The sequence below is a fragment of the Hypoxylon trugodes genome (genome assembly GCF_022578975.1).
Source record: "Hypoxylon trugodes strain CBS 135444 unplaced genomic scaffold F4822scaffold_3, whole genome shotgun sequence".
NCBI lineage: Eukaryota > Fungi > Ascomycota > Sordariomycetes > Xylariales > Hypoxylaceae > Hypoxylon > Hypoxylon trugodes.
In genome coordinates this window covers 1,755,650-1,885,172 of record NW_026250018.1, presented here as the reverse complement: position 1 = coordinate 1,885,172, position 129,523 = coordinate 1,755,650, and the positions used below count along the sequence as shown (strand labels likewise).

Sequence of the window (129,523 nt, the reverse complement as noted above, 5' to 3'; positions counted from 1 at the left end):
CTAGGTACTTGTTCATGGCTAACGAGATAATAGACCTTGATGAAGCTTGCGATCCCTTCGAGTTCTCCTGTCGCGACAGAGCCAATTCTTCAAATCGCTTATCAATCTCCCCGTCGAGATACTGGTTCATGCGATAGCTATTGTACCTTTGAACAAGGGGGCGGGGTGAAAGATAGCGGCGAATTGGATTGAAAGTCGTACCGAATGAAGTCCAGTAAACCTGTCGCCGAAGACAGTCGGCAAGAGCACTTCCCTGCGTCTGATAGTGCAAACGCGCATCACTAGAGCAAATGTCAGCAAGCACATCATTGAATTGTAGCTTGAAGCAGGTCATACAGAGTTACGCGACTAATAACGTCGAACGTCAATCTCAACGTGTACTCTTCCAGTTGAACCACGTCTCCCTTCTTCGCAAGGCCCTTGACTAATTCACAGAACACCGCGACCTCATCTGCGATAGCCGGGGCAAGTCCGATCATGTAACCGCCCGCAAAGCCCGGGTTGAAGAGGCCGCGCCACATCTTCCACGTACTCCCATGCATGGTCATGATCGATGGCCCACCACTAATGAGATCCAAAGTAGTGCATATGTTGTCAGGCTTATTGAGTACCGCAGCCTCGACTTGGGACGCTACAAAAGGGCTAGCTATTACCATGAGGGTTTTGTTGAATGGCCATAGATTTAGATAGAAGATGCCTTTTGGGAACTGCTTGGCCATGTGTTGTATTACAACATGCATGGTGGCGTTCCGCGGAAACGACTCGATGCACTCTTTCAGAGCAAGGAAATGACCGAAGATGGGATGGAATTTTGGCATCGGCTAGCCTTTGTGAGTCCAATGTTGCGCAGAATGACGGTGGCTGAACTTACTCCCTTGGCTGCTTGAAGTTTTCGCACATGTCGGCGGTTGATCGTCAAATTGACAATAAAAAGAGCCAATCCAGTTATGGCTACTGTAATAATGGCTGTCGCTGTTAATTTAGCCATGGTATTTGATTTTCTATTCCTGGCTATCCTCGAGGCTGTGATGAGAATGGGAAAAAAAGTTGTAGGAGATTGAGTTGAGGACTTCAGCTTGCTTGACGGAGAAAGAATTGTGCTACCCAAGGGAGGTTCCAAGTTTATTACTTATCATATATGAGATGCAGCCACTGTGCTACAAGCGCAATACTCTTCCTAGAAGGCACCACCGAGTTGTCTTACATATTAATAGGCACTGCTTCATTAATTCGCGCTACACATTCTCTCTTATTTTTAGCTTCGTCATATACTCTCAATTGTCTATATTACTACGTAGGAACATGCAGGCCTCGAAGTTGTGTAGGCTCGTCTGCCTTCACCCTCCTCATTCGACTCGTCATTTTTTCTTCTTTGGTTGCAATTTAGGATGGAGTTCACGAACATATCTCTGTTCCCACATTCTCAGAACATCCCCGGCAGGCAAGATGCCATCGACCACGCCGGCAGAATCGACAAGGAACCTTATGTGGTACAAGCCAACCCCTCCTCATTGTCCATTTCATATATGCTAATACTTCTTTAAGGTGGTACTGAGCATCTTTTTTGGCACTGCTATTCTTTGCGTCGTAGCACGTTTCGGTATCCGCTTCTTTGGTCATCGAAAAATTGGCTGGGATGACGGCTTCGTACTTCTCGCAGCTATAGGCCTAGCTGCAGGTTTCGGCGTGTGCATTAAAATGCTGAATGTCTTATTCCTAGTCGAGGCTATAAACAAGAAAGTTGTCGCGTTTCCTTTTCAGGAAGAAGTGCCACAGATACTGGAAGTAACCAAGTGGTCTGCTATTTTCGCGGTTACCAGTTGGACCTCAGTCTACCTAGTGAAGTTTGCGTTCATGAACTTCTTCTATGCCCTTATTCAGGGGATGCCTAGCCGGATTACCAGGTTCTACTGGTCGACAGTTGGCATTAGTATTGTCTGTTGGATATACACAGTCTCGAGCTTTTTCATCGTCTGTCCCCATTTCGGTGCGGATTCATGTTAGTTTGTGGTTCCTCCTCATTCTATGGAGATGGATAGGATTGCTGATTGTATACCCGATATCTGCAGTCAAGTGCGGCGCATATCCCCACCAACACGTTAGAAGTCTCGTAAACAACATCCTGGTTTCTGTTGTAGACATCGGGTGCGATAGTCTAAGTAAGTTCTTCCCATGATCTCACAACGTAAACCTTTCGCAAACGTATCTAATATCCATACATCATATAGTCGTCACACTACCTATAATCGTCCTCAACCTGTCCATGATGTCCTTCGCGCGCAAGCTCTCTCTAGCCGCAATCCTCTGCCTCTCAATCGCTATGATCATATGCGCCCTCGCGCGAATAATCGGCACCATTCTCGACACGGACGCAGACGGGAATGGCTCAGCGCCGACGTGGGCGACATTCTGGGCCGTCTTGGAAAACTGCGTGTCTGTGATCATGACGACTGTGATCACGATCCGCAGCGTGTTTATCAATCAACCCATACAGCAGGAAAGACGACAACAGGATAGTGCCTTACGGCGTTTCGTACGTCGCCGTTTACCCTGGCTGCGCAGTGGGAAGCATGGCACCCCGCGATCTGTAGAATGCCAGCAGTTCGTCGACGCAGGTGCACCGAAGATCGCCACGCTAGGGCTGACGCAAGCTACAATGAGTGATGTTAGGAGATTCGTTAGCGGTAGTACCGATGTCGAACGTGAAGACGTCACGCTGAAAACCGTAGATACGGGTTATACCCTTGAGCACATGGATTACCATAGTATTCAGAGGGATGGAATAAAACGGTCTGCCACAGCGACCAGTGAGATGAATTCTGAGGGGCCGAATTGAATGTTGATTAAATTGAGGTAGGGCTACAAGATTTCTCGCTGGGTCGGGTATGAGTCGCATAGGCATCATTTTGGGTATGATGTACTCGTTTCATGACTACGATCTGGGCGTTTCTGTTATGCTTGAGTTGATGTGGTAGGAGATTACGGTTTATGGTTTATACAGGGGCCTAACTTATGATCGTGGAGGCGTACTGCATTATGTCTTTGTAATTACAGGGACATATAGCGCATATTCCACTATAAAATTAGTGGCCAGATTGGAAGGTTTATAATGCATTTGCTGCGTTTATAGCACCACTACAGCGCCTTACATCACATATCCCACCTAAAGCCTCCCATAACTACAGAGCCTTATAGCGCCTCGCTAAAGCCACGCTTACCTAAGGTTCTCATCACAATTTACAATCAACATTCATATATCGACCATGAAACCAACGCATATGCATAAATATTAGGAATATCATTTGGGTATACTATTAAGGCTCAAGTCCCAGCATGCTTGCTCCAACCCCCTAAACACCAGACGAATCCCCGTCCCTTTTCTCTTTCCTCTTAAGCCCTGACACCTAGAATTAACTGTATTGTAAAGAATAATAGCAAAAAAGTCATACAAAAGCCATGTGATGCAAAGACAATACCACAAGATATGAGTATGATGACCAAGTGGGTATCGAAGCCAACAGCAGGCACGCGAGTCGACCCGCCCTACTTGGACTTGCCTGCGTCGATAATCTTCTTGTTAGCTCGTTCGAGCTTTACCCTAGCCATCTCGTCCAGCATATTAAACCATGCTCGTAGGAGTGCAACATAGGTTGTCTCCTTCTCTCCATACTCGACTGGTGGTCCTTTGATCTGCGCCGGTTGATCCTCGTGGTCGAAAACAGCCCAGCTTGACTCATCAGTTGTGCGTAGGCCGAATTCCTTGCCTTGGAGCGAGACAACCTTGAAATTGCGAAGGAGCACAACGTCGCCAGCTTTGACGATCGGCAAGGTCTCTATGTGTGGCCTATAAATCTGCACTTCCGCTACTTTGAAGGGACCAATCGAGTTATCCGTAATAGTGAAAGACATCATGAACTCACGTGGGCCACCTTTGGCCCTTTGTGGGTCAGGAGGTTGCATCATGGCAACCGCGATGACATCTAGCTTCTTTTGAATGTGCTGCCGCAGAATTTTGAGTTGCGTGCAGTCTGGTAGTTGATCTCGTAGATAACGTGTTAGCTTTCGTTTTATTGCTACCATTGAGCTGCTTTCTTCCTCTCCTTGAGCTTGCTTGTTTAAGGAAGCTCTAGCTAGCTGCACACTCGAATCTTCCAGAGAAGGCGTAGGCGTTACGGAAGTAGGAATCGATCTCATTTCTGCGTGCATATTCTTTGCCACGCCATGTTGCCTTCCATTTCGCTTGGATTTGTTCGCCGCTCGCGCAAGTTGTGCACTCGCATCGATCTCAGATGATTCGGACATATCGGTTTGTGCAATAGTTGAAACAGGTCCCTGAGAGACCTGTCGCTCTTCTTCCTGAGATCCAAGATCTGGAGATGGATCCCTAAAGGCCTTAAGGGAAGGTTCAACCTCCATAGGGATTTCATCCTCGCGGCCCTGAGGTTCACTACCAATCTCGTACTCCTCTGTTACCTCCGTATTCACGCTGCCGAAATCTTGAGAATATTCTAGGATACTAGCCTGCAGTTCTTCATCAACTTCCATCTGTGATCTAAACGAGATACTAGCGCCAGATACGTCAGCCTCGTTATCTGAGTGGATATCATCATTAGTCTCGATCTCGATAGAAATCTTATGGCCAGATTCGGTGAAACTAGTTTGTGCCATGTCATCAGCATCAAGCTGGGTCTGAAAGCTAATACTTGGTGAGACTGGCAAGTTATCATGTTGTGTGATCTCTTTAGTATCTTTCAGAGGAACTTCTTGGCGCTCGAATGGGATGGTTTCAATGAGGCGTTCCTCGATCTGCTCAGCGATGTCTTCGACAACTACTGACGTTGGCTCCACGGCGACCAATTGTGCGATCGCAGGTGACTCCTCATGATCCATCATCGTATTATGCTCCGTTGAATTGACTTCGTCTGGCTCATCAACCTCCATGGAAATGACCGTCACGGGATCTAGGATAGCAATATCACCAACTAATTGGGTATCTCGAGGCGTTGGAAGTTGGTTTTCTTGGCTGTGAGGGCCTGTAATGGTGGGTGATTCGAGATCAATTTTTCTTTCGTTGGCAGCTTGGGACGCGAACGATTGTGTCATTGGGGGAGACGATGGAGCAACGGTTTCCACGTGTTTCTTCTCGTCTAATGCAACATGACGCTGCTCGGGAGCGGCATCTGGCACGGTAGACACCATATCAACGGACTCCTCATCATCCTGGGCATCTTGTAGTTCATCATCTACCGATTCTTGTATTTGCTCATGCTCCACCGTAGATTCGGTAACTTTTGGTGAAGGAACATCCACAATTTCTTCATCTTGCATTTCCTCGGGCTTTGCAAGTCGATTGGCGTTCGATTCGCCTTCGACAGTTCGGCTTAGGATCTCGAGTCCCTCAGCCGCAGATTGTGGAACGTTAGCTTCCTCTTCGTCGCCAGTATCGGAAATCACCTTCACTTCCCCACGTCCCTCGAGGGTACTCTGAATACCTTCGTTGTTGTTCGTGGGGCTTGGAGAATCTGGTCCGTCGAATGAGCGTTGCGACTGGGCATCATTTTTATGTCCGTCCTCTTCTTCTTCTTCCTCTTCCTCGTCGTAATTGTCTTCATGATCCTCTCCGTCTTCGCTTCCTTCTTCTTGGCCCCCACTACTATAGCCCGGTCCAATTGCTTGGGCTGGTGGCGCCATTCCTAGTGGGCTTCGATATGTACTTCTAGGAGGAACTTGCGAAGATGGGCCCGGTTGGGGACTTTCGTCATCATCTTCGTCCTCGTCTTCGCCTTCCGAACTTGAAATAAGGTCAATAACCTGAGGAGCAGACTGTGAGATGGTTCGGGAGGGGCGCTCAGGCTCCTCCTCTTCATCCATATCATATTCGCTATCATAGTCAGGATTTTCTGCATCTTCACCTTCTCCTTCCCAGCTGGCACCATCATCAAATTCGGGTTCTAGGTTATGGGATTGTAAATCCTCGTCATGACTATCGTCCTCGTCGTCATCCGGCGCTTCGTAAATCCGTGTATCATAATCACCGCCCATTTCATCTGCATCATATTCAGGTTCGTCATCGTCTGAATACTCGGCGTCTACTTCATCTTCAACTTCGGCATCCTCGTACATTTCAAGGGTGTCGGCACGGCCGGACATGACTGTGTCCTCTGCGGCGGTTGGCGGTGGCGGCTCTCCATCCGAATCACTCTCATCTATGACAACTGCATTCTCTACGGAGTCGCCTTCGGCACTACCAAAGCGTTCGATATGTGGAACGGCAGTTGCCTGAGATGGATTGTTGACTGTAGCCCACGAGGAAGGCTCCACGCTTGTAGTTGTGGGGATCTCTGGGACAAACGCATCATGTTCAACCTCCATGGCCTGCCCTTGTGAAAAGGGGTGAGTGTCCTCTAAATATGAAGGAGGATAGTGAATATGGTCCCTTGATGAATCGGAAATGGGTCGCTCTTCGTCCTCGGGCTCTAAAGGCGGATAGGCTGTAGTTTCGGGACGTGGTGGCGGCGGTTCGGTAGGGGGTGGATAACCTTCGGGTGGGGGATCTATCGGCTTAAGATTAGGATCCCATCCTTGAAGGTCATCATCGACATCATTCTCTTGGTGGACATGTTGGAACGCGGGCATTTCAGCACCACTACTAGGAAGCACACCACTTGGATTAAACGGAGGCAGAATTGTGGGTATCGGAGCCGGCCATCCGCTATCGAACCCTCCTTGAATACCATGGTCCACCATTCCGTGTTGAGAATGAACAACGTGCTCTTCGCTCTGTATTGGTTCTGAGCTGTGCGGAACCCCATCAGCGAACGAGGCTGTCGGCACAGGCAATTCCATAGGGAAATAATCGATTTCCATAGTTTGGCATCCCTCGTCAGTCATCCCAGGTTTCGGCGACGAGCTTGCACGACTTGGGGGGGACGCAGGCTCAGGACTAGGAGACTGGCTGCTATACTTCCATGCACCGCTCTCACGGCCAAATCTCGTCCTCTTTCGGCCTCTTCCTTTGACTCCACCATCATCCTCAAATATGTCGTAACCGTCTTCAAATAATGAACCATATGACATTCGGGCTCTCTTAACGAAAGCCGGAGATTCATATTCACCATCTTTGAATTTTGCAATGAGGGACTTGCTAGGCGGCGTGAGTTCTTCGAGGGTCTGAGTCGTAGTGTCTTCGACGCGTCCTATATCGGCTGGTGGTGTCGCGACTCGCTGTTGAGGTTCCGGCGGTGGTAGGGAATGATCGACAGAGATGAGTTTAGTTTCCCCAGTCTCAGCTAGGATGACCTGGGAGAAATCAGCAATCATTACACTATAGCACACACGAGCATAGAGCTAGTTACCTGTAGTAAGAGTTTATCCGAGATTTTCAATTGCCAGTCGATTCCAGCACCTGGTAGACTCTGGCGCTTCTTCGTTTCTTCGGGTTCCCACTCAACACCGCCCAAACTCACGAGTACCTGATCACTACTGCTCAATCCACTTTCTCCAGCTGCTTTAGCTGCAGCTCCATTTAAGTTTATTCGAACCTGTCCTTTATTTCGACGGAGGCGATAGTCTGGTTCGGCGAGGATGAAGGAAAATGTGCCTTTAACTGAGCTGTAGGGCCATGTGATTGTAACGACACCACGGACGGAACGAGAAGGCAGATCTGAAAGTTCTGGACCTAAATCTGCGATGGGCGTCTTATTCGCTGCTTCAAGTTGCTGAAGCGGATCTGATACGTTTGTGGTGTCCATGTTGCCGGCATAGTTCTCGTGATGGCGCGTTCGCGTTCGATGGTGGTTCTATCACAAATCACGGAGGATGAATTGTTGGAAGGTGGCGCATTTGCAAATGAAGCGCCGTTGCGAAACGAGAGCAGTCAAAAATAAACTTGAAAATTAGTCTCAAGTCTACTCAATCCGTGACGAAGGGTACAGTAGCAAAATCCAGTGAGACAGGTAAAATGTGTGAGGAAGTAATGGTAAGGAATGGAATTTTGGGTTGTGATGGAATTGAGCTTGAATCAGCTGAAAACGTGAAGCTAACGGGTAGCTCTTACCTAGGTGGAATTCACGCTTAGGTAAACGTAGGTGAACCCTGCCTGCAACCCGAACCAACCAGATAAACCTATAAACCTTATGCAGTATTAGTAAGGAGCTACTTTTAGTGCATAGTTTTAAGTATGCATAAAATCAAGATAGGAGAGTTATTCATTTATCATATTAAACAAAAAAGATAAATTCAAATTCGAACAGAACATTGAAACTATTCTTTTCCACTTAAAAGAACTCAATTAATCGTCTCAACATTAAATATTCAAATGTTTCCAATTCAAACTAAAATACAAAGAATATTATACCATATCGGACTTACATAAGTCACCATTCCTAAACAAAGACAACTCGGACTAGGCGGGAATTCTAGTCACACCTACCACGTCAGCTCTTGGAGAAGATTCACTCAATCATGGCAAAATGAAAGAAAAGCATATATTTTGCCTAGGTAGCTCAATTACAAACACTATCTAATACTCAACTGTCGGTATAACCTCAGTTTAGTTGTAAGTTATGGTCCAGTTACCAGGGAGTTGCGAAAGCCCTGGAATGAGTATTAGCGGATCTGGCTTAGAAGTCATAAGCTGGGTGGACCAAACACTTACATCCGTCATATTTCTCTGGAATAGTCTGATCGATCGTACATGCCGTCGCTTCTTCCGCAGTTTGCGACTTGAGCTCTGAACACTTATCATTGCCACAGCGCGCATTCAAAGCTCTTTGCAGCGCGTCACCTTTCCAGCCGAAGAGGTAATCACCATGCTGCCCGTACCCAGTGCTAGCCGAAGTTCGTCAGCCATCGCTATCCCACGCATTTGTGTTGGGGGGGAGGGAATAGGAGAAACTTACCCATCACCCATACTGTATACGAACGGTTGCGACCCGTCTTCGGGCCATAGATCAGGGTCGTTGAACCATCGAGTATCCCAAATAACTTCGTACATAAGTTGAGGCAACTGAGCACGAAACGTACGTTAACCAAGGACACTCTCATAGTAAAGATCCGAAGTTACACTTACCCTAACCGGGTGGCTAGCCGGGCAAGGACCAGTAGATTCAAACGAACCACTCTCGGGGTATGCGACATGGGCTTTATGGTCAGGAGTATCGACATTGACACCATCCCAGCAAGTTGGGAAGGTAATTGTCGTTCGGATGCCGCCGCCACACATCTTGGGAGGAAGAGACGCCGTATCTTCGCCTGTACACGGCGCACCTTGGAATGGGACCTGGTTTATCGTATCAAAGCATCTGTGGCATAGTTGCTTCTGTTGGCCTTCGGCTTTTCTTAGCATCGAATCGCCGACCAGCATGCGGAATCCCTATTCATGAATTATCAGCAAGTTTCCCGCCTCTCGGAGTATATTTAGGGAATATAATAGACTCGGGCCTTACGGGCTTAAACGCCGTAACGTTAGTCTTTCCGTCATACGGCGGGATATAATACACCGTCAAACCACCATCCGCCTTCAATCCCATATTGACTAGTTGAGGTACACGCTTCAGCGTCCCATTTCGAGCCTTGAAGAATAGGTTCGCAGTCCAATAGTTCGAAAAATCCTCCGAGAAACTACACGAGGTGCATGTCGATTCTTTGACAGGATCGAAGTCCACGGGCGGCATGGTCGATCTGAAGGAATTACCACCACCAACTTGGTGCATGTGCGGCGATTGCTCCATACCCGGAGATACCAACGGATCTAGTCGCTCGATCGTCAACTTCGAACACGAAAAGCGCATCATTTCCTGTGCATGGACGCCATCGCGTGCAAATAGGAGTGCTGCCAGGGCAGCAATGGAGTGCAACTGCATCTTGTCTCTAATTCTCGAGGTCGATATCGAAGACAGCGATGAGGTGAAAGACGCGAAACTCAGAAGCAAGTATGAAGCAATACGCAGATCGCGCATCCACACTTCTTTATATCGAACACCGCAGTAGAAAAATCGACCCCCAAATCGATCAATCTCTCCATTATTAGCTCGGTCAGATCGCGGGGACCCTTGAATAGATACGGAAGCGGTTCGCGAGGGGAACTGCCGTAGATTAAAAGCGACCGGGTAATATGCGTGATGAGCTAGGGGATGGGGTATAATTCCAAAACGATTGCTTGCCACCACCTCATTGGGTAATAAATCTTTTCACCAGTACTGGAATTCTCATCTGTGTAGTTGAAGAATATGTCGTTTTATTCTTGTCTTGGTTATAGGTAAACTATTAACTTATCAAAGAATTGATATTCCTCGAATCCCACCTAGGTAAGCAAATATCTCCTTCAGATAGGGAAAACTTGCATACTGCATCGGCCGGGATTAGAATTTGTATTTCATTTTAAAGCCGTTTTATGAATTCTTGGTCGAGCACATGAGTGCCGCTTCAGCTACGCGGCAATCTGCGAATCGCTTCAGTACCGCGGACTATTTACAGCAACCCTAACAGGCAGCTGAGAGGGAGCCTAGGCTATAGACTCTCGACAATGATTAGGATAAACGAACACCGCCACAGGGCAGTGCTCTGCGAGTTCTACGCACGCTATGAGAAATAGTGCGATGCGGCTGAGACTTGGCGATAGATGGTAAGTTTACATGTGCTAAAGAGGCATTTACGATTACCCAGGTAATTCTCCATTGTTACTAGAACTGCATACTCCTATATTTCATTCGGCGTTGTGGTTCAATCATCCACCTAGGAATTTAGGATTTCTAGTCTTTACTATGAAATAATGTCGAGTCTATTCAATTCCGCCAAGGACGTAGCCAAAGGCGTGCGCCTAGCCGCCGACACCGCGGTATGGGCCGGAAATGCCGTCTTACGGCGTGTGATAGGGAGTCGGAACGGCCTCTGCTTAATATGCAACAACCTCCAACCATACGGACACGAGAATACCTTTGGCCGGCCGAACCATGCCTGGAGCCAATTCATCGATCCCGAGCAAACCGCGCGGAGAAAAGAGCTTTCCTCCGTCCCTACTCTGGTCTTGGAAGAAATCTCAACTAAGAAACTTCTAGAGAGCCGTGAAATAGACCCCGAAACGGGTCGTCCGAAGCGGAATTGCAAGTATTGCAGACTACTATGTGATATTTTCGATGCGTATTTTATTGATGAGTGGATGAGTTGGATCACGGAGACTAAAAATGCTATGCCGATACAGGTCGGGCTTATGATTAAAGAGGGAGCGCCGTTGATAATCAATTGTTGGAATTTTACCTACGACAAGTGGTTCCAAAATACGAGGGTGGATCTCGAACTTTACATGGTCCCTATGCCTCTGACTCCTATCTCGGGTGCACCCGCGATGGGCCATGTAGGTCCTCGTGCAGCGGATGTCCGGTCCGAGGAATGTATGAGGTTCATGAAGGAAAGTGTGCGGGAATGTTGCGGGTCACATCCGAGATGCGCCACGCAAACCGATGGCTTCGTGCCGACGAGATTGATATATGTGGGTGGAGGTAAGGATGCACTTAAGTTATGTGATGCTATTCCCCCAGGCCAGAACATTACATGGGCTGCTCTTAGTCATTGCTGGGGTGGTGGTAAGCCTCTCTCCCTAACAAAATCAGCCCTTGGCAGTCTGAAAGAGCACATTGAATTCTCGGAACTACCGGCTACTTTCCAAGATGCGATCACCGTGGCGCAGGAACTTGGATTGGCGTATGTATGGATCGATTCGCTTTGCATCATCCAAGATGACAAAACGGACTGGGAAAAGGAGGCAGCACGAATGGGCTCGGTGTACAGCCGTGCATTTATCGTCATCAGCGGTGCATCTTCACCCAACCCTAACACGCCGTACTTACAGCTGCGCGAAGGCGAATGGCTTCCAAAGCGCTTTGACTTCCCTGTCTCGCCTGGTGTCAATATACCTATCATGGTCCGACAGAGGCATCTCCTAGCAGCACCGCTAGAACAAGGATTACTCGAGCCACCATTTACAAGCTCCTGGGCGACGCTGAAGAAAGTAGGGCCATTATATGCGCGTGGGTGGTGCTTCCAAGAATCATTCCTCGCACCAAGGATCCTCAACTTCGCCCCTGGCGCTATCATTTACGAATGTAAAACGCATCGCAAGAGCGAGGATCAATTGCCCCCTTACCCAATTACAGTCCCGGGTACGCTAGGCGAGGTCACACCCATGGAACAGTGGCACATGATTGTGAAGTCGTACACATCGCGCCAATTAACATTCGTCAGCGACAAGCTCCCAGCCATAGCAGGTGCAGCAACTATCATGCCGCAAGCGAAGACAAGCCGGTATCTCGCGGGTTTATGGAGCGAAACCCTGCTATTAGATCTCCTCTGGCAAGTCATGCCGGGTCGCGCACACACCCCACTTATGACGAAAGAACACGAAGAGAACGCGCCAACATGGTCATGGGCATCGATGAACTGGGGTGTAACGTGGAATCCGATGAAATCGATACAACTTCTTGCTACCGTAGTCGATGCTCAGACGAACGTAGTCGGGGCTAATCCGTATGGCCAAGTATCGGGTGGTACGATTACACTTCGCGGTCGCATCAAGTACTGCAAGCTCTCGGCGGACTATCATAAAAATCAGCATTGGGTTTACTATACCAAGGCTGATGGATCTCTTAGCCGAAAGCAACATTTTCGAACGGATGGTGCTCTTGTACCAGGGACTATATCAGGACAGCCTAGTACTTTCGCTTGTCGGTCACGCAAAACGACGTCCGGGAATGCAATGGAGACGACGGCGGCGTTTTTCTGTATCGCGAAGACATACTGGCTCAAGACTCGCCAGGCATTACCAATATATATGGGACTGGTTTTGGGTATGTCCCCTAAGTTCCCAGGGCATATGGAGAGAGTTGGTTGTGTATGGCAATTGCCCGAAGACTGGTACGATTCTGGTGAAGAAGTGACGGTAGCCATTGTATGAATTTTGCGCATCCCTCTTCCCATTGCTTTTGCTTTTTCTTTTCTCATTTTAGCGTCTATGGTAACGTAACACAACGATTTCTTGTCTGGAAGTACCTAGATCGTGATGTGTAGGCCATGGTATTTCAGGAACTACGTCTGTAGATATTAGGAAAAAAACTGGTCTCTAAATGTCTCTTTGTATCACGTACGTAATTGTCAATATACCTAGGTAGGTAATGCTTAAGCAGAAGGAATTCTAGTTCTTCATGTTTATTCTCATTTTTACAACTGTTATATTCCTTGACCCCTCACCTGTATCCTCACGATCCTGTAGGGAAAATAAATCAACTTGTCAGGCCGCAGTAGGACAATACGGATCTCATGATTGGCTATATTAGAACCCGGAGATAGCTATCGTATTCCACCGCCGTTACGGTGAATTGAAAATAATAACTCCCTGATGTAACGGACTTAGTGGATTTAATTCTACGAGTAGTAGAGCTGAAAGGTATATAAAGCTTCAGTTGAGCCGGTTCAATTTTCCTCCGTCATATTGCTTTTTCTGGACATATTTCGTGGCCCCTGCGCAATCGGAGATGGCTTTAACGCCGATAATGGTAAGCTCCGGTCCCCAAACTCCAGAAACTCCAGGGCTTTCACACTTGCGCCGACGGGTTACGTCCTCCTAGATTTGACCTTTCACATAGGAGATAGCAACTTTGGCTTCATTTGCATAGCGGACAGATGTCAACGACATCTTCAGTATCCCGACATCACTCATCACCAAAAGTACCTTCTAACACATCAAACCACGTAATCGGGGGTTACATTCACCCGTTACTCCTATTCAAACTATACCAGTATCAACTTGAAGGAGAACTTTCGGCTTTAGGGTGGATCTTCATAGAAATATTCGGCGTTGCGGTGCACTCAGGAGCAACTTCGCTGTTGCGATTGAGTATAAGAAGGCTCGAGATAATTCATGACAATGTCTATTTTACTCCAGATTTTATCGTTACACAACTATCAACACTACATTCTAAGCCATTGACATCATTATATTTACCCCCTTTAAAATATTATAGAAAAATCTAAGGTCCTACTAATAAATAGTGATCATGACTGGAAACGTATGGTTCATCGTAGGAGCGAGCAACGGCTTCGGCCGCGCCATCGGTTTTGAAGCCCTCAAACGAGGCGATAAGGTCGTCGCCACTTCCCGCAACCCAGCCAAGATGGCAGACCTCAAGGAAGCTGGAGCCTTGGTCATGGCCTTGGATGTGACTTCCGACGACGCGACCATCCAAGCGGCACTTCAGAAGGCTGTCGATACTTACGGCAAGATTACCCACTGCATCAATGCGGCAGGTTATATCCTCTCATCCGGTGTTGAAGAAGCTTCGTAAGTTACACACTCAATTTCTCACAAGTCAGTTAGGTACTTACATCCAAGAATAGAGCCAAAGAAGTATTCGACGAATTCAACACCAACGTACTAGGTGTCATGAACGTAACCCGCAACGTTCTGCGCCACATGCGCGAAAGGCGACAGGGTGTAATCGCCAACTTCGGCAGCCTGGGTAGCTGGCGTGGCGGAACCGCCTATGGATACTATTCTGCGGTCAAATTCGCAATTTCCGGGTTCACAGAATCGCTCCACGACGAAGTGAAGCCACTAGGTATCGCAGCCGTTGCCATCGAGCCAGGCTACTTCCGAACAGGTTTCCTAAACCCAGGCGGTGGGAACCGCTTGGGGCCTGCCCACCCTCTAGACGAAGAGTACAAGGACACGGCTGTGCCTTCGCTCAAGAAGATACTCAACCAAGTCGATAACAATCAGCCCGGCGACGTTAAGAAGGGCGCCAAGGTTATTGTCGATGTATTGACTCAGACTGGCGTTGCGCAAGGCAAGGAGATCCCCATCAGACTCATTCTCGGCGCCGATGCATTGGAAGTTATTAGGACGAAGATCGCCGATACTGAGGCTATCATCAAGGAGTGGTACGATGTGATTGTTAGCACGGATCATGACGATGTCAAGAAATGAAACCGGCGCTTAAGGCAACACGATTGTCGAGTGCATATCGCCGGTCGTTGGGGCCTTGGAGAGAAATACTATTATGACATGTATGGAGATGATACACATACAAGTTTACCTAGGTAATTTAACATTTCCTAGAAATCAATATTAAATCAATCGAAATGATAGCTTAATAATTGCCTGTTGGAAAACCCCTGACTATCACAGGTAAGCACCTAAATGTTGTGTACCATAACGTAATATGTTTAAACGCGGCATTCTTTACCCTTGCAACCATCGCGGTAAGGCGGATGAACCCTATTAATATCTTTAGGTAGTTCTAGGCGATTGAGTAATTAGAAATAGACTACTGTAAGCCAAACCCGACCATATGCCACTATAGTAAGTCGTGAGTTTTTCCTAAAATGGAAAAATGCTATGCCCACGATGCGCTACACGGACCGTAGTGAAACCCCGGTATCAAAATCATCCCGGTTGCGCCCCGACTCCGATAGAAAAGTCTCCGAAGTCCGTAGTTCATGACTTGTAAACTCCAACTAGGCGACAAATCCTTTCATTCTTTGGATTTCGTTTTTCATTTTGCATATTGTTGATTTGAAATCGAATAATAATCAGGAATACTGGCTTATTAAGACACATACATCGATTTCAATTCGGACTATGGATTTTTTTCAGCTCCATGTAAGGGGGCTATGTGCACCAACAACATATAAGGAATCGACATCAAGCAATATGTCGACTCGAAAGGGATTAGAAACTCATAACAGAGATCTAGATCAACATCCTAGGATTGAAGATACCTGAAGATCCCTTACCAAGGCGTTCATTTAACACCCAACATAGCGGATAAACGATACTCATCAACCTCTCGAACACCATGACGAAAACCATAGTGATCCTAGGCGCCGGCCTCGCAGGTCTTCCTTTAGCACACTACCTAATCTCGCGCACCGCATCTCAAGTCTCGGACCTACGCGTAGTGCTCGTCTCACCACAGACACATTTCTACTGGAACGTAGCCTCAGTGCGCCTAGTCCTACCCAACCAACCACAACTCCCAGAAGAAAAATACCTCTTCCCAATCGCCGAGCAATTCACACAATACCCACACAAAGACCGCTTTGAATTCGTCCTCGGGTCCGCGACAAAACTAACCCCGGAGCAAAACTCCGTTACCGTGACTGTGAGCGATGGGAGTAACAAAGATATTGAGATCTCGTATCATACTTTGGTTATTGCGACGGGGACTACGTATAAAACGGGCATGCCGTGGAAGACACTCCCCTCGACTGAGTCTACGCGCACCGTGATCGCGAACCTGCAATCATCAATCGAAGCCGCGTCCTCAATCGTAGTAGCAGGCGCCGGCGTAACAGGCGTAGAATTCGCGGGCGAGCTCGGGTCCGCATTCTCCAAGCATGGAAAAAAGAAAGTCACAGTCCTCCACTCCGAAGCCTTACCCCTAGAATCCCGACTCCAAGAACGAGTTCGCACGACCGCGAAAAAGGAATTGCAGAAACTAGGCGTAGAGTACGTGGGAAACGCACGAGTCACAGCCGTGACGCCAGCTGCGGGGGGTAAAGGAGAGGAAGTCAAGGTCGAGATCAAGGAAAGCGGGAAGACGACGACGACGACGATTACGGCGGATTTGGTTATCCCAACGTATGGCGCGGAGTATAATACTTCTTTCGTGCCGGCTTCTAGTACGTGCCTCCACTCCCTTTCCCCTATTTGGAAGAACCATACTAACATATCCTGATAGTGCACGACCCTTCTTCCCCAGGTCGTCTCCTAGTAACCCCCGACCTGCGCTCCCCTTCCCACTCCAACATCTTCATAGTCGGCGACGTCAGCACCCTGCAAGCACCCCAAGCCGTACACTCAGAAGCACAAATCCGCCACCTAATGAAGCAACTCAGCCCCTCGTACTTCGCCTCCGCCAGTCCATCCGCCGTTACCCTCGAACCTTACTACAAGAAACCCGACGAATTAAAGAAAATCATGCTCGGTTTGACAATCGGCAAGGACCGCGGCGCAGGACAAGTAGGAACGTTCCAACCGCCTTCTATCCTGATCTGGTGGCTGAAAGGTCGACATATCGGCACGGATTATTCGCATTTATTTGCTGCGGGTGCTCGTGGTGCTAATGGGGCGTGGCCGAATTAAGTCCAATCTGAGTGAGTGAGCTGGGTTAGTGGGTTTGATTAGGACCAAGAGGAAGATTGCGCGTGGGAGCAAAGACCGAATACAAATCGATGGATTGGCGCTTTTGGAATTACTCTTGTTAGCTTTAAGAATCAGGGATACCATAGTGTTTTGTACAGTATAATAACTGCTATTTTCGTTGGACTTTGTTTTCGCTACGAAGAACTTGTAGTAAATGATGCGAGCCCGTGGGCATTGGTGTAAAGCTCTTTTCTAAGGCAATGCTATATCTAGCACGATAAGATTCCTTGTACTGTAAATAAAAGCCCTAGGCTTGTCAAGCACTAGAGTACTTGCGTGCCTGCGTGCCTGACTAGGCTTCATAAAACCACGCTCCCTTGCCATTTGCCTTTTATCAATACATATATAATAATCCATTATCCCTCTTCAGAGGTTTCCCAGCTTACGCACGGATCCACGTTTAGCGCCCAGCCATCGAATACGTCCCCGAGTTTGCAGTGCGCCCTACTCTGCTGCTTCACTCGTTACAGGCTCGCCGGACTGAATGTCATTAGAGCGACCTAATGTAGGCGGTCGGCCGTCGACATGCGGTCGTTTACTCTCTCGTTGGGAGTCGTGCGCCGACGATGGCCTTTTCCTGTCCTTCTCGCGATCGTTAGCTTCTTTGGCGGCGGCAGCGCGTCGTGCTTCTCGATCCTGTTTCTCTTTTTCTCGGCGTAAAGCCTTGGACTCGAACTCATGCCACTCGCCCTCAAGTTCTTGAAGTCTGTAAAGAAGGGTTAGTACATCTACACGGGTACGACAAGGGTTAATGAAATACGTACTCAATTGCCTGTCTTGCTGGCGGATACTCCTTCGTAAAGTAGGCATGTTCTAGGACTTCAGCTGCGGAAGGTCGCTTAACTGGGTCGTATTTAAACATCCAAGCAAGCAGGTCAAAAGCAGCTTCTGGCACTCGTTCTTTGTACTTGTCGGCGAAAACGTCCGATCGGCGATAACCGGGTCGTAGTAATTCGAACCAGGGCATGTCGACGAGACCTGGCCAATCGACTCGATTCGGTGTACCAAGAATAGCGTAAATCCGTTCTAATTGGTTAATCTCACCGCCATCACCTGGAAAGATGGCATGACGTGTGAAGATTTCTACCATGACACAAGCCGCACTCCAGATATCCACGGCAGTACTATACTGCGTCTCGCCTAGCAACAGCTCAGGGGATCTGTACCAGATTGTAATGACACGATTTGTATAATCGAGTTGGTGACGTTTTGCGTAAAAACGAGCCAAGCCAAAGTCGGCCAACTTGAGGACCCCATCACTGCTGACTAAGATATTCGCTGCTTTGATGTCGCGGTGTAGTACACCTCGCTTGTGCAGATAATCTAGGCCTTCGAATATCTGTAGTGCGAGGTGCTTCTTCTGTGCTGCATCAAGCTTATACGATGGATGGTTGAGTAAACCAGTAAGGTCATGGGACAGATATTCGAAAACCATGAAACAGTCGTTCTTCTCAACCATTACTTCTTGTAGGTTGACAATGTTGGGGTGCTTCAGTGATTGAAGAAGTTTGATTTCTCGCACGGCGGTAACCGGGAAGCCATCTCTTTCCCCTTCCATACGTATCTTCTTTAAAGCGACGAGCTTCTTGGTATATACGTGAACGCCCTTGAAGACTTTGCCGTATGTCCCGGAGCCCACAACCGACTCATTACCGGGTCTTCTGAAGAATACTGAGTCCGATGCAGCCATATCAGGTGATAGTTCAGGCTTTGGCTTCAGCCTTCGTTGTATCCTCTTAACCTTTCGTGTCTTAGGAGGTTCAGGAGCGGCTCGGTTGGCGTGATAATCTGGCCCCGCCCTGGCGGAAGCCGGTCCCCTTGGAGTATCTCGCGGTAGGTCTCGGTGTCGATCTCGCTCTCGTTCACGTTCCCTCTCCCGCTCCTTCCGTTCCCTACGCTCCCTATCCCTATGTTCTCTGTCCCTGTTTCTATCCCTATCCCTATCTCTATCCCAATCACGCTCACGCTCACGCTCTCGATCCCGATCCCTATCGTCAACGGATGGGACCGGTTCTTTTTTAGGGGCTGTGTTGAATTTCTGCGAAATTTCTGGTTTAGGGGTTGCGACAGGGGCCTTGTTTGTTGCCTTGAACGCGAAACTAAACTTGGAATTTGCAGGGCCAGTAGGGGCCGTAGGGGGGGGACCGGGTGGTGGCATCTGTTCATTGGCATCCTTCGGTGGCGACAGGTCTTCATCGTGAATATTGTTGGGTTCCCGAGATGTATCATCATCGTCATCTCTTGTTTCTCTCGACTCTGCAGATTCCGGATGACCCGAAGCAACATGCTGTGGACTGTGAAGTCGGGGTGTATTTTCCCCTGAATGACCAGAGGCACCCCTGCCAGCAACTGATGACCGTTGTGCATTCTGCGTCCCTATTATACTGCGATAGCCACCTCGTGTATGCTGTGAACTACCTCGGAAGCCTCCCCTAGAGAAGTTACGACCATGGGCCATAGGACCGGTAGGCGGGTGTGGTGGCGATTGATTTGAAGCGTGATGTGCCGCGGGACCGGTGGGGGGGCCATGGCCGCTTTGGGGATGTTGAGGAGGGCGCTGGCTAGATTGATTGTAAGAATACGGTTTTGGCTTAGAGAACTTTGGGTGGTAATACTTATGGGGTGAATTTTGGCGTTGGCTGTTACGTGCTCCTCGAGCACCGCCGTGAGGTGATTGCGACCTGGGAGATCCGTGAAATGATGAGGCGGAATGGGGGCGAGGAGGTGAACGAGCAGGCCGACGATCATTAAAACTACTAGGACGAGTAGGCGGCAATTGGGAGCCGGATGCATTTCGGCTCTCCAACCGCCTTGATAAGTTGACTTCGATGCTGTTCGCGCCAGATGCCAATTGACCTCCTAGGGGGAACCTCATATCTTCACGATGTTTGCCTTTTTTACGCGAGCGACGAGACCCACGTTCTCTCGGTGAACGAGGCGGTAAATCAAGTTTGGGAGGTTCGAAGGCGGGTGTTGACCGATGTGAACGTGAGCCGGCTTCCGATGAGGCAGGTTGTGGTCGACTAGGTGGACGAGGAGATGAATGGGCGCGGGAGATAGATGATCGTCGAGAATCGGATACGGGCGAATGACTACGGCCTCGAGTTTGCGAATTTTCACGTGGCTGAGATACGTCAATAGGGTCAATATCTCGTTCGGTATCACCTTCACGAAGTGGGGAACGACTGCGATAGCGATTTCGAGGTGGCTCAGTAGGATCGCTTCGGTCGGGTTGTTGTGTGCGAGAATCGTCCTGGGCGGGAGAGAGAGACCGCCTGCGGGAAGATGGCGGAATAGGTTTTTTTATTGGATCCCTCTCTGCCCTTTCTGCTCGTTCCGCCCGACGTCGACGGTCTCGTTCACGTTCGCGTCTGGATTTCTTGTGGTGACGCGGAGGTGGAAAAGGTACCGGGCTCCGACTCCTTCGTCGCTTCCTCGACGATGGCGAAAAAGATCGATTTCTTGCACCGTGACTCGCGTGATGATTATTTCTAGGGCCGTGTCTAGGTGATGTAGGTATGCCGCGAGGTTTGTCCTGGTCAAACTTATCGGCGTGTCCATCTCGTAAGGGGCGATCTTTGACGTCGCGCGAACCATCGTCCTCAAGAGCCCTCCCCCGATCTTGGGACCGTCCGCGTTGAACTACATCGGACTTACGAGATTTATCATTCTGGTGCGAAAGAGTCTCGTCATGATTATCCCTAGCCTTAGCACCACTAGGGCCTTCCGGGCGTCGAGAGATAGGCGACGAAGACCGCCCTACTGCAGAGCGTCGAGATTGAGAATTACTGGCCGGGCCTCGACGGTCCGAATCAAATCTATCTCGATCCCTACGTTCGCGAACGCGGACGCGGTCATCGTTGTCGTAGGCTTTGCTGCTATGATCGTGTTTCATCGCAACATCTCGTGAATGAATATGAGAACCAGAATTGTTTTTCGAATTTAGAGCCCGCGTTGGTGGTGATGAAAGGCTAGACTTGCTGGGATGTCGACGCAGCACGGAATCCATGTCGGCATCACTGGTTTTTGGCCCTGACTGACTGTACCGATTAGTGCCAATGCCAGTGGCAGAGAGCCGCTAAACCGGTGGCAGCCCGCCCGCCAAAGAAAACGGTAAAATTATGTCGCCGAGAGAGACATGGGTCAGGCCACCTCAGCAGCCTCATTCATTCGAAGAAGGCGATTAATAAGTGGTCGATCCCTCTGCACGAGTACAGATGTACTTTTTTTTTTTCTTCAACCCTGGTCTTCCCCGCGAAACCGAGAATGGTATGGATGCGAAATTTTTGGTATATGCAGGTGGTAGAATTGTGGGTGGTGTGCAATTCTAGGATTTGGATGACGCGACTCAGTTGATGTGAAAAAAGAATTACCAGTAGGGTTGGGTGTGTCTTAGAAGAATGAGTGAGGTAGAATGGTAAGAGGAGAGAGGCGTAAGGTAGACCTAGTGGCTTTGGTGCTTGGTGCTTGGTTGCTTGGTACTGGGGAAGTAAAAGGTAAAAAAAAGACCGGGGTTTAGTGCTTTTGGGTGGCTTTCCCGGTCAAAAAATTTCTGGTTCGCCAAAAGCTTTGGCGTCTTTGCCGCTTCGCCAGAGCCTTGCGGCGTTTCTTAGCACTCCACTCACTCACTGTTAGTGCACTCCCCTATCATCCTACCCTCCCATTAACACTACCACCACCACTACTATGACCACCGCCACCAGGGGCTGTAAATGGTGAAAAGAAAAGAAAAATTGGCAAAAGCAGAAGAAAACTGTGACAACTTCCGTCTAGTCACCATCCAATTTTAATCCAATCCCAATCCTAACAGTGCCAATACCGCGTAGGTAAGATGGCAAGTGCAGGCCAGAGATATGTGATGAGGGTGGTCGCAAGCGCGGTGCGCTCGAGTAAGATGACCTTTCTCGAGTACTCTCCCGCTCAAGACCAAGCAAACAGTCGGAGATGTCTCAGCACTTCCAAGCTTAGGTACCCGCTGACCTCGCATGTGTAGGTAGCTGGGTGAGTCAAACAGAAGCATGCTATCTACGATCATGTATGCAATTTAAACGCCTCCTTTCTGCCACCTTCCATGTGATTTGTAGTAGTCTGCCTTTCTTGTTGCAGTTCAGATCCCCCACCAAGAATTAACACTTCATACGCAAAATTCCGCTAACCCTTATTCAAATAACCTAACAATCTGTTAGACTGCGATTGTAGTTACCCGGCGAGCCGGTGAGGTTCTTGTTGAGAACATCCGCGGTCTAGTGGCTTATGCCGGTAAGGCTCTGAGCCATCCGATGCATTCCCGAAACGAGGCAGATTTAAGCCATGTTTCCTGTAAAGCAGATTAATGGCAAAAAACTGCCTTAGCAAACCCAATTGTTCGTCTGCCGCAATTTGGAAACCGTCCCTAGTGTTAGTCCCTTCTTGCTAGGATATGGTTAAGAGAAAATTGCAAGACATAGACAGCCTCGTTGTAGTGTGTTGGTCTCTACCTTAGGTAGGTAATCCCGGCCCGTATACTGGGTACCTATATCCCTCAGACCTAGACGCCACACAGTAGTTCTAATGATGGGCTGGGTAGGTAGGTATAGGTACCTAGAAGCTTAGCTCGGATTTCCCCTCACCCAGTGTGCAATGCAAGTCCAGTCCGTATCGATTGCTATGGGCCTCAATAATAGAATCCGTGTACGTAATAATAGGGAACTCTATCTGATACTTCCAGAAAGCAGTGCTCAAGCCAGGTCAGGCAATGGGGAGAGGACTTCTCAGCCCTACCCTCGAATACGGCCAAGCGAAAGAATAGCATCGAAATGTAGAATGGCCACAAAAAAAAGAGCCAGAGAAAGCCCGATGTCGATGGCAAGGCAATATCATCATGTAGGTAAGGAACTTGACTACATCGGGTTAAAATTGAAAAGATAATGTGTTCCCCGTGACCCTATGAGGACCGGTTCATATGGATGTAGCCAAGCGAACCAGCAGATGGCGCTCGTTCCACTAGGTGATGGTTACGGGACCAAAGACCGAGATTATCTGCATCGCACACCATCCGAAAGCGTCCGGACATGCCGAATAGGAGGTATGTATTTACCTTCATCTAGACAGGCATGCCTTCCATACTGCAATCCGTATGTGTTTGAAATATCGTTGGAAGGGAGATGATTGATTGAGCTCGAGGAACTGGCGGAACGGTACCCGAAGGTGAGGGGAATTTTGTAGAGGGTCATGGCAATTATTCGACATAATTTTCGAGCAAAGAGGAATATTTGCGATATCGGGTTACTTATTGCTCATTCTATGGGTGAGGGTCGTCGTCGGGGAAAACAAGTCATCCGTAGAACATTGATATCCCCGACAGTGTCAAATGCGACGTCGATTGTGTGTTGGCGGTGTCGGTCGCAGTTCCGTGGAAGGATGCCCCCACCACCATAATAAAAGCAATAATCAAATTCATCATTTCAAGACTACGAAGTATTTCCACTAGAAAAATAAAGATACAGAGCTTGAGCGAAAAGGCAGGCAGTGTGGTGATGATTGACTTAGATGTTAAGTGTTGTCGTTGGTGCAATAGTAGGTTGTGTGGTCTTTCTGATTGTTGAGGGAAACAATTCAACGCAGAAGCCCACAGCAGGTAAAATCTAACTAACTTTATTTCCCGTATTATGTAATACATAAGGTGATTTCTGCTTATGTAATTGGATCCTCCACAAAAGTCTAACTCAAACAAATAAAAGTCCCCAATTTTAAAGCTCAAGACTAACACTCTGACACTCCAACATCTGAATTGTTAAACTTCCCAATTTAAGCACACATTCTAAAGGTTCATGAAGTTTATTCACCGTTATATCATAAGGATATCGAAATCCGAGGCCCCTTTGTCTTATTCACCTGCCTAGCAAGATCATAGCCTACACGGCGAGCTGACGAAGACTTGACAGAGGATAAAACACGGAAACTAACCCTCCTAGCCTATGATTTCCAAGATTCTTTATCACCAGCATCCTTTCGTCCACACCAGCCATCCTATTACTAGCATACCCGTCGTTCGGTAACCTCAGGGGCTAGACAAAGGGTTTAGATCCCTCCCCCCCAATACAACTCGATTATGCGTCACTGAAGAATTGGTACATGGGCTATTCAGCCTAGTCCAATGAAGATAATAGTCTTATCCCCCGCAATTCCCACGAGTAAGCATGGCGCCTTACCTTCGGTACTGGTCATTTCGGATTGATATCGTTCCCATCAACCGAATGCAGTCTCGAAAACTTGGCCTATGGGCTGCCCGATTCAGCCACCTTGCGATAGGGGTATGAATGCCTTCCTTTTTTTTTTACCAATCCTCATATGCATCGCCTCCGATACCAAGTCATCAGGAAACAAGTTGCATGCCTACTAGGTAGGTACCTTGACTTGATGATATGGATTCATGCGTGAGCCCGGGTCGACTGCACCATGCAGGCCAAGCGGATATGCATCGTGACTATATCAATGATATATTCAATGAAACCAAACAAGAAGAACTCTGTTTCACTGATGTTAGTGAAGTTTCTAAGTATTGGACTTCGTGGTGGGCCATATTCTTATCTTGGGACATGAGCGAGACGCCAACTAATCAGCTTCACGAATCCCGATTCGACTTCGGCTTCTTTAGCTTATCAATAATCATCTAGAAGTTTTCTCGTTGATTTTTCAACTCAAGTTTATTCGTCCGAAAGGTTACCGGCAGAACTCCACGCGGCAGCCGTTCGTTAGTATCATACCCGCAGCGATTCGCACAAGGGGTTCCCCATCGCCTCCGTAGTCCAAGCTCACCATCTCTTACGAATTCTGCCTCAGATTCTAGCCAGCTTCTGGGGAACATGAGGTACCAAGCACGTTAATTTTGGTTGAATCTAGATGTCACCATTATGATCGACTATTAAGCCAGACAATATCACACCATCCAAATTCATCAAGACTCAAATAGATGAGTTTAGACTTATGAAATGCCAAGAAAGAACAGGAAACATGCACAATCTATTTACGGTACGATGAGGTTAGCCAAGCAGAAACTACGAAGATGAATCGTCATGTCCTTCTCTCGACTAATCGCGGATCTTACATTCTCTCTATTTGTATTATGAGGTGTTGAACGCAGGAGATCTGTAACACCTTTTCGAGTCCATTTTCATCTCGAAAGTTATTCTCCCTAATATCCACTAGATATAGCTTACTTATCATGTTTAGAAACAGCACGGAAACATCCGGCCGCGCGTACTTAAAGGTTGTCACATTCGGATATGTGAAAAATCGAAATAATAGGGGACAAAGTGTCTTTAGCGGATATCGCGAACTTGAAGAATTATCTGCAACATCGTATTGAAATCCTTCGATTTGGTAGAGAATTGATAAAAAAGAGAAGATACAGTGGTAAAGAAGAAATCTACAGGGGATTGTTAGAGCCTGCGTTCGGGAGGTTTGATCCCTGACCGCGGTAACTCCAGACTAATCCCCATTGGGCTCAATTCACACCAAATATTCCCAAAAGGGGCGTAAGTGGCTTGAGCCCCAACCTTAATTGCGATAAGTTAGCGAGACGACAAGGGACGACGAAACCACTACTTGTTCCACCTTTGCCTCATCTACTTCGCCCATTCAATGCTTTCTGACGATATCGTCTTAGCTCCCGCCCGCTGCCTGCCACGCCTTCCACGCCTCCATCGGCCCTAATCTGGAAGCCCATAGGTACTGTAGCAGCGAGGAAACGGATCAACCTAGCTTCAATTGGTATCTTCCGTGTACTTGGACCCCTACCGATTCATACAATCTCGTCCGAAATGTACTTGGACTGTTCATTTCGAGTGATTCGACATGGCTCGTAGAAGATTCACCAGTGTGGGTTCTAACCACCATCGATGAGTTCTAACCAATCCCAAGGCCTCTTGGTTCTCAGCTTGGACGATGTCACCCCTTGACCAACCCGCAAAACCAGCCTTTGGCTCGAACCCGGAGCTATCTGGCCCGCGCTGGACACCCTGGACTCCTACCCTCGGAACAATTCTCGAGGAGGCTTGTCTCTTATTATCGACTTCTCTCATGCATCCTTCTTGAATTTTTGCCATCTCCTCAGGAGGAGACTTGCGGCCAGGTGCACGTTCTTCACTTCACCGGCTTACGCTTGTCCGTAGCCACTACTTTCTCTTCACTTCGTTTTTTTCGATTCGTTCAGGCTTGACCTGATGACTGCTGGTTCAGGAATTTCTTTTTCCTAGTTTACGAGCTGGCTCATCTTGTGTGTGGCATAATACTCTCCATGTTTTCTTTCTTGCCCGTCGTCTCTTCCTCCCACTCGCAAACGAACGTTTCATTGTATTGTCGAGCGCAAACTTCGCCAAGATTTCTTAGTTAGATGAGTTGAATTACGACGACAGGCGACACTTAGGCCCGAAGCCCTCGCCTGATACTAATCGAACCTGGGCTTGCAATGTCGGGCAGTATGGATAATTTCCACGGCTTCAGTAATCTGGGCGACAACTGGCAAAAAAATTCAAGTTGGTTGGGTGCAAGTGGGATCTCACAAGCTGCTTATAATAGCAATTCGACATTTGGGGTGATCAATCAGTTCAAATTCCTCGCCGCAAGGTCGATACGAACGTCGACGATAATCCTCGCTGCTTTCAATACGGTATCAGCCTTTGCGGCAGCTGCTGGTATCTTTTACGATTGCTATGTGGCAACAAAACGATCAAATTTGGAAAATAATACGAGGTGAGTTGTGAAGCTGTAAGTAAATGAATGCGTGGTATGCTTACGATTATCATCAGAACCAGTGTCTTCCGATGTCTTTTCGGAGGACCAGAAACGTATCCGTTCATTTTATCATTGAGCATTACGATCCAAGGCATCATATTTGCTGTCTGTCAATCATTCGGCCTGGATGGCCTATTCATCCCACAATGCTCCCTGATATCCCAATTCATGTGGCCGGGTACGTAGCGATGTGATTGAACTATCGATGAATGGTGTACTAATAACGCTATAGCAATTTTCATCGTTCCTTACATACAATTGGTTTTCGGATTAGAAGTCTTCTACCGAGCTACTAGAAGCGAGCCGTTTCCTCCAAGGGGGAAATGGAATGTAGTGATCTGCCTCGTGATTGTTAAGATCCTCCTTGTGGGCACTGGCTTGGTTGGGCTTTTCGTCCAGCCTCCGAATTTCTGTTTTGCGTCTCTTTTTTGGTTTGTAGCAAGATGGGCAAAAGGCGGTTTCGTCATATTGGTCACAATCGCTGTCATTTTAACGATCTGCAGCGTCGTTATCTTCCGGAAGTTAACCCGCTCGTCGATGATCGAAAATTCTGAACGAGTCAGCGCATCAAGAATGGTGTACTACCTTGTCTTGGCCGTTATAACTAACGTATGCTGTGTCCATTTCATTTAAAAATATATCCTTACTAACCTTGGCCAGGCATTGATTGTACCATTCTTTGTGTACCTAACGGTTTCGACCTCCTTTAGCGATGATGGCAATTCCGGCCTGACATTATCTATGATCTCGACTGTCGTGGCCAACTTAACGGGGCTTACAACGGGTGGTCTTCACCTATTCCTTCGATCCAATACCATTGGTACGATTGGGCCGAAAAACAAGCTAGCCAAATACGAACGTCAGAAGATGAAGCGCCAGACTCGAGCTGGGGGAATAAACGGTATGGACTTCAACGGCATGCTCCAGCCTGTACCGGGACCCCAATCCATCGCAAAAACAGAAAGCCAAGAGAACCTTGTGGACGAAAAGGGTAACGACATGGAGCGTGGAGAAAGCCCATACTATAGGGCTTCTTTACAACTTAGCCCACGCAGTCCAGATCCCCTCAGATCTAATGCTGTTTTTGAGGCAGCGGATATTCCACGAATTCCAGAGCCAATCCAAGTTCCTCCTACTCCTTCGGCCATTACTCACAACCGAAAACCATCGGCCTCCTACACTCTCTTCCCCAGCAAAAACCAAGGCAACACAGCCTCGGTTGCATTATTACCTCCCACTGCTTACAACCCTAACACCCAAGCAAACTTAGCTCCTCCTAGCTTCCCATTTGGTGACCCAAATGATACTCTCAAACCACCTCCCTCAATTCGACCCCCTTGGAGCCGCCATAGGCGAGATTCATCGATGGCTTCATCCGCAACAGTTCAAATAGGTCTACGCATTTCGAACGTTGCAGATATAGGCCCAATGAATCCCAAGGTCTCCACCGAAGCCGAAAGAGTCTACGATCTAGAGTGTCCTCAAAAGGACGAACCGGCGAATACGTACCGACCAAGTCCTCTCGCGACGTATTCCGCGCTACCTCAGAGTCCCGCCCCTTCGAGGGACTCGAGAATGAAAAATCTCCCACCAGTGCCCGCCCAATCCGAAGAGCAGAAGAAAGATTGTACTCTAAGCCCGCTAGTATACGATCCGAATAGTCCTACAAAGTCGAGGACCCCAAGCCCCAGAGGGGTTGGGTTCGGTGTTCCCCGAAGAGCGAATACCACACCGGTACAAGACCCACCATCGCGGGTGCCATCCCGAAATCGCGGCAATTCTAGTAGCGCTGCAGAGTATAGGTCTGACTGGATATAAGATCTAGCAGGCTTATTAAACATCGCACATCTGCTTTCGAGGTTATAGACAAAAAGAATGCTACGATTATGTACCACTAGAATGTCTGTCTCTTTTTTGAGACTAAATCCCCTCTTTAGCTTTCCTTCGACGTTATCTATTCTGCTCTACAAAAGCGCGGTGAACTTCGTCGTTCTCTTGTACAATTTCTTTCTTTTTTCTCTTCTGATTCGATTCTTCTACCGAAGGGCGTTGTGTGGTTGATACGATACCAAAACAAACACAGGGCCAAGACGTTTGATCTTTTGCTTTTTTTTCTACATGACAAGGTGGCCGGGAGGGATATAGTATCATGCATATACAGGCGTCCATCAGAGAGACGGGGGTCGCCTCCCATCTTTTTTCAATTTTGGGTGGTTTCACAGTGGGAAGGGTAGGGAATACCTATGGCTACTATCCTGTGTGCTGTGTGAACTAGCTGGAATACTGTAGATTGGCGGAGGGTGGTTGTACTTCCTGATGACTGGACGACAAGATAAGGCTGCAAATGGTGGTGGACTATACAAAATACTCCGCGAGTTTGTGTGGCGTGGAGTTGGTAATGGCTATTATTGATGGTCTAGCTACAAAAAACACGTATATCTTGACATCCTTTACATTTTTGATGTGTGATCTGTCGCATCTTCTATCGATCAACCCTATGATACTGTAAATGCTTTTTTCCAAATTCTATGAAGTGTCGGTCCCGAGATGGAGGTATTGGCCGTCGATCCGAAACAAAAAGTCCGCGCAGTTGAGCTGCGGTTTGTGAAACGGGTTCTGATGGCAACCTACGGACGTTACATCACGAATCGAGAACACCAGAAATGCAAAGACGATCAGACGTAGACGAATCAATCCTTCTATCTATAGCCACAAGTCTCGAATGAAGATAGAAGACTTTTGTCTATTATCATGTATTACCGTCGATGCCGATACCCGAGAGACGTCAGGAAAGGTTGCTAATTGTAAAGATAGTGGGAGCGCGAGATTCCATAGGTATTCAGCGCGCCTCATTTCTAAGCCGGCAGGCCGGTAAGAGATGCCTCGGGCGCTAAATAGTAATCACAGCCTTCACACCAGGCGCTTTTGTTCCGCGATGAGACCTTCTCTGACGAAATCTCACAGCCTTGGATTCAGGTCTAGCAAGATCATGTAATTCATGATCTTGTACGGGCGCTCTTTGAAACAATAATATATACGAAAACCGAGCGCGAAGTATCCTCGCTACTCCGAGAATAGCGGCAGCTTTCTAAGCTTTGGGCGTACGGAGAGCATAGCCGTAATCGAATGCACAGATCATATGAGCTTTCCTTGCCCGACGGCTTTCGGAGTCGAAACTAGACACAATAGTAAGCTCGCGAGTGTGTAGTTTTTCACGACTAGAATCTGCTCCGGAGTTGTAAAAGTGATGATGCAATGAAGCATATGGCTTCTTGGCGAAGCGGAAATGTACAGCGGAATAGTGCATCAGCCACAACAAAATGTGGCGTAAGCTTAGCATGAGTCGGACATAATCATTGGTACCTCCGACATGTACCTTTAATTTTTTGAGCTTTCCCTTCACCGTGAGAATCTCATCCTCAACCTGGACGCCGAGTAAACCAGGGCAGATTGAATGTCGAGGTTATAATGAGGGAATGAGGTAGCCATCTGCCTTGTGCAATAAACCGTCCCTATGAGGTTCGCGGACTTCATTATCGATTTGGCCGCCGTCGTCAAAGCATCTCGGTCTGTCGCATCGAGGCATGTTGAGCTTCGAGCTCGACAAATTGATCGATATGGCCAGACTTCAAGTATTGTGAGATCTTTGAGGGAGAAGCAGTCTGCTGTTGCTCCGCATCGTCCGGAGCCTGTTGGCACCGACCAATACCCGGCTGGTAATAATGAGCAACCAGTTGAAGTGAACGCCCAGTCTGACTTAGTTACTCCGAGCTCCGAAGGGATAGAAGCCAGCACGAACGACTCTGCGCCGACGGTTTCACGAAAGACTGTTGAGATACCGCCTCCAAAGCAGCAAGATGTTTACGGGATCCTTTTTCAGCGCAGCTCGCCGAGTGATGCAGCACCTACGCAACACTCATCGGTGATCCAGTCAGATCAAAGCGCAATATTAGCAAAGCTGAAGGAAAAGGCCAATGAAGCAGAGGAACGTCACGCCGACGAACCAGCTTCATTTTCTCAGCCTCATGTGGCAAATTCAAATGCATTTCCAAGCGCTACGGCCGCCGAAGATGCCCCTCCAGATATCAACCCCAACATATTTCACACAAGTCGGGGCTCGCAGATATTAGAGGGCCAAAAAGGTGCCCTTCAACCCAATCGACCCAAAGTCCCTCCCCCATCTCCCGGGTGGTTTAAAGACTTCGGCCATGGCAAGGCTCGACCCCACTCGGGGGAAACCCAGACGTCGTCTCCTATTGCTGAGATCGCTACGAACCAAGGGACTCCAGCCGCGAATGAGAGCGCGACACATGCTGCCGTAGATAAGATTGAGTCACGTACTAAAGAGGAGCCTACCAGCCGGAAAGCTGAGCAGGAACACACTCAGATGGTCGATGAAATCTTATCTAACGCAGAAACAGAAAAAGATACCCCTCTAGACCCGACGACTGCGGCGATCGAATCATCGGAAATGTTTAGTAACGAACAGCCTAGACAAGCGTATGCTCTTCGGGAGTCTAGAGTCCCAGCTACGCGCCTGAGCCGATTGTGGAATTATGGCGGGCTGGCTGCTGGGATGCTCGGCGGGGCTATTACGGAAGGGTTTAGTAGAGGATTCGGTGGTGGTGGTTCGGGCTCGGTGCTGTTTAGTGCTGGGAATATGGAACGACTGGTTGCTAAGCTCTCGCGAATGAGGGGTGCGGCGCTCAAATTAGGCCAGATGATGAGTTTTCAAGATGCGAAAATGTTACCAGGGCCAATACAAGAAGTTCTTCAACGAGTCCAGGACCGAGCGGATTACATGCCTGCATGGCAGCGCGATCGGGTACTTACAACGAGTCTGGGACCTGAGTGGAGAGATTTATTCGATGAGTTTGAGGACAAACCGATAGCAGCTGCGTCGATTGGCCAGGTGCACCGCGCCACCCTCAAATCCACGGGCGAGAAGGTCGCTGTTAAGATCCAATTCCCTGGTGTTGCCGACTCAATTAATTCGGACCTGGATAACTTATCTATACTTCTAACCGCATCCAAGATGCTGCCCAAAGGTTTATACCTTAACAAGACAATCGACAACGCGCGAACGGAACTCGGCTGGGAATGCGACTACGAACGCGAAGCCGAGTGCGGGAGACGATACCGAGATCTCCTAGCCGACGAGCCGGACGTCTTCGTTGTACCCAAGATCTATACCGAAGCCTCGGGGAAGCACGTGTTAACAATGGAATTCATGGGCGGCATAGGCGTGACACGAAGCAAATCCTTTACACAAGAGCAGAAAGATTGGATCGGCACCCAAATACTACGACTCTGCCTCCGTGAGATCACTGAGTTCCGCTTCATGCAGACGGACCCCAACTGGACGAATTTCCTCTACAATTCCCGAACGAACAAGCTCGAACTTCTCGACTTCGGCGCGTCTCGCGAGTATCCCGAACATTTCATAACACAATACGTTGGACTATTAGCTGCGGCTTCGCGTGCAGACCGTCGTGCTATTAAGGAATTATCGGAGGCTCTGGGATACCTGACAGGCCACGAGAGCCGGACTATGCTTGATGCACATATTGCCTCTATCCTAACGCTAGCAGAACCGTTCTCTGCTTCTGCTCCTGAGGTATACGATTTCAGAGATCAGACCATAACAGACCGCGTTCGCGCCCTTATCCCCGTTATGATACGCGAACGACTAAGTCCCCCGCCGGAGGAGACGTATAGTCTGCACCGCAAACTTTCCGGTGCGTTTTTGTTGTGCGCGAAGTTAGGAAGTCGAGTGCGGTGTCGCGAGTTGTTTGAGCGAGCGGTGAGGAAGACGGATGTTGCTGTGTAGGATAATAATGTATGTACGATTATAACTCACCTCTGTGTTGTATTGTATAAAGAGAATGCATAGTATTCTATTTGGGGAACCGGAGCATCATAATCATCAAGGAGATAGATACCTAGGAGATATAGATGGAATAGCGGGAAAATGGTATCATTGATGTTCGTACTTCATAATAGATAGCTAAACCGTACGGCTCGAGGCATATAGATGGAGTATGCGCTGGATTGAATAGTAAAACTCCCTTCACCACCATCTTTTCTCCTTCTCGTTTTCATGTGCAAGTCATACCTCCGCCCCCCGCCTAGCCATCGGCATATCCCTCCTCTCCCTGGCCGTAAGTTTCTTCCTCCTCCTCTCAATCGCACGATCCACCTGCTTACCCTTCATCCCCGCAAACCGATCTACCAATAACTGTTTCTTCTGCTCGCTCTTCTTCAAGTAAAACGGTTTTTTACCTTGTTTCACTAACTCCTTCTCCCGCTTCCGATGCTCCTCCAATAACCGACGAGATTCATCCTTCTTGTCCTGAGCGGCCTTCTTGCTTTCCATGGATGCGAGGGCGCGTTTTAATTCTTCTTTGGAGGAGGGATTCTTTTCTTTCCGTGCGGCTTCGCGGAGGCGAGCGATTTCGGAGGTCCGGTACTCGTCTAGGAAACTATAGGCCCGACGCGCGCGTTCGTCGTCGCCGGGCGCGGGGGCGCGGGTTGAGATCGCGGAGGAGAAGCGTGGGTCCCGTGGTACGGGCTTGTTTTGTACGGCGATGACTTCGCGTCTGCGGGTTACGGGGCGTTTGCTGGATTGTTCTGTAGGAGCGTGTTTGCTTGATCGGGAGGGTTTAGGTTTGGATTTTGAATCGGATGCACTTTTGTGTCTGTCGTTCTGGTCGCTGTCTTCGTCGTCGTCGGAGTTGGCGTCGTCTTGGTTTTTGCGATTCTTGCCTCGTCTTGTGCTGGGGAGTGAGGCTTGGGCTTTGGCTAGGGCGCCGAAGGATATTTGTGATACGGTGGTTGTTGGGTCATCGGCTTCTTCGTTGTCGCTGTCGTCGGATTGGGAACCAGACTGCGGTGATAGTTAGTATTATGGGGAACATATTGTCGTTTTTAAATATTCCTGGCCACGTACCTCATCATCATCTTGTTCTTGGTCCTCTTCGGTTCCATCTTCACCCTCGCTACTCTCCTCTCCTTGAGATTCTTCACTGAAGACTTCTTCTGGTTCCTCCCTTCTAGCTCGTACCCGTCGTTGGAGGTTAGATTGTAGTGTTTTACGCTTGTTCCCTTTTATTTGTTCCATCTTTGCTTGTGATGAAATTGGTAAATGTTATTGTTTGGAAGTACTAAGTACAGTACATCAATCCGACTTGACTTATCATAAAAAAAGAGGCAGCGATAAGATTGAACTCGTTATCGATAAGGTTTTGGTGGGGTGGACCCTTGGATCTACATGGATATCCTAAGTTTCTAAGTTTCCAACTTAATTATTCAATTCCATTGTGACAAAATTCACGACGATTGTTATTCCATTAACCGCACATGCGCTTTGAAACGTGTCGCTACATATATGTACTTACTCTCTATGTGGCGCGTTTCTCGACGTGTCAGGTTACTTCCTGGAAGTACAAATAGTACAAGAGTTCCTTCCAACTATTTAAATATCTTGAGCGACCACTTCTCAACTATCACGACACGTTGGCGCAACGGGGCCGAAATCTTTAGCAAAAAGAAAAAGCGCAAGATGGAAGAAGTAAACGCGAGATTCGAAGTGAACCAGCCGCAGACATATCAGAACCCAACCTATAAACCAACCATCCCCTTTAATCACAACTCAAACTCCCTCAACATAAACATGATGAACCCAGACGAGATCGACTTATCTGCTAACTTGTCCGATGCCGAACCACCCCAACTATTTCCCAGGAACACATCACCTACCACCAAACCCAAGTCGGAGCGCCAGTTGAGACATGAAGAGAGACAAGAAGAGAGAAAAAAAGAATTGTTCCGGTTCAGTCGCGCAGAGAAGGAGCTTGCAAGAGAACCCATCAGCGCGCCCTCACCCGAATCAGGAGGCATACCAGAGCCCACCCCGGAGTACCTCCAACGCGCCGCCTTCCCACCCTTCCAACTGCCCTACGCGCGCAAACTCCTCGTCGTCATCGACCTAAACGGCACAATCCTCTACCGCCCCAAGCGCACCAACCCCCGGTACTTCATCGAGCGACCCCACGCACGCACGTTCCTACGATACTGCATCGAGACCTTCAAAGTCGTCATATGGTCCTCCGCTAGTATCACAAACGTAAAACACATGTGCACACAACTCCTCACGCCCGAGCAGCTCAACGACGTCGTGGCGATATGGGGCCGCGATCGCTTTAATCTAACGGGTAAAGACTACAGGGCGCGGGTTATGTGCTACAAGCGATTAACGAGATTATGGAAAGATCACGTGATTCGCTCCGCGCACCCCGAGGTTGCGAATGGGAAGACTTGGAGTCAGGCTGATACCGTGTTAATCGATGATTCGATCGAGAAGGCGCGCTCGGAACCGTATAATCTTATTCAGGTCCCTGACTTCGTGGGCGATGCGGATGACCCCTATGAGGAGAGGGTGCTTCCACAGGTTCATGATTATATTAATGAGTGTGCGCGTTATGTCGATGTTAGCACGCATATTAGGGATCGGCCTTTTCAAATTGAAGCTGATCAAGCACCGCACTAACCCTAACGTAGGGGAGGTGATAGGAAGGGCGTCTAGGGAGAGGGGATGGTGGGAAAGGTCATCATAGATGAAAGGGAATGGCGTTTAAAGATATGGCCTGAATTTACAGCTCCACTTCGCGAAGATTCGAAAATCTGCTTTAAAAAGGGCGTTGAAATTATAGATGATCAAAAAGGGGAAGGAAGGGAGGAATACGAGGAATGCGCATTGGTTTTAAAAGTTTCAAACAGGCTATCATAGCTCAAATGAATCATCGGCACGGCGTCATAAGAGGACGGCGTTATCTCGACATGGACGGGTGGTGAATGGTGTGCGATACCCCTTTTCGTAACATTGCCCGGTCCCGCGTTATTTTACTATCCAAACGCAGATAGAAACTTGCCTTGTAATTAAGACACATGAAATCAATCGAATTGTATTCGAATGGGATGGGTTGGGGGGGATTGTTTAGGCGGTAGTAAGGCTATTTCGACTAGATATCGAAAAGTTGCGAAGAGTGAAATGCCTTCGTCCCGTAACACGAGAGTCTAGATACGAAATCATGGAAATTAATCACTACACGGTTAGAATATGCTTTCAAATTAGGTAGCTAATACCTTTGAGATATATCCATCCATTATATACTCAGCCACTCATCTTCCCCTTCAACAATCTATAGTATTCCGGGATACTCCTAACCCCTTTTGCCCCTATATATAATATAGCCCATCTCTATCCAATCTATACCCAAAACATCATAAACGCCTACCCAAAAACAGTTTTAAGCAATTTAAGCGCCTGTTCATTCGCCGTAAACAAAATCCCACCGGCCGCCACCGTACGTCCTAATCTCATAACCGTACCTCTCCAGAACCCGCGTATTCCATCCTTAGCGTATATCACTCTCACACACTCCATAGTCCCCACAGCCTTAGCTTGTTGTGCCTTTGTCTTCACCGTATCAAAAGGCTGCGTCGCGAGCGTAGTCAGTGTCCCCGCGAACGCACCGTTGGCGAAACTGGTTAACGCATTGTCTACGGGGATCCCGTAGCCGCGTTCCCAGTCTTTGAGCGCGGCGTAGGAACCTAGTCGAAAGCCGGTTGTGCCGACTTGTTTCAAGGTTGTGGTTGTGTACCCAGAATACAGGGCACGGAGAGCGCCTTGTTCGCGGTAGAGGGTTGTTATGCAGTGGATAGGGGAATGGAAACGCCGCGATGTACGGGCATCGTCTATGAGGGCGGTTTTGATGCGTTCGGAAGGCGTTACGATGGTTGTTGAGGCCACGACGCCGGTTAGCACTACGGTGAGTTAGTAATTAGGTATTTACTACTTCGGGCCTGGGGCATAAAGGGGCTCGGATATGTCCCGGGGATAACACCCCGATGGAGACGGTCAGGTACGGAGGAAAATCTCGATTACGTACTCCCGGAAGCGATAGATTGCGCCGTGGTGGACCGGTGTGTAACCGGGTCCTCGAACAGAGACCGAATGCTGTCAAACGCGACAAATCGTACTGCATCTTTCCCGATAGAGCCCTACATACAGCACACCCGGAATGATTAGTCAGTCTATAACTTGTGCATATACATATATAATAAGTATAGTGAATAAAATAATAAAATAAATAATATGTGTATATATGATACGGCGTAACGGTATGTAATGCAAGTCATAAAAATCCATCTGCTACCCTGGGGTGTGAACGTGCAAAAACAAATCAACCTGTCGAAATGACATGCATGCAAGGCACGGAGTATCCTGGGATGCCGCATGTCCTACCGCGAATATCGAATCAGGAGTTAGATCTTCCCTTGGATTCTTGGTAGAGTTGGAAAGCCCCTTGCTAGCTTGTGAGAAACGGCAGGATTCTCATCAAGAAAAAAAAAAAAATATGCATGCTGCAGCTAACAGAAAAGAGGGAGAGCGGGCAGATAGACAGATCGTTCTGCAATGGGTGCCTAGGTAGATTTTTCTCGCTCTCCCTCTTCTGCTAGGGTATTCCCCCTCTCTATCGGAACTGCTTAATTGAGAAGGAGATGCGGTATCCGTTTAGTATACGCGTCCCCGGACCAAACGTTTTTTCATAATTCTGGTTGTCGGGATCTTCGAGCCACGGCCTCGCAAGAAGCTCCCTGAAATGGTGGGATCCGGGGGTGGATCGATTTTACGTCGGCGCGCATAGCGCTGGTGTTCCTCCCGAGACATGCCGCACATTTGGTACCGAAGGAAGTGGGAAAAACAAGAAAGCCTTCTGAAGAAATGCATGTATCTGGAAATTAGATAAACGTACCACTATCATAGTTGAGCACCCCTTGTATAGTGCACGTAAGCCCTCTTCCCTAGCTACCTTGGCGACTACCATAAACGGGTTCTTGATACCTTCATGGCCGTATAGCTGCACCCGTGTCTTTGCAAATTCGAAGGGGTACCTTGTTGGATGTTAGCCGTATACCGTGCTCAGAAATTACCTGCCACTGTATTAAGTAGGTAGGTAGATATTAGAAAACGAATAGAAATACCAACGTGCAAGCTGATTCCACACCCCCCGCTATACCGCCGGCGACCAGCGACATGACCGGCGAGGTCTTTCCCTCCGGATCTGCCACCATCTCTTTTTTCCCTTTTCCCTTTCCCTCGATTTGCTTCGTTTTCAGTCAACCCCCTTTTCTCTCTTCCCTTCAAATCCTTTCTCTTTTCTATGCTTGGCGCACTACATCTATCGCATATGAGTGGTCGTTTTCCCGTTTCTTCCCCCCCCTTGTTTGAAAAATGTGATGTGATTGATGTGTTGTTCTTGTTGTGTGACACGAAGACGAAGCGAAGCGAGGTGAGGTGAACCAAAGAAAACGAATCCGAATCGCAAGTGTAAGAAGAAACAAGGTATAGATTATGACGTCCACAAAAGAACCCAAAAAAAAAGAACTTAATATGCATGTACCTACGGAAAAGATGTAATAGATAGATGTGTGAGTAGTTTTCCAAGGTTTAGGTCCGATTCATAAGCGGGTCGGGTCTATAAGCGCCCGCGGATGCTGCAAGTTCCAGGGCTTATTAGCTGTTAAAGAGAGTTAAAAGTTACCGAGTTACCGAATGCCCATAGTTGGAGGTACATATATGCAACCCCCACACAAGTACCAAACTATCACCTGTGGACCGTGGGGGTGCTATAAGTTTAGGGGATGGAGAAAATAATCGGGGTTCACAGGTTGGCGCTAAAAAACGATTAACTTCCACTAAAAACTCCATGTTTATAGGCCATAACATACATATATATTTCATGTATAAGGCAGAATTAGGTAGTTCAAGAACGGCGACTAACCTTACCCATTCACACTTGTAATACACACGCATGCTTATTAATGGACCTGTACTGGATCAGATTACGAGGTTAGTCACTGAAGCACGTACATATATGCATATCCGTACAGGCATTCGGAGTTCCAAGGTTCAGGTAGTCCAGCGGGGGTTCTACAGCGGAGGTTCGCAACCTGTTACCCATCGTAACACAGCACTATCGTAGACTTCGTATCTTCAGTACTTCTTCAGCTACCTATGTAAGTAGGTGAGTAAGTAACTATACATCTCTTCAATCCAACAAATTCCGCCCAAAACACGGAGTCGCCGATCTATGTACAACCCATAATCAAGGTGTCCATAAGTCGAAGATCCTTCCCGTGAAGTAGTACAACGTACCTAGACTTACTGAAGGAAGCGCCTAGGATTCTAGACCACTCTGATTTATCCAGCCAAGGCCAACAACACCTATCCATCCGTAACACCACGCCAGATACTTCTATGTAGAAGCATCGGATAGCAGTCCTAGTTAGCTATGCAGGCAGAGAGCAAAGTAATTTAGACGGGCCAGGCTTCAACGGAGGGGGAGTAACTCCTGACAAATATTCCGAATGGCTCGGTAAACAGAACCGTATTCAGCCGTAGGCGGGGCCGTGTCCAAGACCATCCCATTCGGCGTTCATGTTGTCGACTTGCCCGACATCGGCCCACACCTCCAGCTTCTCGAGCTCCCGCTTGAAGAAGTCCTGTTCATTCCGCAATGCTTCCCGGATATCCGCCGCCATCTGGTCCGGGTACCGTCGGACATTGAACCAATGCGTCAAACTACGGAGGGCCTGCTCCAGTGGCAGGGCCTCTTCCACTTCAGCGTCAACGTCGGAACCCGCCAACCACTCATCGCGAAGTTCTGGCCGGCAATGCAGATATATCGCAGTGATAACGCGCATATTGCTTTGCCGCCATTTGCGACCACAATACGGAACCTGGTTCTTGAAAAGCTTGAGTGTGTACAGTCGTAGCTCGTTCTGCGGTATTTTGAGTGACTTGCGTATAATGTTCGATGACTTGTACTGCACGAGCAATAAATTGCGATGGGACTTGTTCTTGCAGATCTTCTGCATGATTCGCAGATAGTTGATGAGCGCGAAAAAATTGCGTCGCGAGAAGTCGGTTATGGGTTCCTTCGGCAGAGGGTTCAGTGGACAGCCCAACTCATCCACTTCGGGGCGGGTGGAGACCTGCCCATCGGTCCTGTTCGCGGCCTCACCGTTTTCAGGGGTTTCGGCCACTGGTTCCGGTGATCGTCGCCGCTTGATGGGTGGTGGTGCAGCGTCGTCTTCGCTTTCATCCTCTGGTGCGTCGTCGATCTCTGTCGGTTCCACCTGTAATTTGTCCGTATGATGGGCACGGTCATTACAGAATTGGAAGAAACTAAATACTTGTGAGACGTGTCCAACAAATAATATTCGGGCAACCCTTACCTATATTCGAGTCGGTCGGTTTTGCTATCAACTACTTGTTGAATGTCCTGATGCGCGAACAACTTAAGTACCAGAGGCAAATAATTGGAGTCCAATAGTAGTTGTGACAAATACTCGAATTTCAGAACGTCTGATTTCGCATATTAGTAAGATTAGTCAACATTGGGGTGCCCGCAACCTACGTGAGATCTTCAACCACTTCATGAGCAGAAGGATGATGCCCGTGGCGGCCTTCGACTCAATCTCCCTACATCTCGTAGCATCTAGGTCCTCTTGAGAAGGGTCCGAACCGTCGTGGTTTGCCGAGCTGTTAGCTCCCATAGAGCTATCCTGTGATCGGTTTGTAGCAGGCCCACCATTAACTCGAGGCTGGTTACTACTCGCTATCATGGATTGCTGCTGGCCATTAGCAGGCAAGGCGATACATGCTGTAACATTAAACAATACGCCCTTCATCAGGACTATCACTAAGGATTGTAGTTGCGGTAAAGCAGCAGCCTACACAGTATTAGCCGTGATTTAATCAGAACGAACAGAATTACTCACATAAAACGTTTCAACAGCTTCCAGTCGTCGCTTCACCTTTGGGTCGACATTCGGATCCGGGCCGTAATCGATCTCAGCTCCCCGAGCTTTCTTTTCCCGCTTCTGGATGGCTTCGAGAAGTTTGTCATCGTCAACATCGTCACTAACTTCTAACGAATCTAGATCTAGCTCCCCAATGTCGTCGTCCGAGGGGTCCCAGCCTCTTTCGAATTTCTGAAATCTCTCGCGTTCCTCCCACAGCTGTCTTGTAGCCCGGGTCATTCGCACTCGTTTCGAGAATAACTCACCAGCCTCGAGGATAGAAGCCGGTACGTCGCTGCCTTCCCACTTACGACCAACGAGAAAGTCCTGCAAGCCAGCACCACCTTTACCTCCTGCACTATTGCTGGTAGCATCCAAAGGTGGATACATAAATGGGAAATTCTGGTTGGTTTGGTAGTTCTGTTTCTTGCCTCCTTTCCCACCAACTGCTGGAGACGGCGGGGGGGATGGTGCCGGAGTAGCAATATGGACAGGCTGATGTAAAATTGATGCCCCTCCACTTTGCGTGCCCGGAGGAGCAGGAAGTATACCATTTGATCCATTGTTCCTAGTGGGGTGATTAGGTAAAGGAGGTAGGAGGGAGGTATTATCTGCCTCAAGTGGTATTACTGGTTGCGGAGGTACATAGGCTGGGTATTTTGAAGTGATCTCCTGTCGGAAAACATGGTAGTCAAGGGGGGTTGCTGTGATTAGGTCCTTCTCTTTTTCATCTGTAGAATTCTCCCTGAGAGCCTTTTTTGTTTCCTCAATCTCCGCAGTTCCGCCAAATTCAAGTAGAATTGATTTCCACAATAGCAAAAGCGTCTAATTTGTCAGCAGGGAACAAGGAACGCATTGAGAAATCTCGTACCTGAGAAGCCGGTACAACATTCACCTCTTGCCATCGCAACTTGGCGGATGCCGTGAGCATAAATGTTGTCAAATGAGGTTCCAATTCCACTGCTGTTATTAGTATAATGTTCGATGAATATTCAAAAGATATATGGCTTACGGAGTTTGTCGCGCACTATACCCATCCCATCTTGGTCGTTAAGCGTTTCTTGTATACACATAAACATAATAGTCATTAAGTTCATAAGTTCGTCTTGCGCCTCCGCTAGACTGCTACCTTGCGGTCTTAACGGTTCATCCACCCTGTATAAATGATAAGTATAGTAAATTTTGTAGTTTAAAAGGTGAGAAATACCATAGAATTTCATACGCACTGCGTAGCGCGATCCATATAATAGGAATACCATCCCACTCTGAAATCAGCTTGACACCAGATTTCATAGCAGCAAGTTGGGCGGGTACCGCAACACTGCGAAGTTTTGATTTATCACCAGGAGGCGATCCAGCAGTATCGGCCCATCTGCCTAGGACGAGGTATGTAAGCCTACCTATAGCGGCAGCGCGAGTAGCGGCGTCGCTGGCCTTAACACCGTCCAGAGCCTGTAGTATGAAATTATTTCGGTCGTCATCGTCCGCCTCATCCCAAGTAATCTCATCTTGTCTTGCCGCGATATCATGTTCCCATTGCCATTCAAAAGCTTTTTGCGCAGAATTCAATCGAAGCCACTGCCAGTCTTGGTATACGAACCACTCGTCAATTTCCTCTTCGTGGGGTCCGGTGTCAGAATATTCGAAATCGTAAGCTGCAGCTTCGGTACGGGGAAACTCGGATACAATGCGCCTCAGCTGGGCCAACGAGAGCGAGTCCGGCGGCTGATTAGTCGACGCGAGAGGTTGCGCGGGCGGATTAGGCTGAATTTGGTTTCGCTGTAGGGGAGGTCGAACGGGTTGCCGAGAGGGTGGCGCTGCGGTTGTTCCAAGTCCGACATCTGCGACTCCTGTATCTACGTCCACTGGAGCTTTAGGTGCATCGCCACCCTCGTCGGTAGCTTTCGAGGACCACAGGGAATTCATGGTATCTTGACGCGTTGCGGGGCTCGGAACGCGGCGTCGGTTTTACGAGTACATAATGGGGAAAATATTATCGGTGCCCATATATGTACCTAGGTATGGATGTATGTTGTGGGAAGCGAATATGGAGACGAAGAAATCGAAAGTATTGTATGCAATGCAAATATTTGAACCATCAGTGAGCCAACTCAATATTTGCAGGGTAGAATGAATACTTGTGTTAGAAACACGACGCGTGAGCAGATGAAATCTATATCGATGTTAATTCTTTGGCGGTTTCCTTCCAGGCCTTCAAAGATGTGGGCCATGCAGTAGCTTCAAATAGCTCTTACCTAGATGTTTCGGATAACAGGCTAACGGGGTATCTTATAGATGCATAATATATACTTAGCCGATTTATATACCACTCTCTTAGAGGTGGATAAATTGAACACATCTATGGATGGTTAATATTTCGAAGGACCTAACATCATATCGAAGCTATGAATGGAATTATTTGATTGTAGATTGATTTCGTCTCTATGCCCAGACCCCAGACCTATTCCTCGGCCGGGCTGCTATCCCTGCTATGTTCAGAATTTGCATCATCGTTACCGCTCTTTTTCTTCTCTTCTCTTTGCTTAGCTCTCTTCCGTAGTTTTTTCTGCCGGTTCATCCGTTGCTTCTTCTCTTTAAGATGTTGTTCCTTCTCAATTATTTGATGCTTTGAAGCTTCTTCTTTTTCCTTTCTCGTTTTTTCTCGAACACGAAGAATAATTCTGCGCTTCTTCCCAGGCCTTTTCTTCTTCGACTTCCCAGCCCCGATTGTTGCATCCGAAGTGACAGAACCACTTAGGGCACCCGATTTCTTGTTGGTAGTGATATTAATAATTGTCACTTTCCAAGGCTTTTCAAGCCCCCATCGTCTTTTTTTAGCGTCTTGTAGGATGTAGTCTGCACTCACAGCAGCCATTCTAAATTCCCGGGCAGTTTCGGGTGGTGGCTCATCTGCAATGTAGTACGAGTTGGGTCGTCTGGGAACCAAAAACCCACCCTCGCCGTCCTTTTCAGCATCGGAACCTTGAGGTTTGAGTATCACTTTATGAGATGGCTCCTCCCCTCTAAATAATCGAAACGTAAAGGCCTCCTCTTCAGACTTCGCGGTATCGTCAACATCATCGGGGCCTCGATCCGCATCTTCTATGAGAGATTCCGAGGGTTGCTTTTTCCCAACATGTTCGTCTGCCCCAAAACTGATGTCCAATAAATCGGAAAGCTGTGCATTCAATTTGCCCCGCAATGTCGAGTCTAACTGCTCATCTTGTACCACCTCCTCATCTGAGGCAGAATCGTACAATTCCTCCCGTCGGACACTTATGCTTATTATTAGCTTATAAACAGAGGACATGGGTACCAAGTAATCTCATACCGTTTAGCATCAGGCACTTCAAACATGACGTCAGCTGGATGAGTTGTTCTTATTGTTAGATGGATGAGATGAAGTGAGCTTGTGATATAGTGATTTACTGTTGTTAATACGGGCCAAATTTTTATTGGGGAATGAAAAGAAATCTATCGCTGTCCCTATGCTCGGACCATACCTTAAAAGTTAGCGGGTGGGGGCGGCTTTTAGCCAATTGCCCAATAGTTGATTAGTGCCCTGTTTTTAAGGTTATTTTGCTTTGCCTCATCAGTTCACGGTCCCGACAACCTGGAACACCGCTAATCTTAGCTGAATCCTACTTGTATGGCCACCTACGAACTTTCATCTTCCAAGGTAGTAACGGCCGTAGTCAGAGTTTTGTATCACCTCAGATTTAGGGAGCTACTTAAGTAGGAATACTACCTCACCTGCTTGTTCACATAAAAGAGGAAGGTACATATGGCAATAGTCGAAAAAAAAAAGAAACGTTAGCGTACGAGTGTAACCAAAACCATCATAGATATAAAGTCCATCCTAGACTAACAGCCCATTTTATCTTTTCCTCTTAACTTACTCGTCTGCTTGCATATCCACAGAGCCTTCCGCCCAGTAAGGTGTCAATACAAAGGAATTTCACAATTTTTATAGGTTATTTAAGCAACGATCTATCGTCTCATTCTATAATCATCCATGAATACCAACTACGATCTCTATGCACCTTTTGTGGTTGCACAAGGCTCTCCTTGGTGGCACCATCTTCTTCACATTTCTTATGCTTTCTCTTAAACCCCAGGTTTCATTCGCTAAGCATTAGTATGGGTCGATAGCCCACATCTAGGAACAATAATCGTCAATAGAAATAGAGAGAAGACTTCAGCTTGGGGGAACGGATATCTTAGTGTGGTGCTATACAAGGCCCTAGCGGCTGAGAGCTGAAAAACTAGTATATATCAGGACCATGTGAGTTGCGCGTCGATCGAAGAAGTCCACTAAAATACAAGCTGCGGGTGGTCCCATAGACACCAGCCGAGGCATACGATAGGGTATATAAGTTCCAAATACTCCATTTGCCATTTCGATCGCCTCACTCTAGACGATGAATCCACCTCTCGCGCAGGATCTTGTTTGCTTCCTGCGGGTTATCGAGGACAAGACAGCAAACATCGTCTCTTTTATAAAGGTTTCGTCCTCCTAGAAGTCTATCCGGATCACTTTTCTCCTTGGCCAGGGTATACTGCCATCCTAAGCGAAGAAAGAATAAAACAATCATTAACAAAGTCGCAAGAAATATCGATATCATATAGGGGGCGGGTTTCCCTTCGTCGTCGCTAAACTCACAGCAAAAAAAGGTAACAATAAACAGCAATGACAACAAATTACCACTCCAGCAGTCCCGCCTATCATATCACATGAGTTCCGAACGCTGGAAAAATAATAATGCGGCCGCCCTGCTCGCTTGCTCTAGACTGTGCAACACGTAACGACGATGGTACTGTATGGTATGGTATGGTATGTTGGTATGATACGAACGAAGGGGGGGATATCGAATAGCGAAAGATGACCTCCAACTCAAAACGACAATAACAGTAAGAGAAAGAGGAAACCAACTCCGGAGATTTCAATGCCGACCCGTCTCTGTGAGCGTTTGAATGCGTCTGTTGTACTTCCAAACAATGTGGTGGAGAGGGTCGTGCTCGCTATGAGCGAAAGACACGAATGAGTATCGACACGAGAAAACCACCATCAAGATACACGACGACCACACAACGGCAATGGCACCCACTCCCTTTTCCTACACGAACGCATGGGGACCACTTATCCCATCTTTCGCCTCTTGCTCCTCTGTACTCCCTTCACCCAACACCACCACTCCAATAACCCTTTACAAGTCCGTCATAAGGGATGCGAAAATTCGAAATCAGCTTTTGGCCCTTTTTCTTCCACCACGGGGTCGCGAATAAGAAACAAAACTGAGCTTCCATTAAAATAATATACAGGCGACACACGGTAAATGTCGCGCTTTTTTATCCCCTTCATCCTTCTCTTGTCCGTGTACACACATCTCTCTGGTGTATGTAGACAGGGAATAAGAAACATATTCATCGTATATTCCTAACCGACTTCATATCGTCGTCTTCTAGCTCCAATTCTTACGTCGGGCTCCACGAATAATGGTTCAGAGTCGAAGCATAACTCCCTGGCGCAGGCGGGTGGTCGCTTTTGCCGGGAAATGCGTACGGTCTGCTATTATCGCTACCTGCGGTACCGCTACCGTGGTACGAATGAACGGTGGCACTACTGTGCTCGCCCGCCGTTGTCCACGACGTTGTGGGTGGGTAATAATCGCGAGGTGGTGGTTGTTGCGATTGCGGTTGCTGCTGCTGCTGGGAGTGCCCACCAGCCGATGAAGGAGCGCCACCAGCGCTAGCAGCACCAGAAGCGCCATCACTTGCGCTGTTGGCACTATATGTGGAAGCCGAGTTTAGCTCATTGGAATTGCTGTTAACTGGTACATAGCCCGAAGGGCCATATCGGTACTCGGAAGTATCGTTATTATTGCTCATAGAGCTAGTACTGGGAACAGACTGGTGGCTTGCATGGCGCGGGCTCTTAGTCGGCCGCGGATTCGAATCTACGTACCTTGGCACGCTTAAGTTGCCATGATCTGAGCTGCTACCGATGGATGTTGTTGTCACCGAGAGCTGCGGCGGGGCCGAAGTCCCCTGGACGTACGCGTACTGCGTTCGAATCGCGGGTGGTTGCTGTTCTGTTGCAGCTAGGGATAACTGCATAGATGGCATGGACGTTTGCATGGGCATCTCCTGTGGCTCCTGCGTGAAGTTCGACGTCCCCGATAGTGGCATCTTTTGGTACGAATCGGCTGGTATACTCGCTGGCGGGTAACTGGCAGTAGCCGAAGCTGGCATTCCGGACAGGGGCAACTGGCTAGGAGGATTCCAACTAGGGTACGAGCTTGAATCTCGCGTCAGCACTTATCTCAAAGAGAACAAAAGGAAATGAACGAAGCACGATCCCCCCACGCTCTCCTTCTAACCTATACAGGATCCGTTGTAGCGTGTCTACAGAGTTGCGTCTTATCGTCTCGGAATTAGTTAAGAAAAGAACCTACTTGGATCTCATCGTCATCGGGCTGCCGGGGAGCTTCGAAGCGTTGAAAGTGAACGCAGTCCTCGGCAGTTCTAGGTTCAAACCCCGTAGTTTAGGGTCCTGAGGCTTCACGCTCAAAGGACCGGCAACGATTCCTAGTCCTGTTTCGACTAATGCCTGCCCCCTTGAGCCAGCACTGGATCCTAGGAGAGGGATCTCCTTTCGAGCCTGGAAGTTTCGTGGGCTTCGCCCTCGGACCACAATGGGTGCTGTGGTGGATTCTGTAAGGACGACTTTTGACCCATTCGCCAACGTCCCCACCACCTTTAGGTGTAGCACGAAGTGCTGCTGAAGTTCTTTTCTCCTTCCGTTGTTTGCAGTTGCTCTGTGAAATACGTCAGTACACAGGTTTTCTCGTACTAAAATCTAGGTGCTCTTCCAAAGAGGAAGAAACTCAAGACTACCTACATCCTAAACTGTAGTCGCCGCCATCCAATAGGATACACGGCGTATTCGCCATCCGCTTCCTGTCCATCATCCGGGAATGGAATCAGCGGTAGTGATGGTGGCTCCTGATCTGGAGTTTGTGGTAGTTCTGGAGAATTTGGTGGTGGCGTTTTCCAGGGAATAACGATGAGTCGCACTGGGTGGCCGTCGACGGATTCGATAGCCGAAATGGTAACTTCGGTGTTGTTCACTGGGACTTGCTCACCCGTCTCAGGGAGAATTACTGATAGTTGGCCTCGTGGCGTGATGAGAGAACCGCTGATCTGGAACAGGTTTCTCCTGTAGCAAGTCAACTCTGGTTGCAAAATCGCGCCGTCGCTCGTACTTGACGGCATTTCCGATAGGAAAAACATTCCATGGAGTTGCGCGGAAAGCTCAAGCTGTTGCATTCGGCCATGTTGATCGACAATGGTGTGTTTGTCCTGGACCCTCCTAAAAGAGAGTAGTTTGTGGTCGTGGTTCACGGTAAGTTTCGACCCGTCGTCCCTCAGGTCCTGTACGATCTCCTGGTATGGTGGGTGCTCGCCGGGTTGGTGTGGCCTCTTGAGATTAGGGAAGCTGTGATGTTGCGTTAAAGACGGCTGAGAATATCTGCTGTCAAATCCATCCGACTCCTCCTGCGGGTATCGAGGATACGGGTAAGGATGGTCGATGGTGGGGTGACTGCTGCGCGGGCGCCCTGCATGCTGCGATGGTGTCGTCGAGGGATGCGAAAGATTCGAGTCCATCGGATATTGTCGAGTCACATAATTCGTCGACCAAAGGGGATTATGCGCTGGCTCCGGCTTCAACTCTGCCATGGTCGCCGTCAAAGTCGTTGTGGCTGACATGGGAACCTGTGCCCCCAGTCGTGCTCCCAAGACCTTTCCTCGCGCGTAACTGGCGATTAACCAAAACTCTTACTTTGCTCTTCTGGTTCTTCTTTGTTCTCTTTTTTAATGTTTTTTTCTATTCCTCCTCTCCAGACAGGAAGACGACGTTTTACTCAGAACATCAGACCCGCGACAGTAAATTGGCTAACTGATGTTCGAACTAGTAGTTCTCGCCAAGGTGAAGTTCCTATCGAAAGCCCACAACCTTGATGGAAGTGGGAAAGGCTTTCCTTGGACAAGGTAGGTGAAGTCAGAATAAAGTGAACGTTGAAAGAAGGTAAGGTTGCAGGCCGAAGTGTACTTGTATGGGATGGAACGGGATATGGTAGGATAGATGTTGCCTCTTGAGGGGACTTGTTTTGTGCAGGAGACGGCATTATCCACAACCCTGGGGGGCACGTTTAACGGTTGACGGGTCCTAGCCAAGCGGAGGTGGTCCCAGTCCAGGTTCAAAAGCAGTCAATAAGAGAGCGAAGAAGTGACTTGGGGGTCTGGTACAGAGACCTTTAGTACCTAGAACTGACATGGGTTTTTTAGAATACAGTGCATGCAGCCCGACTGGGAAGGAGAACGGAGCTAATGGCGATCTGGCTGGGGGAGAGATACAGGGCTCTCAGTTCTGGCCGGGACTTGATTGATAGGCCCTGGACAATATCGACAGCAGCTTTATTCCTCCAGACACCCTTTAGGGCGCCAACAATGGTATAAAAAACGGTGGCAGATGTACATAAGACGGTCCGAACCATTGTTTTTCATCTCACTCTTTAGCGAAGGCATTCAGACAAGACTTACCATTCTCCATCGCAGCCGCGTAAACACGGTCAGAACTTTACTCGAGAATCGAAGGAACGCGATTTTAAAATGTAGGCGCAAACGACTAACTACTTTACCTAACTGTTTACCTGCCTTCCTAGGTACCTAGCTACAATTGGAGACTTTACTGGGAATAACAATAACGCACTCGAACGGACAAAATGCCCCATAATAACCTTCATCTGTCTGCCGACTCTGACAAGGGCCAAGGTACCTCGATGCCGTACCCTACCTCCTCCAAGAAAGGCCTACCGGCAAACGGGCCTGGCCATGGTGGATTGAGAAATGACGGCAAAGCCTTCTTTAGAGGCGTGCGCGTGCAGATGGAGGGGGTAGGTACGGAGTAGGCAGGTAGAAAAAAAGATGTAGAAAAGATGAGCATGGATCATATGGAGGCACGGGGGGTTCCTATCGACAAGAGGCTACCTAGAGTCCATTCGAGATGGTCCCTTGTAAAATGAAAAAAGCCCCTCCACGCCAGCTCCGTTCTATCCAATGCTGGCCCTGGCCCTGGCCCCCAACAGGGAGGTGCTGATTAGTTAGGAAATCCTCCGACGGCTTTCTTGTAGGTACGATGGGTACGGTACCTAAGTACGTTTAGATGGGGAGGGGGCCCGCTATTATTTTTTCGAAGAGCCAGAAACCGTTGGACATATCCGCCGATGAAGAGCCAGAAGGGAAAAGCGCGAGAGCAGGGGTGTGGGTGGGTAAGTGTGGGTGGCAGACATTAACAATACAGTAAAATATCGGTTCACGAGATTGCGTTCGCTGGGTATCGACCAGGGGTGGCGGCGGGGATCCAGTAAGCTCGCTTCGCAAAAGGCGCACATAAGTTTATTGGACCCTTGTAAAAAAAATGTCATGTATCCGTACCTATCTTCGAGGTAGCCCTTATTTTTTGTGGTTTTTTTAGCCAATGGTTTTCGCTGTAGGATGGGGAGGCTGCGTACATTGTAGCTTTTGCTAATGAAAAAAACCGTCGCCGCCTTGATAATAACAGATTCTCTGATATAGGGGGGGAAGAAAGGGACGGATGATATTGGATTGATAGCTCCCTCGGCCCACGAACCGGAACTGGACGATGGAGAAAGGACAATAGAGCGAGAGACGATGCCAATATCAAGGAATTTCGCTTGCATGCCTGGTTATCACGAACCGCTTAACAGCGAGGAAGACCCGAGATGAGGTATATCGAATTGTCGAATTGTCATTAGAAGAACGAAAGCAAGTGTGGGCCGAGGTGCAGATAACGAAAGCGCATAATGGATTAGCATGGCAGTTAACTGTCTTTTGTTATAAGTCGAATGATTAAAGAGCAGACCATTCACGGCAATGATGATGGAGAGGTAAGTAAACGAGGTCCAATGGGCAAATACCTAGGTACTCGTCATTGCTTCAGCAGAGTTGATCTACTTGGGTACTTCCTAGCGATCAATCTCTTAACACATGAATATGAATTCATACCTAGGTACTTACCTACTTGGGTACCTTCTGACAATACGCGAACATAATAGGATAGGATTCTACCTCGAATGCGGAGGATAACAAAATACCTACCGTAGTAGGTACATACAGATCACGACTTGTATCCAACACATTCCCGATTTGGATCAGCGCGCCTAGCAAGAGATCCACCTGCTGGACAAACCCGGCACGCCACTTCGGAGGTCATGTAAGCTTTTGGAGGGTAGCCAGGGTACCACAGCATTTCGATAGGTAGGACTGGGAGTACGGAATATGTATAATAATACATGACCTATAACCCTGGGTTCCCTTGGAAGGGTAGATTAGGTACATCTCAAGTTAGTGTAGGGAGGAACTCGCCCCCAAAAAAGGACGGGCCATCATACGTAGATTATTTTGTTTTTTATTTTATTTTATGAAAGCCCATCCCATCCCACGACGGTAATCGGCGCAACAGCCGCATCCTTTCGCGATGGAGCTCTTTTTTGGTTCTCATAAAGCAAGTGATGAGCGACGCTCCCCTGATTGGAGGAACACTTACCTGATCAGAGGGAGCGATAGCCTGTGAGGGAACAACCTACTTATGCCGGTACTAATAAAGGCCTGCAGATATCATGACCGAAACGTCTCTCTGCTTACTCAAGTCAATGTACGTTACGTGTATATATAATCTAGGTAGATACCTAGATACGTAACTGGGTAAGTATTTACGTATGTTAGACGAAGTATGAAAGTACAACAGTCTGGCGCGATCCCCCAGGAAAAGGTACCTCGCTTGCGATTGCGGGTTTGCGATCGCGTACCATTACACGGCGACACAGCAACCTCCTTGTAGTAGCGGGCGTTGCTGTATGTCTAAAATAGAACGTCGGCCGCTGTTTCTTGATGCGAAGCGATGCAGGTGATATCGAAGTGCAATGTGACGAGCTAGCAGCCGCCCTCCTTTAAGGCTTCTTATTCTTATTATTATTACCTATTACATACCTACATACCTACACTGTACATACCGTTCTGCAACGATGGTGCAGAATCGGCAAACGAAATTGCTATGATTATTCAGATATTACTTACTTGCCTAGCAGCCTAGCGCTTTGTAAAGAGATATATGTAAAAGTAATACGCAAGCAAGGCTTTTACTGATATGAACTTGCCTCCACAGGGTTCTCCTTGTCACCGCCCGAGTCTCGTTTTCCTAATCTGATGATAATGATTATGTATCATGTTTGTATCAACAAGGTCGACATTAACAGACGACTAGAAAATGACCAGGCTGTCGGACTAGCCAAAATGAAGTCGGCAGATCGCACGAGATGATGCGGACGATTACAGTTTAGGTAAATAAGTCAAGCTAGCCTTGTTGGTCAACCGTGATCCTCCACAAAGGGACTAAAGGGACTAGGACCCATGGCGTGGGCATGGGAGAGCGCCGAGAGCTGACAGGGACCAGGTTGGTAACGGGTCAGTCAGGGGAAATGTTACCGGACATTTTCCCTTTCCTCTCGTCTTTCCCACAAGCGCCATAGATACAGTAGTATTTCGCCGCAACGTAGGGGGGAGCTTGGATACCTAACTCATGATGTACGTGTGTACCACGACTACCAAACCACATGGTTTGGTTGCTTCGAAGTCTCCAACAAGTGGATGCCTTTTATTTTTCTCTATTCCGTTTTGACAGCAGCAAGTGAGATTTTCCGTTCTCTTTTTCCCCCTGATCCCGTACCGCACCATGGCCTCGAAAAGTTTCAAGGGCGTCTTCAACTAGGCCCTAGGCCCTTAGTCAAGTCACATCAACTTGGACATGCATTCTCAACACGAGTAAGGCTCCACAACGGTTGAAGGCCTGTGGATCCTGATGTCAGTGTCGATGACTAAACAGGACGAGGCCTGTCCAATTTCGGCCTGGTAAGGAACGGAAACTTTGGTTCGAGAAGCGTGCAATATTCCTTATTAGCAGCGGAAACGAAGCGGTCAAGGCTACGCTATCTAGGTATCTAATTCTAACGCGTGGCAAAAAAGAGGAGAGAAAATACATAGTAGAGAGAAAGATTGACTGATTGATTAGACTGAAGTTAGTAGGTACCTACAGTAGCGCCATATCTGATCTCTGGCGCGGTTCTTACTAGTGTATGTGTGTCAAAAAAGAACGGTAGCTTTTCGCACTGACGTCTAGAGATTTTGTTGACTGACAGCTTAGGGTGTTTCTAAATATCGTTGTTGTGATATGTCACATTGGTTGGGGGCCTTTCACGAGGGCGAGGGTTGCTTCGACCCGAGATTACCCCAAGCTCAAACCATGATCTTAAAAGGGGCCGGGTTATAGTGGTTATATGTGCTGTTTAATATATGCTGAACCTGAACCGAAGTGAGGAATCCTTGCCCGCGCGAAAAAGCTCTTGCTATCCGAGATGCAGCTAATATTGTACGGGCCACAATCGCGTGTAAACGAACAAGCTTATTGACTGGTAACAGGTATCAAGCTCAGACTAACTCGGTGTCACTCGGTGTGTTGCGCGCGTGATAGCAAAGCTGTGCCTCCTAATCCCCAAAGATTGCCGTCGCTCTACGGGATGGTAAGCTCATAACCAAGATCAAAGGATTGGTGGGGGTTCACCACCACACAGATGCCTGCCGTGCCGCGTTTCAACGGTCTACTGTAAGTTGTACGAAGCGTGTCACCCATGTCCCGAAGTGAGGTACTCGCCGTCTTGGTATACATTACATACGTACGTAGGTCCCGATACGGTACACTACGCTATAGAAAAATGATTCAACAACCTCCAACAATCCTCGGCGCGTGGATATCATCGACGTCAGGTTTCTAGCATCAAAGGATCGACTGATGACGAGAAGTGGGGAGATCGCGGCAGATGAAAATGAAAAGCATCAAAAGATACCAAACCTGCGACACAAGGATGTCGCTGTTACGGTACAAGTACTCTTTTTGTCGGGGGTTATGTATCTGTGAAACGCGCAGATCTAGCCTCCATTGAGAAGATACTGACTGACGATGTATGGTTCGAGATAGGCATTTGTTAGGCAGATGAACCAAACATGTCGATAACTCGAAATCATCAATTTCTCTATTCGCTCTACCTACTCCATCATATTTCGTAACTCCTTACCGAAAAAGAGCCTTGCGGTCATGGCAATTCTTGCCGCTCTCCCGGTAGTCGACGATTCAACTAACCAAACGGAGCAGCAAATAAGGTAAGGCATATTCCGCAGTGGAATAAATAGTAAGACCAAAAAGATGCTTGCATGCGCGTCTACTGCTGTCAGTCAGAAAGAGCTATTCTCCTTTAAGGCAATATGGCCGGCCAGTACGCTCCGTTTAGAACGAAGATCACCAGCTAACTACTAACCCTACCTAGTCAATTGCAACACGATCTAGCAGCACTTGCTTATACATACGCGCGCAGATAACTTATGTACACATACATAATACATATACATACACACATATACCTATTACACACAGCCTTGTTAGCTTAGCAACTTTGCCCAGTCCTTTACGACCTTTTGATCCTCGACGAAGGATTCGATATAGCTTTTACTAGTGGAGCCCTGGCCCATGCCCTGACCATAAAAAAAGTTGCTGGGGGTACTCGATGAAAGCCGACTTGTCGAATCATAAGACAAGCCGACGCGCCATTTTCTGTACGACACCGTCTGTGCCGCCTCAGGGCAGTCGACGATCTCCTTCCCGTATGAAAAAGGGTTGTGCCACATCTAGTTGGCATGACGCAACAGATGAAATCTCAGGTACACACATTTTTGATAGGATACCTAGGCTTAGGTAGGTAGGCAATTAAGATATTCCGCACTTAGTAGGATTATTGAATACCAAGACTGCCTCCTATCGGCGCAGTTCTTCTACTCTTAGATACAGTACCAATGGAAGGTACCTCGGAAAGATCTTGGCGTCCATCGCAGAAGATAACGTGTAGAAAACGTTGAGAGCTCACTTTTGATAATGTCAATGTTTCCTTCAAATCTTGTGCAGCGCTGAGAAAGCTTGCGCAAGCTGCCAGGCCCTGGAGGTTGTATTCCTATGTTGTACGATATTACATAGATCCATGATACTTGCACATGCAAGCAGGTACCCGCGAACGAACGAACTGATCGCTGGTCTCGCGGGGGGCTGGCCAAGTATGTACGTCGCTACTGATGTTGCTGTACATATCCATTTTAACGATTCAGGGTTTCGTCACTGACAACGACAACTTACAAGGGGGTAGGTTGTAGAGGTCAACTCTCAACGATGAAAAGCCGGCGATAACCCCGGAAAAGAGGCTGCATACAAGGATTAACATGGGGTTAATGGTTAATGGATGGAGCAGGCTTTTGAATGATAGGTCTACAATCGGCCGAGCATCTGATACATTTGTTGTGAAAAGAGTGCCCAGCTGGTACAAATTGTCTCAGCGAATCTGCCTCGTGAGGAGACGTACATATGCGACTGCGAGTACGGAGTAATCGATGAATAAAATTGAATAAAAAAAAAAAAGAAATTCAGTTGGAGGTTGATGAATAGAAAGGAGAAAAGCTTAGCGCGCTTGGGATCAGACCATAGATCATTGTGATAGCCCGTAGGAGAACGGAGACAGCATTGATGCGGGGCTGGGATATGCATGCATGCATGTGTGTCTCTGTCTGTCAGTCAACAGGAAGATACACACCCGCAAGTACATACATAACATGCCTCCTACACGACAGGGAGGTTACCTACATAGGCATTTTGATGTATGTTAGGTAAGTCCAAATACAGACTTACATGCCTGCGCAGGTGCATACATCTAACATTTCGATACTGTTGGAGTCTCGTAACTGTCGTATTCTCATATTTTCTAACTATTTATATCTAAAAGTGACATTTGGTGAGTTCTTGGTCATGATGTCTAAGACATTAAACATTCAGCATACCTACTTTAGGTAAGTAAGTACCTAAAATGTGTAAAGTACGTAAGACTAATAGGCTTGCGATATGATAGCTGAGACGCGGACGAATCTGGAGATAGTTTCGTTATCTAGTGTGGTATATACTACTGCCGCTAGAAGACGACAACCAGACATTGATCTTAGATACATGAAGCTGAAAATTTTTGTTATGTCTCGCATATGTATTGTACCGCAAGTGCAGCCTTGTCGAATATCTCGGTGCGAGCTCCCAGTTAAGAAGGCATCAACGGTCGAGTCAATGCTGATTGGATGATCTGACCCTCGCATACCCTCCATCACGTCTAATAGAGGATGGACGACTCAAATGAAGGTTACTCCCGCTCTCGCATGCCGAACACGAACCCCAACTCTAAAAGGCCACATATACTACCAGCTACTTAACACTACACCATCAAGAGAAAATTCTTCTCGAGTCCCTCAAGTCCTTCAATCCTATGCCGCCTTGCCGCGGTACTATATTCGAGACTTCTCCCAACAGGGACTCGACCAATCAGTTCCTCCTTGCGTCGTCTACCCTACGCTCGGCGGACGATGCTTACCTGAAGGGAGACTGATTAGGTGAGCTTGACAAAGAACTGGTCCCGAGTAGGGAAACATTGGGTTGGATTGTCAACCTGGATCTTCCCGCCGTCGTATAACTGACGCAGCCCTACAGAGAAGCCATCAGTAGTGTTGGTGGTAATTCCTCCCGTGGCCCCCTCAGAGCAATCCCGTCGCTCTGGAACTTTATCTAACAAATAAGCTTACAGGCAATCTAACAGCAGTGCTTATTCAATTTCTTCAGCGTTGGAATATATTAACTAATATCGGAAACACCCTAACGTACATATTTTTAATGCAGAGAGTTAAGCGATTTGTTCTATTTCGAGGAGATTTGTTGGAAGCAGGTTGGAGAGTGATTGATTGATTGATTGATGATAGAAAGGTACTCCAGCGCATAAGTACACGTAGTAGAGGTACTTAGACTTTAAACTCCACTCTAATACTTGCCAAAATAGGAAATAAAACTATGAAGGCAAACGTAGCCCGCTGCCCCGTTAGGAGTTTAAAAACTGACAACTCCCGACTCTAATCGCATTACCCCGCAAAACACCGCCCGCAGGACCCGAAACTTTACTGTTTGTATGAGAAGTACCTGTACATTAGATAATTATAAATGTCGTATACGTTCATGTACCAAAGTGGCGTTTATCAATCGAAAGGGGAGCCTCGAACTGCCCAGTATCCCTAGGTACCTTTAGGTAGGTAAGAAAACAAGGTACGCTACTGCAATTACATCCTATATATCAAATGGATATCTAATCTTAGCTAAACAACCTTGGAACCCTACCTAGAAATAAATATATCTAATTCTAAGGATAAATCAAGAGCTCGAATTCCTTTTCCGTAACCGGCATACAACTCCTTTTCCACACCCTTATAGTTTAATAATAACATCAAACTCCACACATTGGTCAGGCTGCCGAGACCTTTTTCTGTCTTTGGCGAGGCTATAGAGGAAATCCGTTATGCATCGCCTACCTACTTTAGCCTGGAGGTATGCCCCCCGAGTTTAACCCGTCCAATCCCCGTTGCCGGCTCCGACGATGCCCACCCTTACGACGCGCTGGATGTAGTAAAGGAAGTTCCCAAATTGCGGCTGGCCCTGTTCAATGCTGTTGTTGGAAATCCCCAAACGCGGTTGAGTTACAATACCCAGCTCCCAGCTCCAACTTTTTGCTTTATTGCCGCCAGCCATCCCCATTCCCTTCCCTCCCCATGCTCTCTATTCCCATGTACGGATGGATATTGCTACATACATACATACATACATTACCTACACCTATACGCTCAACTTACAAGGTATCCTACCTAGCTTAGCTCGAATCTCTTTCCCTTGTGGGCTTGGATGCAACCACAGGCCCTGCAGAAAAGAGACAAACGGCCCCCAATCGAATGCCTATTCTAGGCATGCTGTCGCGGACAAGTCAGTCAGCCAGTTCAATTTAATTAATTCATTCATGTATGCTACGTTGTATATCTTCCCACGTGTAGGCTAGACGCCATCGACGATTTCCACACCCACGCGGCCGCCAAATCTTCCAATTCATACTAGTCCGACTTCTGTCTTTAGCGTTGTCCCATATTTTATTTTTCTATTTATTTCTATTTCTCCTATTCTTCCCAAAGGAGCCATGATTACAACGATATACCCCGTCGGGAAACGCTTGAACACCACATATTACTACTCCTGATTCTCTCAATCTCCATCTGCGAGTGAGCTAATATCCATAATCCATAATCAAAGCGATCATGCAGGCCTAGCATGTGGCAGTCCAGGGATGTTGCCTATAATTTCAATCAAAGCAAGCTCAATTTCGATGTGGGCCGCGAGGGGGGTGCTTTAAAGATTATAGTACAATAGTAAGGTCGTCTTATTATATAAATATATGCGATATAGGGACCTCATCAAACTTGACCCTATATCATATAGCTTCGAGAAAAATAATAGAGCAAAAAAAAAAGAAAGATATTCATATATTACTACTGCTACACACGTATGTATGTAGGCAATTCTAGGCATTGATGGCGAACCGAACCGACACGAACCAAACCCCTGACAACCGCGATGAGGCGGACTCCCCGTCCTTCTAGCGATAAGAGCCAGCGTCCGGTTCAGTTCGGCTATCAATATTCGGCCCCACGGTTCTTTCGTGCGGTGATGTACATATACACATTACCTCTTATGCATACATACATCTCCCATCCCATACATATCTCATCACGCAAGTGATTTTCGGTTTGGTTTGATGCGTGAAGTGAGAAAAAAAAAATTAATTCAGGGGGGTTGGAGGCGAATCAGAATTCGCCCGCGTACCATAATAAACCACCAATTAGCACCAATAAGAAAACACGGGCACCGCTTAGTCTCATCTCACTTACATTCCTTGCCTTGCCTGCCCTGTCGTGTCCCTGCCTCCTTAACACACTCTCTTCCCTCCCCCCACAATGTTCTTGCCTCTCGTCTGGGGTTCTTTGTTTTAAGGGAAGTCCGCCCAGGGTCTGGTATAGGTGGTCGACAAGGTAGATAATGTAATGGTATGATAAGCTGCACGATACATATACAGATCGTCGCAGGTACATAATACACTATAACGTACTTGGGTACATGGGGGGAACTCGTGAACGAAAAGAGAGATCTCGCGAACAAGGGTGGGTAGGTAATGCTGGGTGGCTGGGGTTACTTGGTGTTTGAACTCGACAAGAAGAGGTAGATACCTAATTGTACCGTACCTGCAAAGAAAAAAAAAAGATACCGAGAGGGTGTGATGTCCGGAGTATCAGCTCAAATCATAAGATCCCAACATGCAAGTCAGTAGTATAACCATCAGGTGAATGAACCTTACAAAGCACAGAGATAAGGAACAAATCATCCGGGATCTGAGACCCTCTCTCGGCCACGCTGGACGATGACGAACAAACGAACGCCGTTGGCGATTATCTATACGACGACCTAGCGATCGCATCGGAAATCTTCGTCGCGGAAATATGAGTGTTACAGTAGAAGAAGAGTAGAAAGGGAGAGAAAGAAAAAATCATCTATGCAGCGTAATCCTGCGGTGCTGCTGTTACATACCTTATTTTGAGTGCTTACGGTAATTCATTGCAAATTGGATGTATGGTTTATTATTAGCGATCTCCTCTATACTAAGTCTCATTGAATTTTCTGTGCCTGTCTAGATGTTGACGGTGGGCACAAATATTGCATCGGATTGGATACATACAATACATACTCAGCCTGCCGTGCCGTGCGGACGAGGAGAGACAAGACGCAAGAAGAGAGTCGTCGTCAACCCTTCCAAGGGGGTCGGTTTAAACAATCGACGACAATGTCACCTCGGCGTAACATTGCGAGCCGGCGAGATCTGCCTATCTCAGCAGTCCGCTGTAACTTTAGCACGAAGGAAGGCGATTCGTTATGTTGCCCTGAAGTCTGCCCCGTGACAGCTGCCGGAAGCCGCTAGAGATGCAACATAGCGCCCCATTCGCTACCAGGGAACGACAGCTTATGGTCAGCTCCTTTCGGGAGTTCAATAAACTTAGGTTATTGTGGCCAAATTCGCAAAAGAAAATAGCCTCTGCACATCCTTGTTACCATCTTAGGAATATCGTGCCTCGCATTGCCTACCGCCCAGACGCCGATTCGTGCCTATCAGGAACTCCCTGTCTACTCGTCATCACTGTCCGAGTCGAGCAGATCTTCCTGATCGTTGAGTGCCAGCTGCACGAATTGGCGAACCCACGCAGCGTCCCTGTCATTTAGTTGGCCGTCCGCTTGGAGCACAACGTCGTCCCCCATCCAATTCTGTCGGACGCGACCGTTGTTGATCACTCGTTGGTTCTGCCCCTGAGGTCGATTCCGGTTGTGTTGCCGATTTATCCCAGGGTTTGCTCTACCTCTCCTATTGCCCCGGCCATTCTGTCGACCTGCTTGCAAGGCATTTGCCTCTCCACGGGGATTTGGAATGCCGGGCTGTGGACGTCGTACCACTCCTCCTTGAACCGGCGGTGCGTCGCCCTCGATTCGGAGCACAAGCGGCCCCTCGCGGGCGACGGCGACTCTTCCATTAGGTTGATCTCTTGGCGGTTGACGCTGGCCGGGTCTTGGCTGCGGTTGTTGACGCGGTGCCAATGCTACCGCCTCTGCTTCTTCATCAGCCTCGTCAGAGTCGGAGTCAGACTCGTCGTCTGCAAGGCCCTGTTGTACAATCTCTAGATGTTGACCATACTGCCCGGGTACGACGTTATCATTACCCGCGGCATTACCTGCGTAACCGATGCCAACGTCATCCCCATCCCCTCCCTCGAGTTCCCACAACCTCATGTAACAACCGTTCGTCTTCCCTGAAGGTTGAATATTGAAGTGTTGATACTGTGATGATCCTAGTTAGTAATTGCCACTTTTTAATTGCTCGGAGAAAAATTTTGAGCCGTTGAGAAGCAGCTTCATGAGTATACATTCCCGAGCCCACCCCGAGGGTGTCGATCTCTATTAGGACAAAAGCTGAGTAATGAACATCATTGAAATACACTTACCGGGTTTGAAGGATCAAGCCAAGCAGAACAGAGGTAGCAGAAGTGCGTCTGGCATTTGAAACAACGCATGTGATTGCAACCGTGAGTCTTTTGGCACGGAGCATCGCATGTCGGGCACGGCGTTGTGTGCAGTCTCAGATAGTCCAGTGACGCCTTCTCTTCTTCTGTAATCTCTTCCTTTCGATCTTTCGGGATACAATACGTGAATTCGCCATGCCACGACTGCTCGCATCGAGAGCAGAAAGCGAAACCGCAGTCTTCACAGATGGCAAGCAGATCCCTAACCGTTTCCCCATCCGCCTTCTTACTTGCAGCACCTTCTGCATCCGAGTCTTCATCTGATGCTTCGACGAATTCAAGTCCTTCGGGCTTTTTGTGCTTCTTCGATCGAGCCGCACCCTGACACCATGATCGAGGGCAATACACGGTATTCTTGTCTGACTCGAGCTCGGTTTTATGTTTCAGCATAACATAGCGCTTGACTATATCCCGTTCGAGGGGAATCTGTAAGAGTTCGCTGGGGTTGATGAAGGTCTTTGCTTTCTTTTTCCTAGAAGAACCCTTGACAGCATCCTCGCGTTCTTTGGCGCAGTTAGGCTGGAGACATATTACGGAAGCAATATCACCCTCAGTAATAGCAGTATTGTAGAAATCCTGTAAACATTGGACACAGAATACATGACCGCAGTCAAGCATTTGATGGCAGACGGTACCCTTCTTGGGATCTAATTTTATCGTTAGTTATGCGCATGAGAAAGAGTAAGATTATCTCCCAACACTTACCTAGGCAGATGCCACAATCAAATGTCTCTTTCTCGAAAGCTCTTCGCTTAGCTTTAATGTCGTAGTCAAGGATCGCTATTTTGTGCTCCGGTCCAACTTCCAAGTGACCTTTACTATCGACTAATCCGAAGATGTTGTCGGTGGATTGTTGTAGGTTGTCGATGTATGTGAAAATGACCTGGTCCCGTCCTATCTCTTCCCAAAGAGTCTCGACGTCTTTCTCCAGCTTGCGCAAAATCGGTTCAGAAAGCCATGGAGGCGAGGTGGAAATGCCGACTTGGGGTGGTTTCTCTGAGGGGTATCCTTCTGGGAGCTCTATACTAACTTGTAGAGAAGGCAAGTTCAATAGGGAATGAGAATCTACGGCTGCTATCGACGGGATCTGTCCTTGGGCTGGCTCAATCGGAGGCGCGCCTTCAGTTGCAGCCGGAAAAAGCACAGTTAAAGGGGTAGATAAGCTCACAGGGAGCTCGATCGAAAATGTGTGTGGGTTACTTTCATCGACTTGCAGCTCAGGATAGATAGCAGCTATCGTCGATAATTCCTCTTGGCGGATATCTTCCTCCGCCATTTTGCCTCAAGGTTATCGAGTCGCATGGAAGCGTGTCTGACTATATTGATTCTGTGTGGGCATCTCTATGTACCTGCGGCGATAGTGCAGCTTGCTGACGATGTAAATAGGCGACGAAGTGTTGTAGGTCTATCGCATGTTCTCTTTTTGCGACTGACTGGGCTGAATATATCCAGGGTTCGTATAATCCCACCAACTCACCAGATGAAATATGTAGGTACAAAACGTGAGACGGCTGTCTTGGTTCGAGAGTTTCCTAGGTATATCGGTTTGAAATCAAGGTCGTCCCGGAGATAGATTAAAGAGTTAAAGCCGCGTTAAAATGAATAATAAAAGGCAAGTTAAATTTATCGTGGATTAAGAATCGCATGTGGCAATGAGTCTGACGGCGAAAGAAATGGTGGGGCATAAATTTAGCAACTGCGCCGACAACACTAGAAGAAGAAGAATAATCGACCAATCAGATCAGATAGGTATCTAAATACGAACTCTAATTGTGAAATGATCATTTAAATTAGATATATGAGATGTCAAAATAATGTTTATTTAAGTTATATCATAAGCTCACGGCATAATAACAAAGTTCAACAATACGTGACCTTAGTACTTGTATCGATCCTGATAATGAGGGGCAATTTCACTATGACGATGTAAGGACAACAAGCTCTAGACCATTTTCAGCGTGGGGTTTTGGCGCATTTTGTAACTTACTTAGGTACATTTTGTACCCAATCTTGGGTGGATCTATACCACTAAAGCACTAAAGACCCTTAATTTTATTCAACTGTCAGGCAACTGGCCACTAACACCCTCACTATCTATTTCAGGTAATGACGAAATTACATTGATCTTTAGCCCGAAGCCAAACTTCCACCTCTCCTCTTTTTCTTGAACATCGTGAATCAACATCGACGGTTGTTGAACAGGCTAGTTCAATTGCCCCTCGCAATTCATTACTGCCTGTTCAACAGTCACTTTATCATTTTGTGTAATCTCACGTCATTGTCCTTACTCGCACGTTGTATATAAGGCATTCCCGAGACATCTATCTGTAGCAATGCATTGTTGACAGGTGGACAATCTTCGATAAACCGACAACCACCTTTCTCTACGATATACTCAACTCACCTTATCCTCTTTCGCCATGGCTGATGATCCAATACCTCTGGCGTCTTTGTCGCTAACACACGTACACTATGTAAGCTTCGTCCTATACTATCTATTCTCCATCCCATCAGTTTCTCTACCGCAAACGAGAATCCTAAGCTAACCACCACTCTTCCCACATCTCTAGGACCCCACCGACCATATATCCTACCTCTGCGCCTGGCTCGCCCTAATCCCCCAAGGCCTCTGCGTAATGTACGCCACCCTAATCTGGTCAACTCGAGAAATCGAAATCGCCCTCCTCTTCGCCGGGCAACTAGCCTGCGAGGCTTTAAACTTCGCCCTAAAACGGCTGATCAAAGAAGAGCGTCCACCGCGTATGAACGGAAAGGGGTACGGCATGCCTAGCAGCCACGCGCAATTCGTTGCTTACTTCGCCGTATCACTCTCATTGTTTCTATTGGTCCGCCACAAACCCCCGAGTCCACGCGTAAGAAGACGGAATCACACGCCGATGAGCATATCCGAGCGTGCTGGTTGGAGCGTCCTGGCTCTTGCGGTTGCGGCGGCGGTGGCTTGGAGTCGGATTTATTTAAACTATCATACCGAGAAACAGGTCATGGTCGGCGCGGCAGCGGGGACGGTGAGCGCTGTGGGGTGGTTTGTGATCACGGAGCTAATACGACGGTCTGGGTGGTTAGCTTGGGGGCTTGAGACGCCGATAGCGAGGTTCTTCCGCGTGAGGGATTTGGTTATTGAGGAGGATATGTGTCAGGCTGGGTGGGAGAAGTGGGACGACAAGATGACGGCTTTGAGGGCGAAGAAGAAACAAAAGTGATACGCTATAGCTGTAAATGATAAAGCGTATGGCCGGGAAGATATGTGGCTCGACTTACAGCTCTATGAAAAATTAGCATTCATCTGATAATTATACCTCTGGTGTGATGGCTACGTGATAGTATAAGTAAGGGATGATGTGTTCAATCTGACTAGACTGGACGAGAACATAAGGAAAGGCAAGGGACGGAAAATAGAGAGCGAGAGCGTATGTTTATACGGACGCGTAGAATGTTGGCTGACTGAGATCATAATTACGAGGTAGCTTTCGAATCCTTCGAGTACTTCGGTATTTCTGTACAACATCATTCGAGTAGCAAAAAGTACGGCGAACACATACGAATGTCCTCGTCATTTAGATATAATTGCATCTGATGATAATCCTAACGTGATATTCGATATCCTATAAATATTGATGGATCATATCATGTCATTATTATATCTACATCGCCATTTTCCACCAACTTCATGTCGCTTAAGCTGGGCGCGAGACTATCCATCTCTTGCAGGGTATATTCCACTAGATAACTCTCCTCAACCAACTCTTCCATGCGCTTGTAATGTCTCTCGGTATATGCCTTAAGCGCGTTTAGGACCTCTTTTAAGCTCTTTTGGCCTCTAGCTCCCTTGACCGATAGGCTGGAGAAGCGCGATGCTGGGTAGCTCTTGATGAGTGTCCATAGGATACGTTGGGCCATTGGCGCTGTCCGAGCGTTGGTATTCCAGTCTCGCAATCGTAAGAGAAGTAAAAATAGCTGTTCGTCGGAGAGTGAAGTTAATACTTCGTCGACAGCCTTTAGACCCGAAAGACTTCCGGCATCCGGCGTTTTCGAATTGACGACCTTTTCAAAGAGGCTCTGTAGTTTACGGGGATGGTTGAGTTGAAGCGCCATTGTGATAGCTTCTCGGTAAGCACCAACGTATTCATAATTCTCAAGCTCTTGTTCTTGTTCGATGCGCTTTAGCGCTGCCTCATTCGTAGCGATTTGTGTTTCGCTCGAAGTATCCTTCCAGAAGGTAACAGTAGAGTCACCACTACCGGAGACAAGCATATTCGTCTCGGGATGTACTGCGAGTGCCCAAACGCGATCTTCGTGGTTATCTAACGTGCATTCGTTTTCGCCTGAATTAACATCCCACACCTTCACCAGACCATCACCACCAGCACTTGCGCACAATATGGGTTTCTTGCTGCGCTCTTCAGCTGGGGGGATGTTAAGCCAGACCACTTTAAGAACGGTGTTTGAATGGCCTTCAAACGTTCTTAAACATGTATAGTCTGTGAGATTCCATAGTTTGACGGTTTTATCACCACTTCCCGTGAGCACAACGCCTTTTCTAGCAACAGAACCTTGCTCACCTTGAAGTACGGGTGTACTAGGAGGTGCAAAGCTAACAGACCACACACCTCGACGATGGCCCCGAAGGATTCCTTGGACTTCTCCCTCTTCTATGGACCAGATTTTGACCGTTTTATCTTGCGACGCCGAGGCAAATAAGCGTGATGCATGGTTGATGTCAATAGCATTGATGTCCTTGTCATGAGCCTTTCGCGTGTAAATAGCTCTAATGGTTGCTTTTGCGCCCTGTTGCGGCTCTCGTGGTATCTCCCACCTTTTGATGGTCTGGTCGGAGGATCCCGTAATTAGGAACGCTGGCGGATGACTTAATGGATCCGCGTGCGCCTTGGAACCTTCTACCAGTCGACTGCGAGGCAGTGCTACGGCTCCGACAGATTCAGCATGGCCTGGGAATGTCGCCCAGCAAGTATAAGAGCTATTAGCCGGGTCTATCCGCCATAACTTCGCTGCGTTGTCTTTCGCGCCCGTGGCAACCCAGTGTCCAGACCAATCCACGTCGAGGGATATAATAATATCATCGTGACCCTTGAGGAGGGCGATGTCCTGCCCGAAATATTCGGAAGAAACTAGAGGTTTTGTTCCAGACTTCGGTTCGGTTACTGAGACTATTCGAATATCTTCAGAATTTGTCGCTAGCGCCATCGCAGAATGGTCAGGTAGTAAGTATCGCAAATCGATGATATCGTCATGGGTACCCGAGATTCGTCTAAATGGTTCGGGCGGCGGGATTTGGGATAGCTTGTGGGCTTCGGAAGGGATTTCGTAAAGAGATAAAGTATGATCGACTTGGACGCAGACGACAAATGGTAGGTCTGTTCGGTAGATGGCACTGACAAAAGCTTCAGTTTCTGGTTTTGCTGCTTGCTCTTTTGTAAGTTCCCGGCCACTGTCGGTAGCCCATAGTCGCAAACACCCATTCGATCCAGCAGTGTAGGTAACTTGACCATCCCCGACAAAACCGACCGCTTCGACGAGTTCAAAGCAGGGAATAACTTTTCGTACTTTCCAGGATTTTGTATCCCACCATCTAATCGTCTTATCCCTACCAGCAGTTACCAGCGTATTTTGGGTGGGAGAATAATCGAGCCCTTGAACATCAGAAACATGTGAGTCCAAGTTCGCTACGACACTCCTTTTATGTAAATCCCATATGCGAACTTTTCCATCTTGGCTTCCAGAGGCTAATCGGAATTTTGCTGTTGAAGGTATATCATCTTCGTCATCTTCGGCCGCCCCTTTAGATTTCTTCCTCTTCTTCTTGTCCTTTGACGCATCTTGCTCCGAGGTGTGTGCGGGGTTTGCGGCGAGTTCGAAGAAGTGGAGGGCAGATACAAGTACGCTCGGGCCTCGGAAGGTATGTGTCACATAACCACCATTGATGTCCCAGACCTTGATAGATCCATCGGTTCCTCCGGTCGCAAGGAGCGTGCTGGTTCTATCGACAGCCAGAACCACGACGGGGGTGGTGTGAGGTTTCAGCGTTCGTACCAATTGAGCTTCTATCATATCGTTCGATTTCTTGAGGGAAAATATTCGCATAGATAGCGACCGAGAGCATATGATAAGGTGGGATCCCGAAGGGGTTACTGTAAATCAATTAGCTATGGCGGTCTTATTTTTCTGTAGAAGTATGCGACTTACATGTTAGAGTTGATATTAATTCGCCATCCTATAGTATACGTGTCAGTACCTATTTCGCCAACCAAATATATGTAGTGATCAAATACGAACCCCTTCCACTGTTGTAATATGTTTACCCGTTTTTATGTCTGTCAGTATCGCATCCTCCCCTAAGGTTGTCGCTAGAATTCGTGCGCCATTCTCTAATGCGACCGAACCACCGGTGAAGATTGGCCGAATTACTTCACTCGCCTCGAAGGTCGTCTTGAATGGCGCTTTATTTGCCATGGTGAAACTTCGTGAATGTTGTAGGTGAGTTGTAAAAGGTTCAGTTAGTTCATCGTTGTTGGCGGGAAGTTCAAGAAATTTTTGGCAGTAATCGATATCGATAAGAAACTCCCTAATGCAAGTAATTTTGTACCTACCAATAATTCGTTAGGCGACAAATTCAGCGATTGGGGGGCACCCATGCGCCATTAGTTAGTTACCTGATGCTACCCAAATGTGGCCATAGCTTCCTTCAGCTACAACACCTGCTGTAAACGCCACTACAACCGTCACCGTCATCGTTTACATAAAGGAGCCTGGCAACATTTAGGTCGATACATAAATTCACCTGAGCTACTTAATTATCTCAGCGTTTTGTTGATTTCATAGATTTGCTTCCGATTCATATTCTGAAGTGGGAGTTGTACCGATAGAAATCTATGGTAATCCTCTTTCACCTTCCTGCGCTACACATGCGCCTCTTCTCACGATGGGAAGACTCGAACCTTTAACATCCCGAGCATTGGTAAATCTTACAGATGAATATCAATGTTATAAGGAAACTAATATTCCATTAGGGACGCTCACCTTACGATGGGTTCTCTCCAGGAGAAGGAGAAGAGGATCCTCATGAGCCCGAAAAACAATACGATGAGACAGGGAGAATTGTAAATCCTCGAACTAAGGAGATCATCAAGGATGTTATTCGCGCTCATAATGAGGTCATGCAAGTTATTGGCGTCGCTGAGCCTGATAATGGAGGTATTAGCGCAGCCGACTTAGAGATGGCGAAGCAGTATCGAGAGTACGAAGGTGATACGGGGAGGACCCTGAATCGCATTGGTACTGGGCTCACCGTACTGGGCACTTGGGGTGTTCACAATATACGTCGTCGCGTCCTGGTAAGTTACCATGTACCCCCTATTTTATCACCTCATATTTGCCTACACATACTGATAACCTAGCAGTCATATCAGAGAGGTGCTGATATCTCGTTCGTGCAACTATTAGCCAGCGAGCGCAATAATCATTCCTTTCTACAACTATGTCTCGCAGGTTATCCCTGCCATTTATTAATGCATGTGCTATGCTCAAACCTCAAAGCCTTAGGATTATCTTCAATTCGACAAAATCCCTGGTAAGTTTTAGTGTTTTGTTTTATAATAACGGAGATTGACGCCTTCTAGGCTTCGGGGTGCTTCCGAATATGTTCGATTTCATCTGGAGCTCTTCCTCACGATGCAGCGCTTAGACATGATATCCCCATATCAATTACTTCCCGGGCCCAAATTCCTCATACCTTTCTCCAGCTCGTCGCCGTTTTCCGCGCCACCCCTACCCGACTCGTTAGACGCTCGTAGCGTAATCAGTTGGACCGGCAAGCTCATTGCGAACCTCGCTCCTTATGCCGCATTTTACGCCTGCGGCCATCTTTGGAAATTCACACGCGCCTTCACGAGGTTACACATACGGAAACGCCTGCCTCGACCTGTGTTCTGTTTGCCTGCAAACAACCGGATAACACTACCACTTACTCCCGCCCACCGGCAAACAGTCCCCGAATCGCCAACCCTAGGGCCAACTGATCGAGAGATCAGACATCAGGATCCAGAACCTGATGCTTCAGCCTCGGTAGCCATAGATGTTCAATCTGGTGGCGAAACGATCCCAGTTGGATCAGTCAGAAGACAGAGCACCTATTCAAGGGGCCCTGATGACTATGGGACCGATGAAGAGGATCTCGAAATGGTCAACCCAACACTAATAAGTTTTGATGTGGACACCAGCGAATCGCCCGATCCGCCCACTGGTGTTTGGTCGGCTGAGTTGCGACCAAGCTATGCGGGCGATTCCCGCCAACAACCTAAAGAGGCACCTAGATACGTTGTAAATCCTCTAACTACCCTACCAAGCATGCTCGCATCAGAAACCATTGCCAAGTTCGCAACAAATATTCTTTTCATACTCCTAGATATCCATATAGACCCAATTGTAGCAAGGGCTCTCGCGTTCAGCAGAGGTCTTCCTTACAGTGGTACGTATAATGGAGGCTTTCTAGCGGGTTTAACATGGCGAAGCTTCTTCAATATCATTCAGTTGGACCTTACCAAGCTCCTCATCTCTGGTGAGGTTTGGATTGTAGTCACTGTGCTTTCGCAGTGGTTACATATCACTGATGAAGAATGGAAGGAGATGCACAAGGAAGAACGCCAAGAAACGTTGAGTGATGTTGAGCAGGATACTTCATAACCCATGGTTTCTCAGATATTCCTGCCAAGAAGGAATCTCACTAATAGCAAGCATGACGCCCACTAATGGGCTCGAGAATGGTTCGGGGCGATTAATTATGTGTTTTTTTGGAGTTTGTACACTATACGGATGGCTGATCAAGAGCACGCATTGTGGCGATTCGGTTTTGATGATACCCATCTCCAAAAGGGACAAAACAAAAAGGCACGTTGATGAGTATCGTTGATCAGGTAGGGTAGCAGCAATACCAATTCTTAAGCAATTTACATCCCACACCTCATAACTCTAGGGCGACGTTTATCCAAGCGGGCTGCTACCGTAGCACTATGCTATGCGAAGTGGATCATGGAGACCTAACAACCCTCGAATCTCAAATAACTCCAAGAATCCACTTGGACAATGGAACGTATCGTGAAGCATTTTAGGCATCTAAGGCGGATGTTAAGCTTTTTATGCAGAGAAAGCCCAGGGAAATTAATTTGATATCGTGAGATAGCCTAGCCTCCCACGTTGCGTTCCGCCCACGGAGAGATAAGGATATTCATTAATGAATAGGTAGAGATGGGCAATATCACCGCTTGAATTAGGTATGTAAGATAGTTACAATATCGAGAAGAACTTCCCTAGTTTTACTGGCATTACTCATCAGGAAACGACGGCTGTTTGATCCTTCTACCCGGCATCCCACCGATGGTAGGTAGGTAGGTAGGTGCTATTCTTTTTCTCGGCTAGGATCAGGTCGTGGTATCGATACAATGGATCTCACTCAGCGCTTGCGCTTTCGGGCGTTTAGATATGGCCTGCGTGAAACTGTAGATAGGTATGTTCATGACTGAGGTTCTTCATCTTTAATGGCGACTATGTCGGCAATTCCAGAATCCCGCGATGCGAGGCCATGATCTCGATAGAGGCGTACTCGTAGACAACTTAGCCGGAAGTAGGTCTGGAAATTTAGAAAGATCCCTAGCGCGTTTATGGGTTGCCGTTCTACGGTGGTGTTATTTCGAATATTCGAGCTTTCAAATATCCAAACAAAGGAAATTTCACGTAGTAGTAGAAGGTGTGTGCTACCTCACTCAATATATCGTCGCCGGGATCTGCAAGGCCGGGGATGATTCGGCGTCCCGTTCCTCTCCGATATACCGAGCCACGGCTGATTCTTGCCGGCGGAGAGGGGCCGAGGTTGTGTGGCGTGGTTCATGGAAATCGCGGTGGACTGGAAATGTTCTACTTGTGGCCGATGAATCCGGTGTCGCATGCATATCGAGACGAGAGAATGCTACCTAGATGCTTACCTTTACCAGGTATTTCATTCGATTCGAAGCCAAGATCTCTATGATATTATTCTCGCAACGTCATTACTGAGATTGGCGCAGAAAAGACAACTCTAAGTGGTCTCATTTTTCTCCGTCACGGAAACGTATGTTACTTACAATGCGTCTCCTTAGTCAGGTTATTGTGACACAAAATCGTCAAAAATATAGCGATGACGACTATAATGCTTGAAATTTGGTTTATGTTTGCCTTCTAGGTAATTGAGGTTGCAATAGATGATGGAAACACTACATATACGAAGAGGAGGAAATAGAAAAAAATATGATCAGATCTCAAGATGTTGATGATGATGATGATGCATGTAGCATCCTTTTCCTTTTGTCCTATAAGGCAAGTTATAACGGTCTAGATGCATCGCTATGAGTCCTTCTAGTAAGTGGCGTGATTTCATAAGCGTCTGCATTGAGCTGAGAGAGATATCATGCGGGTTACCGATTTGAGTCACCCGCCCAATAATTGTCGAGATGTGAGTACGTTAGTAAGAGTATATTGGCAGTCTATCCCGCCAGCGCCACCTATTACCTGAAATACCAAGACGTTAGAGCCTTACGAGTCCCTAGACATATGCTAATGGTTGGTTCGGGCAAGAGGGTGGCTTTTTCATGTGAATTTGTTGCGGGGACCCCAGGCCGCGCAAATCCCCTGGATAGAACCTGGGGACCTGGGGTTGGAAATGAAGACGTGAGCTCGACTAGGATATTCTTGGGTTTAGCTTCGAATAGCTTCGAAACCATCGGCATGCGCTGCGGAGTAGTCTAACTGAAGGAGGTTACCTTGAATCATTCCCACGTTTTTTTCTCATATCTCGAAGAGGATAATAAAATGAGACTGATCGATCATGCAATGTCTTGTTAATCCTCGAATGGGGATTAAGTTCTAACTTGAGGGATGGAATAGACGGGGATATTATGAGTAATATAACCAGTATCTGGTCGTCTTTATTATTAAATCTTTGGTAGGAAATGAGGATGGGGATTAAATATTCTCCTATTACTTTCGATCATCTCCGCATTTCAAGATATGCAGTTAGCATTGCGTCGCTTAACAACACCCCGAAGTAACAGCACTAAAGCGTTAGTTAGAACAACTAGGCTATTAACTGTTGAAGTTGAAAAATAAAGCAAGTAAACGCAAGCAAGGATTCCAAGTTAACGGACCGGCCGAAAAGCGGTATCGTGTCAAGAACTGATCGTCATGTTGACCGTCTTTATAATATGTCTGACTTAGTTGTTAATCTGATGGAATTTGCTCGCGTCTAAGGAACAGCGCCGAATACTCCGAATTCTTACTTTTGCTGCCTATCGGGCACGCGGAGCAAAATCGAGATCCACTGTAAAGTTTTTCTCTTTTTCTATAAACTAGAGAAACAGTGGAATGATCAGATGGTGTTACTCCTCAAAAAATATCATAAAATCATACCGTCAATATTGTATCCCGAACCAGAACGCCTATATCTGTGGGAACTTCAACGAGTTAACTCGTTGAAAGGAGTATCGCCTTTAGCCCGATAAGTTGACAAAGAAGAGAAGAGAGCGGAGCGGCGTGGGGCTGAGTAACAAGGGTGGAGATCTCCGGAGGTCCTTGTCCTATTTGTAACTGAATGTATCCAATTGATGTACATTTATGATGTAGGGAATTGGAGAAGCTACAGGGTTACGTAATGTGAGGCTAATAATGATCCAAGTATCCTCGTAATTATGTACATAATTGATTTGCAACCTACAGTTACTAAGTTTGTCTAGGATACAGCTAGGATAGTGGGGAAATATTTCACCCGTATCGCAACTTCATTTTCGACCGAATTTTTAATTCTTTAAATTCTATTCTCCAATTTCATTAAGGAAACATACATACATTTATACCTAGGTACATATTATATACGTGTCTGTCGTGTTCGATTTCAAGATGTTCAATGTTGCATTTAAGGTACAAAGTTACCTAGATTAAAGTACTGGATGCTCCGAACTGCTGTGATACCACGCCACAAATCCCTGAGATAGATCGTGACCTTAAAAAATTTCATCGCTGATACGTCACATTTCAACCGCCTCTTATTCATATCGCAGGAACAGATCCAAGTACATCTACCAATTAAAAAAAGATACAAAATACATTTTTGCATAATAACAACCGCCAATGCCGTTATTCACATTTCAAAAGATACCAAAAAAAAACTGACCTCCGAACACGGGCAACGGTCATTTCGATATTTCCTAGTACTTGGACCGGTTTATCCCGCTAGTTTGAGCCCGAAACTTGAAGGACCTAGCCGCCATGCTGATGGCAGATGCCGACGGTTTTCTAATGAATAGGATCTCATAGGACACGAGGCCCGGCCCACTTAGCTAGGGGATTGGCGAAAAACGTGCGGCATCGCTGATGACCCTAAGGACTTCGAAACTAAGAGAAATCCAGTGTAGTGTGTGGATGGTGGATGTATATACGTATCGTTAAGTATCGTAGGTACGAATAACGGTACGTATTGGGAATCCATACACCGCGACGGTGACAAGGACGAACAAGGCCAACACCGATGAACCCCTGACTGCTAGGTTAGGTAAGATGCGAATGCGATGCACCCGCTTGTTATTCCCGGCGTTTACCGCGAAACTCTGCAGGTTCCATTATTCAATTCCCTTTCCAAATGACACTGACAAGTCTGATCCGCCTACATTCTGCACTTTACATTTCTGTAGATTATGCGCTGCATGCGTACGTACATGTATGTGTACATGCATCCATGCTTTTTTTCTTCTCAACGATAGACGGTCTTATATCGGATATTTCAGCGGAATCCATGCCTCTATCAGTGGGTCGGGCGAACGGCCAGGAAGGCTATCGGTTTCCTTCTATGTCATACATCCTATCCATACCTGACCGTCCATTGATGCCAGGGACATCTTTCCTACACCAATTGGGACGAGCTTCGTCTCCCTTGTTGTGGGAACTTTGTATTTCAAGGTGTCACGAAGTTCTATCCTCTCGCAACATGGGAGTTGATGAGTACGAATCCAGAATCCAGAACTCAGCCCAATGGAGAACGCTAGGCGCCTTGATTACTTTGTTACCTCGTTACCGCTTTGGCCTACAGGACAGATCGTCAGCAATATTATCCGACCCTGATGGACCTCAATACATCCACATCCCGCGAGAAGTACCCTTATTTCCTTTCTCTCAACTACCTACCTGACTCAAGATTACAACTAGCTAAACCTCCTTGAGTAAAGAATATTCACGGAGCGTGATGCAATTAAAACTTGAAGAGAACCAGCAAGTTGGTACTACTATAGTGTGTTTTCATGATTGGTTACTCCGCAGATCCCAAGCCTGTACTACAAGACGCCAATGCAAACTTGGACGTGGAGCCTCTACGATCATGATCCTAGGAAGGCTTGGGCTGGGGTTATACGGAAAAGAATCGGAAAAGATTTCGATTCCCCAGATTCTAATACGGTAACATAACCAAAGTTGGCCAGGTACATATGATTGCGTGCACATTGCACTAGGTATGAGGTAAGTTTGTATTCTTCTTTCTTCTTGACAGACGAATCAGATTCGTTCCAGACTTCAAGCTAAGTTGCTTGCTGGGTCCTTTGGTCCTTTTAAAAGAAGAATTTGGTCTATGGTCACAAGGATGACGAGGCTACGCCTTACCTGTTTCTCCAGGTGGTGGGCATGTGAGAAGCCGTTTTATCGTTCTAACGTTAGTCTCACGAAAGCGTTCCTTGCCGAAGCCAATAGTAGGAGACGCACGCGAACAGTTATTATGGAGACTTTGTAAAGCTACATAATAGGTTTTCACAAGGATGGATGGCATGCAGGATATTAGACCCCCGAATTACGATTGTGAGCCCCATCGGGAATCTGTGGACCGGCAGCTTTTCCCAGAGAGGAATTCATTTATGACCGGTGCAGTGCATGGCAGGCATGGTAGACAGACAATAGTATTCATGTATAATACCATTGCCTCCCCCCACCATATCCACCTCCACAAACCCATCCGACCTATCCACTCGTCCTTCATTGTAATTCAAACCTTTCCCAAAACTTCTCATGCTGTCCATAATCTCAGACTCACGATCACAAGTCGTTGCTCGGTGTGGAAGTCAGAGGTGGGAGATAGGAATCTCCCCCGTAGTCCTGCCGCCGCAAACATATACGTCTATACGCAGCTTGCAAACATCGTCAGCTCGTGACTTGCACATTCCTACGGATACTTTCACAACTCAGGGTTCACCGAAACTCCCTTAAGACATACAGGATAGCTCCTGTAATTTCAATTGAAGGACATTTTCCCATTTTATTTTCATCACAAGTCAGACTTGTGTCTCGTTGGACATAACCTTTACAACAAGATGGCTACAGAAGATATGCTCACGGGTCATCTACCCGAAGAACACGACGACTCTACCACGATGGACCCTCACTCCCCTAAACCGAGCGAGAATTCAACTTCATTAGATCCCAATTCACAATCTAAGAAGCGATCTGCCTCCACTACGGAACCCAATGGCTCGACAAAGGTCACTAAGCGAAGAGCAGCACGAGCATGTATCAGCTGTAGGAGTCGAAAAGTAAGATGCGATGTGGTTGAAGGTGCGCCATGTGGGAATTGCAGATGGGACAATGTTGAATGCATCGTTCAAGAAAGTCGTCGTAGGAGGTGAGTACCCAATTCCAATTATCCCCAATCTCATTTAATTCATCCACGTGTATCATTGATATTGCAATTGATTACATTCCTTACATTGTACTGCTTTATCATGTGTTCTCATGATTTTGTTCTTTATTGCGTCATGGTTTAAAAGTCAATTCTCCTTGTTCAGCTCCAAATCTCCAATTCTGTCTCCCCTAGCAATTTTTTTCGCCTTACCAATTATTTTTTTTTACTTTTTTGGTTGCGGCGAAACTAATACCCCCTGTCTTTTGTGTGGTACAGAAAGAATCTTTTCCATTCGAATTCCGCATCCACTTCTTCACAAAACAACTCGGCCCCGCAGAGTGCCGAGGCACAACTAAGAGCGAAGCCCGCAAATCCAGTTGCGATCGCTTCAGCTGGGGTCCCCTTACGACGAGCTAGCGAAGTCACTCAATCTTCAGCTACCGGAAATGATGTAACTGGTTCAGGCACACTTTTGGATGGTAGCTTGGAGGGTCACGTTCCTCATTTACTATGTAAGTCAGCATCATAGCTTATTGTTCATGATTGCCCTCCCTTCCACACTCCCCCGGAATTTCACATGCAAATATCACTACCCTGTCAGCAACGAGTCAACCCCGGACTACATATCAAGTATTCCTAGTTGAATCATGAAAAACTTACATGTGCTTCAGATCAACGATCAGGTCTACGTCCTGATCCAACATTGCTAGCCACCCTTCAAGCTAGCAATACCGGGTCTAAGTATCCTAGTATCTGGCCAAATCCAAACACATGCCAAACACCAAGCTCGGCTTCTGGACCCGGAGCTCTGAGGACTGCACAATTCCTGAACTCGCTCGAGGAGCCCGATGCATCATCACAGTTGCCTGCCTTCGTCAGACCGCTTCCACCCAAGATTGCTCCCGAGGATGTGAGCTATCTTCATACCAAGGGGGCGCTTACGCTACCGAGCCCGAACCTTCAGAATGCACTACTTACTGCTTATGTGGAGTACGTTCACCCTTACATGCCTCTCATTGAGTTGCATGATTTCCTGGGGTTGATCAACGCTCGTGATGGATTATACGGTCAGATCAGCTTGTTCCTATACCAGTCTGTTATGTTTGCTGCGACCGCCTTCGTCGATGCAAAACATCTGAGGGAGGCTGGCTATGCCAGTAGGAAAGCTGCTCGGAGAGAATTTTTCTACAAGGCCAGGGTAAGACAATTTATTCGGAGTTTAATGCACACTTATTAACAGATGCAGCTTTTGTACGACTTTGATTACGAGAGCGATCGCCTTATCCTCGTACAGGGATTATTACTAATGACATATTGGTATGAGACACCGGATGACCAGAAAGACACTTGGCATTGGATGGGGGTCGCGATCTCACTGGCGCACACTATCGGTTTACATCGGAACCCGGCGAACACCAATATGACACTGCGAAAACAGAAGCTCTGGAAGAGGATTTGGTGGTCATGCTTTATGAGAGACCGCCTAATTGCCCTCGGCATGCGACGGCCTACGAGGATAAAGGATGAGGATTTCGATGTTCCGATGCTGGACGAAAGTGACTTCGAGATTGAGCCGTTAGCGGACGACGTTCAAATTATTAGCCCCGAGTGCACACTTATGCGCGATGTCATGATGCAACAAGAACTCGCCTTGATGTGCATTGCCAAGGCGAAACTCTGTCTTTGCATCAGCCACATGTTGAAGGCGCAATACTCAGTCCTAATTAGGGATAAGTCGAGAGCTGAGAACACCACAAACAGTACGATGATGTTATTCCCGAATAAGCAACTTGATAATGTCGAGACCGTCAACTCATGTGATTTGGAGCTTGTGGCGTGGGTACAATCACTACCAGCTTGCTGTCAATACAGACCATTGTCAGCTCTAGACCTCAAGAACGGTCGCGCCACGATTGCTGTGCAACGCAACCTTTTACACATGGTGTATTATACAACTATTTCAGCTCTCCACCGACCTCAATTCCTCCCATCGTCACCGACACATGCGCCACAGACACCAGCGCAAGCTCAGGATATGTCTCGTACGAGGGTACGCGACGCAGCTGCGCAAATTACGCGTATGGTCGCCGATTTGCACACACTACGCCTCGAGAAGTACCTACCGACAACCGGTGTTACGGTGATCCTCCCCGCTATGATCATCCACCTGCTCGAAATGAAGAACCCACTTCCCCAACCTCGCGAAGTTGCTATGCGCGGCTTCAAGACGTGCATGAAAGTCATGGAGAAGCTACGCGACATTTACTCTGCAGCTGACTATGCAGTCGCATTCCTAGACGCCGCATTACGCAAGGCCGCAATTGACCTCCAGGCCGCGCAGAACCAGGCTTACACTGGTGGCGTATTGACTAATGTCAAGACAGCCCTTTCGCAATTCGCGACCACGAACCCGGCACCAATTGTCGAGAACCTAGCCACCCCGCCACCGGAGAACGCGCCCTACGCTACGCCTCAGGAAGCGAGCATGTTCCAAAAGCAACCACCTCCGACACAAACATTCGTACCACCTACCGAACTGATTACCACCACCGTGAACTCACCACCACATACCGAGCGCGATGTCCTCACACCCAGCGCCAGTGGATCGTCAGATGGACATGCCGACCCTATGAATCTAGAAATGGACTTCGACAGTCTGGATAACCATGATGAGTTTGATTGGAATGCGCTTACGGGCACGAATATCGACTTCGATCAATGGCTACAATTTCCTAACGAAGGTGGTAAAAACGCTGGGGGGTTGGTGACGATGAGTGATATTGATGGCTCGGCGAATTTCAATTTGGGGATGTTGGATGGTGTTGGAGTTGGTGTGGGACAAAATGTTGTCGCGTAACGTGTTACAGGGGTAGGGGTTTGAATGAGTGATGATTGTTATGAGGTGGGATTTCAATTCTGGTTCTGGGCCGATGGATTTTTTTTTCCGTCGGTTCAATGAGGGTTTCTTATTTTTCTCTTCTTGACTACATAGATAGGGTCATGGATGGGTATTTTCTCATATGGGCTATCATGGGCGTTGGGTCAAAAGTCTTTGGCTCCTTTCTAGGAGACATACCTGGATACAATTGGCGCTGGTTTTGGTTTTGGTTTGTTTACCTTGTTCTCTATACCCCATTTGTGAGTATGGAATAGGGGGTCGAGTTTACTTACATTACAATAGACGTCGGGTAGATATTCGGGATGGACTCGATACATGACGTTCGGTACCTAGTTGAATATATTGATATGTCGTTTACATTTTAGATCTGTGCCTTTGACTTGAATTTTGTTTGATGATATATCCGAGATGTCGGTATCTACTATTTATTACGATACCTCAATCGATAAAGGTGATATTTGTGCTACGAACGGTTCGTACTAGCGGCGGAAAGAGGCTCTCATCTTAAATTGACTTGGGTGATCAGGGGTCCTTCTGCGCGTCATCGTTGCCCAGCGGTGAAGGTGCCATGGTATGGGTGCGTTGAATAATTTGCCCTCATTTTCATCAATGAATCGCAAATTATACTTTATGTATAGTCTCTTTTGTATGTATGTTAAAGTATATTAATATTTAAATCACGTACAAGAACGCGACTGCATTAATAAAGGTCTCATACTAAATAGTGCTGTGAGATGTCTCGGCCTACCTCATCTCGAAGTTTATTAGGGAAGGGTTTAAGTGAGAAAGGGTATAATAGACCAATTATATCATAATAAAATCAAGTTGGTCGCGACCGGAGCAACCTTCTTTTTTAATGAGTTTAATTGGGGGTACACCGCGCTAATAAATGGTTGCTGGGGTGGTTATTGATTCGCTAGTGGATGCTTCTTTTAGTGCGGGCAAACAAGCCAAGAGGTACCTAACGAGTCAACTGGCGGATAGTGGTACTTGCCCATATGAAACAGAAACCCGCCTAGTGGTATCGTATCGTTGTTGTATCGTACCTACCACGACTTCAACCGTCATTTCTTTCGCTTTCAACTTCTAAACAGTCTCATACTTTTTCCTCCTTCCACCACTTTTACATAGCATTTTCTTTCATTCGTTTCTTCTTCTTTCTCTTCCCTTCATATGCGCTTGTCTACCAAATTTCAATGATTCATTTGGTAAACAGCGCTTCGTTGCTACTTTGTTAATTTTTTCTCTTTCTATTGAATTTTAGTTAAATCGTACATTACCTCCGTAATCCGTCGCTCCTTTGAAGTAGAAACCGGAAACGAACAGTCAGCGCAATACACGTCGCAATATACCCACTTCGGTGTCACACGTCACCAACGGTGATCAACCAAACTTAAGAAAACTGCAGGACACTTGCATAGCCTACACAGCACTGTCCTGTGCTGAATCCACATTCGAGCTACTTAGTACCCTGCTTAGCAGCCCTTTCCTGCAGGTAACCGGAAAAAACTGAGTCCCTTCTCTAAACCACCAGCCACCTTCCAGAATCGCAACGACCGACCCAGATAAATCGTCCCTGCTTTGTGTCGCCGGCAATAGGGAAAGCGAATTCGTTGGGAAGGAGGTAAGGTGCCTAGGCATCAAGAGTGAGACAGGGTGCTAAGGTTGTCAATTCCGGGGAGAAGAGGGTGATGAGAGTTTGCAAACAACGAACTCAATCGCCATTGTTTTTCGTCATGGAGGACCGAATCTAAACTCCACATCTCGTTTATCTGTGTCGACGGATATAATAAATATCTGGGCTGGAGATGCCTGTCGCACAACCCGCGGACTCCCGGATACTAACCTATACAGCAACCTACCATGGCCGACCAACACCCACGCGTATCTACGCCCATCGGCTCGAGAAGCGCCGTCCGACGACACCTTCGCTCGAGTTCCCAATCCCCGTCTCGTCATCAACCTCGCATCGGTGACGATTTGCTCTCCCAACTTTCCCCTCATGCCGCAGTCGATGCCCTTCGATCTCCTACCGGTCCCTTAAAAATATGTATGGACCGCGCCTCAGCCTCCGAGCAGGCTTTTGCTATGCGAACCGCAATTGCTTCCAAGAAAATACGCGACTGGCTCGATGAGCTCTCGAGCTGGCCATGGCCCAAAGAAAATGGCTCAACCGGCTTCGAGATGCCCCCTTCTAAGAGGAGGAAGCTCTTCGAACCAGATACAACGCAAGATCGCAAGGAAAAGTCTTCCGAATCCGATTTGCCCTTTGATACCGACTACCTTGGCAGCTTACGCGCTGCTGATGTGGACCGCTATGAGCTACGGGTGGAGCAGATACAGCAGGATCTGGATGATCTAGATCTGGAGGAGATTAAGAATCAAGTCCTACACAACCACATCCTGCCTCTATCTCGACCTAATACTCCCTTCGAAGGCGACCGCTCCGCCACGCCTGGCTTGACGCTTGCGAAGATGGAAGACTTGACTGCGGCCGTCACCGCCATTACAGTACAGGCTTTGCCTAATTTATCCAAGCTATCAAGGCTTCTCAATACGTGGACTGTTCGATTGCTTGTGCTACGGAAAGTCCCGTCCGTACTCGTAATGATTGAGGATGCTGAAGTTGCTCTTCGCTCTGGCTGGAGCGTAATCGCATCTGACGAATCTGGTCTAACAAAACCTAGCGGACAAGATGGCACTAAAGAAAAGCGACCTAAGCTTTCTAAACAGGAATTCGACGTAATGAAGCGCGTTCTACAGCAGAAGGTTACGAAACCCGGCCGAGCCCTAGACTATATGTTGGATACATTGGAAGGGTCAATGGACACTCTACCCGATGAGTGGTTAGATCGAATGGAAGAAGTTGAGCGAGACTACGCTATATGGGAAACAACGGCGGAACGACAAGTCCTGGCAGGCGAGAAATCTAACAACGTTTCTCGTACCGAGCCAGAAACACCTCGATTAAAGATCCAGGTCCACGGACCGAGTCCGACTAAGGATCTACCGGAGGAATCAGATGCCAACCAATTCGCGTCGCCTCCAACACCGTCCGATTACTCACCGGAAGTTACTCCTTCTAAGGGCCCGATAACCTCTCATCCGGTACTCTTAAAACGTGCACTTGGCGGACCTTCCCAACGGGGCGCGGTCAAGTTTGCGGTTAACGAACCGACCAAGAAATCTGTTCCCCAAACTAATAACTCGAGCCGGCGTAGTAATGGTTCGGAGTCTATACTTAAGGATCGAAGCATTAGTTACGATGGTACACGTGAGAAGCGGCCAATATCATCCAAGACTGCCACCCCTAGGTCGGTTGGCGTGTTGGCTGATTCACCACCCTTGATTCGGACTAAGAAATCCGTTAGTCAATTGGAGAAAACTAGCAACGCGCAAGCGACCAGGAGCGGGGAGACGAGTCCTGTACTGGGCGAAGTCGACCAGAACATTATTCGCAACCCTCCCCAAGAATCTAAGAAGCTTGGTGTTAATGATAAGGAGTCAGCTGTGGATGATGATATTGAGTCCTCAGTCCTAGAGCCTTCAATCTTAGAGCCAGTTGATGAGGAAGGAGAGGATCTTGAATTACCCCCCGCTCGCCTTAGAGAGCGCAGAAGTAGTGGGGGGTCTTTGGCTTCTACAGTCATACATGGCCCGCCCACTGGTTTGTTCGGGCGGTCTGACGATATGCTCTCTCGAGAAGGGTCTATGGAACCAGATCTGCCACGTTTGGCGGATCCCGATGAGCCGTTCTCAAGCGATGCTATTAGTCCTCCCAGCTCACCGCCATTGCGGTACAAAACGCGGTCTACGTCGGTCACGTTTAAGGATGTTCCCGATATAGCCACGTTGCCTGAGGCAGACAGTACCCCACCACGAAGTCCCCTTGAACCTCCCGAGCTCTTTGATGCTGATACTTCGTTCGACAATGACAGCCTACTTGGCAGCCCTGGCCGTATGAGCACGGTTAGCTCTCTAAGCGAAGATGAACATCTCCATCAACAAATCAGTGAACTCCTTGAGACTATCCCGGCTAAAATCCGTTTTAAGAGGACGCCTGGTGTCAATCTGAACCCACCCGATTTTCAACTTCCCCCGCGACCTAAATCCAGGACAGACAACACGCGTCGCAGCAATTCCAGTTTATCTTCACGCGCTGGAACACCATTTTCCCGCAGCGGAACTCCTTCGTTCATGCTAGCACCAGCACGAGACGGCCGCCCAAGGACAAAGAGCAGTCAAGGAATTAGGGTTTACCACTTGAGCCGGCCTACAGGCGAGCCTCCGCTGAAGCTACTTGTCCGCTGCGTTGGAGAACATGGAGAGCGAGTAATGGTTCGCATCGGGGGTGGATGGGCCGATTTGGGCGAATACCTTCGCGAGTATGCTTTACATCATAGTTCGCGATCTAAAGGTGAAGGAAAGGTAGATATTAGAGATCTACCGGCCGTGCCCAGCGGCCTAGGGTCAAGTCCGTCAAGTCGACCCGGCTCCGCTTTAGATACTCCTGCTACGCCCCTCGTCGTCCGGAAAACTAGAAAGAGTCTGGGCGAAGAAGGGGCGCCAAGGTATCCAAAGACGCCATTGTCCAATGCAAGGCAAGAGGAAGATACACCACCCTCCGAGTCATCAGCTAGGTCGCGCGCCTCGTCGCGTATGGATTGGGATGAGGAGGATAGTGCACTTGGGCTAGCTGGTCCAAAAGGCAAGAAAGTCGATATGAGTGACGAGAGTCGAGCTTGGGTCGAAAGCGTGAAGGAGAAGGTCCGCATCGCTAGTGGCGAGCGGGTAGCCCCTCCAGATCAACGGTTAGACACGAAATTCGGTGAGATAGGAAAAGTCGGAGGTACGAAACGGCTGTTTAGGAAAAACTAGGGGTATCTGTACGGCCCGTAACGGACATTCTGATGTTACGATCTCAAAAAGGTGGTCGTGTATCAAGGAGGTGATACACAGGTGTTCTAGAGTCGTCACGGCGAGAGGAATATCACAGATTCGACGACGGAGACCTGGGATAGGAGGGGAATTGGCTTGGCTTGGCTTGGCTCGGTTCGGTAGCATTCCAAAGGCCGGTGTTCAATGGTTTCTATCTTTTTTTTTTACTCACAGGCGGTTTCCCTGCGAAATTCTTTAGGTCGTTTTTTTTCGTCCGTTGCACAGCACATCCTGGTGCAGAAACCAAATACCTTATTTTTTTCTTGTCGTCGAGCATTGCTTAGTCTATCAATACCCCCTTTTTGTTACTAAGTGCGGTACAAGCACAGTACAGAAAACTGAGAGAAGAACTGCATAGGAAGTCTTTTCTATACCTACTTTTGAAGAAAATTCAATTTGAGAATATTATCAAATATTTATAAGTTGTTTGGTTTTGATATGAGGTGAGTCATGGTGTGGTGTGATGGGGTAGGTTGATGCCTATTTTCCCCATAGTTGACCCAGTGTAAATGATGGCCACGAATCCTTCTTATGGTAGAAGGTCTGTGCCGTCTAGGCAGGAACTTAGAATCGACTGAGACTGGTCTCCGATTCTACTACGCATATTCTCGATTCACTTGTTCAAGGTGTATAATATACATAGGTAGGTAGTATAAAATAGCTTTCAATTGACCATTAATATGTATAATAAATCGTAAATTTGTCTTGTACATCTAAACTACTTGGGTAGGTAATTATGAGGACCGCCCACTTGGTATTGCTCTCAACCGAAGAATCTACGCATTTCCAGCGCACCAAGTGAACGACCGACGCGCTCTTTTTGGTGAATGTCACAACAATGTGTACAACTGTGAGGCAGAATATTTCTGTTTTACCCTACGAAGAAAGTATAGTCCTTATCATTCTGGCTTACAAACCCCATTTTCTGCCTCATCTCTATCTTCTCATGCACAGACACATATCTATGTTTCTCTGTGGGACGCTATTAGACGTCTAGGACAATCCCCGTCACATGTATATCTGTAGCGGGCCGTGCCGTTTGCCACGGCAAGCTCGGGAGGTTGGGGGGGTTTATGGTATGCTGTAATACTCTTCTAGTGATGTGGCATGCCACGCGATCGGCTTCTGGTCGACGGTTGGAATTTCTTGTTTGGTTTTTTTTCGGCCGGCGGGATTTGATGAGGGTCTTGGCCACTTTCCTCTATCCTTGAGGTGGATGGATTGTATTCGAATTTGCGTTAATAATACCTAAATGGTTGTTTCTTTAGAGACGAACGGACGGGCTACGTGTTGGGGTCGTCACTATGTCGCCGGCCGGACAGATGCAGATTGCTATTATCGGAGCGGGGGCCTGCGCATTCAATAAGGTACGGCACGTAGATTTTTGTTGGGAGGACTGTTTACACAAATCCAGTTTGTTGTTGTCGCGGTGGGTGCCGTTTACCTAGAATTTACAATATTACTTGACTGCCTATCTCGCCATGGACAGGTGGTTGATGCCCGTGTTTCCGCACCTCTACTCGCAACTGCTTAGTTCCGTGCTACTTACTACGTAGACAGGGGCAGAGGAAACCGGCAGTTCCTATTGCTGAGATCTTCTGCACCGGGACTCGTTACGATTGGGCTCGTGGTTCATAATCTTAGTTGCCATGATGGAGTCCTGTCGTAAAAGGTAGATGATTCCGCCGGAACGAACTCCCTCCTGCGAGAAGGGTCTTCGAGGATGGTGGAAAGCCTTAGTTTCTATCTATTCGTTATTATCGCCGAAAATACCTAACCGTCGTGATAACCGGGTTCAATCTAACGAGCGGAACATTATCTGTTTCCTTCCAATTTGACAGTTCATGAAAGAGAGTACGGCAGTAGTGGTGGTGAGCTGTCTTATCACGCCAAGGAGTGTTACGGAATAGGAGCCGGACTCAATAGGTAAGTGTCATGATGCCTAGTTAAGGCGTAAGACTTGTGTTCTAGGTCGTGGTGTTCGTATCAACAGGGACACATAAATCGAACGTATTGCCACTGCAGTACAACACTAAAATAAGGCATAACTTTTTCCATCAGGTGGCACTTTTCTCTTCTTTCGTTCTCGCCCAGTTTCCTTCTAGTCCTAGTTTTTAGATCATCTGTATCACGATCTATCAACACCTAGAATGAGCCTCCGTATAGATAGGGCTTTGGACTCGATGAATCGGATATTTCGCGTCGTCTTGCATGGTTGTCAAAACTTTCAATAGGTCCACGATACCTATCGTTATGCTTTCACTAGTGACTCACACCGGAACGGACTTTACCTAATAGGCTTTTCCATTGATGCTATTCGGGCGATATCTCACGTGGCTAAAGAAATGAAACAAACGGAACCCGCATTACATATAGCCCGAGTATAACATACGGCTTGGGAGTGTAAATAAACATTTTTGACATGGAATGCACTGTTGATTTCTATATTGATACTCAGGGGCACAATGGTAATTCAGCCTCCGGACCCGGCGATCATGTTTGTTGGTGGTCTAAGATTGGTTGTCTGCCACGACCGGTCCGGTTGACCCGGCTTTGAAAAGTATGACGAGATCTATAGCCTCATACGTACGATAAAAAGGGTGGCGTCAAATAGCACTGAAGAATTTCGCGACCGACATTTTCGATCTGCTTCATGGCTGCCTGTCTAAGGGCTAAGAATCGAAAGTGTGGCAGCCATGATCTCCACAGCACGAACTACTGTCGTATTTGAAGCTTCTAAGAGGTCCCAGCACCCCGGATCTCGATATCTCCCATATTAGGTTGCATGGCATCGGAATGTAAGTCGCGGCGAATAGCGTATTTTCGTAATTATTTCAATGTCACCTCAAGCGATTAAGAAAGCGACGTCCGAGGCTCTGTAGCTGTATATAACGGAATGCAGTGAGACTTTGGGTAGCGACACAGAATTAACAGGGCGCTCCCTCGCTTCTACAGCAAGAAAACGTCACACATGTGCGACGTCGGAGTTTTGAACTGCATAGTAACCCGCAGGGTCTTTCTACTGTGCGCTGTAGTAGCCACACAGGTATGCGAGGGGCGCTCAAGAAATGCAGAAATCTAGCAAGCTACATACCTATCTGTAATTTTTCAACAAATTTTCTCTTGATAGCATGCGAGACAAGCATCAATAACAAGTTGTGTCCCGTCTTTGCTTTATACTAAAACTTGATTTCATGTGAAGACTTCTCTACTTGGCAATGATGCTCATTTCTTATGTATCTCGTCATTACTTCTCTACACACACGGAGGGTGTAATTGATGGTAACAAATATTGCGGTGTGGGACATGAACTCACATTCAACGATGGGTCTCGTTCTTTCGCGGCCCTCTCCAAAGATGCAGCACAAGATCGCATACCAAAACGTCGAGGCCAATCTGATGTTCTTTGGCAGCACAGGTCATGGCTAACAAAGTTTTCTGCTGCCCGACCAGATCATCTCGGCCTACTCCAGTTGTACATGAGACCATAAGGCGACGATGTTACAAGCAAAAAAAAGTTAATCCCACGGACGATAGCGTGCCCACGGACTCGTTGCCTCCGGCTTACAAGTTCGTGTACGTACGTGGTCAACGCCCGGACTGCTGGGTATACACCTTGATCTGTATGTATCACTATAATATAGCGTATAGCTGGGCGAGAAGGGTCTTATTTATTACATTATTATCAGTCGTACACGCATAATTAGTGCTATGCGCAGTACGACACACAGGGGGGGTTGGAAGCCCTTAGACAGCGCCCAGAAAGGCCCACTGACACACAGGACACACAGCCCACATGGAGAGATCTGGTCCACCCATAGCTGCGGAGTCAGTGCTCCCAACTTGGCTCCCTCGTTAGGTCTAGTGAGGGGCTAAGGCGACGGTCCATCTAAGCTGATCCTGATGGGGGATGTAACCTTTTCGACGACAGGTTCGAGAAAAGACCCCTGTTTCCTCACCCCGCTCCCATTCCCTTTGCAAAAAGATTGCATACGAGGCGCAGGAGCAAGTCTATCAAAATGCGGCGAACTAGTTCACGGCACTTGGGAAGAACATCTATATCGTTTTCGTCATCAGCTAAGACAGCCTGGGTTAGTGCTACAGTAGCTAAAACAGAGAGGGAAAAAGAGGAGATGCTTAGATACGGCAAGGTCCGAAGCCACTGACCTAGAGGCGTTTTTTTAGGAGGGGGTCATCTTTTTAAGACGCACTGCCTCGCTTGATCACTTAACTGTTGTCTTTAATTCACTCCATGATATGATAACAACCCTTAAACATAAACAAAGTCAACGGTTGTCTGTCCTTTTTCTATTTTCTTAGTCTGTTAATTCGAAATTACTTGCGAAAAGCCTATCGTCGGGACCCTCCCTCGGGATATTACATGAGTCCCCGTTGCAACGCCTTATGAGCCACTGTTTTCTGCAGGTGATCTCACGTTTCTTGCTTCTGCCTGTGACCTGCAGCTCATCCTAGAGAGCTAAGCCCGAGTCGGCGAAGCTCGTTCGGAGCTAGCGAAGCAGGCTGAGGGAGCAGTGCGCCTAAACTACATATCTATAATCGTTCTTCCTGCCCCCATTCATCACGCGCGCCCGAGTTGTCATGTTTCAGAAGTAGGCTTCCAATAACGCCTGTTGAAATTCACAGTATGGGTGATGTCGAAACACTCCTAAACAAGGGCTATTGGCCAAGCTCCAGGGCTAGAAGCCCAGATTCAAGACAGTAAGTAGCTTCACAACCTAATCTTTTTAGAGTGAATCGAGTCGCACCGCACGGGTCTAAATGAACCGAAATCGAACGGGCTTGCTAAGACGTAATGAACTACACAGTGCCGCTTCGACTGCGCCGTCGGGCCAATTGACCCATAGAAATGTAACATCCGCGACCAAGATACCTCGAAACTTCAGGCGTTCGCGGAGTTATCCACCGCCTCCGAGCGTCGAGGACGAAGTCGCATCACTCGCAAAAGAGTACAAGTCAGCGGACTCCGAACTAGTTAACGAGGAAGCGATACATCGTGGAGATCCTGATCAGTACCCTATTTTGCTTGAGGTGCATGAATTCAATCCGGAGAGACGTTTTGTTCTAGTATCAAACACGTCGGATTCTACCGACGATTCATCGGATAGCGCCAAGAGGGTGCCTCGGCGATCTAAATCTAGGGCACCAAAGCCAGAACGAGAACGAGAACCAAAACCAGAGTTAGAGCCAGAACCCGACTTTTATAAAGCGAATACGGGCCGCAAGTATGATACTCGTGGACGTTATGAGGATGATTCTGAAAAGAAGCGGGATATAGAGCAAGGGCGTGAAAAGCATCGGAGTAAACTTGACCATCTACCCGCCATAGTCACCGATGTCAAATCCGATCCGCGGCCCTCCGACTCAAGGCGACCTAAATCTACCGCAAGGTCCGAGAAAGGTGGCGACGATTATTTCTCTCCTCGCCATAACTCTCGATTTCAGAATGGAAATATGCTGTCGCCAGATGTCATAGAGCACGCAAGTAGAGGAAGAGACCGGGCGTATTATCAAGGCGGATCTAACCCTTACGCCCAAGACCGCACTCACTCAGCTCATCCAAACAGTCAGTATGAGAAATATGAGAAGACATCTCGAGATGACAGGAGGTATAAGGATAAGCCTCTCAAAGCAGCTCAATCGGCAAGCCCTAACCATCATAAACGGCGCTCTACTGCAGACCTCCCTCAACAAGCGAGAGCATCTTCAAGAGTAGATTATGAGAAACCTCGTCAATATGCTGAACCTCGGTCTCCCAGACCCGACCGGAATGTTTATGTGAGGTCCGAGCGGGATACAGCTTCGCAGGTTTCATCAAGTTCCACAGAAAAGCGAGATCCGCCTGCTTATGGCCAATACTACTCAAGCGACGACGAGATACCTCATCAAATTTCGTCCCGTCGCCGACGAGAATCAGCCCTGCCTGATAGGTCCAGACCGCGCCCTCAAACGCCAACGGAGGTGAGGTCAAGCGACAAGCGAAATTCGCGTGCACCTTCCCCACTTCCATCTCCGAGGGTATCCCAAATCTATGAAAAGAACTCAAGATCTTCAAGTCCGCGCAGTTCTACATTCCCGAAAGATATTAGATTCTCGCGAAGCGAACAGCGTGCTCAGCAGCCACCGATATCCCGAACATCCACGGGTAGATCTGTGCTTGAAGCTGCACCAGTAATACTTCCAGCCGTTGTCGCAGCAGGGACCGTGGCAGCAATTGGCTCAGGCCACGGGAGCGACCGTCACAAGTCGGCAATACCCTCACCACCTAGAGCAGAATCGCTTCATTCAGAACCACGATCATCAAATTCGGCGTTATCATCAAGTCCTCGGAAACACGCTCGACAACCATCGGCATCAAGTTCGGTAGCTGATATGCCTAAAACAAGTCAGCTTATTAGTATGTACAACATACGTTACCTCGACGAGGTCCAAGCCGGCAGGCTCCCCGAAATGCATCGTTGTCCTCGTAGACAAGCCGTTGCGGGATACGTTGATTGGCTTACATTTCCTCGCTGCGATAACTTCAATATTTGTCCGTCATGTTACGAGGCAGCATTTTCCAATACGGAATTCGCGCACCAATTAGTTCCAATACCATTCCGCGCCGCGGATCGGGCTATAGCCTGCGACTTTGGAACTTCGCGATATTACCACATAGCATATTATTTAATTAGCAAATATAAAAGGGCGGACTTGAGTTTATTCCGAAATATCGCAAATATCGCTGCGAAGGGTCAGCCTTGCACTGGATCCCGAGAATCCATTGGGATATGGTATTCTGTGAAAGATCCGAGGTCAATGCACGCTATTGAGAGCTTCACTGTCTGCCACACTTGTGCGAAGACAGTCGAAGCTTTACTTCCAAATCTAACAGGCCTATTCGTTCCTATGGATTCGCCCGCTGAACCTACGAGAGGCGTCTGTGCGATGCACCAACAGAATGAACGCAGATTTCTATTTTACTTCGACCTTCTAGAAGCAGCATCCGATAAAGCACTTATCACCAAGAGCACACCCGACGTTCAGGCCCTAGCTGATAGGATCCGCGACCTAACAGCGGTGCCGGAGTGCACCAAAGACCAACCAGTTCATAACGGGAAATTTTACACAATGCTTTCAATTCCTAAATTTACGGTTTGCGAGGAATGTTTCGGAGAGGTGGTCTGGCCTATGATCGAGAATGATAGCGATTCAATCGCAGCCAATTTCCACAAGAACCCGCAGAAATTCACAACAGCTTCTTGTCAATTGTACTCCGAGCGCATGCGCGAGATATTCAAGTGGGCCGTCAAGCACGGCGATATAAGGTATCTCGAAAATAAAGTCCGAGAACGCCAGATCAAGGAGCAAGAATACTACGCTAGTGTCGTGGGCCTCGATAGGCAAATTCTCAGTCCCGAATGGGTTGACGCTGAGCTAAACCGGGCGAGAAGGGAGTGGCAGAGGTGGGAATAAGGTAACATAGAGGAGCTGGCGCATTTATATAGACTAAAGGGGCAAGAGGTTAGGGGTTATGGATATATGGAGGGGTATGAGATGATACGAAATTATGCGCGATAATGGATAACGAATGGGCTACCTAGGAATATAGTGAGTGATGAGAAATGAGATATGGATACGGCAAAATTCTAGAGATGGCTTATGAGTGGCGTTCATATGGTCATGTTCTCAATTTTCATCGTGAAAGCTATCTAGGTACTATTACCTGCCTATGAGATTTTCGCACAGCCCCCATACTGTTCACTTATCCAGGAACGCGTTCAGCGGTTTCCACTCAACTGCTGCGGCCAATCAGCCGGGCAAGTCCCCGTGCAGGGGATTCCACTATCGGCCTGGTTCTGGATATTGCTGCAGAGATACTTCGGCGTGGACTTTCCATCGAGGGTATCGATATGGACGTTCTCGAAGCTAAACCCAGAGCAAGGGTTCGAGGCGCTGCAGTGAATGGCGGAAGCGATGTTGTATCGCGCCGTACCCGTCACATTGATCCAGCGAACATCTGAGATGGGCAATCGGCTCTGGTCGCAATTGTGGCCCGTGTAGATGCAAGGCGTCACGTAGATGGGCTGGTTCACGTTCTCTGCTTTGATGTTAGAGAAGGTGATGTTCTTGACACGACCCGTTCCAGAATATGTCTTGATCCATGCTGCGTTCGAGCTGTGCGTGCAGGTGATGTTGTCGAAGACTACGTTCTCAACGATGTCGGCGACGTTGGATGGGTTGCCGAGAGATCCGATGACGGCGCAGCCGGATTCGTAGCAGTGCACGTTGTTTACTTGGATGTTGGTGCTGTTGCCCTTGACGGCTATGCAGTCCTGTAGCGGGAATGTTAATTCACTAGAAAATATAACCGCAAGAAGAGGAGAAATGAGGCGCTTACATCACCGCAGGTCACAGTCCAGTTGCTGATAAAGACATCCTTCGAATTCCAAGTATCGGTACCGTCAGTGTTAACGGTGCTCCATTGACTGTTGCTTGTCGAGTTCATGTCCAAGTTTGTCATCGTGATATTCTGGCTGTAGGCAACGAAGGTGTCTATAATTTTGTTAGTCTCCATATCCAAATGCGCCACAGGGGGAAATGTTACTGACGCCAGAATTGACTCTGTCTCCACGTAATACCATCGATCAGAACGTTTTTGGCGTGCCAAAGCGTGAAGCTGATCGGTCGTCCGGCCTGGTTGCTTCCACTGCGGTTTTCGTCATACCAAAGTTGGCCTTGGCCGTCGAATAAGGCTTTACCGAAACCACGGAATGTGATATCTTGACCACCAACACGCCAAGCCGTAGATCTATAAAATCAGTAAGAATCGCTATAGTGGTTTGAGGATCTTCACGCACCTTTGAGCATACTCGACACCGATACTGTTACGTAACCAGTACTGGATATCGGAGGACCATCGTAAAGTACCATGGATCTCGACTTCCACGTTATTAAGGTCCTTGAGGTCCATTACCTGCCCGATATGGAACAACCCTTCCGTCAGAATAACCTTGCCATTCTTTCCGCATTGCTTGAATGCATCGAGGATCTGCGGTGTGTCATCCGGTTCCTTTCCATTGCCTCCAGTTTCCAACGGTGTTACGGTACAAGTTGAACCTGTAACGTTCAGAGCCGCCGAGGCGCTACCGACGAGTGCCAGCAAGGCGGGTAAGATGATCGCGGACTTCATCCTTTTTTATATAACTCTTAAATTTTTCTTCGGAACAATATACTTTCCTACACCGACGAAAGAATTGCGCAATCGCCGTTCTTTTCTTGCTTTGGGAAACCAAGTCCTAAAAGAGGTGACAGCAGGAAAAAGAAATACAAATGATTGCATTCTGCGGAGAGCGGAGAGCCAACCATCTTAGTAAAGACCTCGCCAGTCAGAGGGTATTTCATACTACGCTCCCCTCAGAATTTTCCAGGTCCATAGAACCAGTAGGCAATATTGCCGCCTTGGCTCCCACGAGATCCAGCCTACCTCGGTCGAGCTAGGACAGGCGGCGAAATGGAACATTGCAACGCAAACCAGACAACGTATATTGATCTGATACTAGATTAAGAGAAAAACGTGGCATCGCTCGCCCTAGGCGAGGGTACGCTCGAATTAAGGTATGCGGATTGAGGAGAAGACGTAAGCATGGATGTTAAACTTAGTCGAGGGGGTTCGGCTAATGTCAGTTGGGGATGGAAGAAGAGGGAGTTGTTGATTAAGCGGATATTAAAAACCTGGGGTCTAGACTATCGACTTGGGTACTTAACCTAGCTGTGGCAAGGAGAAGGCATCTACGATGCGGCAAAATAATTCGATGGGAAGCTTGGGGAAAAACAAGGGGGGTCGATAGGTCACTTCCTAATACATCAGGAATATCTACTTAGGTCTCTTAATATACAAGTAGTACATAATCTATCTATTACTGGCAACTTCCCATCAAGAGATACCCTTTTCATTGGTGGAATTCAAGTCAATTTGACTATTTGGGAAAGTAGTAGATGTAACCCATTGGATATCAAGTTTGCTGGGAGAGTAGAGACAGCGACGTCACATTCCGATTCATATTTCTGTCTGGAAACTAGCAGCTATTAGCTGCCGACCAAGCAAGTAAGCAGAAAATCGTTGCAGTGCACAATGAGACAATCCCGAGAAAAAGTTGACATACCCCCTTTGTTTTTATGAAGCTACTATGGAGGGGGTTGAATTGCTTCTGGCTACAGCCAGGATTCTTTTAATTCTAGCTATGGCAAATGCTATCTTATTTGATAGCTATTTGATCATTTACAAATAACTTGCTTGATAAAGGATGCTGTCTCCATGATGTGACTCAAACCCCATGTATCCTATTGATTTCACTAATGATTTCAACCCATATGGTTGACAATCGGGAATGAGTCGATTATTTATAGGGGTGCACCTGCACTTCATTTCCCCGAGAATGATTAGGCTTCATCATCCTCGTGTGCTCTACCAAGCTTCCCTTAACGTGGGCTCTTAGGTGCTCTAGGTACGAAACCTACCATGTCTTCCAACCAAAGCCCCAGCCCCAGACAGAGCGAACAAGCAACCGTAAGCGACCAAGATCCAAAACACAAAAACTGCACCGGTATCTACTCATGCGATATCTACAAGCGAGAAAAGACTCGCAGAGAAAGACAAGCCAATAACCAATGCGTTGACTGCGGCTTAGCACTAGATGCAAATAATAGACGAAATTGGCTATGCAACCTCCACCGCAACAACAGAAGGTCATTTCACTATAAGGAATGGATGGTTCCTCTAACACCTGTAAGACCATCTGCCGCGACGCCACAGCTTCCGCTTCCAACTCTGCCTCCGCAGATTCCTCGACCATTTACGCCGAACTGGGGTCGGCAGACACCTAGAGGACCGCGTCTTAATACTACTAGTACGTATACCGGTATTTCTGGTAGTCCTGCGCGACGGCGGCCGGTTAGCCCTAGGCCGCAGGGTGCTGTCTCTGTTGGACGACAGCGGAAAGATGTATCACGATGTATCGCGAAACCAGTCCGGCCCTTCCCCTAGTTGGAGACAACAAAATTTCTCGATCGTAACGAACATGGCCAATTTTCACTCAGGTAGATAAGCGGCTTTACATCGTCACTTGAAGGGAACTTTCGAGAATGGATGGTAACATGTAGGAGGGAAAAAGGTGAAAGGGCCTTACAATGATCAGGGTAGAAGTTTGGCGATAGGAAAGTATATGCTAAGCATACGATGCTTGCTAGTAGATGGATAATCACAATTTGGAATTCTAGTTAAATTGAAACATATCGCCCTACGAATAACATGCACGAAAACATTGAAAAAATATCAAAGTTATGTTAAATCGGAATGAAAGTGTCCTTTTAGTCTATATATCGTCTATAGATCCTTATACCAGCTCAAGTGTCAATCTATTCCCTGCACTTCAGCAACTCTGTCTGAATCTATGTACCACCGACGGGATCTGAAGCCCTTCTAGTGTGTGCAAGTGTATGACGGTGTCTGCCTATATACCTATATAAAACCCAGGGATATCTTCGTATGAACGGCTTCCTTCGAGCGAAGCGTGAAAATAAAAAGGGTGCTGACCAATTATGCCAAGTTGTTGTGAAAAATCAAAAAATGAAGTAGTGCCCCTACCCATTAACGCCATCCGTGATCTTATGCATTCGTCTCCCTCTCTTCGTCATGCGGCTTTCTCATCTAGCATTTAAGGGGGTCGTAAATCTTGGATTTTATGTATTTCGTAAGGGCGACGTCGCCCCATTCTTCCCACTCAACCCATTGTTCTTCGGGTAGGGTGCTTACGCCTTCCCGACGGGCGGCCTTCATCACCTCACGGCAGACGACGACGCTGGCGTCCCGGACGCGCTCGATGCGGGGGTAGATCAATCCCTTGTGGATCTCCTCGGCGTTGAGGGACTCCGATAGAGAAGAGGCGGAGATGTAAACCATCTCGTCGGTGATTCTGGATGCCTTGGAAAGGATGGCACCAAGACCTAGACCGGGGAACACGTAGACGTTGTTACCCTGGTTGGGCCAGTAGGTAACGGCGTGGTCTCCGGACTTGACGGCGAACGGCGAGAAGGGAGATCCAGAGGCGAAGATGACGGTTCCATCCGTCCACTGGACAGCCTGCTCGAACGTGCACTCGGCCTTGGTAAGAGGGTTGCTGAGAGGGAATAGGATGGGTCGTCGGCCGGAGCCACCAGAGTCGACGGAGGCCTTGAGGGCGCGAACGACGGACTCGGTGAAGACACCAAAGGTGGCAGTGAGACCAACTAAGGCGGAGGGTCGGACGTATTCGATAACTTCCTCGAGGGTGCGGAATTGGTGGCCACCGTTGTCCGAGCGGGCGAAGTACTTCTTGTGCTCGGCTAGCTTGTCACCACGGTCAGTGGTGACGAGACCCTTGGTGTCAACCAGCCAGAACTTCTCCTTAGCAGCTTGCTCTGAAAGACCACGGCGAGTGTAGTATTCGACCATCTGCTTGGCAACACCGACACCGGCAGAACCAGCGCCCATGAAGACTAGGCGCTGCTCCTCCAGAGGAACACCGGATAGGTTCACGGCACCAATGTAACTAAGGAAGTGTAAGTAAAATTGTCGATGTCATGAGATGATGAAATTCTTACCCAGCCAGAACGACGGCACCAGTTCCCTGGATGTCATCGTTGAAGCACTTGTACTTGTTGCGGTAGCGGGTCAAATAGTTGAATGCCTTCTCAGTCTCGAAGTCTTCGAATTGAACGACCATGTTGGGGTAGACCTCAGTCGCGGCCTCCATGAACTCATCCATGAACTCCTGAGCGACAGCTGGCGAGGGACGCCTGGCTCGGAGGCCCAGGTACAGTGGGTCCTTCAGATTGGTCTCATTGTTGGTACCGCAGTCCAAGACGATGGGGAGCGTCTTGCTGGGGTGGATACCCGCAGCACCGGTGTAGAGAGCCAGCTTACCGATCTAGGAAATTTGGGGTCAGCCACGCAGCTCAACGGGCGCTAATGTAGGCCAAGATGAATGGGGGTGTGTGCGTGCGTGAGTGCGAGTAGGAGAAAAAGGTGAACTTACGGAGATCCCCACACCATTTACACCGAGATCACCCAACCCCAAAATACGAGATCCGTCCGTTACCACGCAGATTTCAGGGTCTGGGTAAGGCCAATTGCGCATGATCGTCTTGATGGAGCGGCGCTGCTTAATTGAGATGTACAATGCCTCTGGGCGAGTGTAAAGGGTCGAATATTGCAAGCAAACATCGCCAATGGTTGGGGTGTAGACGAGAGGCATCAAATCGCGAACATTGTCGATGAGCACTCTGTAGAAAAGGTCCAAGTTTGTATCCTTAAGAGACGACAAATATAGGTATTTGTCGATGTTGGTCTGTCTGGTGTTGATCACCTTCATGCATCGCGCAACTTGGGTCTCAACGCTCTCCATTGCGTGTGGTATTAAACCTGTGAGGTTCTTTGATACGCGCTCTTCTGGGGTAAAGGAGAGACCTAAATAGCTTAAGTATCAGCGCACGAACAGGTGGGAACTAGAGTTTATGTATGAGAATAGTCCGGAGGTGTGTATTACCTTTATTCCATAGAGGTTCTCGGAGTACTTGGTAGCCACCAGCGGCGGACTGCGGGATGTAGTCTGTACTTCGGTATTGTTGAACCTCGCCGTAGTGGTTCTGTGCGTAACCTCGAAGGCCGTCTAGTGCAGCCATTTTCATTTGTTCTTCAATTGCAGAGATGTCGACGGTGGACATTGGGTTAAGTGAGGATTGGCGCCTTTGTAAAGAAAGAGAAAGACGTTTGCTAGAGACGGAAGAATGCGAAGAGCGCGCGGAAGCAATAGAAGAGGAAGGAGAAGCTGAACGGGGCGTAGATATATCTGAGCTGGCGGTACTATAAGTGCTAAACGCCATTGGACGTCTCGGTGACGGGCGATGCGGAAGTAATAAAAAGCAACGGTTGGATGTTGGGCTGATGGGGTAAGACGGAGGTGTAGGACTAATAGAGGACAGTCCGATAAAGCTAGGGCTATCAGAACTAGAACTGGAACTGGGTGTATACAACGTGGAATACAAGGTAAACGGAGGAGGAAGAGGCGCAGATGACGGCTCCCACTTTCGGAATTCACTACCAGTAGTGCTGCAAGAGAAAAGTCCGGAATGCAAGGAACTAGGTTTAGTTGGGCGATGGTGGTGTGTCTGCTGATTACTGTCCCGGCGAGTATTCGTGTGATCTTTTCTACTTGTATTATTGCCGTTGTATTTAATCAAAGTCCGTCCGGTTGCGATGTCGTTGACCAGGACACGCGCAGGCGACGACTGGCCTCTTAATAATGGCAAAGTGGTCCTAATGTAAGGCGGACCGAGGACCCTTGTTCGAGATGCCTTCCACCTCGTACTCAGACCTCTAACTCTTGCCGCTCTTGTCATTGGGCTGCTCACACAGCTTACACTAACACGGAGTCGTGCAAGTTGTGACAAGGGCGAGCCGTAGTTTCGTTGGGGTTTCATAGGGTATCAAACACTAGGTCCAGATCGCTGTAGTATTTTTCTTGTTAATGACCCAGGGGTACGGTATTAAAGGAGGGATGGTGTACCGGCTGATCGGCAAGTTACGGAACGAATTATGGGAGAGACACAGAGAAGAATAGGTAGAATTGCCCAATGTACCTTGCGTATTGGAGGTATCAATGGGCACAGTGGTACCAAGATTTACCAATCCCTGCGTCCAATGGAAATATACGCATAAGAGGGTTGTCTCGATGTTGTAGTAACGTCGAAAAAAATCGAACAAAAAAGTATGTAATTCAAATGAGGATCGTTCCAAAACTAGCAGTTGGTCTAGGCTTAGGCTTATCGTGGAGAAACGGCAGTCGCTATTAATGGCGACAGAAAATAGAGATAGGATGGAAGAAGGATTCGAAGTTGTAATTCAGATTTACCCAAATCCCCGAATTTCTTTTTTTCTTTCCGTCGATGGGAGGAAAAAAAATTTGTTGGGACCCGGTAAACGATACGATAATCAAGAAAAAGGTACCTACGTATTAAATGGTATATACATGTATGTAAGAACATGAATTATATGTAATACAAAATTGTATGGATGTAAAATGTCAAGTTATGACTCGACCACCGACAACGGGAGTAGAGACATGACTACCTGAAAGATAGGTAGGTACTAGTTGCAAATAATAGGTACCTCGTAGCTGGTCGTAAAGATATTAGACGAAATTCAAAATACATGATAAACCGAATTGGGAAAGCATCGCAGCTCGTTATTGGTCCGGGGAAACATCTAGGTCCAGTACTAATTATTTAGCGGGCCTATTTTAAACTCTGTCATCCACCTCCTTCACATGCCCCCAAGTCACCAACTTCGCTAATGGTCATAAGCCGTAAGCATAGAAAAAAAAGAGTAGAGTTACGGATAGCATCTGACCAATAATTTCTACCTATTAACTGTCTGTAGAAGCGCGTGTTTTAATCTAAAGCCACTCGTGTTGATATTCTCTCTTCGCATTGGTTTTATAAAATCTCATCCTCCTCTACGAAACACCCTCTCGACACAAGCGACAGCGACATTCACGAAATTCCTTTTCGTTACATTCTTGCAACACGGACTCCGAAGAGGTTTGAAGTGATCGGATTCCCCTGATCCTTGTCGTTGCATGTCCGTCGATCCCGCAGTCCCGACCCTGCTACCTACCAGGATATAGCCAATGGGACCCTTTTTGCGTGTGCCTGCATTAAGCCAGATTCGCACATTGGGACCATCCAATGTTTCTGATTTGATTTGATAACGTACATGGAATTCGAGATTCTGACGGACCGAGTTGGAGGAGCCATTCCTTATTTTTCTTTCTCGCTTCTCAAAAGTTGGGGGATTCAAGAGAACCCCTTCGTGTAACCTCCATGAGTGGCTTGAATGGCTTACCTACTCCGTTGACGGACGGAGTCTCTACAGGGGAATTACCTAGGTATCTAAGATAAGAAAAACAAGAACGGAACGGCGAAAATAAACGGCGTGCGAGGTTCAGCGTCCATCAAGCAACACTTCTTAGCTAATTAATTGCTGACTAGTAAGAATCCATTGTCAAGTTGGAGTTATCCAAGCAAAGCTCCTTTACCAATAGTTTACCCCTTAATTATGGAAAAAAATGGATTTTGGAGACCCAATTCAGAACCAGTCCGAAATTGATCACGATATTTACAGGGTTAACACCACGCTGATGGATGGGGCTGACAGGGCTGACGAATACCGAATTTCCTTGCGTTCCATAGGTCTTCTACTGATCCTTGTAGTAGACCCGGATTCTTCCGATCTGAATGCCACGAGGTACCTTACCGAAGCGTTCCCGCCTTTTCAATCAAAAATTTTTACATTTACGTCGACTCCATGGAGTACTATGGATTTTCAATGTATTAGAGATTCCGCTTTCTACTCTCAGATGTTTTGTTTAAAACACGTATCCGATTCAAGACATATGATTCTCGTATCACGAAGATAAAAGGAAGAAGAAAACAGATCACAAAGGTACAGCGGTTGCTCTTACTACAATGTCCCTAGAATTTGAGACTTGACACCATCGCCGATTTTCTGGGGTCTTTGCATTTCGTCTGATGAGCCGCCCAGACTGCCAATACCCCTAGTCTCTCTTCTCCACGCACCAACGAGCATGGCGGCGCATGGAATGTCTCCACCAAGCTCAAACGTCGATTCACCATCACTGGGGAACTCTTTGGCTTTCCTCTTTCATGCAGTTTCGTCTCCACCCGCGCCTCTCTACGATCACCTGCAATCGAGCTTTCTCCAGACTGCGGAGATTCAAGCAATTCTAGGCTAATTTTTGAAGTCACAAGCCCAATTTGACCGCTCTCGAGCCTAATAAGAATCCACTTACTACACGCCAAGCTTCACTTGGAACTTGATCTCTCTCTTCCGTAGGGTAGGTACCCAATATCATGACTAACAAATATTAAGGTACGCGTTGCTCTGGCCGCGATCGTCACATATTTTTTTCTTAATTATGAGATCGTCTGAATTGGTTATGCTACCGTAGCCTACCTGCTACTAGGTAACCGGCTAAGCGGCGCGACCCATGTGTGTAGCCGTGCGCCACTGCAGCTCGTTTATCGCTGTATTCTGTCTCGGGAAGCACTATATCTCCTTGGCTTTAAGCTTATCTCCCATCTTTCGGTTCCTGTAACACGGCGTCGATGAATACGTGCTATTCGCTGTCAACAAGGCGAGATTCTCTCCCCATTTGTTGATGGTCTAGATAAGGACAGCCACCTTTGAGACCGGTCAAATCTTTTAGATACGCCACTTCTCCTTAATTCTACTTGAGACATACGAGAAAGCCATTCACATCAAAATCCGACCAGCCATGTCGTCATGACTATTACCAGATAGTGATCAGCATCGGCTAGGTACAAGTAGAAACATTGTTGTGATAGGCAGAATGGTCACGATGCGGCTAAATATGCTACGGAGAACCATGGACGCATTAGGCTTGGATAGCCTGAAGTTTTTTCGGTTCTAATCATACATATCATCAAGATTTGATATTGTCATATCTCAATCGTGAAATTTCTTCTCTACATAGACAAGTATTTGCATCGGCACCTTTTAGAATATCAAAGGTGATAATAAGCTTCTAGATTAGTCAACGGTCGAGACCCCTTACTATCACAAAGGATTTCTATTCGCACTTCGCGTTACACATTACCAGATCCGACCGAAATTTGGATATACCAAATCGAGACGTACGGGCATTATCTGAACGAGGCGAGAAACTGCCGGGTAACCCCAATGGATGTGACATAGGATACATTCTTATGTCGCCTTCTCATTGAGGAAAGCGAAGAGAAAATCATGGTCTCATTTCGACATAAATGATCATATAAACAGTTGTTGAGCGAGTCGACAACATACCGATTCATTTGACGGGGATGGACGTAAGAAAATGATGTAGGCAAGTAAACTTCCCGAAATGTGGTATTGAACCAATCGTATTCGATATCTCACGCGCGTACATTACGCAAGACATTTAATCTTCCCCAGAAAGCAATCTATCATCAGTGTAGGTGATATTTCCCCTTTCCTATAGGGTTAAACGTGCCGATTGACTTACATGGCCTATCAATATCAACAATTTATTCCCCACGGAGTAACATGCTCGACGTACATATTAGACACCACGGAGAAACACCTTACTCCTTTATTCACCGAACCAATCCAAGTGTAGGGATCTACGAGAAACACTTCGGTCTCAACAAAATGATAGAATTGTTCAATTCATGGTGACTAAGGACCCACGAGAACGGACATGTGCTGGGGTAATATATATGCAGGATACCGCATATCATCACACGATATATCTTCCAATTTCCGTATAACACATCAATAGGTGGAAAAGCGTAATCCCAACAATGAGGCGATATGACATCTCAACTCCGAGTGCTCTGATGAAGTAGCCACGGCCTCGCGTGCGCTGCCTAGCAGTACATGCTTTATACCGAGGAAGTATTCAAGGCTTCCCAAAGCACATAATAGCATACCTAAACGTTCCATTGGCGTACCCTCTTCTCATAGCCCGGAACGCCTGCAAAAACGCAAGTCCATCCCTACCTTGCGATATCGCGAACGCCCACAAAGAAGGCGACGATACAAGGGACCATGATATGTCCCTACGTGCATATATTAGCAATTGACCACCAACAACCGGGTTCTTGGCGATATTAATAGGCTGACGATAGATAAGCTTACCAGGTCTTCGCGACATCCTTACTGATATCAACAGGACTCCCACGGGCTTGGAACCCTGCCTTCTCCGCTAGAGAAACGTACTCGTCCACCGTGTAGAGTCTTGGCAGTAGCATGCCGTCTTCGATGGGTTTGATATCCGCGCTCTCCTGCTCGGGTGTCAAGTCGGGCGCTTTGAACCAGTCCGCGATGACCAGCCGTGAGCCCTTGCCCTGAAGAAGGGCGAACGATGACGAGAAAAAGAGCTCTTTGTTCGGTAGGTGAGATAGCGCTTCGGAGATCCATACGCAGTCGAAGGCCTCCGCCTCCTTCCCCGCCGGGCGGAAGTGCTCTAGCATTTTCTCGGCATCGAGCTCGAGGAAGCGGACCGTGCCTCCTTCCTTTCCTTCTTTACCGGGATACTTCGCGGAACCTTCTGTCCATGGGGTAGCGGTACCAATCTCAGTTGTAGTCACCTGCTTTGCAATTTGGACCTGGCGGTCGCTGATTGTGATCCCGGTGACCTGCGCTCCATGTTCCCTTGCTAGAAATCGGCTTGTGCCGCCGACACCACATCCGACATCGAGCACCTTGGCGCCGAAAGGCAGATTAGAGTGCTCGAGTAGAAAGTTTATGAGATTGACTTGCGCCTGCTCCTTAGTCTCATTGGGAGACTTGAACAAGCCATGGTGAATATGTTGTCCCCTGTCGATGCTTCAGTACACCTGTCATCACAACTTAGGTGGGTGCTTGACCGCCAGACGGCTCATCGTCAATAACAGGTAAAGAGGAAGAGGAAGAGGAAGAATACCATAAGGAGTAATAGTAATCCGATGCTATCTCGTAGTGCTTCTTGATTCTGCCTTTCAACGACTCGGAAGACTCATGTGCCTCGAAGTCTGGGATCTCATGCTGATCGCCGGGGTGTGGCCCCTCACTCGGTGGTTTAGTGCCGTCCTGTTGCATTGTTCTCGACTCCGCTCTTATATCGAATCAATTCTTATTATTTCACTACTAAATGATTAAAAAGTCGCACGGATAACCTACGACTATAACTTCCACGCTTGTGTAACAAGTTACTTAGAAAAGGGTTAACACTAAGAAGAAGGGAGTCGTTAATATGGTTTAGTTCAACGCTAGGACGGGCGACGGGGTTCATGATGCATCCCATATGCATGTTACCTCACCAACGAACGCCCGGTGCCTGCCCTGAAACACTAACACTTGTCTCGCATTTACCTAACCCAGATTTGGTTACGTCACTTTGAAGAGGTAGATAGCGGGATGTCCTTGGCCGTCTTTAAAAAATTGGGTATTCATACATTAGCTGCAATGCATATGGCTGTGAGTAGAACGAAGATAGCAATATGTTCCCCTCATAAATCTCAAGCTTCATATTCTCAAAGAGCTGTAATATACATATACAAAATGCATTTGAATTATGCAGATAGGCTTCAACTATATAGGGCATAGGTAGGTAAGTTGGTTATAAGTGGTGAGTTGCGCCGTATCAACATCTGATATCCTGTCGCATCCTTATATATACCTCCAATACATAGAGTAAAGTAAATGAAAGCAGATAAAACGCCATACTTAAACACCTCATGAGTTTTCATGTACATATATATAGTCCAGTTCCTGCATATATGCGTCGGCCGTAATAGTAACGTTCGCGTAAACAACCATTCATGGACTTTTAAAACAACGCGCACACATTCTTCCTTAGACAAATCAACATCCCCACGCCCCCAAGCGCCTCTTGAAGTGCTCGTAGTATCCGCTCCGCCCTCCGGCTAAACGTACACCAATCTCTCGCTCGCTCGGCGCCGCTCCCGAGCTCATAGGGAGGTATGATAACCCCTATGCCGCCCGACTACCCGTCTCAAAACGAGGCATCACCGGGCGTACACATAATCGTGTCTTCCCCAAGGAACCCCATAATCGCAAAAAGCGAGCCGGTATAACCCAACTCCCAATTTTCACTCTTCATCCCCCATTCTGCCCCTGTCGTCCCCCATCCGTCGTAGACCCATTCTCAAAACTCGGATACGCACCGCCCGTAAACTCAGCCCAGTCCCAGTCGAGCCCGCCCGACATCTGCCACAACTCCTGGGGCAACAGGGGCTGGTAACCTCCCGGCGCACCACCCGTAGCACCCGCGCCGTTACTACCGCCGTTAATAACGCTATTTACAAACGATGACGGCGAAGCAATTGGTTGCCCGAATCCGGTTAATTCCGAGAAATTACCGAAATCCATGGCATTTGGATCCCATTGCTGTTGCGAATTGGAATTTGAGGATGAGGGCCAAGCACCGGGCCCGTCGCGGGGAGCGGACCCGTTGGTTGAAGAAGCGGTGTTCATGGGGCTAAACCCGCCATTCGCAGCGTTATTAGCGCGGTTCTGCTCCCCATTAAACTTCGGCGAGAGCTGCGACGACACCGTGGAGGCCGCGTACCCGGGCGTCGGGGTCGCGGCCGAAGACGACGGGCGCGGGGTATGGTTCTGCTGTGAGGGAGAAGCAGCAGCGGCGGAGGCTTGGCTAATTGACGATCGGTGCGGTTCGTGGCTCTTTCGCTTGCGACGCGAGGTATCGCGTTCGGCTTTGTCGATTACGATTTTGGCGATACGCTCGAATTCCGAACATACGCCTAGCATCCGGTGCACACCGCCGGTTTCGGCTTCTTGGCCTAGTGTTGAGAGGAAGGTTACGACTAGGTTCATGAGCTTGGTGTCGGATTTCGCGCGTGGGTCGAGGGGGTTTTGCAGGATGTTGCCGAAGAGTGTCACTAAGGCAGAGACGGGAAAGTAGAGGATGAGCCTGAGAGTGTTAGTTTAAGTAGTGAGTAAAGGGAGAAGGGGTGTTACTTACCAGACGCAGGAGAAGTCGCCCTGTGGGATGTACTTTAGTAGTTGGATACTTGCTCTTGCCGCTGATGCGCATAATGCTGCCGAGGCGAAGACTCGCGGGTTCAAGGGCCTGGCGTTTAGACCCTGGATGGCGTAATTCGATAGTCGACTTGTCCAGTAACCGTGATGTATCGACATGCGGTGGATGGTGGTGAGGGCATTGTAATAGGAGAAGTGCAACATGACAACGTGAAGTATGAGAGGTGTATGAGAGGCCTTGATTTCATGTTCCGGACGGAAGTCAATCGGTATATTGTCCTTCCATGTCTCTAGCTGCTTGTCGAGTTCGCCGATAGTCTGCAGCAATTCCCCATCTGAATATTTAGTAGCCTTCGTTGAATATAGTCTCTTATAAACCTGGCTTTCGATAACCGTTAATTCGCACATCGCTCGGAATAGATTCATCTTCCCCTTTCCGTCGGCAAGGGGGATATTTCCGATATTATCCGCTGGGTCGGCATCCGGGAGCTCAACATTCATATCGTCGTCGTCCTGCGCTGGAGGTCGTCCGGATCGAAGACATAAATCTTTATCCAACATATATGCTATCCAGAATACTCGTTTCCTCTGTTCGATTTCGACCGGGTTCAGGTTGAAACCACTTCCGCGCTTATGCAACCCTATGCTGTGCGACAGTCGGATCGCTGCCGCAACGAGGAGAAATGACGGTTGTGGATTCGGGGTACCTTGCATGAAGGAAGCCATTCCGAGTAAGGCTTGTACACTCAACAAGTCAGTATTGCGCATCGTTAATTCAGAGAACACCCCAATGGCATTTTTCATATACGCCCAAGACTTATCATCCTCTTCCTGCGGTACCAAATTACTCATGACACGAAGGCGATGCGCAATAGCTAAAGCGACATTTAAACTCGCCCACCACCCGGAGCCTTGATAGGGGTCATTTGAGTACTGTCTCTCGACAAGATGCATGAATGTGGGTTGGTGGAACAGCGGGAACATGCAGTTGAAATTATCAAAATAGTCCTTGAGTAAAGATAACGCTTCCGGCTTAGACGGTAATGGCCGATAGACCGGACGATGGAATAAATCACTGAATATCTCCGGCTTCCAGTGGTTCCATTTATGGTCATCGATAGACACCCATGAGATCATCCGCTGAAACGATGTGTCTCCTGTCTTTTCGTTCACCCATTGGATACCCTTGGGTGAGAATATTGAAAATCCCGAGGAGGATCCTAATGCGAGTTAGCCGATATGCGCGCATCCGTGGCTAGTCTGCGACCATGGCCTACCTATATATCTCGTTTCTCCGGATTGATTTGTTACTAATGAGCACATCATCTCAGATAAAGCTTCGACTTCCTCCTCCTCTTTTCCCTTAGGCTTTTCGGGTTGAGGTGAGTTTTCTTTTCTAAATTCTCTATCTCGAGCTGGTTCTGGCGATGTTAATGCGCTTCGAGGGGTCGACATGGGGCCATCATGACCTGACGTCGCTTGCGACGGTGACGTAGGATTCGAAGTCGCTGCCTGCGAGGCTTGTCTCGATTGCTGATTCTTCTCCGCAAGGCGCTTCTCTAACGTAGCTAAATCGGTCGATTCGTCGTCATCTCCGAGCAATCCTTTTCATATTGTTAGTTGACGCCAGGCACATACGATGCGACATTGGGGACCAGCTTCAGACATACCCGAGAGTCGTAACAGACTTTCCATGCGCCCCAGACGGTTTTCGAGTCCTTCGATGTATTTTGCACTACGTAGTCATATAGATTAGCTGCTATGCACGAAGTTTAGTTGTAATACGCCGGGTATTTGCTCGTACCCTTTCGGAGGATTCCTCTTCTTCTCGACCTGCGTAAAGACACAATCTGTTTTGTAATTTATACAATGCGTGCAAGCCGGCAGCTTTCCGTCGCACTTAATTTTCTTCTTCCGACACATATCGCAAGCCTTTATAATCGGTCAACCTATGTACGCAAAATTGGTCGTCAACAACGAGTAGACTTACCCGTGCGATCCTCCTCCTTTTCGCTTCGTTCGCATCCTCCAGTAGCGCCGATGGATCGAATGCCATCTGAGCTGCAAGCTCCGGTGGTAATACTGGTAAACTATCGTGACCGTAAGCTCCGAATATTTGTGGCGGCTGGTTAATCAGCTGTGGTCGGGGCATTCCAGTGAGTTGGAAGCCCCCTCCTGGATCAACCCTCATATGATCCATAGTATATCTTCGCTCCACGATATTAGTCGTCGCTATCGGTCGGTAATCGTCGCTTTAGTGAATTAGGAAGACGTGAGAGCGCGGGTAACAAGCTACACAGAGCTCGGATAGGAAGGTATCGTTAGGTATTAGTTAATTAATATAAACGTAGGTTGACGTTCTGCAGAAATTATTCGATCTAGGTAACTTTTAGGCTGGGTAACTTTGTGTAGCATTTAAATCTGCGGATTTAAAAATCCAATGTATCCACGAAGACCGGGAAGCCTTTGGTGGGAGTGAGCGATCGAGACCCCTTGTCTCTCCCTTTATGAACTAGGCTAAGATTATCAATCAACTTGGCCGCAGCTAGGACATGTTATTCGTTCGGTAATTCGTCCAGGGGGGGCTTGGAGCCGGGATTAAACGCCGCGTCAGGCGTGCAGGAGCTTTGATATATGTAGGTACCTAAGCCTAAGTATGCGAATTCGTACTCGTTCTTCTAAACTTGGCAGAAGACCTATTGTAGGCGCCGGGGGCGATGAGCAATGTTCAATGAGGTACGGAGATATTTTAAGCGTGTCAATATGTGAGGTAGGCAAGTAACCGTACCGCGTGACTGAGGTAGGCTGAGGTATGTTGGTAAATTAAGACGTAATTGTCTATGAAAGAGGCAACTCGATTTTAGTTAATTAATTATTTTTTTTCTAGAGTTTCTTCTTTCTTTCTTGGAACGAAGAGGGAAGAAGTTTAGAGGTTCAAGAAATCCAAGAGCACGCTAGGTCTGAGACAAGAGATTGATAATCCTTCGGGGAGTTCGAGATGCCCGTTGGTCCACACTACTTGACTACCTGACTAGCATCGGCGGTCAGAAACGCAAGAGATTCTCTCCTTAGTCCTAACAATGATTCAGTGGTCCTCACAAAGATCCCCGCGAATCAGAAGGTATAGTGGCACCACATAGAGGTCTGTGATAATACTACCTATCCACACTTATAGGGAATCCCCTGCTAGTCATAGGGTTGTATTTTGAGGGGATCTCTGCCGGCAGGGGGAGATTTACAATGTGATAGAGAGGCTCGAGTACTTCGGGTTAGGTGTGGCGATCCACTGAAGTGTTTGTATCATGATGATTCGCCATAGATTAGCAAGATGTGCAACACCTCCTGTAGGGTCATCCGATCTCCTTTTTTCCAAGTTTATAGACTAATAATATTAAGAGGTACGAAGTATTGAGTATTGTAGAAAAGATTGGAATGCCAATGTTTGTAAAATGGCGCTAATACTTCATTATTTCCACTAACACCGGAGGAGTCGGACGAACCCTTCCAAGCTGAAGAGAGAAAAAAAAGTCTCCGATTCTTAGTCTAACCCCTCCTACCCTTTTTGGAAACTGGATACTTAATAGTCAATGCGTTTTATTTATTAGTATTTGTTAGTCATTCTAGTATCTTTTTGGTATAGAGAGCGATTTCGAAGGTTTATCAAGCAAACATACAAACATTCAAGTTATTCTATTCAACCTATAATATACTTCTATTACCTGTATTTAAATTATTCCCGATATGTTATTGTTAGGTCTTGTTGGCTTAGAAAGAGTTGGCTCTAAATCAATTTAGTAAGCTGACGTATTGTTACTCAAGTTGAGACAATAAACTAAGGCGTTATCACATCATAATCCTCACTCATTTTGGTGTTTAGAAGAGAAACTTGATGTCAGAGGCCGCCAACTGCTGTATGCAAAGAATTGATAAGCTTGAATCCTTATGCACCTCACTAGAGTTGGGCTGCATCCACGTTCCGTGGTCTGATTGAGAGGTTAGGTAACCACCCTAATTGACTCCTAATTGGAATTTCGTTTCATCCGCCCTACATGGGTTAAGAACAAGTCTTGCCTAAGCTCTAAGAAGATGACGACCGAGAAAAACTATTCTCACATGCGCCGAAATCAAGTCAAAGTCTATCCGGGGAAATGGCACACAGACATAAACACCAAGAAATTTAGTCAACTTCGTGAACCAAAAACTTGTTAGTAGAGGAACATAGACACATTAAATTTGTAATAGTTGGCCCGAGCATCGACGGGAAGGCGGATGATAGATCCAGTCGTGTTTCATAACCGTCTCAACTATTGACCATGTCAGGTACCTTTCCGGATCCTATGTAGATCAAGCAGTATGGGTGCAGTATAATTGCGGTACGCACTTGCGCACAGAGAATAAAGACCCAACAACAACCATACTTCGTATAGCATTGGATAGGATAGCCTTGCTCTCTTCTTGCCTAGTAAATGGGGCTAATAGATCTTGACACCATTACGCCGTACATGCCTGTCTTCCGGCATGAACAACACCAGTCTCTCGCTGAGGTCCTGAAAACATTCATCAGACAGGATCCGAAATAGCGTGGATGAAAAAGTGTGTTTGATGATAATTATGCTTGATTACGAGCAGGCCGGAGGAGACGACAGCCGCGATCTCGACTCCGCAAAACGTCCATGCTCTTGCCATCCTTGCCTAAACCGAAGGCTCGGAATGACATCTGACTATTTACAAGAAATGGTGGTATTTCGCATCTGACATTAAGTAGATGCAAATGAAAAGCTGAAAATAGCTTTTTCTTTCCTTTCCCATTGATTTCCCTCCCCCTCGAATATTTTCTCTCAAATATATCAAACGCCAACCCGATGCTGCTGTGACGAGCATATTATTGACATCGACACATATTAACAGAACAGGTATCATCAAAAAGAAGACATGGAAAATGTACAAAGCGCAAATCAAAGGTAGGGTATCGATCAGAGGGGTCATAACACCTCGGTGAATCTAGAAGCCGAGCCGTGGGAGCGACTGGACCCATCGTGAGAAGGGTGGGATCGTCCAAGTGGATCTCTGGGAGGAGGTTCAAGCGCGTTCTCGTCCGAGAAAGGATTAAAGGGACCTTGTTCCGTGATGGGGGTTCGGGCCGGCCCCGGGTTGAAGACCGGAACTCCACTGTCTGGTCGCATTGGAGTACCAACGGCCAACCTAGTCGGCCCTAAGGCACCTCCCATCATACCAGGGAAGGCCTGCGAGTCCCGATATTCTATAGACTGATCACTCAGGATAGTGTCCCGGGGGTCCGAGTAGCCATCCCCTCCGAATTGTATAACTGGAGGTAACTTCCGACCGGACACCTTAGAGAAACCTCGCTCGCCACCATCCGAGGAAACGGCACTCCGCGCAGAAGATCGTTTATACCCGGTTAAGCTGGCAAGTGCAGCTGGAATCGCGAAAGGAATCGAACGCCGTGTTTCGGACATAGCACCACTTCCACCACCACCACTGGGACCAGAATTTCCAGTTAAGGCGCCTCCAGAATCTCGACCACCAGCGGAGCTCTGGACGAGCTTCTGGGCGTTAAGGCGTTTCTTCCATCTGAGAAGGCCAAGAGCAAGAATCAATAGAAACGCAAGCGCGGCTACACCTCCTAAAACACTCCCGGCGACTGTCGCTGCGCTGGGGCTACTAGACCCGGTGCTAGCGTCGGTCGTCGCGGTATTTGAAGAGGAAGGTTGAGCATTACCACCACCAACACCAAAGCCTCCATCCGTTTCTGTAGCAGTCGCGGATCCTAAAAATGAACTGCTGGTTGTCGTTGCGGACTTGGAAGAGGAACTCGTAGGTGTGGCCGAAGTCGAAGAGTCGGATAAAAATGAACTACCACTAGCTAATACAGATGCAGAAGAGCTACCAACACTCTCTGCGGAAAAGGAAACTAGCGAAGAAGCAGTACTGTTTGAGGGAAAGATCGAGGACGAAGAAGCTGTGATTAATGTAGATGTTAGAATACGAGCGCGACACAGAAGCAATATTATAATTATATGCATTCAAGATATAGAATAATAATATTAAATAGTAATAGATTGAGATGTAAAAATACGAACCTTGGGTTGTGTTAGTCACGCCAGCCAAGGAAGGAAAAACGGGAGAGCCTGATAAAGGAGCGGACGTCAAAGGCGAATAAGATAGTGTGGGAAACGAAGTAGGCATCGAAGACTCCGACGGTGCTACGGTCGGGTCTATCGTCGGGATGGAAGTCGATGATAGGCTAGTACTGCTACCTTCATCGTCGCTAGTTGCGGGCGAAGAAGTAGTAGGATAACCAAAATCGGATACGGATCCTGTGGTCGAGTCGGATGAAAATCCAGAGGGGCTACTACTGATTGAATCGGTCGCAGGTGTCGGCTCGGGTGGTGAATCTGGTGGTAGAGTCTGAAGAGTAACGGTCGCACCAGAAGAATCGATAAGCTGAAGGACGGAAACGGTCTCTACTATAATAGTGGGTTCCGAATCGGTACGCTTATGGCCCCTTTTGTTACTGTTTTGAGAAGATGAACGAACGTGGTTATGTTGGTGGGTGTGGTGGTGGTTATGATAGTGGTGACGGCTGTGGCTGTCTCTAGCGTTATGAAAATGATTGTGTTGATGTATATCTACGTCTCGGGTCTGAGGGAGTGAAGACCCCGAGACTGGGGTTGTCATCGCGCGTGGCGGTGAAAATGGAGAAATACGAGCTTTTCCAATGCGTGCGTGTAAGCGTGTACTAGAATACTAGTTTTTTTTTTAGTCGAAGCCGGATTCGCTGATGGATTCGGAAGGGGGGCGTCGGTTCGCTGCTTGAACTCGTTTAGTTCCCTGGTTATGGGCTAGAGCTAGCTGGCTCGCAGGTAAGGTAGGCAGGCAGATCTGTAAGAAAGATAGACAATAAATGATAAATGAATGAATGAATGTCAGGTTGGTTGTTTAGGTTGGTTGATCGTCCAGTTGTGTTATCCCATCATTATCGTATTACTATCATCCCCTATATTTCTTCTGCTACTGCTCTCTTCCTCTGCTTCGACTACTACTTCTTTCTTTCTTGTAAGCCCTTCTTTCATTACCGGGTCCTCATTGTTGGCGCGAGACGTTCGAACCGGATCATCGACACCACAGCGACGAACGGTCAACTCGACGGTTGGAAAGGAAAAAACACAGAGGAGGTAAAAGAGAGAGAGGAAAGAAAAGGAAATTAATTGAAACCCGGAGGCGGATGCGTTTTGATAATATGTTTGCCGACCAAAATTAAAATGAGATACTTCTCAGCGGTGGACCATACCCCCAAGCATCGATCGTTAGCTTCGTCGGATGCCCAGGTGCTCAGAATATGGTACTGGATTTGGGGGTCTTGTCTCGCTGTAAATGGACGACAGGTGCTCGATAGGTGATGCTGCTCATTTCGCTTGGGTTGAGCGTTGTCCCTCTGACAAGGGGGGTCATAGACAAGTGACCAATTAGGTTCAACTACTGCGAGCAGGGACATGGGTTTAATCATCTCTCATTGGATAATAAGACGGGGATTTATTTGCAAACATTCGGGATCTCAAGTTATTCTCATCATCATTTTCATTATGAAAGTTACACCACTCCTGAATTTTTTTCTAATAAGGAGCTGCCAAGCTTTTTTTCTCATCATCCTGACAACCTGGATATATGACAATTTTGTTTAGCAAAAACATATACCTTCGTATGTACACTTTCACGATGTATCAAGCTTCCATTGCTTTTTACTTCGCACGTACATAAGTTAGCGCATGTATGTGTTCGCTGTCAAATCTGCTGGCAGCAACTTAAATATTACTCAAGGCGCTGTGTCTACTTGAATCTAGCTTTTGACCAATGCAGGAACACGAAGTCGAACCCGCAATCGGTAAAGAACTTTAACCTCGACAAGGATAGATTAGGTTGGGTCTAGTTAGGTACGGGTAAGCCAAACAGACAAGAGATACAATACATACATCCATCTATCTACAATTATCTGTATGATCGATGTAGCCCGCTACAATACATCAAATGTATGCATACCATCAATGATCCATCGTGCGTTAGAAAGTTAAGAAAGATAGCCTATGGGGTGGGTGTGGTAAGAACTTTGAAAGAGAAAGAGCTCGTATTCTACGATGCAGGTGCTTAACCGCTAACCATTGCAGGTCTACTGTACCTAGGTAGAGCCACACGACTCAGATTGATTGATTACTTTAGGCAGGTATAATGCTTCTCAATTGGTCTTTGTGCCACTAGAGACATCAATATTGACCGATTCCCACTTCAATAGAAGTTTCATGTTCCATCATTCTTCTATCATTTTTTTCATACGTTACCTATCATTGAGTCGTTCTTCACCTACTGTGCCTACCATTTACTACCCAATTCTATTTTCATGAAAACAACTTATTATCTTCTATGCAACTCTGATTAGAATGGTCTGGGCTCACGAACTAATAATGAATGGAGACAAGGGCCCCCGGGACGATAGGTGGACCGCCTCATTTGCGTTGCGGGTGCTTACGCGCAGTTCCTGGTTCTCCCACTCTTGGTCTCAAACATTCCAATATCATTTTCCCCCGGAAATTGCGTCATAACCAGTAAGGGATAGCCTTTTATGAAAGAATATCCGTCATTTTGAAGTCAACGAAGGGGAAAAGCAAAATATCTATGACAGCACATTCTGTTCGTGTTGTCGTGGTTGATGAAATCAAACAGGTTCAGAAATCTGCACCTACAGGATCTAATCTTCAAGAGCTCAAAGCCAAGATCCTACTAATTTAGCCACACTGCCAAACATTGTTAGCTTCGGTTTACATCCTAATTTTATACCAAGCTGCATACGATACAAGTCCAATCTTTGTGTCTAGACCCATAGCGACGCGTGAGCTTCTTCGCCCTAAATGCCCTACCCGGCCATATAGCAAGTAACTAGCGACAAAGAAGTTAATCCTATTACAGCGTAGTTCGTTTATGATTTGCAGCATCGACTGATATTCGAAACAAGTCGAACGCGTCGTATCAACTACGACTAAGGGCTAAAGATTCAAGATCTAACTTGATTCCAATTTTGAAAATAAGGCTAGCAATTTTCCATTCCTGTCTACACTCAATGAGATTGGACGTAACATTTAAAAATCCGGATTCTTAACTTCCCTAAGTACCTACCTGCAGATACTGACTGGCCTTGATGGTTTCACTGAAGCTAATCGCCTAGTTTGATCTCTATCAGAGTCGAGCTCGAGTACACAAGAGGGATTCGCCAAGCTTGCGAATAGTATCTTTATCCTGTTCTTCTCACATTGTCCCCTGTCTGATTTCGTTTAACGAATCCAATATCAATGCTCAGATTTACTTGTTACTCCATCAATTTCGTCTGTCGATTCCCGAAGGATTCCGGGTACGCAACCGGGACACAATTTGCGAGTGGTGTGCCACTCCATTGCAACGTATCTGAATATAGGTCAGAGGTTGATCCGGCACGGTCCCGGAAGTAACCTCGTACGATTTATGTTGTATCCGGAACACTCGATCGATTTGAAAGGCATTCTCGTTGCAGCGTCGTAGTGACTTGAGCGCATAATCGGGCCTTAGCTGGTGAAGCGCGTTCGCTATGTATGCCCGGAGATAGATATTAATTATTAGTACACAGTGGGATAACATCGTAGAGAACGCCTTTTGAACTCTAACGGTTTGAAGATGATATCGACACGCCAGCAAAATACACAGACGTTATCAATATATAAAAAGGATTCAGACACGATTCATCGCGGATGGTTCCATGCCCTCGAATAATATGGTCTTGAATATATACATTCGATTCTCGCGCCAGGATTCGAAAACACTTGGTCGAGTTACACCGTAATAGTAATAGTAATCTTTGACAACCTCGAGGTCATACGCAATGAGGCAAACATGATAGCCCCAAACCTCTCATTTGTACGCGAATAGCGAAATGAAGTCCAATTCACATAAGGTAGGCCTGGAAATTTGTCCTCATCTTGGGGTATCACGAAAACGCTTTGATGCTATGGGCTCATCTATGAATGGTCGTGCTTTTCCTCGGAGGTAATCCGAATCAACGCCAGAACGCCGGTTAACTGCTTATAATCTCGTCCAAAATCCTCTATGCAAATGATACCCTCTTCTTTTTCGGTTTCGCGGCCTTCGTACCCGCTAATGCGACATCCTTGATTTCATAATCATCACCGTCGGGTTTGTTCGTTCTCTTCCTCTTTTTTCTAAGCGACTCCTTGGTCTGGTCGAGCTTCGTCTTCTTTTCGTCTTCCTTCTTTTCTGCTTCTACTCTTCGCGCTTCTCGAATCTCTTCCATTTGTCGGGCTTTGATCATCTTGGACTCGATTTCGCCTTCCTTGTCTGCTTGCACCATGGCAAGGATTGTGCTCATGCTTTCCTATTCAAATCGCGAACCCCGTTAGCATCCTGCGCTGGTAAAAGAATGTGATTGAATTTGGATTGGGAATCATACCTTATCATCCACGAAAACCTTGCCCTTTTTCTTCCCTTTGGGCTTTGTAACACCAATCGGCGTCACCATATTCAATTCCGGAATACCAAGCTCTTTCTCTGTGTAGACCTTCTTCTTTTTCTTCTTCAACAAGTCGGCAGCGTTTTTGGTTCTCACTTGCTTCGAAAGAGGCGCGCCTTTTCGTTTCGGCTTGGAAACGCCATCCGAGGGGCCGCTTTTCGAAGATTTGCTAGAGCTGATTCCGGACTTATTCGCCGCATGCTTGTTTTTGACTGTTCTCGTTCTTGAAGGCGCCATCTTGTGTTGTTGTTGGTTGCGACGAGACGCAACTTGAATTGAAGTTTGTAAAGTTTAGAACCTACAGAAATATTTTTGGGGTCGCATCTTATCGATAGAGGGGGGCTAGGCCAGTGCAAAGTCAGTACCTACAGGTGGGGCACTAAAAGCCCCAAATTCAGTAATTCACTTCGCTGTGGTTGGTCAATCGCCCCCGTCTTAGCTTGCATTCTTGCCTACAAGTCAGCCGAGCATCGGGCTTTCAGCACACTACTAGAAAAAAAAGATGGACTCTTCACAGTTTGCCCACTTCGAGATTCTAGACGTCAACTTTGAAGGACGGACACCCTACGCAGATTACGATGGGCTCTGAAAAGACTACCCAGCGGTGGGCGGCATTCGCCCGCGATACCAACGAGACCAAAATCAAACTCGCACTTAACCTCGACGGCGGCGAATTCCCGCCCGACACCGAACCCTCCCTCCTAGCCTCCGTCGCCGAAGGCCACGCCAGTCAATCCAGCAAATCGCAAATAATTAGCGTGAACACAGGAATCGGGTTTCTCGATCACATGCTCCACGCCCTCGCGAAACACGCAGGTTGGAGTCTGGCGTTGGCGTGCAAGGGCGACCTCCATAGTACGAGCTACCCCTCCACCATTACATGAAACGAACGAAGAGAAGACTAGTCGCTGACGAAGAGCAAAGTCGACGACCACCACACCGCCGAAGACTGCTGCATAGCGCTCGGCTACGCCTTCGCCACATCCCTCGGCAGCGCCTCCGGCCTAGCCCGTTTCGGCTCCGCATACGCGCCTCTCGACGAAGCACTCTCGCGCGCCGTCGTCGACCTCTCGAACCGGCCGTTCAGCGTTATTGATCTCGGACTCAAGCGTGAGAAGATTGGGGACTTGAGCTGTGAGATGATACCACATTGTCTGCAGAGCTTTGCGCAGGCTGCGAGGGTTACGTTGCATGTTGATTGCTTGCGCGGGGAGAACGATCATCATCGTGCGGAGAGCGCGTTTAAGGCGCTTGCGGTGGCTATAAGGCAGGCTACTAGTCGGGTGGCGGGAAAGGAGGGCGAGGTTCCTAGTACGAAGGGTACGTTGAGTGTGTAGGGGAGTTGGGTAGGGTAAAATATAAAACGGTGGCTTTAGAGGTGACACTACGAAAATTACGAGTTTATATAAATCTTAGTCTTTTATTAGTAATCGCTAGCCCTTCGGTATTCCTAGACTCGGACATCATACGGCTGTATCCATGCACTCAGAAATCAGGTCATGGTCTCATAACTATCTCTGGGGTTCATGCGGGAAGCGCAAAGTTAGGATTAGGGTTCGTACAGTAATAAGAGTAAATCACAAACAAGCGATATTCCCAATTTTACTTTTTTGATTTACTAATCTCATTTGATAGCACTTTGGTAGCCAGAAAGCCAGTATTCATGCCACAATTAGTCCCTATGTACACGACCTCACGGTCGGTAATCCTCATTCGAAAGTGTCATTAAGCCACATTATCCCTAGCCATTCCAGACAATCTCATTCCGATTCCGATGAAGCAAAGAGTGACAACCATCCACATGTCAAACCTATGCAGGGTATCACATCCGACTCGTACAATTCCTTTCCATGCATTTCGAGGCAACACTCGACCTACATCCATGAAAAGCCTCCTCCTCGTTCATTGATTGGCAGACTCAACTGCGCTTAGTAACGGTATCCAGCCGGCTGGGTATGCGCGGTAGCAGTACCAGTCTCGGGGTAAGCTGTCTGACCGTCGTACCCGTACTTGCTGTACGTCGTGGGCTCAGGACCGACAGCAGTAGTCTCGGTGTTGTAGCTTGGACGCATTTGGTCTGGGTGCGTGTGCTCAGGTAACACATTGGGGTCTGTGGTGTCAGCAGTCTGTTTGCGGCGGAAGAGACCGAATAGACCCCGGCGCTTGGCGTATCCAGACGTATAGTTGTTAGCTGGGCTGGGGCCAAATCTTTGCTCCTTGCGGCGTTGGCGGACGAGCACAACTTCGAGGAGAGCGGAGAAGACGAAGAAGATGCTGAGGGTTGTTTAGTAAATGTGCTTGTTGGGGTGAAAGGTGGGATGTGGTCTTACATAGCTACTATCGAGACGGCTAAGCAAGCTGTCTGCATCTGACAAACTTGTCGGTACGTCGGGTGCTTGTTATCGATCAGGTCTGATGCTTCACCCGTACCGAAGGGGGTGTCGACCTGGCCGGTACAGCTGCTAGCTCCTCCTCTATTGGCACTAGCAACGTAGATATAACCGCCGATGAAGCAGATATCCAAAACAATGGCGATGAATGAGGTGAAAGGGTGACCAGCCAGACAACACAAAAGTAGAAGACCGAGGACTGTGTAGAGTACACCAACACCAGAGATACCTTCAACCGCACGAGTCCATGTTGGTATCGTTAGATGGCGGCTGGTGAGGGTCGCAAGGAAGTATGAGAATAGGGCGAGGATGAGTGCACTGCAGCAGAACTGAATACCGCGAAAGAACCACTGCACCAATTTTAGGGCGAAGCCCGCTTTTGCGCCCATGATCGCAACTTTTTGCTATTTATGATTCTCAAAGCTTAAATCGATCGAAGTTGTACAGAATAATAAGTTGTGGAATTTGTAATTCTCTACCTAGATTAGAGATGGTAGGAGTTGAAGAAAACTCGTGGGTTCGGAACTCGTGGGAAGTGAGATCTGGAAAGTGTACGGAGTAACTAAATTACAACTGGGGCAGAAGAAGGGAGGAATTAGGAATAATAGGTAGGGAGAGGTTGAACAGGGTGTCAATTTTTATTTAGGTGGTTGACCAATGAAAAAAATATGGGTTGACGTAGATTATGACCATGAAAGGTGAACTCGGAGTTTTAGCAAGTAAATCGGTTACCAGACAAGTCTACCTAGAAATTAAATCTACCAGTCTACATCGTTACGAATGACGAATGCGGTCATAGTTTATTCCAATTTTGCACCAAACCGCCCCTCCATTAAGCAAACTGCCCCTCAACAATGGGTCCTATTCGATACAAGCCTCTTGAACTAGTGTCGATCTGCCGGAGTGGCGTCTGGCTTTAACAAGGATTAAGAGAAAAGAAGCTCTCTGATTCGTTGGATCAAGATCAAAGCCACAGAGAAGCGTCATAGCTCGTGGCGTAACCCGTTGTCACCCGCGACCGCCAGCCACACCCAACAATTGATGACGATCGTCATCCGTTCCATCCGTCGCAATAAGGAACCATTATTAAAAGAGGGCGCATCTGTGTCTCTCCAAAAGAGAAACACACGTGAATCTATGTACTAGGCAGCTAACGTTACACACTTATACTAGATCATAAATCAGGTTTATGTTGTGTTTAAGGTTTGCATTAATTCTGCGACTAGAAGCTCTACTAAATATCTCGGTCGCATCTCTACGTCAGGTTCAGCTATGTGTTGTTGAATTTAACAACGGAAGGCTACTCGAGAAGCAATTATAACGTCATAAAAACTTACCCGAGTTAAATTCTAAAATAAGAGCACATGCTAGGATCCCCATCCCAATAGAGTACGTGTTTCTTCCCATGAATTATGTACCTAGGTACACATGCATCTGGAATTTTAAGGACGTATATCCTTCCTCATGACATCTCTGGTTACAGCTAATTATGAACCTTTAACATGTTGAAGTCCCAATTTGTTTGTAAAATCCAGGAAAACAAAGAACTTATGTTAGGAATGTTCGGGGCTGATTTATAACCTTACATAGAAATTCATATGCTTCAAATTGGTAAAGTTGCAAGTAGCAATACCGGACGGTCGGACGATACATTTCCCCAGAATCTATGCAACTGCAACTTATTATTTTCAGCATTGCTTTACTAACTACAGATTACGGATTTACTAAAGTTTTGTAACTCAAAATTTATCGAATCGGTGGAGTATAAAGCAACTAAGTACTTTGGCAGGTTAGGGATAAAATATAGAATGCTGTTTAGAAACACACTCGCTAAGAACATAGCCTGCACGCACTACGGTCACAGCCTTCGACATTCGTAAGCCTTTCAGCACGCCATTCCAAGGTAATTAGGTAATATTTTTCATTCGCATTGCCATTCGTATATTCTCATTAGTTTATTGCTATCATTCGCTATCTAGCAATGATAACATAACCTGGAGGGCTGTCGAGGGCCCTATTGCCCGTTCATGGAGGGGCACACTTAGAATCTCTCCGAATGTGGTCCTCTTAGTCGTCAACGAGCAGAACAAGTCACACTTCTTGCGGCCGTCCGCCCCTTTCTATGTTAAGGGCGAGACCAAAGACAAATTCCATTGCGATGAATGTTGACCTAGATTTGCCTTGTGCATATCTGAGACTCGACTTGCCTTCTTGAATGAGTCCTTAGGGGTACTGAGAATGAACACCCTTTTCACCTTTTTGACTTCCCCTTTGCTTTGGCGGCTTTCTGTTTATCCACGAAATCCCTTATGATTGCGTGGAGATCTTGATTCCGTCTAGCAAGTAGCAAGACATCGTCGGTGTTGATGGTTGTTCGTCCCGCATGACGACTGAAGTTCTCTAGGTCTAATGCGACATTTTCTATGATTTGTTAGTTTAAATTCACAAGTTGTTTTATTTCAACTCATGAGTATAAACAGTACCTATTTGAGCCCAGACCATCTCAGTCAAAGCTCCGATGAATTGGGGAGTGACATTTCTGTTCCTTCTGAGAGTTTCTTCATCGACCATCTTCCCCACTGCGAACCATAGCGCAGCTTTTAGTTGCTAATATACCATAGCGATTAGCTGATAACGTTCTACTAAGTTTTTGCGAAAAGTTCTTACCTCGCGCACTTCTTCCTCAGATTCATCTGCCATGATCCATCAAGGGTACCTGGTTCTTAACAAACAGAAGATGTTTCGTTTCGTTCCAGGGACGATGGCTGCAACCGGCAATTGAAGCGCGTTCAAGTTACGTCAGGCGCGTCGAGACAATTAAGGTTGTGCTGAAGATAGGCTAGTGTTAGCCCTGGAGGTGCTTGGGTAGATTTAAATTGGGGAACGTGCGCGCTAATGCCGGCGAGGTTTTTATTTTTTCTAGGCGGTTTTATTTCACGCAGCAACCGCAGGGGTCTCCCACTATTTACATCTTCCCAAGTTTCAAGAGCCTCAACCATTTTTTCTATACAATAATTTCCTCGGTATTAAAGCTAAAATTCTTGATCTAATTGGGTCATATAAAACAGCTTCTTGCTAAATACCTTCGATCTCCCGCTGCATCATAATACCTCTACCTACAATCCAATCACTTCATCGCCGAACGAACCTGAAAAAAAAATACCAATCCACCATGTCGGAACTCGTGGATCTCGTCACCCATCTGTTCGACTCGGTATCCCAGCTTTTCACGCTGGTTAAAGACCGCTTCTCCACAAACCTCAGCGAGTCCTTTACTTCTATGACACCGAAACAATGGATCCGACTAGTCATCATCGTCGGCGCATACATGCTCTTGCGTCCATATCTCATGAAGATGGGTGCTAAGTTCCAAGAAAAACAACTTGAGAAGCAATTCGCAGAAGAAGAAAAGCAAGCCGAAATATCACCAAACCAACTGCGCGGTCAAGTCGACATACCCGAAGATAGCGACGAGGAAGAACAAGCCGAGACGACCTCTTCGGACTGGGGAAAGAAGGCACGAAAGCGACAGAGAAATATGATCAAGAAGCTGCTGGATGCTGAAGAGAAGAGGTTACAAGAACTACAAGAAGATGAGGAAGACAAGGATATCGAGCAATATCTCGTTGGATAAGATCAATATGGGTTGAATTGGCGCACGGGAAAGGTGCTAGCGCATATGTTTGGTTCCTCAGCTTCCGCAATACAAAGTTAATATAGAAGACTTGTTCGTCGAACCGACCATTCTATCATCCATCGTCTAGTTGTCTACCTGATACTGCGAGCGAAGCACGGCGATCACATAGTCGCATACGCATGATTTAATGAGAATAATACTCTGCCTCCTTACCTGGCGATTCTGGGGCAAAAACCAAGAAAATCATATACCTAAGAAGTCAATTGTTACCGATTGATTCGTTTCGATATTAATCCCCTGCTATGGACCAATTCGTAGAATCGCCGACCCGCCGGTAGATATATTCAACATTTTTTTAGTTTTGGCACGGTGCCAAAATGGAGCTTGAAGGTTGGTGTATAATCCGAGCGTCTAGCATTCTGGATTACATGTACCTACCTGGTATATGTAAGGGCTCATTAACCATAAAGCATATTTATCTGTAACTTAGACTGACTGACTGATAAATATCATAGAAGCAAACCTGTCGGATATCTAGCCAGACATTTACATGCCTCGGCTACAATCGCCATTCGAAACTTCTCAAATTCCGATCAATAGGATGCTCCTTATATCATCGGTGCAGCTACCTCATCCCGCCCTTTCTAGATCGTGCTTATTTTGCTTATTTCTTACACGGTTTTGTTTCGATTTACACCACGCTCAATCTAATACTTCCATCACATAGTTATTTGCGAATTGTGTCACCCCGTTTATCTGCACGAAATAGCCTCGTGCAAGGGGTTGCAACGAAGGTGCCAATGATAATGATAGACTCGTTAGAATATATCAAAATGCTGTGCGCATGTGATACCTCGAGTCCCTCCCAGAGTCCGTCACATACGGCCCTAAAGAGGCACAGACCGGCAAACAACCATTTGAAGTGCAAACTTCGCTTACTCGCTCGTATCTACTGGACATGGGAAAGCAATATCCAGTCTTGTTCGTTATTCAATACCGACCTGACCGGTCAATTTTGTCTTAGCTTTGTGTGAGGAGGTCGGTCACCGGTGTGGCAGTAGCTACTTAATATTACGAGGCTAGCATGCAAATGTGCGGTATCGAGAAGGGGGAGGAAACACTGACTTTTTCAATACAGACCGCCAAGGCGATGCTAAGCGGTGAGGTGAAGGGAGAAAAGTGGCGAGGACGGCCAACATATGCCGTCCTTCACGCCAATCACTCCTTGGCAAGCCATATTCGTACCGTTCCCCGCGGGAGAAACAATTTTGTGATTCCTGGACGACGTAGAGAAATATCGAGCTTCCCGCATCTGGTAAGTCTGTCAGACGCCCAGATCCAGATACTATACAAAGTGCAATGCATTATTGGTCGCCGCGCGTGATATCTGTTTAAATTTGTCTTACCCTACAACCAGGATACCGGCGGGGTGGTCCTCTTCGACGTACGGACCTACCAATGGACTGGGGAGGGACCGGGGCCTTCTTCAGGGGTCCCTTTAGCCGATCGGTGGGATTCGTGAATATCTGTATGCATAACACTTCTGTACCCCGGTCGTGGAACCTGCAATATCTTTGGAAATGCTTACATACATAGTAGTCGACGAAAATTTGAAGAAACGGTAGGGCTCGTGTGGTCCTGTGGGAGTTAACCTGCCGCGCCTCTTACACGCAGATCTGAGAGGGAGGGACACGGCTGGCTGGTTGGTTTGTTTGCTCGGACTAACGAGAAACGCCACTCCATATAATCAAAGCTGCGACTCTTTCGAAAGATGATTTAATGTTCCTGTGCCACTTTATTGTTATACCAATTCAATACCGCCTATAATCTCGGATTCGAGGAGCCGCGGGCTTGGGCCTTAGGCCTTCTTCACTCACGAGTCACCCTTAACGAGGCTCTCACGATGAGCGACGATATAATCTACTATGCCGAGGTGCCAGAGGGGCAGGTCCGTACTCCGGTAAATCCACCGACGCAGCGGGGAGCCTTGATGGCTGCGGGCGTCTCGACGACTCTCATCGCCGCTATTGCTCTTGGCCTGCGCCTGTATACTAGGATTCACGTGCTTAAGAAGAAGCTCGAAGCTGACGACTGTAAGGAGTGGATCATTGGCCATCTGAATGACTATTCAACTAACATATGCCGAAGGGCTTGTTATCGCTTCATTTGTGGTTTCGGTTGCGATGCTGGTGTTTGTGAAGAAAGGTAGAAGTTACTGTCTGCAATGATGTCTGACTTGATCTAACGCTCATAAACAGACATCGACCATGGCCTTACATACCACGTATGGGATATTCCGCAGGATACTTACCACATCGGCGAACGTCTGGTAATACTTCCGCATCTCCAGACATCTTCCCATCGGGCTAACGATATTCTCAGTATGGTCTACTGGCGTATTTGACGTTTATTCTGAGTGTCAGCTTCGCCAAGATGTCCATGCTGGTCTTGTACCTCAGACTTGCACCACACGAATGGTTCCGTTGGACTTGCTTTACGTGCATCGGTGTCATCGCATGCTATTCGGTAACGGCGGCGTTCGTTGAATCGTTGGCCTGTAGGCCACTTCAAGGTATCGTTGATGAGAGTCTAGATGCTGAGTGTTACGACTCGTACCCGGCTTATATAACTCTGAGCAGTCTAAGGTACGTCGAATCAACATACGCCCAAAGGTTTTTAATAGGAACTAACGTGTTCACAGTACGCCATATAAAATACCCCAAATCCGCGCTTGGATTGCTGACGTGTAGTAGACATCGGGATCGATATCATTATTCTTTTATTGCCAATCCCATTGGTAATCCGAATGCAGCTCCCCACTAGACAGAAGATCTCGGTGATCTTACTCTTCGCAACTGGCATCTTGTATGAACAACTCTATACGCTCTTCTGCACGTAACTTGGGTTTGCTGACTGGTGTTTAGTGTGTGCGCCGTTGCTCTCAAACGAGTTATTTATATACCCGTCCTGGAGGCGAGTGAAGACTACGATTGGGACGCGGTACCTGACAGTAAGCTCCTTCCCGACGTCTTTTGTGCAATACCCGATGGCCACTAATATTGTGTAACCTAGTGATACTCTGTTTTCTCGAGGTGAACTTTGGCATCGTATGCGCCTCAGTCCCCGCAGTCCGGCCCTTCTTCAGCCGCCTGCTTCCAGTGCTCATAGGGTATCGAAAATACAGCGACCCAGGGTCATCGGGACCGGATAGCGCTAGGCCGATCAACACGGTCGAACAGAAGAACATGGAAAGACAGAATCTGAAACACCGTAATATAGGACCGGGCGAATCATACGACATGTCGTCATATAGTGAAGGCAGTCGGAGTTTAGAAAGTCCGGATGAGGAGTCCCGGTTGTGGCCTTCGCTTGATGCGAGTAAATCTCATGGTATGGGCAATACTTCAACGGCGGTCTGAGGCGAATTGGTTTTATTGTAATTTAGTATACCCAATACGGCGTGTAATCAATCGCTGAAGCTTTATGATGCAGCGCTCGCGTTTGTCGACGCATACGGCTATGATAAGGGTGGCGCTTTAGGAGATAACGCACCGTTGATATTACTCGTGATAACTGTATACCTGGCACCGCTTAGCTATCATGCTTTATCAAGAGAGTGGAAATAGGTAAGATTTCCCCTGGAGAAACGGCTTCCTCAATGTGGTTGAGAGCTATGCAATCAGGCTCTAGTCTCATACGCCTACGTCAAATGAATCGAAGACCGTATGAGTTCTCATAAATAACAGAGATACCGTATGATAAATCAAATCGGCAACCAATAGCATCGTCTACTAGACAGTCCAGACAGTGCTAATCGTATCGTAAGTATACATTTAATCTGACGTGGGCTTTTGATAACCAATAAAGCTAATACCTAGGAGGTACCTAGCAGTTTTTTTCTTTTTCATAAACCTGAGGACCAATGTGATATTTAATTCCTACAGTAATTCCCAATAAAATCATCATTCGGTTACATAAAGTAACCGTTATCTCCTCACAGTAATACTACCTTACTGTACCTAGGTAGTTAGGTAGGCTGCGGCTTCGATCGCCAGCCCTATTTCCCCTCAGTCCATCAACCTATGCCGGTCATAACCTACGTAAGTTGCTGTACTCGCTTGTACTCGTAGTCATTATCGTCATACTCGTCGCCCTTCTTTTCCCGGGGGTCTTTAATACTAATGGCGTGATTAATTATAATACTGGAACTACGGAAGCCATAGCGACCTTGTCACTCATTTGCAATGTCATGCAAGTTGTTAGCTTCACTGGCGAGGTCTTTCGACTCGCCCGCAGCTTGCGGGAGAACGGTATGAATCCCTCAAGAAGGAACTTCCTAGGTACTTAGATCGGTTTTAACTAACGAATGCAATCTAGGCAGTCTAGATCCCAGCCTCGTATCGAATACAGAAAGTTTGAATCGACTTCTTTCTACCCTAAATTCCGAGCTCGGTAGTCTAGACGGCATCGCACTGCCTAGTGACACAAGTGCAGAGCAACAGGAAACCGACAAGGAGAGTCTTAAGGCGCAGACGCGAAATCTGCTTCAAAATGTGGAGAAGCTTCAACTGATATTCAAGAAGTCATCGAATATAGTGGGGGACTCGACAGCTTCTAGGGGAGAATCGAACGAAGGAATATCGGAAACAAATTCTAGCAAAGTCCTGACCATTATTTCTAAGGGAAAATCTAGTATAATTTCCAAAGGAAAAGCCATCTCAGTAATTCTGAAATACAAGTTCCATTACCAGTCCGAAATCGCAAGCTTAGGGGAAAATATCGATAAAGCTCACGCTATCTTGAATACTGGCCTCCTCAAAAGACTATGGTAAGGAAATATGATCCTTGAGGGTTTCCAGTTATTGCTGTGGTGCTAACAACAAAACTAGTAACTCGGACGCAGCGGAGAAAGCTCGATCAGACATGGCTTTCGCCGGTAAGTACCTCAGGTACCCATACCGACCTAACACTCTATTAATCTAAGTATCTAAAAGGCCTTGACCGAAAGCTTCAACGATTTATTAAACTCTGGTCTGAGGGACACAGAGATATATCAATGCTCATATCTGCAGAGGCAGCAAACGCAAGAGTACATGTTACAGCCGAGGTCTCATTGCTGGGAAACCGCATGGATGAGGCAGAAAAATCCATCAAGGCATATGTGGATGCTCTACATGCTGCAGCTATCTGTCATAATGCGTCAGTATTGTCGGACGATAGAGAGCTTAGAGGACGAGAGGAGTTGATAGCCCGCATTTTTTCTACCCTCTGGTTTGATAGTATGAATAAGCGTGAAAACGAGATCGGATCGCCGGATTACGAAGTGAATTTAGTCACGGAAGCTGAGGGCGCACCCACCCGACTTTCCCAATGGCTTGAAGCAGAAGATCCTATTTTCTGGATATCAGGCAAACCCGGAAGCGGAAAGTCTTCGTTGATGAAGTTTCTAGTATCGGATACACGAACGAAGGACCATCTCAACAAGTGGAAACCCGTGTGACAATTTGTCGATACTTTTTCATAGAGCTTTGTACGGATCCTTTGCAACGCGAATTCCGAGGCTGTTTGCGAGCATTATTATACCAGATTTTGAAGTCTAAGCCCCATATCCTTGAAGCCCTCTTGAGTAGAAAACCAAAGCTAGCGGACAAGCGCTCAGGGAATGATTGGTCAATAGGAGAACTTCGCGATATACTTTTGGAGTCTTTTCGCCTCGCAAACTCTCCAATCTGTCTCTTCCTTGACGGCCTCGACGAGGTTGCAGTCAAATCGGATGACCGCGATTCTATAATCAACCTGATAGAACAACTAGGGCGTCTTGGGAACACAAAGATTTGTGCCTCTAGCCGTCCAGAAAATATCTTCCAGGACAGGTTTGGCTCATATCCGTGTTTACAAACACAGGACTTGAACGGACCCGCCATAGGACTATACATACAGAAGAGATTGGCCAAATATAAACCCTCTTCACCTGCTGACCTCGGCCATTACCAGAAGCTGATTAGAGTTCTGGCAGAGAAGGCATCCGGAGTATTTCTTTGGGTTCGTTTGGCAACTAATAGTGTCGTCGATGGTATAAGAAACCGAGACAAATGGAGTACCCTCTATGAACGGACCGAAAAACTGGAGCCTGACCTCGATAAATTCTTCAGCCAAATGTGGGACAGGCAAAGTTCTAACGCTGCCTTCTACAAGGAAGATAGAGAAAGATTGTTATGGTATTCTCTACTTGTAACCGTATCTGAGGTCTTGTCTACACTCCTAGGGTATATCCTCGGTACCCACGAGGACTTTCGTTCCAACTTACTGCATTACACCGTCGGCGCAGAACGAATTACTGAAGAAGCACGGATATTCGAGGAATATCGCAAGTGGCTTTCTGCAAGAGGTGCAGGTTTGCTCGAGATAACCAAGGAACCTATCCGCCCGATCGGATTAACGGATTCTTCTTTACTCCATTATCAAGTTGGATTCATTCATCGTTCTGTGCAGGAATTCCTCCTCGGTACACAAGCGGGGCATGATATTCTTCTGGCTACCCCTAATTCCAGCAAACAGAGATTATTGCGAACCACCAGAGCTATAAAAGATATCTGTTGTTACGTAGGCGATGTGAGATTCATCTCGAGCTATGCGGGATTCATCTTCGATATGGATTGCGTGGGTCTTATAACACCCCAAGAAGAGGCAGAGGAGTTTCTAGATTTTCGAAGTCGATTACAATCACGAGCTCCGGGGGCGTTCCCGGATTATTACTTCTTGGACAAAGCCGTTGAGTGTTGTAATGTCGAGTTCCTGCTTCAACTACGTGAGGTTGAAGAATTTATCTCTCGAAGACAAATCTATGCTTCTATCCAAAGCATGCGGGTACAGATATAACAATATATCGAGCTTTAGCAGACATATAATAACTCTTACCAACCAGGTAGCTAAGGATGAAACGCTTAGATATGACCGAACTGAACAATCCATCGAATATTGGAACATCGAACTTTGGAGACAAACTATCAGGTTGCTTCTGTCAATTGGCGCGGACCCAAACGCGAAAGTCCGGACATTTTGTGTCGGCGTTTTAACTGTATCACCAACTCCGTTCCACAAATTTCTGGGTGCCGTTACCAATGAATTATCTTCGCATGGGAAGCCGTCCTATCTTAAGTTACTAGAATGTTTGCAGGACTTTGAACATGACAAGATCGACTGGGAGACCCCACTGTACTTTGGTACCTCATATAAAAGCATATCGCGGCCGAGTCGGCGTAGATTTGAATATCCCCAATCACCGGTTAGATTACACTCCTGGACAAGCGTCTTTACGATATCCCCGGGTTGGTTGCACAATTTTCTAGGTAGGTTTGATCCATCTATTATGAAGGGCCAAAAAGAAGCCGAAATTGAGAAAGAGCTAGTTAACGTCGAATTCGACGTTAAATGTGTTGTGGTAAAATGTGAAAGGTGGGTGTGCGGCTTTCGACCTCCTGACCCGAATAAAATCAAAGAGACACAGCAGTTCGAAGCGATCATTAAGAGGGCCTATTTAAAGTGGTTGTATGGTTTGGTTGGTGACGTCGATAAGAAAGAAATGTATGAGTCGGTTAGGGAATATATGAAGCCTGAGTAGGTATATACCTGAGCTTTGTTAGGTTATTATGTCGCCGTTCATCGCATCTATTGGTCTCACAGCATCATCAAAA

The 129,523-nt window shown here is 47.4% G+C and overlaps 36 protein-coding genes across 36 annotated transcripts in view; 17 read left to right on the top strand and 19 right to left on the bottom strand.

Moving 5' to 3' along the window:
- The window catches only part of F4822DRAFT_171124 (cytochrome P450), a 1,893-nt gene extending 789 nt beyond the window's left edge, over positions 1-1,104 (bottom strand). The window contains exons 1-3 of the mRNA XM_051453290.1: positions 872-1,104; positions 337-821; positions 1-281 (exon numbers count right to left, since the gene is read on the bottom strand). The exon at positions 1-281 is cut by the window's left edge and continues 789 nt beyond it. Coding sequence (XP_051316825.1) covers positions 1-281; positions 337-821; positions 872-988 — 883 coding nt within the window. The 5' untranslated portion in view covers positions 989-1,104. The remainder of the gene's footprint in view (positions 282-336; positions 822-871) is intronic.
- Position 1,105: 1 nt separating this feature from the next.
- On the top strand, positions 1,106-3,252 carry F4822DRAFT_171120 (uncharacterized protein). The gene is made up of 4 exons (XM_051453289.1): positions 1,106-1,490; positions 1,546-1,999; positions 2,070-2,159; positions 2,229-3,252. Exons 1-4 carry the CDS (start codon positions 1,389-1,391, stop codon positions 2,834-2,836), a joined length of 1,254 nt encoding a protein of 417 aa, XP_051316824.1. The 5' UTR covers positions 1,106-1,388; the 3' UTR covers positions 2,837-3,252.
- F4822DRAFT_171114 (uncharacterized protein) lies at positions 3,190-7,831 on the bottom strand. Its single transcript, XM_051453288.1, has 2 exons — positions 7,356-7,831; positions 3,190-7,299 (listed from the first exon to the last, which is right to left on the bottom strand). Exons 1-2 carry the CDS (start codon positions 7,749-7,751, stop codon positions 3,544-3,546), a joined length of 4,152 nt encoding a protein of 1,383 aa, XP_051316823.1. The 5' UTR covers positions 7,752-7,831; the 3' UTR covers positions 3,190-3,543.
- Positions 7,832-8,551: 720 nt separating this feature from the next.
- On the bottom strand, positions 8,552-9,863 carry F4822DRAFT_426902 (uncharacterized protein; the record flags this gene model as incomplete). Its single annotated transcript, XM_051460648.1, has 5 exons — positions 8,552-8,595; positions 8,657-8,829; positions 8,901-9,007; positions 9,071-9,373; positions 9,447-9,863. The coding sequence occupies 5 exons, from the start codon at positions 9,861-9,863 to the stop codon at positions 8,552-8,554; spliced, it is 1,044 nt and encodes a 347-aa protein (XP_051316822.1).
- A 502-nt stretch (positions 9,864-10,365) lies between these two features.
- F4822DRAFT_171064 (HET-domain-containing protein) lies at positions 10,366-13,392 on the top strand. The gene has a single exon (XM_051453287.1). The coding sequence runs from the start codon at positions 10,772-10,774 to the stop codon at positions 12,947-12,949; it is 2,178 nt and encodes a 725-aa protein (XP_051316821.1). The 5' UTR covers positions 10,366-10,771; the 3' UTR covers positions 12,950-13,392.
- An 806-nt stretch (positions 13,393-14,198) lies between these two features.
- F4822DRAFT_436616 (NAD(P)-binding protein) lies at positions 14,199-14,977 on the top strand (the record flags this gene model as incomplete). The annotated part of the gene is made up of 2 exons (XM_051462327.1): positions 14,199-14,332; positions 14,389-14,977. The coding sequence occupies 2 exons, from the start codon at positions 14,199-14,201 to the stop codon at positions 14,975-14,977; spliced, it is 723 nt and encodes a 240-aa protein (XP_051316820.1).
- A 521-nt stretch (positions 14,978-15,498) lies between these two features.
- Positions 15,499-17,303, top strand: F4822DRAFT_395300 (FAD/NAD(P)-binding domain-containing protein). Its single transcript, XM_051457427.1, has 2 exons — positions 15,499-16,674; positions 16,734-17,303. The coding sequence occupies exons 1-2, from the start codon at positions 15,849-15,851 to the stop codon at positions 17,135-17,137; spliced, it is 1,230 nt and encodes a 409-aa protein (XP_051316819.1). The 5' UTR covers positions 15,499-15,848; the 3' UTR covers positions 17,138-17,303.
- Positions 17,304-17,461: 158 nt separating this feature from the next.
- On the bottom strand, positions 17,462-21,594 carry F4822DRAFT_171037 (Pkinase-domain-containing protein). The gene is made up of 2 exons (XM_051453286.1): positions 17,962-21,594; positions 17,462-17,903 (listed from the first exon to the last, which is right to left on the bottom strand). The coding sequence occupies exons 1-2, from the start codon at positions 21,204-21,206 to the stop codon at positions 17,642-17,644; spliced, it is 3,507 nt and encodes a 1,168-aa protein (XP_051316818.1). The 5' UTR covers positions 21,207-21,594; the 3' UTR covers positions 17,462-17,641.
- Positions 21,595-26,464: 4,870 nt separating this feature from the next.
- On the top strand, positions 26,465-28,857 carry F4822DRAFT_170951 (uncharacterized protein). The gene is made up of 4 exons (XM_051453284.1): positions 26,465-26,929; positions 26,986-27,149; positions 27,204-27,580; positions 27,632-28,857. The coding sequence occupies exons 1-4, from the start codon at positions 26,646-26,648 to the stop codon at positions 28,787-28,789; spliced, it is 1,983 nt and encodes a 660-aa protein (XP_051316817.1). The 5' UTR covers positions 26,465-26,645; the 3' UTR covers positions 28,790-28,857.
- Positions 28,858-29,825: 968 nt separating this feature from the next.
- Positions 29,826-32,941, top strand: F4822DRAFT_170953 (ABC1-domain-containing protein). The gene has a single exon (XM_051453285.1). It carries the CDS (start codon positions 30,486-30,488, stop codon positions 32,799-32,801), a length of 2,316 nt encoding a protein of 771 aa, XP_051316816.1. The 5' UTR covers positions 29,826-30,485; the 3' UTR covers positions 32,802-32,941.
- F4822DRAFT_170944 (DUF947-domain-containing protein) lies at positions 32,941-34,147 on the bottom strand. Its single transcript, XM_051453283.1, has 2 exons — positions 33,921-34,147; positions 32,941-33,857 (listed from the first exon to the last, which is right to left on the bottom strand). Exons 1-2 carry the CDS (start codon positions 34,089-34,091, stop codon positions 33,081-33,083), a joined length of 948 nt encoding a protein of 315 aa, XP_051316815.1. The 5' UTR covers positions 34,092-34,147; the 3' UTR covers positions 32,941-33,080.
- A 135-nt stretch (positions 34,148-34,282) lies between these two features.
- Positions 34,283-36,076, top strand: F4822DRAFT_395290 (HAD-like domain-containing protein). The gene has a single exon (XM_051457426.1). It carries the CDS (start codon positions 34,359-34,361, stop codon positions 35,517-35,519), a length of 1,161 nt encoding a protein of 386 aa, XP_051316814.1. The 5' UTR covers positions 34,283-34,358; the 3' UTR covers positions 35,520-36,076.
- F4822DRAFT_395285 (mitochondrial carrier) lies at positions 36,077-38,823 on the bottom strand. Its single transcript, XM_051457425.1, has 4 exons — positions 38,022-38,823; positions 37,789-37,927; positions 36,922-37,033; positions 36,077-36,796 (listed from the first exon to the last, which is right to left on the bottom strand). Exons 1-4 carry the CDS (start codon positions 38,105-38,107, stop codon positions 36,264-36,266), a joined length of 870 nt encoding a protein of 289 aa, XP_051316813.1. The 5' UTR covers positions 38,108-38,823; the 3' UTR covers positions 36,077-36,263.
- Positions 38,822-43,024, bottom strand: F4822DRAFT_395282 (N1221-domain-containing protein). Its single transcript, XM_051457424.1, has 7 exons — positions 42,048-43,024; positions 41,853-41,995; positions 41,712-41,800; positions 40,820-41,665; positions 40,456-40,771; positions 40,274-40,403; positions 38,822-40,223 (listed from the first exon to the last, which is right to left on the bottom strand). The coding sequence occupies exons 1-7, from the start codon at positions 42,764-42,766 to the stop codon at positions 39,428-39,430; spliced, it is 3,039 nt and encodes a 1,012-aa protein (XP_051316812.1). The 5' UTR covers positions 42,767-43,024; the 3' UTR covers positions 38,822-39,427.
- A 183-nt stretch (positions 43,025-43,207) lies between these two features.
- On the bottom strand, positions 43,208-44,292 carry F4822DRAFT_395280 (uncharacterized protein). Its single transcript, XM_051457423.1, has 2 exons — positions 44,172-44,292; positions 43,208-44,115 (listed from the first exon to the last, which is right to left on the bottom strand). The coding sequence occupies exons 1-2, from the start codon at positions 44,195-44,197 to the stop codon at positions 43,302-43,304; spliced, it is 840 nt and encodes a 279-aa protein (XP_051316811.1). The 5' UTR covers positions 44,198-44,292; the 3' UTR covers positions 43,208-43,301.
- Positions 44,293-46,315: 2,023 nt separating this feature from the next.
- On the bottom strand, positions 46,316-48,580 carry F4822DRAFT_436606 (p53-like transcription factor; the record flags this gene model as incomplete). Its single annotated transcript, XM_051462326.1, has 3 exons — positions 46,316-47,138; positions 47,296-47,658; positions 47,742-48,580. 3 exons carry the CDS (start codon positions 48,578-48,580, stop codon positions 46,316-46,318), a joined length of 2,025 nt encoding a protein of 674 aa, XP_051316810.1.
- An 11,403-nt stretch (positions 48,581-59,983) lies between these two features.
- Positions 59,984-62,579, bottom strand: F4822DRAFT_170710 (RWD-domain-containing protein). Its single transcript, XM_051453281.1, has 3 exons — positions 61,748-62,579; positions 60,965-61,689; positions 59,984-60,800 (listed from the first exon to the last, which is right to left on the bottom strand). The coding sequence occupies exons 1-3, from the start codon at positions 62,316-62,318 to the stop codon at positions 60,096-60,098; spliced, it is 2,001 nt and encodes a 666-aa protein (XP_051316809.1). The 5' UTR covers positions 62,319-62,579; the 3' UTR covers positions 59,984-60,095.
- F4822DRAFT_170737 (uncharacterized protein) lies at positions 62,224-62,728 on the top strand. Its single transcript, XM_051453282.1, has one exon. The coding sequence runs from the start codon at positions 62,343-62,345 to the stop codon at positions 62,613-62,615; it is 273 nt and encodes a 90-aa protein (XP_051316808.1). The 5' UTR covers positions 62,224-62,342; the 3' UTR covers positions 62,616-62,728.
- A 734-nt stretch (positions 62,729-63,462) lies between these two features.
- F4822DRAFT_426887 (PAP2-domain-containing protein) lies at positions 63,463-64,263 on the top strand (the record flags this gene model as incomplete). Its single annotated transcript, XM_051460647.1, has 2 exons — positions 63,463-63,516; positions 63,613-64,263. The coding sequence occupies 2 exons, from the start codon at positions 63,463-63,465 to the stop codon at positions 64,261-64,263; spliced, it is 705 nt and encodes a 234-aa protein (XP_051316807.1).
- Positions 64,264-64,475: 212 nt separating this feature from the next.
- Positions 64,476-67,606, bottom strand: F4822DRAFT_170687 (U3 small nucleolar RNA-associated protein). The gene is made up of 2 exons (XM_051453280.1): positions 67,265-67,606; positions 64,476-67,209 (listed from the first exon to the last, which is right to left on the bottom strand). The coding sequence occupies exon 2, from the start codon at positions 67,160-67,162 to the stop codon at positions 64,688-64,690; it is 2,475 nt and encodes an 824-aa protein (XP_051316806.1). The 5' UTR covers positions 67,163-67,209; positions 67,265-67,606; the 3' UTR covers positions 64,476-64,687.
- A 150-nt stretch (positions 67,607-67,756) lies between these two features.
- F4822DRAFT_170655 (uncharacterized protein) lies at positions 67,757-70,203 on the top strand. Its single transcript, XM_051453279.1, has 4 exons — positions 67,757-68,036; positions 68,089-68,412; positions 68,479-68,648; positions 68,698-70,203. Exons 1-4 carry the CDS (start codon positions 68,001-68,003, stop codon positions 69,758-69,760), a joined length of 1,593 nt encoding a protein of 530 aa, XP_051316805.1. The 5' UTR covers positions 67,757-68,000; the 3' UTR covers positions 69,761-70,203.
- A 5,247-nt stretch (positions 70,204-75,450) lies between these two features.
- F4822DRAFT_442197 (fungal-specific transcription factor domain-containing protein) lies at positions 75,451-78,697 on the top strand (the record flags this gene model as incomplete). The annotated part of the gene is made up of 4 exons (XM_051462966.1): positions 75,451-75,758; positions 76,035-76,270; positions 76,430-76,956; positions 77,005-78,697. 4 exons carry the CDS (start codon positions 75,451-75,453, stop codon positions 78,613-78,615), a joined length of 2,682 nt encoding a protein of 893 aa, XP_051316804.1. The 3' UTR covers positions 78,616-78,697.
- Positions 78,698-80,520: 1,823 nt separating this feature from the next.
- F4822DRAFT_436602 (uncharacterized protein) lies at positions 80,521-83,535 on the top strand (the record flags this gene model as incomplete). The annotated part of the gene is made up of 3 exons (XM_051462325.1): positions 80,521-81,877; positions 81,918-81,975; positions 82,029-83,535. 3 exons carry the CDS (start codon positions 80,521-80,523, stop codon positions 83,533-83,535), a joined length of 2,922 nt encoding a protein of 973 aa, XP_051316803.1.
- A 4,436-nt stretch (positions 83,536-87,971) lies between these two features.
- F4822DRAFT_170476 (uncharacterized protein) lies at positions 87,972-91,196 on the top strand. Its single transcript, XM_051453278.1, has 2 exons — positions 87,972-88,314; positions 88,422-91,196. Exons 1-2 carry the CDS (start codon positions 88,241-88,243, stop codon positions 91,066-91,068), a joined length of 2,721 nt encoding a protein of 906 aa, XP_051316802.1. The 5' UTR covers positions 87,972-88,240; the 3' UTR covers positions 91,069-91,196.
- On the bottom strand, positions 91,197-92,785 carry F4822DRAFT_442195 (glycoside hydrolase family 28 protein; the record flags this gene model as incomplete). The annotated part of the gene is made up of 4 exons (XM_051462965.1): positions 91,197-91,928; positions 91,994-92,148; positions 92,205-92,404; positions 92,454-92,785. 4 exons carry the CDS (start codon positions 92,783-92,785, stop codon positions 91,374-91,376), a joined length of 1,242 nt encoding a protein of 413 aa, XP_051316801.1. The 3' UTR covers positions 91,197-91,373.
- Positions 92,786-95,302: 2,517 nt separating this feature from the next.
- Positions 95,303-97,314, bottom strand: F4822DRAFT_436600 (NADP-dependent malic enzyme; the record flags this gene model as incomplete). The annotated part of the gene is made up of 4 exons (XM_051462324.1): positions 95,303-96,182; positions 96,235-96,560; positions 96,669-97,099; positions 97,179-97,314. The coding sequence occupies 4 exons, from the start codon at positions 97,312-97,314 to the stop codon at positions 95,303-95,305; spliced, it is 1,773 nt and encodes a 590-aa protein (XP_051316800.1).
- Positions 97,315-101,575: 4,261 nt separating this feature from the next.
- On the bottom strand, positions 101,576-103,673 carry F4822DRAFT_395226 (S-adenosyl-L-methionine-dependent methyltransferase). The gene is made up of 4 exons (XM_051457422.1): positions 103,394-103,673; positions 103,158-103,328; positions 102,371-103,051; positions 101,576-102,291 (listed from the first exon to the last, which is right to left on the bottom strand). Exons 2-4 carry the CDS (start codon positions 103,310-103,312, stop codon positions 102,132-102,134), a joined length of 996 nt encoding a protein of 331 aa, XP_051316799.1. The 5' UTR covers positions 103,313-103,328; positions 103,394-103,673; the 3' UTR covers positions 101,576-102,131.
- Positions 103,674-104,332: 659 nt separating this feature from the next.
- F4822DRAFT_436599 (N-terminal binuclear Zn cluster-containing protein) lies at positions 104,333-107,435 on the bottom strand (the record flags this gene model as incomplete). The annotated part of the gene is made up of 6 exons (XM_051462323.1): positions 104,333-105,167; positions 105,219-106,455; positions 106,513-106,839; positions 106,906-106,970; positions 107,040-107,167; positions 107,226-107,435. The coding sequence occupies 6 exons, from the start codon at positions 107,433-107,435 to the stop codon at positions 104,333-104,335; spliced, it is 2,802 nt and encodes a 933-aa protein (XP_051316798.1).
- Positions 107,436-109,830: 2,395 nt separating this feature from the next.
- On the bottom strand, positions 109,831-112,052 carry F4822DRAFT_170377 (uncharacterized protein). The gene is made up of 2 exons (XM_051453277.1): positions 111,337-112,052; positions 109,831-111,215 (listed from the first exon to the last, which is right to left on the bottom strand). Exons 1-2 carry the CDS (start codon positions 111,932-111,934, stop codon positions 110,218-110,220), a joined length of 1,596 nt encoding a protein of 531 aa, XP_051316797.1. The 5' UTR covers positions 111,935-112,052; the 3' UTR covers positions 109,831-110,217.
- Positions 112,053-115,147: 3,095 nt separating this feature from the next.
- On the bottom strand, positions 115,148-116,262 carry F4822DRAFT_170352 (uncharacterized protein). The gene is made up of 2 exons (XM_051453275.1): positions 115,743-116,262; positions 115,148-115,667 (listed from the first exon to the last, which is right to left on the bottom strand). The coding sequence occupies exons 1-2, from the start codon at positions 116,037-116,039 to the stop codon at positions 115,380-115,382; spliced, it is 585 nt and encodes a 194-aa protein (XP_051316796.1). The 5' UTR covers positions 116,040-116,262; the 3' UTR covers positions 115,148-115,379.
- Positions 116,211-117,430, top strand: F4822DRAFT_170361 (IGPD-domain-containing protein). The gene is made up of 2 exons (XM_051453276.1): positions 116,211-116,657; positions 116,727-117,430. Exons 1-2 carry the CDS (start codon positions 116,381-116,383, stop codon positions 117,137-117,139), a joined length of 690 nt encoding a protein of 229 aa, XP_051316795.1. The 5' UTR covers positions 116,211-116,380; the 3' UTR covers positions 117,140-117,430.
- On the bottom strand, positions 117,396-118,955 carry F4822DRAFT_395217 (uncharacterized protein). Its single transcript, XM_051457421.1, has 2 exons — positions 118,133-118,955; positions 117,396-118,076 (listed from the first exon to the last, which is right to left on the bottom strand). Exons 1-2 carry the CDS (start codon positions 118,579-118,581, stop codon positions 117,731-117,733), a joined length of 795 nt encoding a protein of 264 aa, XP_051316794.1. The 5' UTR covers positions 118,582-118,955; the 3' UTR covers positions 117,396-117,730.
- Positions 118,956-120,257: 1,302 nt separating this feature from the next.
- F4822DRAFT_170332 (kinetochore component CENP-S-domain-containing protein) lies at positions 120,258-121,116 on the bottom strand. The gene is made up of 3 exons (XM_051453274.1): positions 120,860-121,116; positions 120,676-120,799; positions 120,258-120,613 (listed from the first exon to the last, which is right to left on the bottom strand). Exons 1-3 carry the CDS (start codon positions 120,890-120,892, stop codon positions 120,444-120,446), a joined length of 327 nt encoding a protein of 108 aa, XP_051316793.1. The 5' UTR covers positions 120,893-121,116; the 3' UTR covers positions 120,258-120,443.
- On the top strand, positions 121,073-122,157 carry F4822DRAFT_395214 (DUF1531-domain-containing protein). Its single transcript, XM_051457420.1, has one exon. The coding sequence runs from the start codon at positions 121,365-121,367 to the stop codon at positions 121,824-121,826; it is 462 nt and encodes a 153-aa protein (XP_051316792.1). The 5' UTR covers positions 121,073-121,364; the 3' UTR covers positions 121,827-122,157.
- Positions 122,158-123,900: 1,743 nt separating this feature from the next.
- On the top strand, positions 123,901-125,769 carry F4822DRAFT_395204 (uncharacterized protein). The gene is made up of 7 exons (XM_051457419.1): positions 123,901-124,034; positions 124,088-124,158; positions 124,212-124,473; positions 124,583-124,694; positions 124,754-124,839; positions 124,902-125,650; positions 125,711-125,769. Exons 1-6 carry the CDS (start codon positions 123,950-123,952, stop codon positions 125,246-125,248), a joined length of 963 nt encoding a protein of 320 aa, XP_051316791.1. The 5' UTR covers positions 123,901-123,949; the 3' UTR covers positions 125,249-125,650; positions 125,711-125,769.
- Positions 125,770-126,078: 309 nt separating this feature from the next.
- On the top strand, positions 126,079-128,708 carry F4822DRAFT_426869 (uncharacterized protein; the record flags this gene model as incomplete). Its single annotated transcript, XM_051460646.1, has 5 exons — positions 126,079-126,139; positions 126,207-126,657; positions 126,719-126,765; positions 126,824-127,323; positions 127,425-128,708. 5 exons carry the CDS (start codon positions 126,079-126,081, stop codon positions 128,706-128,708), a joined length of 2,343 nt encoding a protein of 780 aa, XP_051316790.1.
- Between the last annotated feature and the right edge of the window lie 815 nt (positions 128,709-129,523).

Bases quoted from the DNA above. Each gene is read 5' to 3' on its own strand.
- F4822DRAFT_171114 (XM_051453288.1), bottom strand. From the start codon at position 7,751: ATGGACACCACAAACGTATCAGATCCGCTTCAGCAACTTGAAGCAGCG. The intron at 7,300-7,355 runs GTAACTAGCTCT...GATTTCTCCCAG, and splicing joins CGGATAAACTCTTACTACAG to GTCATCCTAGCTGAGACTGG.
- F4822DRAFT_395300 (XM_051457427.1), top strand. From the start codon at position 15,849: ATGACGAAAACCATAGTGATCCTAGGCGCCGGCCTCGCAGGTCTTCCT. The intron at 16,675-16,733 runs GTACGTGCCTCC...ATATCCTGATAG, and splicing joins TTCTTTCGTGCCGGCTTCTA to TGCACGACCCTTCTTCCCCA.
- F4822DRAFT_170953 (XM_051453285.1), top strand. From the start codon at position 30,486: ATGAGGTTCGCGGACTTCATTATCGATTTGGCCGCCGTCGTCAAAGCA.
- F4822DRAFT_170737 (XM_051453282.1), top strand. From the start codon at position 62,343: ATGGAAGCGTGTCTGACTATATTGATTCTGTGTGGGCATCTCTATGTA.
- F4822DRAFT_170951 (XM_051453284.1), top strand. From the start codon at position 26,646: ATGTCGGGCAGTATGGATAATTTCCACGGCTTCAGTAATCTGGGCGAC. The intron at 26,930-26,985 runs GTGAGTTGTGAA...GATTATCATCAG, and splicing joins AATTTGGAAAATAATACGAG to AACCAGTGTCTTCCGATGTC. The intron at 27,581-27,631 runs GTATGCTGTGTC...AACCTTGGCCAG, and splicing joins TCTTGGCCGTTATAACTAAC to GCATTGATTGTACCATTCTT.
- F4822DRAFT_395204 (XM_051457419.1), top strand. From the start codon at position 123,950: ATGACTATTCAACTAACATATGCCGAAGGGCTTGTTATCGCTTCATTT. The intron at 124,035-124,087 runs GTAGAAGTTACT...GCTCATAAACAG, and splicing joins GCTGGTGTTTGTGAAGAAAG to ACATCGACCATGGCCTTACA. The intron at 124,159-124,211 runs GTAATACTTCCG...CGATATTCTCAG, and splicing joins ACCACATCGGCGAACGTCTG to TATGGTCTACTGGCGTATTT.
- F4822DRAFT_395226 (XM_051457422.1), bottom strand. From the start codon at position 103,312: ATGCAACAGGACGGCACTAAACCACCGAGTGAGGGGCCACACCCCGGC. The intron at 103,052-103,157 runs GTATTCTTCCTC...AAGCATCGACAG, and splicing joins GATTACTATTACTCCTTATG to GGGACAACATATTCACCATG. The intron at 102,292-102,370 runs GTAAGCTTATCT...ATATGCACGTAG, and splicing joins AAGGATGTCGCGAAGACCTG to GGACATATCATGGTCCCTTG.
- F4822DRAFT_395280 (XM_051457423.1), bottom strand. From the start codon at position 44,197: ATGTTTGAAGTGCCTGATGCTAAACG. The intron at 44,116-44,171 runs GTATGAGATTAC...AATAAGCATAAG, and splicing joins GAAGTGCCTGATGCTAAACG to TGTCCGACGGGAGGAATTGT.
- F4822DRAFT_171120 (XM_051453289.1), top strand. From the start codon at position 1,389: ATGGAGTTCACGAACATATCTCTGTTCCCACATTCTCAGAACATCCCC. The intron at 2,000-2,069 runs GTTAGTTTGTGG...CGATATCTGCAG, and splicing joins CCATTTCGGTGCGGATTCAT to TCAAGTGCGGCGCATATCCC. The intron at 2,160-2,228 runs GTAAGTTCTTCC...TACATCATATAG, and splicing joins CATCGGGTGCGATAGTCTAA to TCGTCACACTACCTATAATC.
- F4822DRAFT_170377 (XM_051453277.1), bottom strand. From the start codon at position 111,934: ATGACAACCCCAGTCTCGGGGTCTTCACTCCCTCAGACCCGAGACGTA. The intron at 111,216-111,336 runs GTTCGTATTTTT...CATTAATCACAG, and splicing joins CGTGACTAACACAACCCAAG to CTTCTTCGTCCTCGATCTTT.
- F4822DRAFT_395217 (XM_051457421.1), bottom strand. From the start codon at position 118,581: ATGGGCGCAAAAGCGGGCTTCGCCCTAAAATTGGTGCAGTGGTTCTTT. The intron at 118,077-118,132 runs GTAAGACCACAT...AACAACCCTCAG, and splicing joins GCCGTCTCGATAGTAGCTAT to CATCTTCTTCGTCTTCTCCG.
- F4822DRAFT_170332 (XM_051453274.1), bottom strand. From the start codon at position 120,892: ATGGCAGATGAATCTGAGGAAGAAGTGCGCGAG. The intron at 120,800-120,859 runs GTAAGAACTTTT...ATGGTATATTAG, and splicing joins CTGAGGAAGAAGTGCGCGAG to CAACTAAAAGCTGCGCTATG. The intron at 120,614-120,675 runs GTACTGTTTATA...AACAAATCATAG, and splicing joins GATGGTCTGGGCTCAAATAG to AAAATGTCGCATTAGACCTA.
- F4822DRAFT_395285 (XM_051457425.1), bottom strand. From the start codon at position 38,107: ATGGTGGCAGATCCGGAGGGAAAGACCTCGCCGGTCATGTCGCTGGTC. The intron at 37,928-38,021 runs GTTGGTATTTCT...ACATCCAACAAG, and splicing joins GGTGTGGAATCAGCTTGCAC to GTACCCCTTCGAATTTGCAA. The intron at 37,034-37,788 runs GTACGTTTATCT...TGCTGTATGTAG, and splicing joins GGTGCTCAACTATGATAGTG to GGCTCTATCGGGAAAGATGC.
- F4822DRAFT_170687 (XM_051453280.1), bottom strand. From the start codon at position 67,162: ATGCGAATATTTTCCCTCAAGAAATCGAACGATATGATAGAAGCTCAA.
- F4822DRAFT_170352 (XM_051453275.1), bottom strand. From the start codon at position 116,039: ATGGCGCCTTCAAGAACGAGAACAGTCAAAAACAAGCATGCGGCGAAT. The intron at 115,668-115,742 runs GTATGATTCCCA...CGATTTGAATAG, and splicing joins AGGTTTTCGTGGATGATAAG to GAAAGCATGAGCACAATCCT.
- F4822DRAFT_395290 (XM_051457426.1), top strand. From the start codon at position 34,359: ATGTACTTACTCTCTATGTGGCGCGTTTCTCGACGTGTCAGGTTACTT.
- F4822DRAFT_170361 (XM_051453276.1), top strand. From the start codon at position 116,381: ATGGGCTCTGAAAAGACTACCCAGCGGTGGGCGGCATTCGCCCGCGAT. The intron at 116,658-116,726 runs GTACGAGCTACC...CGAAGAGCAAAG, and splicing joins GTGCAAGGGCGACCTCCATA to TCGACGACCACCACACCGCC.
- F4822DRAFT_171037 (XM_051453286.1), bottom strand. From the start codon at position 21,206: ATGGATTCCGTGCTGCGTCGACATCCCAGCAAGTCTAGCCTTTCATCA. The intron at 17,904-17,961 runs GTACGTATTTCA...CCTTCTTTACAG, and splicing joins CCAGCAAGACAGGCAATTGA to ACTTCAAGAACTTGAGGGCG.
- F4822DRAFT_171064 (XM_051453287.1), top strand. From the start codon at position 10,772: ATGTCGAGTCTATTCAATTCCGCCAAGGACGTAGCCAAAGGCGTGCGC.
- F4822DRAFT_170655 (XM_051453279.1), top strand. From the start codon at position 68,001: ATGGGAAGACTCGAACCTTTAACATCCCGAGCATTG. The intron at 68,413-68,478 runs GTAAGTTACCAT...ATAACCTAGCAG, and splicing joins ATATACGTCGTCGCGTCCTG to TCATATCAGAGAGGTGCTGA. The intron at 68,649-68,697 runs GTAAGTTTTAGT...GACGCCTTCTAG, and splicing joins TCAATTCGACAAAATCCCTG to GCTTCGGGGTGCTTCCGAAT.
- F4822DRAFT_395282 (XM_051457424.1), bottom strand. From the start codon at position 42,766: ATGAATTCCCTGTGGTCCTCGAAAGCTACCGACGAGGGTGGCGATGCA. The intron at 41,801-41,852 runs GTAAGCCATATA...TAATAACAGCAG, and splicing joins TATAGTGCGCGACAAACTCC to TGGAATTGGAACCTCATTTG. The intron at 41,666-41,711 runs GTACGAGATTTC...CTGACAAATTAG, and splicing joins ATGTTGTACCGGCTTCTCAG to ACGCTTTTGCTATTGTGGAA.
- F4822DRAFT_170944 (XM_051453283.1), bottom strand. From the start codon at position 34,091: ATGGAACAAATAAAAGGGAACAAGCGTAAAACACTACAATCTAACCTC. The intron at 33,858-33,920 runs GTACGTGGCCAG...CTATCACCGCAG, and splicing joins AAGAACAAGATGATGATGAG to TCTGGTTCCCAATCCGACGA.
- F4822DRAFT_170476 (XM_051453278.1), top strand. From the start codon at position 88,241: ATGGGTGATGTCGAAACACTCCTAAACAAGGGCTATTGGCCAAGCTCC. The intron at 88,315-88,421 runs GTAAGTAGCTTC...TGAACTACACAG, and splicing joins AGAAGCCCAGATTCAAGACA to TGCCGCTTCGACTGCGCCGT.
- F4822DRAFT_395214 (XM_051457420.1), top strand. From the start codon at position 121,365: ATGTCGGAACTCGTGGATCTCGTCACCCATCTGTTCGACTCGGTATCC.
- F4822DRAFT_170710 (XM_051453281.1), bottom strand. From the start codon at position 62,318: ATGGCGGAGGAAGATATCCGCCAAGAGGAATTATCGACGATAGCTGCT. The intron at 61,690-61,747 runs GTAAGTGTTGGG...CGATAAAATTAG, and splicing joins TGATTGTGGCATCTGCCTAG to ATCCCAAGAAGGGTACCGTC. The intron at 60,801-60,964 runs GTAAGTGTATTT...GGATCATCACAG, and splicing joins GGCTTGATCCTTCAAACCCG to TATCAACACTTCAATATTCA.